The following is a 144,179-nucleotide window of genomic DNA, read 5'->3' on the forward strand; positions in this document are numbered from 1 at the left end:
GACCCAGCAGTGTTTCAGCGGCCCCACTTTTTGAATGATCTATGTGGTGATCCAACGATATGCTCTTTCAACCTAAACAACCTCTTCAAAAGTCACACAAACAACAAACGAGCGGCGACCCGAGAGCTTTCCGGAGAGTTCCCGGACATCCCGTCCCGGCCGTGAGATCAAGGGGGTGCCACACTTTCTGTTCGTCACCGCGGTCGGCCCCCGTGTTTGATCCTGCTCTGGAGATGCACGGATGCTCATGAAGAAGGTTATACAGGGAGCACAAACAGCCAGTAGGAGAAGAAAAAAAAAACTTAGTGGATTTCACTGAGAGAGAGAGAGAGAGAGAGAGAGAGAGAGAGAAGCACGAGCAGATGCATACTCAAACACAAACAATTAACAGAATAAATCAGTTTGTTTGTGTGTAGCTGTGTGTCTTTTCATTTATGTCAGTCATGTTCATATCACATTGATTGTCTATGCTTTGTGAATACAGTAACCACTTTTTCATGCCCGTTAAAGCACTTTCTACTGAAGTGAATTGAAAACTGCATTAGATGAGACCGTGTACAGACACACGCAGAGAGAAGTGAGCAAGTTTGTTGTAATGAGAACCGTGTGGGAGTAAGAATTCAAACAGCCTGTAGAAGAAACCTCACTCAGGATTAACTGCAAAGGCTTCTTTTGTTCATGGCATTTATCTCCAGCACAGGAGTCTGTTCTCTTCCAGTCTGTCATTCATTTTATTTTCCATCAAAAGTCCTGTCTACTCCTGCCCAACAATCTGCCTTACAGTGTAGTTTATTTCTTCATGGAAGAATGAACAAACGGATGGATGGATGGATGGATGGATGGATGCACGGTAGACTCATTCATAATGACAGGAACTAAATTAACAATTATTCAGTGATTCAGTGAACCAGAAGAAATTGATCGTCCACAGATGAATGGACGGAGGACATAATTGGATGTTTAAACTGTCTTCATGTTCTATTGTGCTCCCAGTGTCCAAATCAGGCCGTTTGTATGACGGACAAACGCTGGCTGATAACCAACTTACAGGCTGACGCACGCAGACCGACACGCATCACACCTTGGAAAACTATGGAATGTTAGTACCGCCCCCGCCGTTTTATTATTGGTCTAAAGTTTGCAGCCCCTCCCTTGTCCCCGCCCTGCTCCCTTGCCCGTTTCCTCCTCAAGTCAAATCGATCAAATTGCTTCAGGGGCACCAAATCACTGTCAAATATCTACGACCGTGATTGAACGGTCTAACAGTGCCTTGTCGCTCATTCTGAATGATTAGGAAAGAACTTTGGAATTCTTATCATTTTTTTCTGTTCTTCGTTATCCTTCTTTGCTGAAATTACTTTGAGACGAAAGAAGTTGTTCCTTACTCAGCTAAAAAGTAGAGTGGAATTTCAGTTTGGTGGCAAACGTCTAAAGGAAATACTTCAATGTGCGGAAACGTCTGACTGTTCTTGGAATATTACCAACTTGCACCCGAATTGTGAACTTAATTAATATTTTCCGATGTTACACAACTCCAGTGAATCCTTATTTTTTGCCAGCTCAGTATGCAACCTCGGCTTGTTCGTCAAATAAAATTCGTGGATCAAGTAGGGTATTTTTCTTAAACAAACAAACAAAAAAAACAAGAATTGGATTTAAGGTCTGGCGGAACTCGCTTTTACAATTGAGACTTCCTCAGAATTGTTTCCCCTAAACTGTTTCCAAGTTCTCTGAACTACTCGCTGCTCTCTCGAACCCCTTACACTTCGCTGACACCGGTCCTGAAGTGCGCATCGGGCGGCCGCCGTCATGAGTTGGCGTTGGTATCCAGAAAGTCATACTATTTGGAGAGTAATTTTTCTGTGTTTACAAGTCGTCTCTACTTCATGGGCAAAGAGACACGTTGTCTATTGGAATTCTACAAACGCCAGGTAAGTCACTTCACATATGTAACGCAACTCAGATTTGTTCTGCATGGAGCACACTGTATGATCTTAGCGGGTGGAGCAGTCTAAGATATGGGGGTAAGCAGTTTTCTGAGGTCTTGAAGTCACTCTGCATGTACTTGCTCAAGGCCGCGGACCCGGCACGGTTGAGTTGGATGTGGTGACTTATGGTATCGTTGGCAGGGACCATAAGTTCTTGCGCAATCTTGTAGTGGATTGCTTACGGCGCTCACACGCCTGTGTGCCCGGTTGACGTCGGTGCGTTCTCAGTTCAGGGCGTATAAATCAAAATGTTAGCAACCTTTGAGTAGATCCATTTCTCTTGTTTGTTTTTACCACTCTTTCAGCCACACACACACACACTCACGCACAGACAGCGAAACAGGGACACCTGCAGCTTATAATAATGACTTTGAAGCACACACGCACGTACACACAAACGAGAGAGAGAGAACCAGAACTAGCTAACTTCGAATTTATTGCTATAATTGTCGCTGTTTAACTTCTGCCTGTGTGTGTGTGTGTGTGTGTGTGTCATTGTTTAGAGACCATGCACTTTGGTGAAATATGAAAAACCTGGACTTGATGTTGCAATGAGTTTGACTCATTTTAAATTACTGCTCTAAAACCACTGTTTCCCAGTTATTTGGACCAGTGACTTATTGCTTAATTCACTTTATATCAAAGATGCAAATCAGTTTTATGCAAATGTATTTGAGGAGGTATGCGTGTGGGTGGGTGTGTTTTCTCTGTCCTTGTAAAAGTCTAATTGTTTAAGTGGTGATGGTGTTGGTGGTGGTGGAGGGCAGTCATTTAACAAGGCTATGGTCGTGTCATCTACTGCACCAGGTGTGAGCTGGATGCTGATTGGTTGTTGGAGTTTTAAAAACCCTCCAGGTCTATCTGAACTCCACCTCTCTCAGCAAGACACACCTGCACATAAGCACACCTAATAATCCTCTAAATTATCCCCCCCCCCCCCCTTTCATTTTGTTTCCATGTTTTCTCTCTACCTCTCTGTCTGATTTTCCCTCTGGTGATACCTACTGCCCTGGTCATCTGGTTAACAATCTTAGCTTAATGCTTGGCTGAGAGAATTTGGATTGGCGTAGGTAGTGGTTTAACATTTTCTTTCTACGGTTTAAGTTTGGTTTGTTTGTACTGATGTTCTAAACTCTACCCTGGGAAGCCATTGGAGAGAAACAAGGTTACATTGAAAATGCGTAATGTAGGGAGGTCTCAGGAGTGTTTTTTTTGAATGACACAGATGTAGACCTGTGGTTTTCCACCTCAAAGTCGAGGGCACCTTATCATGTACAACTTTGGTTTAACCCTTTGTTATCACAGCTGACCGAGCTTAGTAAGGGTTTTTTTTTATATGATAAGCTGATGAATGGAATCAGGCGTAATTGGTCTTAAGATGAAGCAAAAACGTGCAAGTCAGATGGGGAGTCCATCACTGGAATTGAGACCCATTGGCTTTAGACTGGTAAAATCCTCTGTGTAGCTGAGGTTTAATCAGCTTAACATGATTAGACTGGTTTTGCGTTTTAGACCGTCTGTTGTTCTAAGATCATTTCTGGTTGCATCCTCCAGTTTTATCTCTGAAGGTAGTCTGATTGGGTCTTATGTAGTTTTTTTTTTTTTTTTTGCAAGCCACCCCCCACCCCTCCCTCTGTCCCACCCAAAGTGCTTTAGTTGACTGAAGTTAAGCTGTGTTTCGAAAATGGCTCAGAGCGTTTGATTTTGATTAGATTGTGGTTATGTTGGTGGTGGTTGTTGTTGTGTAATCTGGCTGTTTTAAAATGGGCTTATTTAGATGGGGGTTTAAACAGGCTGTTGATTTAAAAACAATTTGCCTCATAGCAATGTAGGTGTATGAGCAACACTGAATACCACAGATGAGAGAGGGAGAGAGAGAGAAGAGAGAGTGACCTTGGCTCACCCAAAGAACCATGGCCAATTAGATTCCCTTTGATCTGAACCACACTGGGCTAATGTGGCACTGCTGGCATTCAAACTAAGAATCTACGTTTTGGACGTGGCTTGATTTTAATCTTCAGCGTTTTTTGGTATTTAAGGTGGTTCAGTTGATTTCAGTATTAGATTTTGTGGTTTTTAAGCTGGACTAATTTTTAGACTTTTTTTTTTTTCTTGTAAAATAATTTGATTCAGATTTTGAAAAAAAAAATTCTTTTGAGGTGGTTTGATTTCATATGAACTCATTTTAAGATGATTTCGGGTTTGGTAATGTATTTTAAGGTGGTTCGATTCTTGGCTGCGCCATAACTGCACTGTTGACTCGAGTCTCTGCTGCTACACGCCACGTCACGCTTTTACCAACACAGGCCAGACGCCATTATCTCTCACACACACACACACACACACATGAATACACACTTACCTCTCATGTAATGTTCTCACTACCCAAGTAAATGCTTACATGACTGTGAATAAAGACGCTTTGGTAAATTAGACTCCCCCTTGTGTGTGCATTGTAGTGTGCGCATAAATTAAGGCGGAGTGTGATAGAGTAGCCGTGATTTGTACTCTGTATGATTTATGGTATTAACCTAGACACACAGCTACATGGACACACACACACACACACACGTCTGCTGTGTCCACCATTAAATACTCTGTGCAATATATATATATATATATATATATATATATATATATTTTTCATCTTTTCTTTATTTCATGGTGGGCCTTAATCTGCCCATCTCTTGTCAGTAGTCATGGAGTCAGTGTGTATCACATTTGGGATTTTTATCAGCTGAAATGTTAGCTGCTCTGTTGGACCGATAAACTTAGTACATATACCGCTCCCTTATCTGTATTACTGCCTGGGTTTTATTCCTTCTCTCTCTCTCTCTCTCTCTCTCTCTCTTTCATTGTAACAGTTACAAGGGTTGGTGGTCTAAGCATTACGCCTTTTAGTCATTCACAGGCACACAAGAAGTTAAGGTCAAAAGTAGTTTGAAAAAGACGTCTTTAATTAATGAATAACGTTATAAAGAACATTGGCGATGTTAAAAGAACCACAAATTCCTCAGTGCACGCCCACCTGAACACTGTGTGTGTGTGTGTTAGAGAGTGAGTGTGAGCATGCTTGACTCACTCAACAAGTTTGGACACATTTCTAATACTGAAGACATACCAGGAGTCCAACCCATTCTCTCTCTCTCTCTCTCTCTTTTCTCCCTTGTGATATTTCTCATTTACTTCACATTCCTACATTAGTGTGGTTTTGGTTCACAAAGAGACTTGTTTGAGCTCATTTGGAAATAAATCATAAATTAATACTCGGAATGAAGGAACAGAGAATATCAAATCCCAATGAATAACACTGGAAAGAAAAAAAAAAAACCTCCCCCGTTTATGCATAATTGACTCAATTGTGCCTTCGCAGGAGGTGATGCATGCGTAAAATCTTCTCTTCCTCCCATCTTTCTCATCTACAATAAAACAATGCTTTTTTTCTTCTCCCCCCCCCCCCCCCTCCCGCTTATTTTGTGGAGGAGAACCACTTCGTGTTTGACTGAGAGAAAGACGAGAAGATTCACCCAGGCACATACACATTAAGAATTAAAGTCTAAAAACAAAAAAACCCCCCAAAAAACAATTGTAATTTTGCTCAATCAAAGAAGTTGTGATTGCACCTCTAAACGCGTCTTGCCGCTCAGTACAGACTTTGAGAAATCTCTGTTAATCTTCCCCTCCTTTGGCAAATCATTAACCGCAAGAACCCGTGAACTGCAATCAACAAACCCACTCTCATATAATGACTTTTTATCCATGTTGCTAACAAAAGTAAAAATGAAAACAACCTTTTCTGTGTTTACTCTCTCTCCCTCTCTCTTGCTTGTTCTTTCTCTTTCTTTTAGCTGTTCTCTTATGGTGAGCCAACACCCCCCCCCCCCCCCAACCCCATATTCTCCCCTATGATGCTTTGTACAAGAACATATGATGCAAAAAAAAATGTGTTGAAATCTGTTTTGATTGTGTAAGATCAAACTCCTGTTTCTTGTGTTTGCAAAAAAAAAAAAAAAATCGACTGACTTCCTGTATTCTCTGGAAATACTGCATTATATTTACTTGGTGGTTTTAGTAGCAGGAGGTACAAGAGATTTTATTCCACAGGAATTTGTCTAGGAATCAAAAAAAAAGAAAACTGAAGAAATGCAGTACATGAAGCTTGTTTTGCTTCTGTAATCTGAAGCTGACTGTCTCAACTTTTGTCTCACGCGTGATGAATTTGAATTTAACACCTGTGTTAAAATGCCTGTTTCTGCATGTTTAATTACCATACTGTGACAACACAGGGGTGTGTGCGTGTGTGAGAGAGAGAGAGAGAGAGAGGAAGAGGGAGATAGGAGAGGAGAGATTGGATAAGAGGAGTTTTTCTCCTATGTTTTTCTTGCATACCCTCCCTCCTCTAAAAGTCACTTGGTTATGTGTGTGTGCGTGTGTGTGGAATACTTCATTCCATCAAAAGTTTCACTAACCTTCCTGTGATTGGTCAGCAGTATAGACTGGTCCCAACAAATGTCCACCATGCCTGTATTAAAGCCTCCCAGTCCATACTGTTTACCAGCATCTGTGAAAACTAACCCAGTGTCCTTGATGAGGTCTCTTTGTGCCAGTGACAGCATTACAAAAAAAAAAAAAAACTCCAACAGGAATCAAATCTCTAATCACCTAGCTCTGAACAAGAAACATCTGTTATCATCCACTACCATCCTACCATCGTGAAATACGTTTACACGTGTCCAGATAAATATTTATATATAATATGAGAAGGGTGTGTGTGTGTGTGTGTGTGTGTGTGTGAAGGTCTTTCCTATGTTCTGCTACATAGAGTGAATAAAGATATCTCTTATTTAAAGGGGAGGGGGGGGGTTGTCCTGTGTGGATATTTGGCTAATATTGATGACCTTTCCACATGCAGATTTTATCACCAAGCCCCTACATTTATCTCAGACCCACAGGCTGACCAGTGGAGCTTTTCACAGCACGGGTGCATCAATACTTCAAATTATACTCTGTGGTCTGTGTGTGTGTGTTTGTGTGTGCGTGTGTGTGTTTGTGCGCGGGGTTGCATCATTAGACCAGTATGTTGCCAGTCTTTTCAGCTGCCAGTGGCCTGGATGTGTCTTGAGGGAGCAGAGATGAAATGTGTGTGCATACAGACCATGGATGCTGTTTTTGGTCTTCACAGAAAAAGCATGTTTAGTCTGTACCGAGAGAGCAGAAATACCATCACAGAAATAGCTTTTCATTGCGTCAGGTTTTTTTTTTTTCTTTTCTTTTCTTTTTTAACCCCTATCTGAGAATCATACATAAAATACGTGCCATACATGTCTGTCGGTCATTGCTTTCTTTTCATTCTTTCGTTTTCTTTCTTTGTACATAGTCTCGTCTATGATATGGACTGACCTCCTCCTCTGTCAGACACTAAATTCATGATGGAGAGAGAGAGAGAGAGAGAGAGAGAGAGCGGGAGAGAGAGAGGTGTTTATTGTGTTTGAATGTGAAACGGGTTGTTTGCGTAATGGTTCTCATGCTATATGTAGTCTGAATGCACTACTCTGTTTTGTAGTGATAGCCTGTGACTCTTCTTTGAAGGCATTAGAGTGTGTGCAGTTGAGAATTTAGTTTGGAACCTAGTGATTTCTGCTTTTATGAAATTGATTCCCAAAGAGCAACCCTTTAAGAAAAAAAAAAAGAAAGAAAGAAAGAAAAAGAGAAAGAAGGAAACAGCTGCCTTTCAGAATCTGTTCTTTTTTTGGGGGGGGGGGGCACAAACACTGAGAAAATCCAATTTCAAAAGGATACGAGAAGAATTACTCTCGCTGAAATTCTATTAGCGTTGCTATGAACCTTGGCTGGTGATGTTGCATTTTTGCCTATTGCTTCATGTTGAGATGAAAATTCAGATATGCTCTCTCATTGTTTTCTCTTTCTGTAGCACACACATTAAGAGACATATTCAGAAAACAGTCACCATGGCAAACACACTGAGAGGGGATAGGGTTCGAGTTATCTTGTTGGAAGCTTTTTAGATGAGAATGTTCTGGGATGGTTTTGATCTTGTTCACTGTCATCCTCTCATTGCCTCTAATGGATGTCCATTATACACACACACACACACACACACACACACACTTACTTTTAATGTGTGTAGACCAAACTTTATATACCAGAGTGTGTACTGTTGGTCTGAGTAGTGGCCCTTTGAGTTGGCTCTCAGTTCTTACTTTCTCTTTTTCTCTTTCTTTTCTTCTTCTTCTTGAACAAGCACACCCAGGTATACACATTCTTTCTTTTGAAATGTGTTTGCATTGTGCTTTGTGAGCTGGGAAAAAAGGCACACATTCACATATTTGCTGTGTTTGTTCTAAAGTGTGTGTGGGGCTTTCTCTTACCTCTGATGCTCTGGTTTTAGGTGTGTATGAGAGAGAGCGAGAGAGAGAGAGAGAGAGAGAGAGAGAGAGATGCTCTATAACTAATTTATTACTTCTAAGAACAAGGCTTAGTCTACTGCCCGCAGTGGCTGTTTGAGCGTGGCACTCATTACTATAATAAATGTAAATTTCAGTGCAATGCTTCTATCTGTCTACTTGGCAACAAAAAAAAAAAAAACTTCCCTTAAATTATACACCCATTTCATGTAACAGGCCAGACTACATGTCACTGGCAGATGATAGATTAGGAATATTACTTTTGATCGGTCTCCATGGTGACTGTAAAACTGTTTGAGAGAATGAACCAAAGAGCAGAGCAGCACAATGAAACTTTTAAGGCCGTTTTGTGTTAGCATAGTGTTAGCACAATGGCCATTATTATAACAATAGCTTTAAATTATGAGTATGTAGCTCCCAAAGAAATGCGTTTTCTTTGAAAAAAAAATATGCTAATTTATTTCACACTTGAGCAGACAACAAAACAGTTGGCTGACGCCCAAGAACATGGTGCGCCGTTTCCAAGAAGTAACTAAACATTTATAGCCTCTGTAGTGCTAACAGCTGATTAGCGGTTAGTTAAACATACACTGGGTTCTGATCTATGACACTTTAGCCTACTTAGCAAGTCACTCATTACCTCAGATACTATCATCCTCTTTACACTTTCATAACTCATTGAGACTGTACCTTTTTAAGAGTTGTGTGATCTATCGTGTTATGATTGGGCGGAGACATTTTTTGATCTGTCTAGTTGGAAACTGAAGTTATGTTACATGTTAACCAATACACTTTCGCTTACATCATGCACATAACAACTGAACTTTCATTTCTATTCTAGAACATTCTGTTCAGGAAGGTGTGCACATGTGTGTGTCTCTTTATCAGTGCGTGAATAAGATGTGCAGAGGTACATTTATACATCTAGTTTGATGGCTTTACGCGGACTGATTTGTGGTTCTGTCTTTCTATAGCAGATATCACGCCTCTCTTCAGCAACCTTGGAGTTAAGTACCTTTGCTCAGAGGCGCTTAGGCGAGTAAACTGCTGCGACTGGAGTTCGAATCCATAGCCTTTCCATTACCACTCTGCCTTTACTGCTCCATTACCATCGCTAGATAGCCAGACTGGCTGTACTGAGGTTCTGTCCTTAACATAATATCTCACAGCATTTACAACTCATTACTTAAAAAAAAAAAAAAGGGGGGGGGGGGTGTCAATTCTGCTTCAGAATTTCTACATCAGCTGGTTTTTCGCACGATGCTGCTGGCATTAATTTCATGGCTGTGCAGCTACGAAGCCCTTCTATCTTTCACAGTGTTGATCATGGCTTCTCTCTCTCTCTCTCTCTCTCTCTCTCCTCTATTAACCGTGTTAGTGTGGCAGTGGGGTCTGGAATGAGATCCACTTATCTCTCTCCCCTCTTTCTCTCTCTCTCTCTCTCTTTCTCTCTCTCTCTCTTTGGATGGAAAAGCCATTATGTCCATGCTGAATGGAGAGAAGGAGGGAAAACTCATTATAGTAGGGTGGCAGAGAAAGAAAGTCAACAGATTCCAGCCCCCTTTACTACAGCAGAGGGAAATCCCCTTGGGAAGAAGGGATAAGGTGAGAGAAGGAGAGGGAAAGAGGGAAGAAAAGATGTCAGGAGGTATTACTGTCACTGTCAGGGCGCGGTGGTGAGCAAAAAACACCCTCATCATCGGTTCCCGTACCTCAGGGACGGCATATAAGGGAGTTGCACCCAACGCGATCTGCATGTTTGCATGTGTGCGTGCGTGTGTGTTAGTGCGCATATGAATGTATGTAGGCATCTCGATTTAAGTAGGTGCAATACCCTTTTTTAAAAGGGGATCTTTTTGAGTGAAATGTTTTGTGCGCTGTCTTAACATGGCTACGCGTGACTGTTATTGTAACAGAGTCACATGTATGTGTGAACACGCTGCGTATACGTGTAGGCCTTTGTGTGTGTGCAGGGTTGGGTGTGTTATTTTGACAGCTGTTTCAGTTGCTGTAACTGGCAGCTCGTGATTTTCAGGTTGTGATAGTCTTCTCCTGTTTTCAAACCTACAACCAATGTACTGTTTAGTTTGCATTAAAAAAAAAAAAAAATCATGTTCCAGCTATGTGACTGAGCTCTTGAAGTGGTCCGCTGTACCAATAATATACACACCCCACTGAGATGTGTGAATAATGTCTTCTACAGAGAGGGCATTTACAATCGTTATGTAGGAAATTGGAAGAAAGGCGAAAATGTTTCATTTTTCAATTCTGAAATTAAATGTGCTGCAGAAAATCAGCAACACGAATGAAAATTTGCATTGAATTCGTGACTCCCAGTGAGTGCTCATAAATCTAGTTCATTTACCTCCTCCTTCCTCTCTCGCACTCTCTCAGTATCTCTCTCTCTCTCTCTCTCTTTTTTCGATCTGTCTGGAATTGCAGGGTTACCCCATGTTCGGCACCTGTTTGAATTATTCAAGTAAACTTGGTTACCTTTGTAATATTTCAAAAGAATAATGTTTATTTATAGCTATATGCCTCGTCCGGAGAGGAAACGATATCTGTGCTTGAGGATAGAATCGAGGTCGAATCGAAAACTAGAGAAGCATAATGCATACCTGCCATTGTTTGCTATCTGTACATATGAACACGGACGTACGAAATGAAGGAACACGTATTTGATATTCAATAACAGTGCGTTCTGCTATGATACGTAACAAGTATACCATCATTTATGTCGACGAAAATGTCCTATTGTATCCTTATTGGTTTAACACATCTAGAGGTGAAACAGTTTAGCGAAATGTATAATGGGAAAATGGAAGTCTTTAGTTTTGGGGGTGATAGCGAAACGCAGTGTCATATAGGATCTTATTGATTTAGCGGTGGATAATTCAATTTTCTTTTGTAAAACGATAAAATACAGAACTGAGTGGATAGTTCATTTTTGCTCGCAGTAGTGGGTCGTTTGTAATCCCGAATTAAGCAGATAACTGATCCCCCGTCGTGGGCCATCAGAGAGTCTCATCACTGGCTCAACATGTGTTACCCTTGAACCCTACTCTCTACCCCCTCCCCTTTTCCCCCCCGCCGCTCTCCCCTCGTTTCGCCTTATCTGGACCGTTTTTTTTTTTTAAAGAGTTTTGTTCTTGAAGTATGTCCTCATGTTTACAAATGACTAGACCAAGCCAAGAGTAAGCATTTCATTTCTCAGGCAACCGTTTGGATGCAATTCGTTTATTCATTCTTCATTTCAAATATAAAGAAAAAATGAGATTAGTCGCAAGATGTCGAGGCTAAGGGATTTTTTTTTTCCTGAATGTGTAATTTTGTTTGTAAAATGTTAAAATAGGGCTATTTGTTTTTTTCCCTCTTCAAGCGCTTTCAATTTGAGTCCCTTGTTTGGAAAAAAATCGAATGTCGGTTGTCTCGGGCCTGGCGAAATTGGTTAGATAAGGGTTGCAGCCTGAATTTGAATAACGTAACTTTATTGTCCATTTAGAAAGCGTCTTAATGTATTTTCTTTCTTTTCTTTTTTTTTTGGTGCCGTTAATGATTATTGTTCCATCTCGTTCTCAATACTGCTACTGAGTTTCATGTGCAGTGTGTGTTTACACTCTCCCTCTCTCCCATCCTTTTGTTGCACGATAATACAGAGCTCGAGTAATAGGTTTTGTATTGAGCGTTTGTTTGTATTTTTTCCCCCCTTTCAAAGGTTTTTTTTTCCTGGTAATGTGGATGCCTGATGCTTGGTCTTGTAGTGGATATTTTTTCTCTCCTTTGTAATACGGATGTCTAATGCATGCTCTAGATGCTAGGGTATGAATGGAATAAGTTTTTTTTTTTCTTTTTTTTTTCCAGGGGTCTTTTGTAAGATGGAGCCCTTTTGTGGCCCCGTGAGTGTAGGGAGGTGCTGGGTGAGGCTGAGTCCTCTCTGTGCCTGTTCTGGATGCAACTCTACAAAGAGCCCAACTGCACCTTTCAAGCAGAGCTAAACCAATCTCGATTTGAATTTGAAACGTTTTGACAGAGAAAGATGGAGAGAGAGAGAGAGGGAGACTGAAGGAGAGACTGGGGAGAGCTGGAGATGATGGGATGGGATGGAGTTGGGGGGGGTGGGGGTGGGGAAGGGTGGGGGGATAAGAGAAAGGGCAGTTTTGTCCCATGAGAGTACAATGCAGTGACCGTGAAAGTACTTAAATAAACACTGTGTGTGAGAGAGGAAGAACAAGAGAGGGAGAGACAGGCACTGGGAAAGAGAGAAAAGTGAGAAAGGGATAGAGAGCGTGTGTGTGTGTGTGAGAGAGAGAGGGATGGTGTGTAGTGAGGGGAATGAAAGAAAAGGAGAAAAAGAGAGTGACGGAGAAATGTTGACAAGGAGAGGAAGTGAACGTAGTCATGGATGGTGGAGGGGAAAAGAAAGGCCAGAAAAGAAAGAATGGACTTTATTAAAACGCTCTGAATGAAAGAGAGAAAGTGGCATGAGAGTATAGACTCTCCCGCTTGTCCTTGTTTGTAGAAGCGTGGATGGTATGTCATAGGTTTTTTTTCTCTGGGCTGTTAGACTTGGCGTTGTGTTAAAAGGGACTCACTGACCCTGATGGTATGAACTGTGGTCAGTACAGCACTAATGACCAACGAGACACAACACACACCTGGGACAGGTGCTCACCCCCTGAACCACTTACGCTGACACCCAGACCCCACTGTCCACACCCACACACACAAACTCATTCATACACACTCTCTCTTTCTCTCTCTCTCTCTCTCTCTCACACAGACACACACACACAGACACACACAGGGAGAAAGAGATTGAGAGAGAAAGGAAGGGAGAAAAGGACAAGAAAGGGACCTGTTAGAGTGACAGATTAAAAAAGGGATGGAGGAAAACAGAGAGCAAGTAAAAGAACGGTATAATGAGTAAGTCAAAAGAAAGAAAGGGATATAGAGTGAGGAGGGAGAGGAGAAACATAGAGTGAGAGAGAGAGAGAGAGAGAGAAAGAGCGAGAGTATCTAGCCTATCAAAACTCTGACCCACTTTTGCTATGATGGATTTCCAAAGCCAGTTCAGATTTATCGTTATTGCTTATTTGCTTAGCGAGCGCCCTTTTCAGCATGGCGTCAGGCCCAACGCCGCTGCGTGTACATCTTAGCCCACACCCCCCCCCCCCCCCTTCCTTCCCTCCCTCCTTTCCTCCCTCCTTTCCTCCCTCCCTCCGTCTCTCTCTCTCTCTCTCTCTCTCTCTCTCTCTCGCGCGCGCTGTCCTCGCTTGTCTGCCCTAACCCACTTACAGCTTACAGCTGGGCTTTTTGGACCGCAAACAGGGCACCTCGCAGTCTCGCGAAACCAGCCATCAACGCTGGCGTGCTCCAGTCGGGACTCCAGTGACCTCCAGGCTGGTGAACCTGTCTCAGCTCTGCCCTGAAATCCAACTCTCCTGCCTCCCCCACGCCCCCCCCCCCCCCCCCCCCACCGCCGCGCCTCCCGCACGCGGCAAACAAGCGTCTGCACCCGCCGAGAGCTAAAACAAGGCACTTGTATTTAAAGCTCAGTGAAAAAAAAAAAAAGAAAAGTTTTTCGAACATGAAAAGCCCTCATTACTTTGAGGTTTTGGAGGTTGTGAGGGGAAAAGAGGGAAGGAAAAGGGAGGGTGAGAGAGAGAGAGAGAGAGAGAGAGAGAGAGTGTGCGCAAGGCAAGAGAACGAGGGATGGGTGTGGTGGATAGTTGGCTTACATCCCGGCACTGCATTGGCAGGTTCCCAGGCCAAGGCACCTCTGGCCTCATTTACCCTCAGGGCACCAACACACACACTCACATACACATAGTGACACTACTGTTGCACACACGCACACACACACACACACACACAGTGATACTACTATCCCACTTCCTCACACACTTACACACACACTTACACACACACACGCACGCACGCATACAAACACATACTAATCCTTCTAGTGCACGCACACCCGTTATGTCATACCAACATGGTCACCACACACACACACACACACACACACACACAAACACAGGCACGCACACGCACACGTTACTATTACTACAGCCCACAGAGATGGTTCTAGTTCTATGATAATTACCAGTGCACGCACGCGCACACACACACACACACACAAACACTTTCGTTCATCAGTCATTAAAAAATAAAACTTCTGAGGAAACGCATCCACCCACCCACACACACACACACAAATCACACTACAATGCCCACAGATGCTCTTCTCCAATAAGTGCTCTCTGCATAAGAAACAAACAGTCTTTTAGGAACACTTCACTGGTTTTGAGGAAAGGAGGAGAACAAAAAAAGAAAGAGAATACACTTCCACTTCCAGCTCTTTCTCTATGTCTAAAGATCTCGTGCTGAATTCTTCTCTCTTTCACGGTAGTGAGGAGTATAGAGGCGCATAAAGCCCAGAGAATGCCAAGAATGGACACTGGAAAGCTATTATTCAAAGAGAAACATCCCTTAGCGGCATGAAAAACCTGCCAGTGTCCACTTCGCTGGAAATAAATCTGCTCATCTGCTTGATTCTCTCACCAAACACACATACACACACACACACGCACATGCACACACACACAAACGTCAACCCTACACCACACACACAGACACATCAACACCGCACACACTCGTACGTCAACACCACATCACACACACACACACATCCCCCCACCACACCAGTGCAGAAGTCAAACACTCCTGTTTTTTGTTGTTGTGTAGGTCCTGCTGACTCTTGCTGAAAGAACCGTGGTGCTAACAGCCAGAAAATAGACCCCTACGCTCAGTTTGAGATCTGGCCTCCAGAGGCACTGGCCGAACCGTTGCCTGGCGATAAACGCATTTAAGGATGGGGGGCACACCAATTCTTCCGATGCTAAATGGCAAAGCGGCCACCCCCCCCCCCCCCCCTCCCCCCTCCCCCCCAACCGCCCCTCCTAACCCTTGATAATTTCTTTTTATAGAAGACCTCAGAACTGCTCTCCTGCAGTTCTACTGAAGTGTGGCCAGTCCCCGCACCTCGGCTGAGACACACGCGGAGTTTCCCGCTCTAATGCTACACGGCTAACGCGGCTCTCCGCGCGGCGTGGAGGCACTGTGGGGCCAATGCTAGGTTAGCCATCGCTTTTAAACCGGTTTGTTGAGCGAGCTCCCATAATCTGTTCATCTCACACCCGCATAACCAGCCTCGTGATAAACAACACGCAAACAATTGAATGCAATAAAGCGAAACAAACAGATAAACAGACAAGGAAACAAAAAAGAACACCTGAAGCCAGAAACATGACATTATTTGAATGTCCAACAGTGTTTTCATATGTAGCCTGGATAAAAATAGCAAACTGCGTTTGTTGATGGAGATGTAAATACAAAAGTTGCCTTGTTGTTGTTTTTTTTCTTTTAATGATTTCGTGTGTCACTGCTCCCTGGCAGGCTAATAATTAGCTCTAGCGTAGCAAGTTAATCTAGTTTTATGTCCAACAAGAACCTAGCTGGTTTCACTGTAGTGTGTGCATATGAGTATGTTGTATTGCATGGCTATATTTGAGCTGTCAAACTTTAAACTCTAGACACTGATGGAGGGAGTTATACTGGTCAGAGGCCGTGAAAACGTTGGAGAGTGAATGCCGCATCTGGCTAGTGACAGGATACTGTGTGTTCGGACCAACCAGAACTAAACCACATAGAGCCCCATTCCCATCAGAGAGAGAAAGAGAGAGAGAGAGACGGAAATAGCAAGGCCAAGTATCTAACAATAATACCCTGATAAAGACCTGGACTATACCCAACAGTGAAAATGAAAAGAATCAATTTGGTGAGAGGGAGAGGGAGAGAGTGAGCATGTTCAAACAGGAGGAAAAATGAGAATGCAAAAACGCAAAAAAAACTCTCTTTAGGAGAAAAAAAAAGGACTACCAGATCTGCCAGTCTTGCTTATCACACCCTGTACATTCTCTGACACACACACACACACACACACACACACACACACACACACACACCCCTTAAAAATACAATGTATGTGATATTCACCTTCACTATGATAGTATGTAAGACACCTTGATATGCTTGTTACTCAGATAAAATTGATTTTTATGTGAAAATCTTGCAACCTTAAGAGAAAAATGTGCAGATGAGAAGGGCAAGACATTCTCTCCTTCCTTCTCTCTCTCACTCACTCACAGACTCACTCACTCACTCTCACACACACACACACACACACACACACACACACACACACACACACACACAAAAGGAAAAACCTGACATTAAAAACACACTGGTAGATTAGGGAACCAAGGCGATACTTCTCTACATGTGCGTAATTCTCTAGCGAGGAAGATAATCAGAGAGAATGAGAGGGGTCAGTAAGTGAACCCGTAAGTGAATGAAGACAGAGGAGGAGAAATAAGGGATGATTCAAGTGAAGGAAATGAACTTTTTTTTTTAAGACAGAGAGAGAGGGAGAGAGGAAGAGGAGAGAGAGAGAGAGAGAGGGAGAAAGAAAGAGAGGGGAGGGAGCAAGATGGAGGAGGAGGAGGAGGAGGAGGAAGCAGATGGCCAGAGGAGAAGAGTAAGTAGGTGTCTATCTTAAAGAGCCTTAAAAGTCAGGTTAGACACAACATAGCTGTCTGTGTGTGTCGGCGTGTACATGTGTGTTTCTAGGCTATCTCTCCCTCATGGACACACACACACACACACACACACACACGGACGTAGGGAGACAGAAAATCGGGGCCATTTGAACAGATTAGCGCCCGTTGGGTTAGCGGCTGTGCTGATGGCTGGGTGTTTTTTGGAGTGGGGGAGTTGGGGGGGGGGGACAGGGACAGGGACAGGAGGCTAGAGGAAGGGGGGGGGGGCGACAGGCAAGCTACAGATTAAGGGGGTGTTTATCTCCAAAGGGGGGCATTTATGTGACACAGAAGGGCAGCTCAGGAGGGTGTCTGGAGGGCAGTTAGCCTGTGCGTGTTTTTGACAAATGGACTACAGAGGGAGGGCAGATTTGACTGAGGGGGAAAAAATAGTCAACATGTTTGTGACTGTTAAGGTGTTGCCGTTTTAGTTGATCATATTTATTCTTTAAAACATTACTGTTTGCTTTAATTGCCGCTGTGACGATTACTATAACCCCTGTTACTGTTATTTCCATCATTCAAATCTTTTATTCGTGGTATAATTAATTTTTTTGGCTAATATAAGAACATTACTTCTGTCACTATTATTGTTCGGATGAGTTTTTTCCCACATTCTGTAAGTAAATGAAACACCCCCCCCCCCCCCCCCCCGATTACTGGTTTTGAACCTTTATCATTAATTTTAATGCATTTGCTGTCACACCTCTTTCTATCATTATCTTTAGAGTTATTTAGGTTTTTTTCAAACGTACACGTTATTCTTTCATGGGGTGTATCGTTTTTCTTTGTGAGAATAAGGTGGCGCGTCGGGCTGGTGTTCTTCCTCTCTGAGACTCGGCTAATGTGCTCCGTTTCTCCGTCGAGCAGATCTGTGTCAGTCATTTTGTGTCAAGATGACAGCGTTACTTTTTACACGCCGATTGGCACCGCTCGTCACGCGATCACGTTTCCTCGTTTCAGAACCAGCTCGCGATCTCGAAAAGGCTGCATCTGGAGCTGGGCTGACGGTCTCCTGAGACTAACGTGACCTGAGAGAGAGAGAGAGAGAAAGAGGGAGTGAGAGAGAGAGAGAGAGAGAGAGAGAGAGAGAGATGGGGGTTAATGGTAAATATGAAGATGACTTTGATGCAGGTCATACACGTGTCACATGAAATAAAATGGAGTGAGGGAAGTGAAGGAGAGGGTTGAAGAGAGGCAAGAAGACAGGATGGATAAAAGACACACCACTGATCAGCAGTAGTGCTCTCTCTCTCTCTCTCTCTCTGTCTTTTTTTCCTCATCCCTTTCTCTCTTTCACTCTTACTTTGTTGACTGGTTGTCTTTTTCCCTTTTTCGTTTGGTGATGGAGGGATCGCCTGTTGAGCGAAAGGGTACTGGAGCGGTGGAACCCCCTTTGGGGGAAAAGAATGTTCATTCTTTTCTCTTTTGTTCTCTCCCACTCTCTTGTTCTCTCATTTTTTTTTTTTTCTCTCTCCCCCTCTTTTGCCCCCCTCGTATGACTTCCCTGTTGCTAAGGTTTCCAGCATACATTCTTTCCCCCCTCCCCTCTTCTCTGCATCCGTTCTTCACATGCTGATGCTCTCCATGGAAGTCAAGATGAGCTTCACTGACCCTGCTCACCCATCCTCAGACTGTTATAGACCAAACCCATCTTCTCTCTCCCTCTCTCTCTCTCTCTCTCTCTCTCTCTCTCTCTCTGTATGTCTGTCACCCTTCTCCTTCCTCAAACTCTCCTGAAATGTACCAACCTGCCCCCCCCCCCCCCCAAAACCTCTGGATCTCCTTCTCAGCTTCTCTCTGAATTGCTCTATCTCTCTTTCTCTGTCTCTTTTAAAATAAAGTTTCCTGCTGATACACCTCATTTAAGACCTGGTAGACGTCCAAAGGTCTTTTCTCGTTTATTTCTTCCAGGCCTCTCTTTTTTTTCCCCCTCTCTTTGTCTTTTATTGTCTCCCATCAGCCTCTGAGCCATGAAGTAGTCCCTTCCACCGTCGAATGTCTCTTTAAGAAGGCCAGCACTGCTCCCTTGAGCCTTCTCAACCATGCTGTGTGGTGGTTGTTTGACAAGGGGTTTGAACACCGGGGTTACTTTTATGCTAGTCTTCGACCTCTCTCCATTTCTCCATTCATCTCTCTCTCTCTCCTCTCTCTCTCTCTCTCTCTCTCTCTCCCCCTCTCGTTTCTAAAACAATTACACTGCCGCCAACCCCCTTTTTCGTTTCCTGCGTGTTTTCCTGTTTTCATTTGGACAGCGGAATATTGTTGACCAATTATAAGCCCTATTTACCAATTACGAAGGGGCTTTTTGCTTACAGTAAGCTGCGGTTTTATGGAGGAAGGCTCATTCTGTATGCACGGTATTAAGCTCTCGCTGTATTCCTTTGGTAGTAGGGCTTGAATTGTTCATGGTTTAATTATTCCCTTTTATAAAGGATCAAAGGTGCTTTGGGTATGCTTGGCCCCTATTTTCATTCATACTCATACGCACACACACTCTCACTCTCTCTCTCTCTCTCTCTCTCTCTCTCTCACACACACACACATACTCGCACGCATTTTAGATTTACTACGAATGCGTTTCATTATTAAAAAACAAAAAGCTTATGTTGTATCGGCGTAATCAGTTCTTTTTTTTTTTTTTTTTTAAACGCTCTGCTGTATCTAGTTCAGCTCTGGCTGGAAATATCTGTTGTGTCCTTCAGAACAATGCTATAGTTCAGCATACAGGATGTTTTACAGACTGAGATCTCCCACATGTTCGATATTTCAGCTTTTCAGTCCTTTTTTTTTATTTGTTCTCCAGGTGTATATCTGACGAATGGGCTGTTGTGTGTTTGCTAATAGCCCCTCGACACGACTTAATTCCGACAATATTCATTTTTGATGCTGTGCCGCGGAGGTTATCATTTTTTTATGAACATGGTTTACTGCCAAATTAAAGGAGTTTCTCTGCGATTCTCATTATCCCAGATTCATTTATGGCCTCTCTCTCTCTCTCCCTCTCCCTCCCTCTTCTCTCTCTCTCTCTCTCTCTCTCTCTCTGCTTCTTTTAACTCAGTCCTGTCATAATTTACCTATTGAAATGGCCACGGGATCATAACGCAGTAGTATCCCTTTTCTCTTTAAATTCCTTCCCGTTTGTTTTTTTTCTTAGTCTTGACAAACAAACAACACTGTTGCTTTGTCAAAGCGAGTGAAGGTATGGAACTGTACAGCCGTTTTCGTATGTAGTCAGGTTAATACAATCCTGACACACTGCCAGTCAGTTGTCTGTGAATTTAAATGACATAGATGTTCTCGCTTGCACTCTCTGTCTCTCTGTCTCTCTCTCTCTCTCTCTCTCACACACACACACACACACACACAGACACACTCCTGCCTTTCGTTGTCATGTCGGACCGAATAGTGAGTATGACTGGGTTAATTTAAGAATGATTTCTGAAGGGATGTACTTGTCCTTCAGCTATTGTTGTAGTTTATATATATATATATATATATATATATATATATATATATATATATATATATATATATATATATATATATATATATATTATTGTATTATTTATTTATTTTTTTGCAGTGGTCTGCTCATTCCTCTGTCAAGATGTGTTGGGTTAGCCCCCTAACCCTGAGAGCTGTGAGCACATCTGCAGGGGTTTAGCACTGATGGGGATGAATGACAGGGGCGGTGGAGGGTAGAGAAAAGAAGGATCTGGAATATCTCTTTTTCTTACAAATACAGTAGAATATACCGCCCCTGATCTCATCTCACAGAGACTCCTATAGGAAGAGGGTTTTTGTGTGTGTGTGCGTCTGAGTGTGTGTGCATGTGTGTGCGCGTCTGAGTGTGGGTGGGTGGGGGGGGGGGGGGGTATGGGCTGTGGGGCGGGTGTGTGTGTGGGGGGGTGTGGGGTGTGTGTGGGGCATGGGGGGGGTATGGGCTGTGTGTGTGTGTGTGTGTGCGTGTGTGGGGCGGGTGTGTGTGTGGGGGGGGTATGGGCTGTATGTGTATGTGTGACAGGGGCGGGAGGAGTGGGGTGTGTGTCGGGCGTGGAGGGGGCATGGGCTGTGTGTGTGTGTATGTGTGGGGGGGGGCGGGGAGGGTAGAGATAGGGGGATGAAAAGATAAAGGGAAAAAGAGTTTGGATGGCATGGTGAGAGTGAAGGAAGGATATATTCTGATTGATAAGATAGTGACAAGTAAAGTCAGAGAGAAAGATCGTGTGTGTTAGAGAGAGAGCGAGAGAGAGAGAGAGCGAGAGAGAGAGAGAGAGAGAGAGAGAGAGAGAGAGAGGCTGTGGAGAGATGGTGGAGAGCGGAAGGAAAAAAAAGATTGAAGAAGGAGAGTCTGACAGAAATGCCAGAGGAGCTGTAGACAAGAGCAAGACCTGATAACTGACAGAACCCACAGGTGTCTTCTGCACACACACACACACACACACACACTACCACAGATCAAGCCTATATCAAGCACAAACAAACAAAGTTTTAACATTTAATCTGACACTACTCTTGTCAGAACAGGAAACGCACACACGCACACACACACACACACACACACACACAGTAAAGCACATATTGTAGTGCAGTTTAAATTCGTGTCACTTGGCATTTTTTGGAGTTTTACCCTGATAGAAAAAAAAAAAAGTTCCTTCAAGAACAACACATTCTCCAAGTGAAGTGGTAGTGAATTGTAGTTATGGGACAGAAGTATTAATCTTTTTTTTTATGTCTCTGGAGTATGGTCTGCTCAAAGCAGTTGTTCATCTGTGCTGTCCCCTCAACACCCAACTCAACAATAAGACAAATTATCCCAGAGAGCTTTCCCCCATTCACACAGCCTGGAGAAGGTCGTCTTCAGTGAGCACCAATCTATGACTATTGTACCACTGAGGAGTCCTTTGTGTCTGTGTGTGTGTGTGTGTGTTTGTGTCAGGTGTATGTGTGTGTGTGTGTGCGTGCCCGTGCGTGTGTATGTGTGGGTTTGTGTACGTGTGTGTGTGTGTGTGTGTGTATATGTGTTTATTGTTACTGATATGATTGGTGTGCAGGTCTTCATCATTAGTAACAGGGACAAGTGTGTGTGTGTGTGGATGTGCGTGCTAATGGTCGCTGGCTGTGTGTGTGTGTGTGTGTGTTTATGTTTTGTTCAGTTAGTTTGCATCTTGTGTTTGAATCTTGCATCCATGTCTGTGTTGGTCTTGTTGATTGCGTGTGTATGCATGTGTCACTGTTTGTATGTTCCTTGTTCCTTGTGTGTGTGTGTGTGTGTGTGTGTGTGTGTGTGTGTGTGTATGCGTGTGTGTGCGCGTGCGTCTGCATGTGTGTTTATGCGTGTGTGTGTGTGTGTGTGCGTGGGTTTGTGTGTGTACGTGTTTATTGTTATTGATGTGATTGGTGTGCAGGTGTTCATCATTAGTGACGGGAGACAAGTGTGTGCATGTGCATGCTAATGGTTGCTCGCTGTGTGTGTGTGTGTGTGTGTGTGTGTGTGTGTGTGTGTGTGCGTGCGTGCGCTTTGTTTAGTTAGTTTGCATCTTGTGAATCTTATGTCCATGTCTGTGTTGGTCTTGCACATGTTTATGTATGTGGCTTGTTGCTTGCGCATGTATGCATGTGTCACTGTGTGTATGTTCCTTGTTCCTTGTGCATCTGTGTGTGTGTGTATGTGTGTGTGTGTGCGTGTCTCGTTGATTTGCGCTCGTGTGGGCATGTTTGTGTAATTGCCATAGAGGTGTGACCGCCCACTCTGTTAAACAGTGCACTGTAGAGCAGTTGTGAGTAAATTGAGATGTGCTGTGTTGCTCGGGGGCGTAGAACACACACACACACAGACACCGTATTGATCAGTCCGGCCTTGTCCGAGCGCGTTTGACTGATTCCCCGATCGATAAGGTCCCCGTCACACAGATTGATCAGCGATATTCTGTCACCGACATTGATCAACCCTCCGGTTAGCGCGACAACTTCCCCTAGTTGCTACGTGGAATAAAGAGAGGGAATTTCTCATTTTCTTTACTTCTTTGACGCCTTCCGTCGCTCCTCCATTTATTATTCTTTCATTTCGAATCTAGAATGTTCTCCTGGCTCTTTGGTCTGTCACCTTCTTTGTTGAAGCGGTTTATTTTTGTACCCATCCACTTGTGACCGACTGCAGTCCGTGTCTATGTACTGTACCCATGAACTGTATTCACTGTGTCCTGGTCTGACGTATCACATAGTCTAATATACACTAGGAGCCTACAGAACAGCTCATCTTCTGATTGTTTGCAATATTTAAGCTATAGTACAGCATATTCAACACCAGGAGGCATAGGTGAGTGTGTTACAGTGCAGAAACACCTCTGTGGTCTTAGTTATTTCTATATAATTTTTTTTTTTTTAATTAAAGTGAGTATCACTGTGTATGGTATCAGTAATGGTTTGCATGTAGTCATATAGTATATGTACCGTCCTGTAATGTAAAGGGTTCGTGTGGGTGTAGTTGTACAGTTAAAAATGAACAGTGTGAGTGCCTTGTTATAAATTGAGTAAACATATTAGGGAACTTTGCCTTAACGGTAAACAAGATCATTTTAATATAAAACGGGACTGGGGCTTGAGTCTCTTAAACCGATCGTTTGCGGTTTGTGTGGAAGTCGTTCATTATTCGGGCCATATTTGGCACACTTAAGAATTTTCCCAGAAAGCTTTTCAGACACTCAATCTGTTAGAATGACAGTAATGAATGTGGGTGTTCGGGGATAAATTGTATATAACTCAAATAAATAACACTGATTATTATTTTGTCATCTAATTAGAAACTGGAGCGTGCGCCCCATAAATATACGCTTCAAATGAACAATGCACGAAATGGGTGATGAAAAGAAATCAAAAATATGTTAAAATATCATTATTTTATTTAATATATAAATATATATTTTGTTTTGTGGGTAGTATGAAGTAAGAGCTTGGGTGCAATCATACATCAGGGTAGACACACCATCGATTTCTGAGTTTTCCGAAAGCTTGCGCGTACTTTTTAAGCGGGGCGTACAGCCGTTCGCGAGAGATGAACCGTCTCGCTCTCTTTGAGAGAATTTTCTGGAACAGATTTCGGAAAGGAGCGTTGTTGGAGAGAACTGGGATGTGTTTCACCTTTGTGAGCAGACTGTCTGGTGGATATACCTACTTTTCTGTTCTTTCTGTAACTTTTCTCTCTCGTTCGTTCTCTTTCCCTCTCCTCCCTGGTATCTACTTCCATCTGTCTCTTTTTTTTTTTTTCTTCCCTCCGTTCCCTCTCTGTGGTCCTCTGCTCTTTCATTAAGTTTTCTCTCTGTCCACCCACTTAACTCAGAATGACCCCCCCCCCCTCCATTCTTCACCCCTACTTCCCTCCTTTTTTTCTCTCTCTCTCTCTTTTTTCCTCTTCGCTGACTCTTCCCCTCTCCCTTACTCTCCCTCTCTCTCTCTCCCTCGCTCTGTCGCTTTTTCACAAAGACTTTTGGTGACAGACCTGAACTGGCTGCCCTGCTCTCACATCCTGTCTTTTCTTCTCCTCCGTGGCCCCCTTCTCATCCCTCTTTCTCTCTTACACACACATACATACACATACACACAAGTGTAAGCACACACGCACACACACACACACCCATGGAGGAGAAAGACCAATTAAAATCCATCTTGTCTTCTTGCTGTCTTGCACCAAACTCTCTCTAGGGCCACTAATTAAAGGCGAACCCCCTCCTTTGCTCTCCCTCTCTTTTCCTCTGTCTCCCTTCTCCTACCTAACCCCTTTTTCTCACTGTCTTACCCTCCATCTTTCCCTCCCTCCCTCCCTCCCTCCCTCTTCACGTTTCTCGCCCTCTCTCTATTCTTATTCTCTCCATCTCTTTCTGCAAGGTTTCTCATTTGTTTAAACCTTTTATCCTCTCCATATGTATCAGTTACACTTAATGTGGCGGTGTTAATATGCTGTCTGTCTGTCCTGTGTGAGAGTGTGTGTGTGTGTGTGTGTGTGTGTGTGTGTGTGTGCTTGTTTATTTGCATGTCAGCAGTGTGTGAAGAAAATGACAGTATGAGTGTGTGTTTACCAGCCCAACAAGGGCCATTTTATGCAAATACAGAGCTTATTAAAGAAGCTTGACGTGTGTGTGTGTGTCTGTGTGTGTGTGTGTGTGTGTGTATGTGTGTGTGTATGTTTATGTGTGCGTGTAACTGGGGGGGGGGCGCTAATTAGCATATAGCTGGTGTGGTAACCCTTAGCCCGCATGTCAGTGTGTCTCATGGTAAAATCCTCCGCTATGAGAAAAACCGTTACCATTAGACAGATTTCATCTGTACAAAAACTCCTCTAATTTACCGCTGCACGCCGCCCTGAAATGTCCAGTCTTTCCACATGACCAGAGTTTCCTCCTCTTCCCAACACACAGCCTTAGTCAGGGCATGACCGTAAAGAAGAGGCATTTTTTTTCCTTCTCCTACAGGAATGATTTGTAGGAGTTGAGTGAGTTGTATAAGAGAGAACTGATAAGCGAGATTCCTGTTTCTGTAAAATATGACGGACGTGTCTGGGAACTTTGGGCCGAGCGTTTCAGAGAAAACGACAGGCCGTGGATTTTCCGAAAGACCCGCGAAAACATCCTCCTCCCTTATCTCTCTCTCTCTCTCTCTCTCTCTCTCTTTATGTTCTGTTTTTTTTTCATGAGTTGTAAGTGTCACCAAGTTTTGTTTTTTTTTTTTGTTTGTTTTCTTTTGTGATGAAACATTACATGTTTTACACACACACTATTACAACTAAACTCTCTCTCTCTCTCTCTCTGTCTCTCTCTCTCTGTCTCTTTCTCAGGTTAACTGAAGGTAATTACTCCATCCAGGTGGATCTTAACGATTATCTGGACATCCTCTGTCCTCATTACCCTGACGGGGTCTCCATGTCTTCACCTCCGGAGATGTTGGCCCTGTACCTGGTGGCCGAGGGGCAGTTTCGGGGGTGCGAAGAGACCAAAGGCGCCATAAAGAGATGGGAGTGTAACAGCCCCTACGCTCCCTTTGGACCCGTGCGCTTTTCCGAAAAAATCCAACGTTTCACTCCTTTTTCACTGGGCTTTGAGTTCCTGCCTGGACATCACTACTACTACAGCTGTGAGTCAGAGAGAAAGTGTGAAAGAAAGAGAGAGAGAGAGAGAGAGAGAGAGAGGTTGTGTGTGGGTGTTCTGTGTTGTGTGTCATTGCTGTTACTAAGGCAAAGTGCACGTGAGGAGGGCGTCTTGTTGGTGAGTGCGATACGCTGGGTTTTCCAGCTTAGAGAGGAAGGAGTGTATTCCTGTTGTGGAAAGAACCCCCCCCCCCCCCCTCCCCTTTTTTTTCTCTTCTTCTCCTCCCCCTTTTCTCCACTCATCTGTTTTCAAACCTCAGAAGGAAGGAAAGATGGTCTGCGGTCGTAAAATTAGATGACGGTTTTTTCCTGTTTTTTTTTTTTTTTTTTTTTATAGCTGTGGTTCCAGGCCAAAACTCTTTTCTGCCCCTTTTCTGCCTGAATGCCATCTATCTTTGTGTCTGTCTGCATGTCTGTCTGCATGTCTGTCTTATTGTCTGCATGTCTATCCTTTTGTCTGTCTGTGTCTGTCTGTTTCTGTCTGTCTGTCTGTCTGTCTGTCTGTCTGTTTCTGTCTGTATCTGTCTGTCTGTCAGTGCATTAGAGAAAGCTCTGCCTAAATAAGCAGAAAAAAATATGGAGGAGAAATACATTTCCCCTCTCTGGAACACAAGGTAAAAGGAGATGAAAAAAAAAAAACCCCAAAAAAACAGGGCCACTCACTGAATGACAAAACGATGGGAAAAAAAAGAGAGAGAGAGAGATTGTAGACATGGGTATTACAGAACGAGTGATGTTTTGATGAAAAAAAAAAAAAAAAAAAAGAGAGCACAGGAGAAAAGAGCCTCCCGACGAAAGAAAGAGAGAGGGACAACAAAGGCCAAAGAGAGAGTGAGAAAAAGAGAGGAAGAGCTAGAAGAGAGAAAAGAAAAGGAATCTTTACATAAATTACTGTTCTGCTCTCACGGACAATAGAGTATTGTTCAACCATGGGACAGTTTATACATGACACAAGAACCTATTGTGTATTCTTTGCCTCGGCAAACCTCACAGTAACCATCCACTGAAACGTGTGTGTGTGTGTGTGTGTGTTTTGTTCGGTTCAAAGACTACGCAACAGTGTTTCTGTTTAATGACTAAGCTCACATTGTTTGCAAGGTTAGTGATTCAGTGTGTCAGAAATGATATTGTTTAGAAATGTGAATGGTATGTGTTTTGTCTGTCTCTCTCTCTGTGTACGCTGAGATGTGGGGGGGAAAAAAACAGGAAACAGGATTGCACCTTAGCATTGACCTCTGACCCAGTGTGACTGTGCGTGTTGTTTTCTGGCGACCATCCAGACACCACGCCCTCATACGCGCGGACGCACGCGCACACACGCACACGCACACACACACACACACTCTCTCTCTCTCTCTCTCTCTCTCTCTCTCTCTCTCTCTCTCTCTCTCACGCACACTCTCTCTCTCTCACACACACACACACTCACACACACACACTCTCTCTCTCTCTCTCTCTCTCTCTCTCCCTCTCACACACACACACACACACACACTCTCTCTCTCTCTCTCTCTCTCCCTCTCACACACACACACACACACACACACTCTCTCTCTCTCTCACACACACACACACACACACACACACACTCACACACACTCTCTCTCTCTCTCTCTTACTGATTTCTCACATAAATTTCGTACGCAACATATAAAAATAAAGATCAGCTTCATACAGATATATGTCCTGCTCACACACTTACTTTACATCTTTAGACATGTCGGATAAACACATACTTATTTCTGTTCTCTCTCTCTCTCTCTCTCTCACACACACACTCTCATACACAAACACAACAGTCTTGCTGGAGTCAGCTCATCTCATTAGCGTCAACGTGAAATAACGGCTGGCTCTAAACGGATGTCTCTGCGGTTGTTTGAGACGCTTAAAAGCTTTTCGGTGAAAGGAGGGGGAAAAATGGCCGGCGTGGTGGTTACTGTTACTGAAATGGCTGTTATAGATTTATAGTTCTGTGAAGAAGAGGGTGAGACACCTTTTTCACGGAGCAGCGTCAGCTATATAGAGCTGACGCTGCTCCGTGAAAAAGGTGTCTCCGCTAGGCCTGGTCGCCGGTGGTTTTAAACATGCCCCGCCGATCCGATTCGCCTCCGATAACGATGGTGTTCTGTATGTGTGTTTCTGCGTGTTTTCGGGAGAAGGCATGGAAGCATGTCCTTTCAGTGGGAGCTGATCCGCTGCTCTGTAATTAAAGCGATGCGTGTACATGTGTGTGCTTGAACTGTGTGTGTGTGTGTGTGTATTTGTGGTAAGAGGATGTGTGTGTGTGTGTGTGTGTGTGTGTGTGTGTGTGTAAAAGGCAGAGAGACAGAAATCTTGTAGATATGTCTGTAGTAACAGGGAGAAAAAGAGAAGATGTGTGGGTGTGTAGTGTGTGTGTGTGTGAGAGAGAAAGAGAGAGAGGGAGTGAGTGAGTTAGAGAAAGAGAGAGAGGGAGTGAGTGAGTGAGAGAAAGAGAGAAAGGGAGTGAGTGAGTGAGTGAGAGAGAGAGAGAGAGATTTTGAGTGTGTGTGTTGTAAGACAGAGACAGTGAGGGGAAAATAATAAAAAAATCATGCATAATAAAACCCAGCGGAGTCCTGGGTCATCTTTGGCAGCGGCGATTACACATGACCTAACTATGCTTTTGGAAAGTGCTTCTCTCTCTCAAGAGTTAGCGGTCGTTAGACTTCCAGTGTTCTCATTTATAAGTCACATTAAAATCATATTTAGTCACGTTACCCACATCATTTACACTCTGAAATATACTCCTCTACTTCATTAGCTCAAAGGCATTTTAATTTCCCCCTCACTTCCTCTCATTTACATTTTGCTAAAGCCGTAGCCTCAGTTTAACTGAGTCTAGCCCGTGCCCTAACGCAGCTAATACCGCTAGAATTTGATCTCCCGAAGCTAAAGGAAAGCTCTCACCTAAAGTGGTCAACTTTGACGTGTTCATTTCAATACCAAATCTCGCCACAGACATGAACTCAAAATTTGAGCGGTGGTTATTAGTGACATGCTGTGCATCTCCGATTTGGTTTGGTACAGAGCTATAAATCTTTTAGTCTTGGTACCCCCCTAGCCATTTAGGGCATATGAAGCCAATGGATTTTTTTTTTTTTTTTTAATTTAATATTTATTTAATTCATGTTTATGTGTAGCGTAAGTACAGAAGGCTACTACATGTATTTGGCATGTTAGCATTAGCGTGTAGCATCTGTTTCAGTAGTTGTGGCGTTATTTATCTATTTTCCATGGCTCTTGGGTATGGGTCAGTGCCTTGGTAATTCCAAGGGTTTACACTGCAGCTAATGGATTGGATCCAGACTTGGATTAGCCATTTTAGGTTGGCTCTCCCCTGGTTTCTAGCTTTGGTGTGTATGTTTGTGTGCGTGTATGTGTGTGCGTGTGTGTGTGTGTGGGGGTGGGGGATTTGAAAAGTGATTGATAATGAGCAAGTGGTATATCTTTTTAAATTTGACTCTTTTTATACCCACTTTTATAGACGTTCATCTCTCTCTCTCTCTCTCTCTCTCTCTTTTGCTCTCTCTCTCTCTCTCTCTCTTTTGCTCTCTCTCTCTCTCTCTCTCTCTTTTGCTCTCTCTCTCTCTCTGTCTTTAGCTCTTTCTGCAGATGATGGACCACCCCTCCCCTGTATGAAGCTGCGAGTCACTGTGTGCTGTGAGTCTAGTGAGTACACTCCTTTTTTCATCCCTTACTTTTTTTTTTTTTTCATCACACACTTTTTTTTTTTCCTTGGGAGAAAAAAAAAAAAAAAAAAAGAACGCGTTCTTTCCCCTCCTCGCTGTCACGCACTCACACAACCTCCATCTCCGCACGCAATCCCTCCGCCCAATCCCAAACCTTTTCTTTCCTTCTTCGGTTCTCTCTCTCTCTCCGTCTCTCTCTTTCTCCTCCTGTAATTCCGAACCTTTACGCCGTCTAATTTTTTTGTCTCTCCCATTTTTTCCCCCTCTTCTCTGCAATATTTAACCTCTTTTGCTTTTTTTTTTTTTTTTTTTTTTTTTTTTCCTTTTGGCTCATTTCGCCATTTTCACGTTCAATTTTCTCCCGATGACCTTCGCTGTTCTTCATCGTCAAACCCATTTAACAATGCCCTCACGTACACCTTGGCTTTTTTCATTCAATTACTCGATGTCTTATTAGGAATAATTTGAAAAGTTGAACCTTTTTAGATTACGCAATAAATATTTTGGATTATTGCTTTCAAAAATATTTTCATGCCATCATTGTTGGGTTTTTTCGGCAGGGGATGGTGGGCCTAATTCCTCCTATAAACCCTCTGAGTAATTAATGTCACTGACTAGAACCTGGGCAAAATACCAAACTCCCGTTTTTTGGGGGTTTTTTTTGTTTCTCCGCCCCCCCCTCCCTCTTAGGGCCGAGAGTTGACCTTATTCGTTAAGTTGTTTCGTGTGTTAAATAAATGAAACACGGTTGCATTTATTAATATTCAGGGATAATATTACAAATATACAAATATATGTACAAATATATGTAGTGTAGCGACACTTTATTTTTTGTAGCCATTTTGGCGGGAAAAATTTCCAATAACTTCTTAATCTAAATTGACTTTTTCATTTAAAATATTGGGCAAAATGTCCCAGTGCAGCCTGTGTGTGCGTGTGTGTGTGTGTGTGTGTGTGTGTGTGTGAGAAGGAAAATGGTGGCGTCTCCTGTGCCCCTATACAGACCGCCTGCAGTAATGTTGACCTTCCGCTCGGCTGGGCTGATTCGGGAACGGTGGGGAATGTCGTCCCGTTAGATTGGGAATGTCAGCTCACTCCGCCCGCTGTCCGACCCAATTCCACAGCCCTTGTCCTTAGGCAATTATTCAGCCTCACTAATTATTTAGTTACATTTCTATACTCATTTTTAAGCCAAGAGGCATTTTGATTATTAAGCTCAATGATAGACAGCGGTTGATAGGTACGCTGCTTTATAAGTATCTCTGAATGGAAACCTTGAACGATTAAACTGACCTTTTCACACTTCCTCTGGAGGCTTTTTGCAAAAAGTAAAGAAGTAATATCCCACTCAGTGACTGACAAAAAATATGTCTAATATTAAAATACTACTGTAGTATTGAATGAATATATATTTATGTTTTTGTGTGAAAGACCGACAGAACCTAGGTGTTTGCTGTACACAGGTTGTTGTAAAGTTGTTTAATGAGATGCAAGTGGGTGGATTTGGATTACCAATAGAAACATAATCAGGCTAAAAGTGTTGACTTCATCATAATGAGAAGCACCAGAGTGTCTTATACGGATTAGTAAATACTAGATAAAGCTGAGGTAAAATTCTTTATTTTTCTAATTAATTAGCGTGGTTCCAGACTCTCTCTCTCTCTCTCTCTCTCTCGTTTTCCCTCTGTTTTTGGTTGAGATGGTTTAGATGGTCCATCTTTTTAACTCTTTTCGCTTTCTCTTTCGCTCTCTTGCTCCCTCTCTTTCGGTCCTCTGACCGAAACTAATCCAAACTAAACTGTAGCATCCCATTCTCCTGTTCTCTTTCTTTCCCTCTGTCAGCCTGCCTCTCTCTCTTCCATCCTTTCTTTCTCTCTCTTTGCTAGTGTTCTGTCACTTCTGAAGTGGCACTAATCTTCCCCTTCTCTGTGTCGTCTCTTCTTTTCTCCTCTCCCCTCATTTTTATGATCTGTCGTTACCAGAGCAAAACTAATCTTGAGTTCCATCCACTAGACTTTCACTGTCTCCATCTCTTCTTCTCTCTCTCTCTCTCTCTCTCTCTCTCTCTCTCCTTTCTTTCTTTTCTTCTGTCTCCTTCACTCCTACAAAAACGCTCCCTAACTGTTTTCTGTCTCTCCCTGTTTTCTGTGGCCGTTCATTTCTCTCTGCTCTACAACTTCTCTTTTGTTCTCCCCAATTTTCTCTCTTTATTTATTCTCCTTTTTCTCTCTCCCTTTTTTTTTTTTTTGTTCCTGTATGTCTTGCGTCCTTTCTTCATCTGCATTCCGTCCATTTTTATTTTAATAATTCTTTCATTTTCAATCAGTCGTAATCTCTTCTCTCTGTCTCTCTGAGGAATGTTGGCGGTAATCAGATTTGGAGAGATATTGATGAGAGGAGAGACTGCATGAGCTACGTTTTTTTTTTTTCTTTTCTTTTTCCCCCCTCCTTTTTTTTTTTTTTTTACTCCTCCTCGGTTGTGTACACCGGAGGATATTTCGCGCAGCTGTTGTTTGCTCCCTCCGGTAACGCCGTTCGCCCACTTTGGTTCCTCCCTGTCCAGGGGTTCCCTTTTATCTGACAGAAAACATCCAGGCAACAAACAGCTCTCTGTGAACCTACCCGAAGCGTGGTGTGTGCGAAATCGCATCCATGGAAACGATACAGTCAAATTAAAGGACTCGAGTTTACCGAATGCCATTTGGGCAATGAGCAGTAATTAAAGGGAGTTTGAGGGAACGATTTCTCTCTATAGGTCATTTAAGCTCTAATCACCAAGGCACAGGGAGAGGAAAAAAAAAAAAAAAAATCAAGGACAGAGCAGAGATCAGCTTCACCTGGGAGGACCAGAACAGGGAAAAATCTCAATGTCACTCCAGCAAGGTTGGCCTGTTCTCTATGGTACAGTCCCTGGGTCCTGTGAGTGAGTCTATCACTTTTGTTTTGGACATAAATAAACGGGCGGATTTCAAAGTGAAAATAAGAATGGGAGGAGGAAAGAGGAGAGAGAGAGAGAGAGAGAGAGAGAGAGAGAGAGAGAGAGAGAGAGAAAAAAGAAAAACTCATTTAGGTTGAGCGTTGTTAACGGGGGTTGCTTGTACAGCGTTACGGCGAAAAGGCTCCCCCCAAAGTTGGCTTTAAACAAACCATGTACACATGATGAAAAGCTCGCTTGCTAAACATTAGCTGTGTTGCATTTAAAACGGTCCTCCTTCTGCACCCTTAAAAAATTTTTTGGCTGCACCCCTAAATATTCCCTTAGAGAGTGGTGTCACGCTGAAAAAGCTCCCCAAGTCCTGTTTTAACAGAAAATGGTTTGAACAGAAAGTGTTGGAAGATTAAATAGAAAAAAAAATCCTTAGAATGGTGTTTTTTTTTTTTTGTTTTTTTTTAGGGCAGTGGAACTATTCGCAATGTCAGAGTGGTGTTATGCTAGAGAGAGAGAGAGAAAAAAAAAAAAGCCTAGAGAAGTGTTGCGCTGAAAAAGCTCCCTGAAATTCTGCTTCAGCAGAGTGGTGTCACGCTGAAAAAGCTCCCCGGGCTGCCTTGTCTTTCATCCCTATTCACAGTGCCCAGCTCTTCCCTCTTCCCTCCATTTTCTGAGGGCAACTTGTCAAAACATTAATTCTGCTGTTGTTTTTCCTTCCCCCTCTCTCTCTCTCTCTCTCGTTCACTCTCTGTCTGCCTCTCTCTCTCTCCCCTGCTGTGAGAAACCATTACAGTCAGTTCTGCTTTCTCTCTAATTGATCCCTCTCTTTTTCTCCTCTTTTTTTGCTCTCTCTCTCTTTCCCGCTGTGAGCACGCCATTTCCTGTTCCAATTCCTCCTCTCGCACGCTCAGCTTTTTTTCTTTTTTTTTTCCTTCATTTTAAAATCTCTCCATCTTTTCTTCGCTCTCCTTTAGATAACTTAGTCTTTCCTCATTCACTCTCCATTTTTGCAGCCTAATACCTTTTTTTTTTCTTTGCCTGCCCCCTTTCCTTTTTCAAAACTGCCGGGGAAACGGAAAAAAAAAATCTGTTCTTCCAACCCTGTTTGAAAGCTCCCCCCCCCCCACCTCGTCTGCTTGGAATCAGTTAAAGCGGAGTTTGTTAGCAGGATCATTTTGGAAAACTTAAAGAAACTGATCAGTTTAGCGAAACAACACTTAGTTTGTGCAGCTGTCTGCGTAGATAAAGTCAGAAAATAGACGCAATGGCGCAGAAATATAACGTGCCTCTTTCTCGTTGGCTTCTCTCTCTCTCTCTCTCTCTCTCTCTCTCTCTCTCTCTCTCTCTCTCTCTCTCTCTCTCTCTCTCCCCCTCTCTTTTTCTTGGGATGTTTTTCTCCTGTATGTAGGCGGCCATGTTTTTGGTGCTAGTGGAAACACAGCCATTTTACATCCGTAAACAGTAACAACAGCCATTTTACCTCACAAATGAAGTGTAGCCATCCGACTTGACATTTTTATACCGCCGTAAACGAATGAAACCGATTTCGCCTCTGTAAGTGTATACAGCCATTGCAATGTCATACACGAATACGCTCTTTTTATGTGAGTGGATTAAAACAGGGCTATTTCACCGTACTGTAAGAAGTTAACCCAAAAAACATAGCGATTTTACGGCAGAAACAAAATTCAGCTATTCACTCTAGATAACAACCAAGATTGTACCACACCAAACAAAATGGAGCCATTATTGAAGAAAAATTAGGATATTCATTTTATCGTAGAAAATTAACCTAGGCAAGTTTGCGTCAAAATGGACTGTTTATTATTATTATTATTATTATTATTATTATTATTATTATTATTATTATTATCATCATCATGTGTTTCACCCCAAAGAGTGTATATATATATATATATATATATATATATATATATATATTCATTCAAAAATCTTCAGCTTGTCTACCTCAGATAGTAAAGATTTAGTTTCACCTCATTAATAATAACATATTATTAGTATTATTATTTTATTATTATTATTATTATTAGTAGTAGTAGTAGTATTAGTATTATCATTGCTACTACTACTACTACTACTACTAATAAAATTAATAAATGTTTTAAATGTTTATATATATATATATATATATATATATATATATATATATATATATATATATATATATATATATATATCAGAGTGAGAGAGGGACATTAAATTTGGGCATTAAAATGGTGATTACAGTTTAATTGAGGTCATAATACCACTGCAACTACTTAACAATTTCATTCGATACATTTTTGTTCAATTTAAGTGAAAAGAAAATACACATTTCAAGTTCTTTTATAAAGATCGGGTCCATTTTCAAAACGAATCACTGATCATGAAATAATATTTGCCTTGTAATGTTACTTTACGTGTTTTCAATTTTAGAAGATTTTTTTTTCTTCTCTCTTTCATGTTAATAACCCTTCCATCTTCTCCGTGTTGGTCGGCAACTCAGGAACACTGATGAAAGGAAACGCTTTTTTATTTTTATTTTTATTTTGCTGGTTCTCTTCAAAAGTTATTTAATTTAAACATGAAAGAGCCTACAGATCAAATGGGAAGCGGCCGTTAATGACTTCAGCATTTCTCAAATTCCAAAACCCCAGTGTGTAAGACTTGAAAACTTACATGATCTGACGGGGAAATTAAACTTAGAAAATCATGCGAAAGCTGGGTATGACATGTTGTATTACCTTAAGCAAAGAATGAGAACTACCTGGAATGAACAGAAAGAAAGATATGAAAAATCGATGATAATTCAATATTGGCTCACCAAATCTCCCTTACGTGATTTCACTAAGCCTGTCAGAACTGTTATTGTTAATGAATACTTTCTCAGTGCTTATAACAGCAATGAAGATTTGTTGAAATATCCTTATTCTCTTGCTGTGTTTACTGAGGACACTAAAGTTTCTTTATTGTTTTTACACAACTGTACTATTCAACAAATAGCATTCTTAGTTGGTAGCACTGTCCATTTTGAGACATTTCACCTTCAAAACTTTCTCCCCCCTTGTATTTAATACTCAATGATGCGCTTCAAAACTTTTTTTTTATTTATTTAACTTTTCTTGATTAATTGCATTTTCACATAGGTAGTCTTGAAGCCAAGCGATTCGAAACAAAGCCGTTAAAATCGCTCACCTGTGAATACGAACAACACAAACTAATACAGTTAACAGTCTGTAAAGATTTTTGTTCGGTTGACCCCCCCCCCCACCCCCCCCCCCTCGCCACCCCCCCCTCCACCCCACACACACACACACACACTCACACACACTCACACACACACACACACACACACACACACACACACAGACCATCCAAGCCCTTGCATCTGCACCCAGCATAAGCAAATCTGTGCAATTTCCTTGTAGCCTTAAGTAATTGGATGTGTCCTACAGAGCCAATGTGTGTTCTCTTTAGAGAAGCGTTCAGTCTCTGTGTGCTGCTGCTGTCTTTCTCTCACCCCCGTGCGTAAAATCAGTGAATCTTCCCCCCGGTTCCTGTAGGCCAGATCAATACCAGACACGCACAGATAAAATGCTGCCTATCGACTGGCGATATTTCATCGAGTCTGTCGTTTCTAAGAGCGCGGTCTGCTCTGTGTAAGCTCGGGAAACATTTCTGTGGAGGTTAAGAGAGTAACTTTTTTTCTCTCTCTCCTCTCTCTCTCTGTCTCTCACACACACACACACACGCACATACACGCACACTCTGCATCACCATCACTATAACTGCCACTTTTTTTTTTCCCCTCTCTCCTTTATCCTTCCATGCATCCACCTCTTGCCCTTTTTTACCCCTCTGTTTGTTAATCCCTCGACCTGCCATGCTAACTCTCATGCTTCACTACTTTCTTTTTCTTGTCCTCTGTCGCTCTCTTTCTCTTTCTCTCTCTCTCTCTCTCTCTCTCTCTCTCTCTCTCTCTCCCTCTCTCTCTCTCTCTCTCTCATTTTTCCTTCCTTCTCCATCCTAATAACCTTCGTCCAAACTTTACCCCTGCCTCTTTAACTCTCTCTCTCTCTCTTTCTCTCTCTCTCCCTCTTTCTCTTTTTCCATTCTATCCTTCTGCCTGACCCCCTGCCGGGAGACTGACACCCAGACACAAACACCCTCCCCCTTCTGTCTCCTTCCTCTCTGTGTCTGACCTTCTTTTAATCCATGCTTCTCTCTCTCTCAGCCTTTCTCCCTCTGCCTTTCTCACATACATCGCCTCCTTTTTCCTTTTAACTCCTCTGTCCTTTCCCCTGTTTCGCCCCGTCACTCCATCTCGGGGCCGTCTTTGTCGCCTCTCGCTCCCCCCCCCCCCACCCCGCTTTTAATGCTCTTTTCGCAACTTTTCTACCCGTATTTCCCCCGAAAACCTTCGTTCTGCTCTCCTTCCCTCTCTTTCTCCCAGCGTCTCTCTCTCTCTCTCTCTCTCTCTCTCTCTCTCTGTCTTTCAACTTTTTTTTCTTTTTTTTTTTTTGGGCCCAACATTGTTTAATCATCATCATCTTTTTCTTCTTCTTCTTCCTCTTCTTCTTCTTCTTCTTCTTTTTTTCTGCATGCGACCTTTAAAGGAATTTGCATTGGGGATGTATTTTAAGGTAGCGCAGCCGTTAGTAATTTTTCATGACATTTCTGCTTGAATAATGGCAAATCTTTGGCGCTGTGCATTTGTCAATGTGTGTTATTTATTTATTTATTTTTTTGTTTGTTTTCCTTTTCTTTTTATGTGAGTGATCTTATGAGTGTGTTGTAAACTGTGTTCAGAAACTACTAAAAAAAAAAAAAAGAAAAAATCTCACAGGAACTTACAGGTTTTTCCCTCTCCTTCTCTCTTACAGCGACAGTCAAACCTAAGAAGGTGCACTGTAAGTATGTCCGTGGTGTGACGTGTGAGTTGTTTTGTTAGATCTGTGCTAAAGCTTTAACCTGTCTATTTTAATGAACTTTCATGGTTATTTTGAATGGAACTGTAAAACATCTAATGATATATACTCTCTCTCTCATTCTTTCTGTCTCTCTCTCGCTCTCTCTCTCTCCCTCTCTCTCGCCCTCTTTCTCTCTCTCTCTCTCTTACACACACACAATTTGTACAATCAGCAGCTCCTCGAACCAAGGACAGCTCTGTAAAAAGCACTCTGCTTCCAGTTCTCCTCTTTATCCCTTTCCTGCTCATTCTGTTTGCATGATGTTGTTCTTTTCCAATCAGGTTTCTTCCTCTCTACCCTGTTGTGTAGATATGATATCACGATGCTCTCACCAAACACAGACCTCTGCAATTAATATCAGTCATTTCCGACACACACACACACACACACACACTCCGTTTTATTCTCATGCTTCCCTTACGCATGAACTCTGTGACACTGCCTACACACACACACACACACACACACACACACACACACACAGACAGACCCATACACCTGCTCACTATGTCTCGCTTTCATTCCTAGAGAGACTAATCCCATAGTCATGAATTCCTCGAAACTTTCCAATTTGGCTACTTTGTTTTTTCCCCTCCTTTATTCTTGTCAAGGCAATAAAGTTTTCCTTCGCCGTCACACCCACACTAATCTACCTTCAAAGAGATATTTTCCACTCTTCTTCTCCTTGTTCCTAATCCTCATAATCTCAACTATTAGCCCCCCCCCCCCCGCCTCCTCTCTTTTTTATCTCTATACATCCTTTCATCTACTATTAGCGTTACAGAAACACTGAACTGAGCCAAAGGTGTTGGAAGAGGACCAATGAAAACTGACCCCCCCTGACCTCCTTAAAATGACTACTGAGTTTGACAACAGGGAGCCAATCATGTATCGAAAAATCATCTTTTTACGTTTACACAACTGGAATTTCTCCATTGTCCTCACAGGATGACCAGAATGGACTAAAGAAAATTTTGCTTGAATATACTAGTTTTTTTTTTTTTTTTTTTGACTTGCCTGTATCAATTCTTTTTTTTTTTTTTTTTTTGTGATGGAATCCGTAACTGGAACCAAAGGCAGAACATGACACAATCAGAAGGGAAAAAAAAAACTAAATGAAACTTAAAAGTTGAATGAGAAAAGTCTTTGTTATTTTTTTGTATCAAGAGGACTCGACCTCAGGGTTGTCTGCATTGTCATCCTTTAACCTGTGTGGAACTGTGGAAACTGTGTGAAATACCTTTGAAGTGTCTCCCAATAATGGGGAGTTTTTGAAGTCATTTAAAATGGTCTTTACTTGTGGGACAAAAAAAAAAAAAAAATAAAATAAAATAAAAAAATAAAAAGGTAGCATTGACCTTTGACGGACTCAAGATGGACTCCAGAGGAAAGGGATGTTTTGCTTCCTCCTCAGAATTACAGCCCAAGCGTTGATAACAGGGGACCCGTCTCGCTGACCAGCCTCTTACCGTTGCCTTATCTGATTGGCCAACGCTCTTCCTCGTCGTCAGTAAGGTGGGAAAGCGATTGGACAATCCGCTGAGCACTTAATCAGGATTGTACAATACGATGAACTTCCTGCTTTGTCCTGTTCCTTCCTTTTTTTTTTTTTTGTTTATTTTGGGAAGACTTGGGAAGATGTGTTTTTCTCTCTTCAATCCTTGCGTTTATAGATTCTCCTTACAGTCTCTTGGTATCATTTTTGCCAAAACGATGCCTTCTTTTCAGTAAGAATTGGGGGGGAAAATTATAACATATGTTTCAGCGATGATTTTTTATTTTTTTTTTTTTAAGTAAAAAAAATTAAACTTTAGTGTAAACTGTAAACCGTCTCTATGCTGCGGTCAGGAATATTAGTCACAGGGTTTAGACAGAAATATTTTTTTATTAAAGTTTCCCTAATTTTATTTTTAAAAGAAGATGAATGAATTTACATCATTTATATTTTCTCCCCTTAAACAAATACATTTAGATTTTTAAACTGCTTCACTCAAATCATTTAAAAATGGAATGATTGAAAGATTTTGATTTAAATTTGATGATTTTTTTTTTGAACATGTAGTGAGGTTACAGTTGTTCTGTTGGTGCATTTGTCTTGAAGTGTTTATTTTTTAAACACAATTATTTTATTACTTTTTACACAAAGACATTTAAGTACTTTAAACCAGACATAAAATTACTGCAGGTAATTTTGGAATCGTTTTGCAATGAATTTCTATATGTAAAATGAGTTTTTATTTGAATCAAAGTTATCGTTTTAAACTCATTTAGTCTTCATTTACGGTGACATTCAGTCTTTGTTTTATTGGCATTTGAACTGTTGTGTGTGTAAATATAATATGCCCTCGAATCAAATTGGCTGTATATTTACTGTATCTACAAAAGGAAGAGTAAATGTCCATTCTAATGTCCTTAAAAAAAATAGATATTTATTTTAAGAGCAATGCATAAGTACAGGAGCACTGTCGGAGCTCTTTGATGTTTAGTACTTAAAATCAGATAGCTCCCAATTGGAGTTTTGGGGAGAGTGACCATTGTTTTAAGGAATGGGGGGGGGGGGTATATTGTGCTTAAAAATTTTTGTTTGATTGTTTTGTTTTTATTTTTTTTTTTCACATTTTAGTGAAGAGTTTAGCATCTTCTGTGAAGAGTGGCGGCCTGAGCCCATTTTGTAAGGCGAAATCAACAAAATAAATAAGCAAAACTGCCTGAGTCAATCATTTGAAATGTTTTATTTATTTATTTTTTTACTTGTTTGTTTGTTTATTTATTTATTTGCTTTCACGTGCTGCAAACCCCCCCCCCCCCCCCCCCCCCCCCATGTTTGGAAAGCGTATTTGCAATTAAATGACAGATTCCAATTTTCTGCTCATGAAAGACCAATCGACCATGTTATGTCTTCTCAAGTCACAAATACCCCAAAACCGGTTTGGTGTTTCAAAAACAGTCGGCGTGCTCGTTATTTCTAAAGGGACCCTCTCGCTGGTTTGGGAGTTGTTTTTCACTCTTTTTTTTTTTTTTTTTTTTTTACTCGTCCTCGGCAAAGCACTGCCTCAGTTTCTATATTCGTTTGAAAGTTTTCATTAAATTCAAGCAGACAGACAATCTGTTTTTATCTCTGATAACGTTCTCCAACTTTTCTTTTCTTTTTTTTTTTCTAAAGGAGGGGGATGTATCTCAGTTCGGACAGCGTTATTTTGAGACCTTGTTTTCTCTTTCAGTGAACATTGAAATACTTGCTTTTTGAGAGAGAGCCCAAAAAACACTTTGGATATTATTGCACTGAATCCGGGAAGGTCCTTACGCAACAGAGATTTTTGTCATTTCCTGTAAGAGCAGCAGTATACCGCCAGTACAAAATTAGTTTTACACTACCTTGAAAAAGCTCTTTTTTTTTTTTTTCTTTTTTTTTTTTTTAAAGTTCATTTCTAGTCATGTGCGATTTGTTTTTTGATCTTTTTGTATAAATACCTTTTCTTTTTTTTTTTAAGTAAAGACCAGAGACACCAAAGATTCAAACTGTTTAAGAGAACTTTATCTCTTAATGTATATTCTGAAGAAATATTTACTTTAGTGATTTGGAAATATTCAGGAAATATCCCGAACTCTTTCAAAACTCAGAGCTGCTTTAGAATAGACATCAACTTTTCAGAGTTCCTAACTAAAATAAAAAAAAAATATATAAAATATTTTCAGAAACGAAATTGATTTTTAAATGACTTTTAGAGTAAGAGCATAAAATAATTAAGAGTGAAAAATGGTAAAAAAAAAACAAAACTGACCTTGGATGATTTGGTCCAAGTTAATAACTCCTTAAATGTCAATCATTTTAAACAGAAATATTTATGCATGTGTAATAAATACATTGTGTATTTTATATATATATATATATATATATATATATATATATATATATATATATATATATATATATATATATATATATATATTTTTTTTTTTTTTAATTTTTTCTTTTTTTTGGTCCTAACATGGTAATGATAATATTTTTACCCATGTCCTGTGTTCATACCTGACTGTCTTTGTTGTAATGTTTATGCAGTGCTGAGTCTGTACTTCAAAGTGTCTTTGTGTTTCACCCTGAGTAGGCATTCTGTTCCTGTATCCTCTAGATGGCATATGTGTCTCATTACAGAGAAAACACAGAGTTAAGTTTCCATTCTAGTTAAGGGTGTGTCTCAAAGCCACAGAGAACAGAAGTTTAACTCAACATGTTCTATTCATCGTTTTTTTTTTTTTAATCTTGTCAAACATTACCAGGTCTTCGTTAATGCCATACTTGAAGAAGGTCTGAGTTCAGACAGTAGTTGTGATATGAAATAAATTTCTCTGTGTGAGAAACAAGAGTTTAAAAAAACCTAAAAAAAACCCCAATAAAAACAAAAAACAAAAACAACGGAGCAACTACAAAAAAAACAAACAAACAAAACAAAACAACCTTGCAGTATTTGTATTTAGATGAATTAAATTATGCGCTGACATTGTGATGAATGTGCAGTGTGTTGGCTGTAGGGGAGAATATTTCAATATTCTGACATTTTGCTAAGGGGCGCACAGTGGCACAGTGGGTAGTGCTGTCATGTCACAGCAAGAAGGTCCTGTGTTCAGTTCCTGGCTGGGGGGCCAGGGTCCTTTCTGTGTGGAGTTTGCATGTTCTCACCATTTCCTCCTACAGTCCAAAGACTCGCAGGCAAATTGGAGACACTACATTGCCCCTAGGTGTGAATGTGTTTGGAATGTGAATTGGGAGATACTAAATTGCCCCAAGGTGTGAATGTGTTTGTCTCTGTGTCTGCCCTGCGAAGGACTGGTGACCCCTCCAGGATGTTTCCCTGCCTTTCGCCAAAGGAATGCTGGGATAGGCTCCACTACCTCCTGTGACCCTAATTAGGTTAAGCGGCTTTGAAACTGAGTGAGTGACATTTCAAAGCAATGCTTCACAGATAGTCCTTTGCTTCCCGCTACATCGATAGAATACAATACAATAGAATAGTCCAAACACATGACGTCGTTAAAAGACGGAAAGAGACTTGTGTCTGTGTGGGTGAATCTTCAGGTCAAATCCAGAAACTTCTGTAAAGCTGTGGCACAGTTCTTCTAGAAGCGGCCAAGTCTGACACGCAATGTTTACAGCAATGCACTTCCCTTGAGAAACATCACCTACATAATCATTCTGTTTACATTTAAACTTTTCCTTTAACTGTCTTGCCAGGTATTTTAAAGACAGAGTTAAAATAGTGGGGGGTCATAGGACCATCCTTTCTCATACGTTTAATGTCCTGTGAGTGGGGTAACCCTGGGAGCAGTTTTTGTAAAATGCTGATAAAGTCCACCAGGGGAGCGGGTTCCACAGATTGAAGTGCTTCCTCCAGGAATGGCAACTTGATACTCTCTGGGCCATGTCTGTGTTCACACACAACAATGGTATAAAAAGGATGTTTTTGTTTCTGGGTCGTCCCAAACAGATGCCTGTGCCGATAACCCGGTCCTCTGGTCAGTATTGCCGCAAATATCGTGTAATCGACACTGGGGATTTTTCTCATGTTCAGACAGCTGTTTGAAACATTCAGGTATGAATGGTTCCTGAAGCATTTGATTACACTTTAATTTGAATGCTCTGGTTGTTATCAGGTGTTTTTTCTTGTAACGATTTAAATCTTTTTTTTTTTTTTTTTTTTTTGCAAAGTGGAGGATCTCTAAGATCTGAAACAGACGTTAGGGCTGACAAAATCTCTATCCCATTAAACTGAATGACGCTCACTTGCTTCGATTTGGTTTGTTTGGCTCTCGTTGCAGAACGCAACAGTTCTGTTCGGAAAAGGGATCACGGTCAGACCAATTAAACGGCGCTATGGATCTCACGGGCCTGAACACGACACACAGAGACCAGGGGCATAAAGAACACGTCCAGCCTGGAGAAGCTGCCATTCTGAGAGCAGGTGTGTTTAATGTTTTATTGGTTTAAATGTCCCCAGACATCCACAAGATGCAGCGAGGACATGAAATTTGCCAAGTCAGACACAGAGGGATCAGAGTGGTGCTTTCTGTCGATCGACAAAAGGGTTTAGGGTGATGTTTAAAATCCCCACCAACCACTAAAGCACATTTGACAAACTCCTGAAGACATGGTTATGGAATAAGTGTTTTTGTTTAAATATGTAATTCACACCCACACAAAAATCAATCAAACCCGCTGTTAAAATGTGCGCATCCAATTTAATTACAAGCTGATTTATGATAAAAGTTGTTTTAAGAGAGGACAAAATATTCAACATACCTTTGTTTAATTACGTCAGACATAACACACACCGGCAACGACCGTAAAGCACTCACCTCAGATTAATGCCCTCACTCTTTTGTGCCCAGTTTTATATACTGTATTACAATAATGGAAATTACCTTCAGTGTGTCGTGCCCAATCTGAGGGAATGACAAGGACATTCAGACCTAGTAATACCCTATGCAGATGCTAACGAAACAAGGATGTAGGATCTCCTATATTCCCAGTTCCTTACATTAGACTCATTGTTGATTACACACCTGGAGAGGAGTATATTAAGATAAGCACAGCTGGGTGTCTGTACGACTCTACGACTTTACGAACTGAAACTTTAATTTTAGTGCAATTTCTCATGACATAGTGGATTCATTTAGTACTTATATGTAAGCTAAAATAAGTGACTTTGCAGTTTTTCATCATTACCTTTGAGTTGGTTGCATCCAAAGTCAGGCAGAATCTGACAGCTAGGGTGAAATTTGTGGATTAAACTCTTTCATAATATCAAACTGAGGAAGAAACAGGGAGGAGTCAAAGTATAAATCAGCTACGATGTGAAAGTCCATTGAAAAATACTCATGTGCACACACACACACGCACACACACACACGCACACACACACACATGCCTGCACAGACACACACAGTACATAAGAGGCACCAAAAAGTTATCAGTCTATCAGTGTTTGTTTTCTTTTTGTCTGGTTTAAAGTGACAAGCATATTTATCATATTCTGTCTAAACTGAGTTTATTTTCAACTAGCGTAGACTCTGGAGCTGGCAAGCATCCATTTTACAACAGTCAGGTTTAAACTAACGTTCCGAATTTTTCTTCACTGTATGTGGTTTCAGATGAGCAATGCTAAAAGTATTAATGAATTTTTTAACACACACACATGTCTTCTTTCATTTGAGAACCACCTGATGTTCAAAAACGGGCTAGTTAGCTCATTTCTTTTTCATCCATCAGGATCAAAAATAAAATTTGGCACATTCGTGACTGATTTGTAACTTGGATACTTTTCATACGAATGTAATGTTAATGTATTGCCAGGGATGCCCACACTGCTGGCTGATGTGCAAGGCATAGGGTCACGCACGCTGTCGAACATGGTGCATCCCTCTGCTTTCTAGTGTATCCCGTGTGTTGCCAGATGCTTCATTAAATTTAACGTGTTTCCCCCCTTTACACACAATTGTTTTTAAACCTTTTTTGCACGTCCCAGTGTTGGAATCGTTTCGAGTGAAATACAGCCACACTTTAGACCGTTTAGCTTTAGGCACTTTAACTGTGTATAAGGTAGCTACCAGCTAACGGGAGGTGCCATCAGAGCATGTGTAATGTTAATTAGAGATGGCATGTGACATGCAGTGATGCCTCAGTTGGCTGCAACGTCTGTTTTCGGGGCACCAGAGGGCAAATATTTCAGTCGGCACCAAAATCTGTGCTGGGCTTGAGTACCCAACCATATATGTATATGTGTGCGTGTGTGTGTGTGTGTGTATATATATATATATATATATACACATACATACATACACACACACACACACATATATGTATATATATGTATATACAGGCACACATACATACTTATATAAAATGTGATGTTGTTTCATAATAGATAGACACCGACGCAGTTACAAATTCTTGCCAAAGGACATGGTTAGTATTATTCCACTGTTGGGTAGTGTTGGTTTGTTATTCATGATATGTTCAAGAAATGTTTGATGAAGTACATATCTTGAAGGTAGTACATACTGCCAGGTAAACCAGATGAACCAATGACCATTTATGATATTTACAGATAAAGCCTGTCGGCATCTGAAACATATGCAAAAAATTGTGTAGAATTCTGTAAAAAAAAAAAAAAAATTATATATATATATTAGGGCTCTTTTAAAATTAACTACTTCTGAGATTATTGTATAAAATAAATGTAAAGGGAAACAGCAAGAAAATTAGTTATGTATGGTCTTATTGAGCCCTCAAAACATCTAAAATATTACACACAGATGTATGTATTAACAGCATGATATTCATGTACCCCCCTTCTCCACATCCGCCCCCACAAATATACACACACACACACACACGCGCGCGCGCACACACACACACCTTTGACTTTCCTGATTAACTGTCTCTGTGTACGAATGTGTTGAGTCTTTGGTTTATTGTGTTTCTTATTCTGTCCCCATATGCTCTAGATGACATGTGTCTCTCATTATACTGTAGAAGTATAGTCTCTGATCTATGTGTGGGCGTGGCTTAACGCAGCATCTTATCCCAGCACATGGATTACACAGAAATTTGTCAAATCTGTCAAATTCATAGATTTTAACCTTTTTAAAACATTTTTTTAATTACTCATTTCGAATTTTACATTCTTTTCATGTAGCTTTCCTCAACATAGAGGTTAATCAGCTCAACATTTAATTAGCTAGCTGCATGCATTAATCTGTCAGATTGACAATAATAACATTTGGATTGAAGGACATTCTTAGGAATTCTGATTCTTAGGAATTCAACCACTATGGCTGTGCTACTTCATTGGACAGGAGTTGGTACCCTGTTCTTCATCCCTTTGACATGTAATTCCAGTCCTTCTGGAATACTTTACATTTAAAAATTACGTATAAATTCTTCTATAAAGTCAATTAACTTTTTTAGCCACCTTGCTAAATGTTTTTGCAAGATTCTTCTCCAGTAAAGTTTTGATGCTATGAACTCTGTTCAGCTGCTTTAGTTGTTGGGTTTGCTGGCATTATGCTATGCACAAAGGTGGGAGAGCCAGTCTAAAAGGGTGGTGCCCGAACTTGTTGTTTACTTGTTGTTAAATCGGAAATTAGCATGGTTTTATGCAGGGGTTTCTGTGAATAACTAACCTCACTTTTACTTTTTAAAAATGTATTTATTTATTTATTTTTAAAAGAATGAGTAGACAGACAACGGATGGAAAATCTTTGTGTAAAGGACTAGCAAGCCAAGTGGTTACAATGGCAGTGATTCACAGGAGGTTATAATTAACTAACATAAGCCAGTTCCCAACCCAGATGCTCAGTCAGCAAAAGAAATAGCAACATACTGGAAATGTTTTGTACTAAAAGAGAATATTGAATGTTTTACTGGTGTAAATAATACTGAGACACATTCATATTCAGATACCTGTGCACATGGAAGATGCCATCTTAACTGATTAAGGTATCTTGTGGCAAATGTCAAAATAAAAGTCTCAAGCCACAGGCCAATGAACCTAAGCAAAAAATAAGTCTCTGAAGGGAAATAAGTTTAAACTCAAATCTGGCTCCCACAGAGACTAAGACACAGCTGTTGCACAAGTTGTGTTAACCATCCTCTAGCCCTTCATCAGTGGTCAGTCTCACCATTGATGAATGAGGTAGAGGGTGGCTGACGAATTTTGCATGGCATCAAATTGGCTATCATCTCTAATTCTACACCAACAAGTATACCTCAAAGTTGCCAGTGAATGTAGGTACAAAGCGCATGTTTTTAACAAAGTGGCTGTAGATCACACATGTAAAATATTTATGAAGACATTACATTCACTCCAACGCATCAGGACAACTGAGTTGTCGAACGCTCTGGTGGACAACAAAGTTCAAGTTCAGTTCAATATCTTTTTCCTGTGAAGAAGGAAGAGTTAGCTACATTTTTCCACAATTTTGAATTCTTTAGTATTAAATAATTAGCAAAATTGATGTCAAACCCTATTATGTAACCCTATTATTTGTGCTTGTACAAATCAAGGATGTCTATATTGAGCCCTAAAACAATTCTCCGAAGTATGTGTTACCAGTAGATGAATACAACAACAACAATAACAACAACAACAATATGCACAAATAATGCATGATCCTTTTCCTTCCTTTGACAATGAGAGATCCCTGTTGAAACCCCATGGTATGAGGCTGTAGCAACATTCTGTGACTAAACCAGAACTGTTTTCACATGGTTTGATCAAAGGTTCTATAGCACTGTGTACAGTTTCTCATTTTTCATGTTCACTAATGAACAGGTGCTAATTCAGTAATCTGTGCTGAGTAAATTCTTAACTGGATGCTTTACAGGCCAGAGTGAGGATTGACCAGTTGGGAGAACTATTGTTCAAGATCACCAATCAAAAACCACTCTTTGTTAGCTTGATATGAGAAGTAGTAGGACTTTGGCTTGACTTAAAAGCCGTGAGTGTCCAGTTGACAGTTTCACTGATGACACTGGAAACTCTAAACTAAAGCACAGAACAGACAGTGTCAGGTTGTTTACTTTATTCTTCCCAATTCCCAAGAACTAGATGAGCCCATGTGACGTCACTGCTGAGACAGAGGGGGTTATGTGTGGAGGTGATAAGGCAGCTGGGAAGGGCATTGCTTCTTTACTTTACAACAATGGAAAGTGTCTATGGCAAGAGGCTTTTTTTCTGGGGTACAACAAAACACGTCAGTTTCACAGGTGGCGCGAACAGGAGAACAGCAGTAGTTCGGCTCTGTCAGAAGACATGTTATGGAAGCAAAATACTCCCAAAATCTCAGAATTGACCAGAGCATGGCAAAATGAAGTTTTTCAAGTCTCTAATCGGTTAACAACCTCTGAAGAGGAACAAAATACCATGAAAGTGAATACAACCAAAAATATGTAAGCCGTTCAACAAAACTATTCACCCACTTGTAATGAGTAGACATGGACGGAATCAGTCATTACATATTTCAGAGAAATTCTGATGTGTAATGTGAGATGTGAATACACACACACACACACACACACACACACACACACCTAAAACCAAAATCAGTATACTTCACCTTAGAAAAATCATATTTCAGCAGTAAAGAAATTTACCTCTTTAATGCTTTTCTTTCTAAGCTTAATGTTGATTGATTTTGGAGCTAAACATTTGGAACTGCTGCTGTTTGTTCTTTCGCACCACTGTCATCTTTGTCTGGACATTTGCATCCCTCTCTTTAATGGAGTAATCAGAACATACTCTCCAAATTTTACAGAGGTATAACTTGTTCTCTGAGCTTACCAGAAAATTAGGTTCCTGTACCCTCCCCCTATTTACTGCCATCAGCGTCGTCAACATCACCACTGCCATCATCAATATGGACGTCACGTCTTTCGTTATCATGAATATGATCACCACCATCAGCACCGTTTCCATCACCATAGTCATGGCTGTTGACTTCAATCTACTGTAACAGAGGAGTTACAACAAACAAACAAACAAACAAACAAACAAAAAAAGACAGTCAGGTTAGAGCACCTCAGAGACATATCAAATGGAAAAAAAACCCTGCATGAAATTTGCTGAATATTTCAAGGGAGCCACCCTTAACAGTATTACAGAAACACGGTTTTGGATACTGTAACAAAAAGGAGAAGAACAATGATAGGCAATGCATATTGTTGAATTCCAGGCCTATGCATGAGTTCTGAAGTGTGACTGCTACAAAACCAAGGTGTGGGGGCAAGAGGGGGCAGACAGATCATAGAAAGAATAATAAATTGCAGAGGGTCAGTTATTTTTATTCTTCTTCTTTCTTTCTGTTTGTGCATTTTATTCGTTTAATTATTTATACTGAAAATGAAAATCGTTTTGCATTTAAAGGTAAAAAAAAAATTGCACTGGGGAAAATAATGAGTGCACTGCTTCTGTTTCACGGTTTAAATTGTCGCTGTCGGGCGGAAACCTTGTATGCCCAAAACCATTACTTTTAAGGTAACGAAATTTTTTTAAAAAACCCTGTGTTTTTTGAATAATTGAGCACTGCGTCGTCAAAGTTGGTGTTGTGTCTTTATATACGGTCAGATACTTGCATGTGTCATTATATTATTAATATTTTACCAAAATCAAGCTCAAACGGAGTTACGAGGTTTTTGACCAATGACTGTCGAGATACATGTTTTGTCCGTCATTGATGAGAACGGCCGCATCTGAGGCAGTAAGCGCATCACATTACATTATCATCAATCTACAGGTTACAAAGTTTATTGGTGCTATGTGTGTGCTCAGTTTTTCCTGTCGTTGAATACATTTGGCCAAATTCTCTTGTTGTAAAAGATTAAGTGCTATGAACAGGCTATTGAAGACAGTATTGGCTATGACTAGACGGCAAATGCTAGACTAATGCTAGACTGCACTCCAACTGACCATGGTTTGCTGGCAATTTTCTCCCACGTCTCAGGCCTCAGATACATAAAACATTGGCCTTAATAGACTAAGTGTTTCCTGAATAAAGAAAACGCTGTACTTATTCAAACAACCAGCTCTTTAATTATTCTTTACTCATTTTGAAAACATTTTATTGAGCTACTTACCTCAGACGGAGTCAGGCCAAATCTCCTCATCACTGTTTACTTTTGGCTCTGCTGGGTGCGGTGTCGTATGAGATCTGGAATGGCATGAAATCTGGGAGGGGTGCATCCGATCACCCATTCTCACAGGAAATGTCTCAGATTGTGCCAACAGTTGCTAATGTAACAGAGATGTTTAGGGGCCATGGCAACAAGAAACACAAAAGAATGAGTATATAGGTAGGCAAATTTTGACATCAATGAACAAACCGTAAAACATCCTTCATTCACTGGAGCTCACAAACTATCCTCAAACCTGAGCATTTGAGCAGCAGGTACATACTGACAGAAGATGAATGCAAAAGATTCAGTAAAGAGCCATCTGTCTACTGCATGCACTCAGACACATTTACACATTTAGCAGTTGTATAGGACGTGTCAGCAGAAGCCCCCCAAAAGTGGGGGATGAAACAGCACTAATAATCAAAGATGCTACAAACACTTGTCCACAGACTGTTACAGTATGAAGAATGATTACAAAGCAGGAATGCCTCAAATGATAATCCATGTATCTGTTTATCAAAGGTACAATGTACAAATTGAAAAAAAGTATTTCACAGGAAACTGAAAAGTAATCCACTAGGCGCTGTTTGTTCGCCAACCGCAGTGGGCGGGATGGAGCGTAGACCCTAATGAGGGACATGATTCCGGTATGTGTGGTTCCATTTGGCTTCTCTGTAAGCAAGACCCATAGACTTGAACTTGTTGCTGGCAGGTACAAGGAGCCAATGGTAGGTAATGAGCAGAGATGTAATATGTGTAGGTATTAATTACTTTGTCATATAGTTAGTGTGTTCTTATGCTGTTGCTATGTTTTTGTCACATTATAACCTAAGTACTCTCTGCCTCACCAATGATTTTGCATCAGGCTATTAGCCTACTACTTATAAGCCTTGATAATCTGGTTATCAGTTAAAGGGATGTTAGCAAAAACTATTTATCACACCTCACTAAAAAACAGTCTAGCTAGCCTACCTCTTTCATCTTCCTGGAAGGAATCTTTGTGTCAGACTCTCATCTGAAGCAGCTAGCAATCCACCTACTGTCCACATTCATTAGCGTTTTAATGACAATCAATAGACATTCTTATTAAAGTCAAAACATGCTTTACTTGATCTGATTGGGGAATGTTTTGTCAGTTTGCATGAGCCATACAGTTTATTATCAGTACTCATGTGTGCTTAGCTGGAGTGAGTGTGATTTCCATAATCAACAAGTGGATCAGAGTTAAATAGTAACATTATTGTTAGATAGTTGCAAATACTGAAATTACTTGAGTCTTTGTCATGTATCATAGATTTGTGATAAATTTGATCATGACATCCTCTCCTTTTCTATTTAAATGGCCTATTTAAAAGAACAAAATATTGTTAAACTTCCCACCCAAACTTAAGAATTCAGCTAAGTTGGCAAGTGCTCTTAACATTACAGTACTGCTGGCAGTCCAACCCACTATGGCTGGCCAGTGGAGACTGCTTTCTACAACATTAGCCAGGTCCTCATCTGCTGATGTGGTTGCTATTTTTCAGAAATTAAAGCTGGAGTCAGAGATGTTCACACTGGTTACTTTATTACCCCTGCATACAGTACATCGGCCGTTGGGAAGACAGTGAACAATGACAGTTCAATGAGCTTCGAAGACCCCTTTTTTGAGTGAGCTTTTATATCTTTCTTGTAACATGCTGCTTGACCCTGAGGGCAGTTATACCCAGCTTACTTGGTTATACCCAGCTTACTTTAGGTCTTTGTGACTGCTTACATCTGCGCTTGCTTCAATGTTTTCGTGACTTCCTGCATGGTACTTCCTTTGGCTTTATTGTTCTCGCGACTTCCTGCATCTACATTTCCTTTCACACCAAGTTCCTCTTCCCATCGGGTGAAAAGGTCATACAAACAGAAGGTAGAAGATCACTAGAAGCTACATTCAGACGTAGGCCTTTGATTACATCTTCAAAAATTTGATCATATTACTTAACACATTTTGCAAGCTGGAATCATCTTATTTCAAATAGAATAGTAATAAAAAAAAAACACTGATCAAATGAACTGCTGGCCAGTCTTTCAAGCTATGACACAGCTTGTTTGACTGACTCTACCATTTTGCAGCTGTGCATAAAACATTTCAGTGCATGAAGTTTGAAAACAATTTTTACCAGGAAATATCTGTCTGAACATTAATCACCGAAGGGTGAAACAGCTATCCCATTGGGGAATGAAAGCTACGTGTTTAGGAACCACAGCAGAAAAAAAGCACAAAAGAATGAGGAAGTGAATCAATCAATAAACCTCAAACCCTCTTGAAGAACGTTTTATAATTAACAGTAACATTCATTTCAATTATTTCATCATTTTTATTGTGTCATTGTGAAAATTAAAGGCTTGTGACGTGTGTGTCTTTTCATCTGTCTGCTAATCAAACCTGCGATTTCAAGCCATATATAGACTTTTCATGAGCAAGTGACCCGTTGGTCCTTTTGCTAATCAAACCTTCGGTGATGTTATAAGGAGCAGCCTCCACTGCTGGGAGGCTGTTCTACAAAATGTAGATGGCTAGGTCATATCTGACATTGGCTAGGCAACTCTGGCTGATTACACATGTGCTGTCATATATTAGTGCTACTGCTTAGTTTGCATCTTGTGGCAGAGATGTGCAGTAAGTTTTCATAGGTGATAGTATCTTGAAAATCCATGAACAACAACATGTTTGTTGTTCATAATAGCAAGAGTTTTCCAGGTCATTCTGTTTTCAGAGAGCGATACTAAGAAGTCTTGATCCTAACTTATTGTTATAATGGCTCTTTTGACAAGTTTCCTTAGTTTGTCAGAATCATGTCTAGTGAGACTACTCCACCATCATAGAGTTTCAAATGAGTGCACCTTTAACAGTGCTCTGAGAAAATGTGTACTTGTGAGGACTTAAATCAGTTCCTCTGTTGGCCACCAGAGGGAGTCACAGATCACCAGAGGGGTTCAGAGATACACTTGGAACTCTCTTGAATGCTCACCTGGTTTCTGGAGCATTCCAGGCAGATCGGGATTTAGCATCCTCACCTTTCCATTGTCATCAGCTGCACCTGTGTCTTGATAATGTGTGCGTAAGCCTTGCATTTATCATTCTATGTTTCTCAGTACTGGCTTGTACTGCAGCAAGTTTTGATTGCTCTTTTTTGTATCTGGTTTGTGTTTTGAGCCTTTTCCCTGAATATTGTACTTTTTCTACGAGAACAACTGAAAAAAAGATTTATTAAAAAAATGCTAATCATCTGTAAGCAAAGAAAACAGCACAGAAAAAATGTATATAGGATGCACTATCCTGGATAAATCCAAATGATTACAGAAAATATCTTGAATTCTTATCATTAAATATTTATACCTGTTCATTAACAAAATGGTTTTTGGTTACTTTGATTCTTGCTTTTTTTCACGTCACCCTAAAAAGTTCAAAATAGTAATATCAAACCACCTATTATCATCATCAAAATGTTTGTATGTCTGAATATCTTCATATAGTATGACAAGTATGCTGATAATTCACTTTAAGGACTCCTTCAGTCTTTTAGCGTGTGATTAATTTGTTGTTAGGCAGGAAAAGTAACATTTTGTTACAATACAAGTTTGTCCTGGCTTTAATATGTTCAAATTCTGATGAAAATGCATCATATTTTTAATATAATAAAATGATACTCTGCTGTTCTAAATGTTTAAAGATGATTTGACCGACGCGTTTTAAAGCACTTTTATTTCCCTTTCATACACTGCAGGATATAATATCACAGTACAGGACATGAGCCTAGTAGAATGGAGGTAAATTTATTATGTGTTGTATACATGTAATTCAGTTTGGAATCATAATCTTTGTCATAAATAAAAAGTGATATAAAGACATTAATTATCAGTGTAAAAAACACTGGGTATAGTGAACAATGAATAGAATGAAGACGAGCAATATTATTAATTTAAAAAAAAAATCATGTTAACCTCCCAATCCCCTGCTGTCCATTTGTATCTTCTGTTAATTTTCTACACTACTTCTCCATTTCTTTCATCATCTACTCCATTTCTTTATTCTTTTCTCTTCCTCCTCCTCCTCTTCTCCACTCTTTTCTCCTCGGGCGCTGTTCATGGGCAACAGTAGATATTCACACTTATTTTAAATCATTTTAGTTTTACACATATTTACATTTGTTTAAAGCCACTTTAGCTTCTGGTTATGACAAGTTTTAGAGAAACGATGAAGAAACAGTGAAACAAGAAACAATGGTTCTAAAGTTTTTTAAATAAAACACAAAATCAGGCCAGGCTTTGTTGTCATGTTTCGTCTCAAAGTGTATATTGATAATGTGTTCTCTGTTGACCGTAGTGGATCCATTACTAATTATATGCACAAATTTAGCACTTGAAGATGGAAAGAATATAACAAAGAAATTAACTAGTACTTGTTAGCCTTAGGATTGAAACGTGTTTCTATTGTAAATTTTCCTTCCAGTGTTGACAGTGTTGAGCTTGACAACAACTTGTAGTTTGCTGACAGGCAGGTGTTGACTTCATGTGGCTAATAAGATGTTTACAGTGTTGTACAGCCTAGTAACAGAGGTGGGGAGAGTATGCAAAAACTGTACTCAAGTAAAAGTATTGTTACTTGATAATAATAATGACTCAAGTAGAAGTAAAAATACTCATCAAAATAACAACTTGAGTATGAGCAAAGAAGAATCTCATAAAATGACTACTCAAGTAGTGAGTAACTTTATATCATGATTTATTACATCTATAATGTATTACATTCAAATGTATCAGAATATCAGTTGTGTATCAATACTCTGCTCATTCAAGTACTAAATCATATTCCTAATAAAATAATAATAATAATAATAAATTATTTATTTACCAAATAACTTAATTCAGAAATAGAATCATCATAAAGACAAGCCTCAACATAAAGGCAAACCTCAAATAGTAGAGCCATTCTATCCTATATACTTAGTAAAACTGTGTGCTTGGATGCACTACTGAAATATCAGCAGTGCAATAGACATTCATTACAAACTCATCGAAAGTCAGCAACACCTTGTCTTTCAGTGATTTTCTCTGCAACTTTACATTTATTTTAAAAGGGTATGTATGTGTGCAGGGTTGTTGCTAAGAATTCTGAGCCCCCATGCTCCATTACCACAGGGTGGATTATGGCTAGCAACCTTTTCAGAGTTTATTTCATATAAAGCAAGCAGTGGGAATTTCTTTCAGCTGTCACTTATTAGAATATGAAACAGAGAATGTTACTACTACTCCGTCACAAGAGAAGGAGACCAGAGGATGCAGGTAGAGAGCTTACGGAAAGTTCGTTGCAACATCTGAAATCTCTTCTCTGTCATTGAAACGAGCGCTGTAGTAACATTCCTCTCCGTTTCATGAAGCTCAGTTAGCTGACGCTAGCTCTCTCCACGTTCTCTCTCCAACTGTGTTATATAAATGTGTATCAAAGCAGTCAACGTTGTAGAAGCTGTGCACATGTGAATAAAAATAATTTAGTAAATTAAATAAAAGTAGCAGGAAGTGTTTAGTCCAATGCAATGGGGTATAAGTACATTTAAATTGTAAATGTACACTGGTACAATTGAAAGTATTATGCATTAAAACTACTCCTATAAGTATGATTTATTGGACAAAGTTACTTAAGTACATGTAACGGAGTAAATGTAACGCATTACTACCTGCCTCTGCCTAGTAATATACATGGTAAAGTGTCCCAGTATATATACTTTATATATCAGCACTCATGGAATGCCTATTGTCCTGTAAAATGTTTCAACCAGAACTGTTGTATAGCTTCAGTTTGACTGCAATCATCTATGGGCCACTGGAGGTCACTCTTGATCTGACCTCTTGATCAACTTAAGTCCTGAATCGGTTTCAAAATTCAAGAGCAAACTCTCTAAAATTTCCCACTCTTCCACACTAATGATAATACAAGGTCTGGAATGTTCAGTATCTGCTATACAATCGTTTATCTCCGCTTTTAGCTTCCTCGCCAAATGTTTTAGTAAGACAAGAAGGATAGCACGAGTGACCGGACAGTCCTCCCTCAGACGTTTACTATCTTTTGATGAATCAGGGAGCAGTTCACGTAGAGTATAGATGAAGTCTTCTGATGGAGAAGGCCTCATAGACCGTAACACTCGCTCCAAGAATGACCATTTGACAGTCTTTGGGACATCTCTATGTTCATATGAAACAATAAATTTAAACTGATATAAAAGTCTGTGGCACCTTCTGAAGAGAGAGGCATAGAGGCGTTCCAGACGTCTGGCTATTACTGTGGTGAATATATTGTACTTCACAATGGAAGATTCTTCAGTGCCGAAAGATTCAGGTATGAATTTTTCTTTGAGTATTTTATTAAATTCTGATTTCAACTTTTCAAGACAGTCTCTTTGGAAGTCTCTAGAATCCTGAAGGGACAAGATTGCTGAAAGAATCTCCACTCCGTTGATATGATCAAATCTCCTCCTCTCCACAGGCATAAACTGCTGAACAGGCCTATCTTCAATGTGAAAACACAGCAGTTCAAGTATTACAGGATCATGGTCAGAGAGTTTACTTTCAATATTGTTATGGATATTGCAGGTTGGAACACGCCACAAAGTATTCTGGGGCATGAAGAACATGTCCAGCCTGGAAGAGCTGTCATTCTGGGAGAATGTGAATTTGATCTCTTGAGGATGTAAATGCCCCCAGACATCCACAAGGTGCAGAGAGGACATAAAAATTTCCAACTGGCGTCTACAAGGATCTGCACGATGCTTCCGTCTGTCAAGGAAAGGGTGTAGAGCAATGTTGAAATCTCCACCAACCACTAAAATACCTTTGGCTGACTTTTGAAGATATTGTGCCAGTGTATTCAGTAGACCTTGATCATTTTTGTGATTGTAAACATTGACCAGTGTGTACATCTCACTGTATATACGACAGAAGAGCACAATATAGCAGCCTGCGTAATCCTCCTCATGACCTATGTACTCAAATGGCACACCGTCCTTTATAAGGATAGCTACACCTTTGCTATCAGAAGTGTGAATAGTGAAAAAAGAAATCCACTCTGGTACAAAGTCCAGTGTGCCTTCATTTAAAGGACCAATGTGTGTCTCTTGAAGAAAAACGACACTTGCTCCAAGGGTGCTTAGTATATAGAGAGCTTCTGGGAGCTTGTCTGGATATTTTTTGGTGTCTTTTAATCCACGAGTGTTCCATGAGACAAAAAGCAGAGTCTGTTCCTCTTCCATATCCAAGTATAGGCTTCTATAACGAACCATAAAATGAAGAACAGGTGTCGCTAACCCTTCACTTGGAGCGATGCAGTCCTGTGGATTTTCCACGAACAAACCTGATGCGGCTATTGAAGGTGGAGAGCTATAGACAGGGGCCAAAGGAAATACAATATTACTGGACTCAAGAGGGATGATGAGACATACATGTTAAGCTTATTATATTTCTGAGTGTTATTACGTTATCAGTTATTACACACCATACACACTCATTTTTAATTGTACATTTGTTTGTGTAATTTTACTCCTCTGTCCAGCCCGCTAGTCTGAGTGCATATTTACAAGTGTAAGTGTCTTAGAAATAGTGATTCCACTTGTATTTAGTATTTGACTGCTTAGTAGTTTACAGTAATAAGATGATTTAATTTCTGAATATGTTATTTCTCACATTATGGTAAGTCAAAGTGAAGTTACAGACATTTACCGAGAAGTGTCCAGTAAGTGGAATGGGAAAACTGCAGTTCCAATCTTTGTTTAGACCTACTTCACCTAACTCAACTATTTATACATCTTGGGTCAGCCTCTATACTTACTGTTTGAAATTTGAATTAAAGATTCCGAGAGTACTATTTGTTTTCTCAGGAAAATTGAACGAATTTTCCAGATTTTCCATTCTCTCTAGAGGAACGTGTACCCTGACAGATAAACTGTGGATATGAAGGTACATAACATGAGACTCTCTGATTCCCTTGACTGTTATCAGGTCCTCTTTACACATGGGACACTTCCTGTCTTCAGTCACAGTACACACAGTTTGTCTATTAGGTTCTGAATCCATACTTTACAACAGACAATTATTTCTGAGAATCACCTGTTTTTGTTAATAAAAGTGTAATATAATAGATGTTTAAAAGTAGAACCCTGCAACCCAGGCTGCACCATCATATGGACACTGGTGAAGATAAAACTCCACAACCTATAGTTGAAGCTTCTTACATGAAATAAATTGACAGGATTCTGTTTCTCCACATATTTTATATAAACTTAACAATTATTTAATAGTGGCGAATGCTCACTCAGATGTAGAATGATGAAGAACTGGAGTGAAGAAGATGTAGAGATGAAAGTTCAGTTGCATCATTTGTTCAGCTTTTGATGAGAGTTGTAATGATAATAGTACACTGTTTGAGTATGCTTTGTCAAAGGATGGCACAGAACACCACACCTGAGTGACTGCTCTTTGTTGACTCAAAGAACACAGCTAAATAAAGTGTTGAGTCAAAGGACATAACTAAATGGGTGTCAGCTCTGATCTCATTAGTCTATCTGATGTGAAACTTATATTTGTATATTGTATACGTTAATGGTTATCTTTAAATCATCCATTAGCTGTAAGAAAATACATGTGTTCAATGTCAGATTTTTACAGTACCAGTAGTTTATAGTAATGAAATTATTTAATTTTTGAAAATCTCACAACTCACATTTTGTCAAGTCCAAGTCACAAGTGTTGATCAAAAAGTCACAGGTAAGTAGAGTGTGAAGACTTTAGTTACCATCCCTGTCTAATCCGACTTTACATAACTCAACTGTTTATGAATCTTAGATTAGCCTCTAGGTTTGAGAATAGGCTTCTGGGAGTACTTTTATGGATGTCTCTATTACATTAAAGGAAAGACTTCTGAAGTTTCCATCCTTACCAAAGGCGTATGTGTACCAATGTTGTGAGACTTTAAGGTTCTCTCTACTGTCATTAGGTTCCCTCTATTGTCATTACACTGAATTATAAAAGAGTTAAGTGTGTTAATAGCATGAGCATAAGTACAATGAGTAGGACACTCCCTTTCCTCATACACATTACACACAGCTGGTTTATCAGGTCCTAAACTCATACCTCACTATGTACCATGAAACTCGGAATATGGGAAACGATCTTCATAGGATATATTTAGAGCCAGTCTTGATGTTTAATTTAGTGAGAAAACAGTTGTTACAAAAAGAGTGTGTAAAAAAGAAACAAAAGGGCTGTTTCGGAACAGCGCAACACATAGTTTTGCTTGCTCTATTTGTTTTTTCAGTGGAGATTATCATTTTAAGTTGGGTGTAAGCTCTTATGTATTTTCCATTTGTTTGGCATTATTCTAGTACAACTGTAACATGTTGTTTGACAGTTGAACATCAAGTGCTCTTTGGAAAATAGCCTATACACTTTATCTTCTGTATTGGTTCAGTATAAATTTAGTGTAGATTTATACTGGTAGCCAGCTCTGGATGATTTGCAAGGATCAGGTACCTAATTTTTATGTTTTCTACAGCATCAGTAACATTGATGGCTTGACTTAATCTGCCTCACAAAGACAAAAGAAACAAATTTAATTTTATGGGCAACTACTGATTTGGGGTGTTCTATTGGTATAAAATTTTAGACTTTTAAGACTTACTGTTATATACCACACATAACTCATACACGTAGAATATGTAGAATCTGTCTTGGTCCAGCACATACACAATAAAATAACAGTACTCACCTTAGCAGTTGGGATGGCTCTTAGTTCTCCCAAGAGGAGCTTTACAGATATATCCTCTGATTTAAATGTAATTTACTTTAGTGCCTTTGTCTAGTACAGAATCTTGCCCAGAATGATTTGTACTGAAATGTGATATAACTTCACTTTATAAGCAATTGCAATATGGTAATTTTGTGGGTTTGACTGTGTGGGTGACTCAGTGGTACTGGGTATGAACTTGTTTCCTTCATTGACTGTTGATGTTACCAGTGGAACAGGTTTCTTCCTGAAATTATCCAAATGTGTTAGAGCTGTGATTATAGAGGGCAGACAATCTTTCAACAGGTTAGACGTCACAGCTGAAAGTATGATTTATATTCAGAGTATGAATTCAAATCATACTTTTCAGGTGTCTCAAATGCTCTGATGACTGTGGTCTTCTGAGTCATGTCAGTGCAGGCCTGTCATGTGACCACCCTCATACTCTCATAGAATTAAGATATAACATATGACATATTTTAACATATATGCAATATCTTCATATAATTAAGATATGTGAGGGATCAGTAAACAGGACTGGGATTATGCTTTTTGTTCCTCCTAATTCGAAATCACCTATTTCCCCATTCAACTGTTAGACCTCATCATATGACTGGCATATGTATCCTCCAAAACATGCAAATCCTCAAAAATATGACAAACTCTGAAGTTCTGTTTCATGATGAGCGAGGTACTCAACAATCTACTTTGACAGATATCTGTGCAAGGGCAGCTGAAAAAGAAGGAAAAAGAAACTTCACTAAGAATAAATCTTCCAGTCTTCCAAGGGTTAAAAAAAAAGCAACATGAAAAATAAAACAGATGCAGTATTCCAAAGAACTGAATCATGTTCAATAGTACATTCTGGGACTGTCTTTCTCATACCAAAACCATCTCTGTATTCTCTGCTCTACAGTACATTAATGATCAGTTTCAAACAAAATGCAAATATGTATGCCCAACAGACACAAGTTCTTACTAAAACAATACTAGCAAGAAAAGCACTAAAACTAATGGCTCTGAAACCAGAATGGCTGTCATTACATACTATAGAGTTTGTCCGAAAATGCAATGCAGGACATTTAGTGTTTAGGACAGAAAAAGGTTGCCTGTCTTAGTGATGAAAACATTAAACACTGTTTCCACCACATCTCTGTCAGTTAACCAAGTCCTAACCAGCTGAAGCAATTTTCTGGTTTTCTACACACAGGCCTGCTAGAGTTTCCCATGAACACACACAATAATAAGAAATTTGAAAAAGAAAGAAAGAAAAAACAACAACAAAGTACTCAGTCTATGTACTTTTCAGGGTTTGGTTCCCTTAATTATGTATGTGTTCACTACATAGATGATTCAGCACTGACTCATCCACATTTGATCTGGTCAAAATACATGCAACCAGTGTAACAGGTCTGATTTTGAGAAACTCCTGAATATCATTAAATTCAAATAAATAACAGCAAATGGAAAAGAAAATGATCAGATTGGTTATAAAATATGAAATTAAATATAAAGTTTTAAAATCACATTGTGACAGAGAAAGCCTAGTAAATATTTAGATCTGGTTAATGGGCTGTTAGATAGATCTGGTGTGTTTCAAAAATGGTGTCTTCTGGTTTCATAAATGGTCAGTTGATGGGTTTTGAGGGAAACATGGCAAAAATATTTTCATTTTTCAACTTGCACAGGTCATATTAAAGGGCCACAAAGTTTGACAATTTGAGAATCACATAGAGGGGGAACGAGCATAAAGAGAATCAGAGATCAGGCTGTGACTTCCTTAATATACAGAGTATGAGTGTTGGTAATGATCATTTCAAAAAGTACATGAGGAAGCAATATGAGAAATACAACAAATTCTTCTCCTTCTTCTTCTTCTTCTTCTTCTTCTTCTTCTTCTTCCTCTTCTTTTCCAAATTGGAGCATTAGAGAAACCATCAGTACTAGGAAGCTTATATTATATTAGGCTCATTGGCTTTGCAGCTAATATAAATAAAACATAGGTGTATATGCAGTATGAAAAAATCCCACTGACATGATCCCATTTGGATTATGTATGCTACTAACTGAAAACATTTCCAAGCAAACTGGTGGAGGTTAATAGTGTTTTCTATATGTTTAGCAGTTTTAATAAAAAGCAGCTAGCTAAGCCAGTTATGTGGGATAGACTACCACATAGAAATGCAATTCTAGGACAATGTGAAATATAAGAAATATAAGAAAATAAATGGAAATACCCTAGCATGCAACCGTAAGTCTACATGTTTTCGAAAGTAATTATATCTGTATTTACTGTGCAGATGACATGTAGATGACTCAGCAACAGTCAAAACAAACATGTTTACAAGTGGTAGGGCAGGTTTGATCCTGGAAGATTTTCAGATGCTCTGAACAACAGATGATGGAAACAAATTATTAACACTGGAAATAACATTGAAAGGTTTGAAAGCATGATTTGCTTTGAAAGGTTCAATGAAACTCTGGGTGTAGTTTATTAAACATAAACTAAATCTCAAGTGCATATTGCAGCTTGATCCATACAGAGGTTTGGGTCGCAGAAGTAATCCATTTAAATGATCTTAGAATTCCCGTATATATATATATATGTGTGTGTGTGTGTGTGTTGTGTGTGTATATATATATATATATATAACATTACCAGTGTGACTGCCTACAGTTAAGACCTTATTGTCACATGTCAGTGGAGGCTTGTCATATGATCACACACATACTTTCATTACGTGATTATGACACACGAAGTATCAGTAAACAGGACTGGGATCAAATGATTTCTGTGCAATGTAAACGATTTATTCAATGAGTCACAAGCTGAGTGTGATCAACAAGAAGGTGAGGAAGAGACAACCAGGAATTCGGCTGAAGTGTTTGCAAACAATATTTGTAACTTACACGTTTTAAACTAGTCTAGCAGATGTATCCTCCAAAACATAAAAAGCAAGCCACTACTTTTTTTGCTGAGTGTACAACTGAGAAATGTTTCATGGAATACCTGACCAGTCAGCCGCTAAATTACCAGCTTTGAAAGGTGTCTGCACAAGTGTAGCAGCGATTGACACTGACAATATGTTGGAAAAAGAATGAAAGTTACATTTATTTTTAAAATTGCACAAATGTGGGTCAAGTTTTGCTATGAAAGATTAATTATCAATCATGACTGAGAACACTGGGTTTTGGAGACCAAGCTTTGTTTGGGTTTCACTGTTATTGTGTTTGATTTTAGAATTTCAGTTAGAGTATGTAATACAGTCTTTGAAGATTATTTAAGGGAAAATATAGGACTAATATACTGAAAAAGTTATGGGTAATAATCAAGCCTGGTTGACATAATATAGTATTCTAGAAAATGCCATATGGCACACTTTTTATAACAGAAAAAGTTGCCAGTCAAACTGATGGAAAAGTTAAACACATTTAATTTTCCTAAAAACTTTCCTAAAATCCCACCAGTTTATGCAACTTTATGAAGTTCAGTAATCAATAGTTCTATAGTCTTGCTGTAGATTCCTATAGAGGAATACAATAATAATAAAAAAAAAAGGAAAAGAAACGAATAAAACAGAATTACAACCTACACAGTTTCAAGACATTGACCCCTTCATTATATCTGTGATTAGCATGTAGATGCTACTATTTAGAATCTCCTTCTTCTTCTTCTAAGCAGTTAGTATTAGTGTTAGTATCACTATTAGTATTCGTATTAGTTTTCTTTGTTGTAATCAAGACCTTGAGGACACTGCCATCACTAGTTGTGCAATTTATTCCTCATGGCTAAAGGCAGAAAAACAGGTTATACTGAGTTGCTTTATTTCATGTTACTTAGCAACAAACATAAACAAAAACATGGCCAAGCTGTCAACACATAAATATCAGTGTTGTCAGTGCACTGTAAACCCAAAAGTTCAAATAACTTAATTCTGTTAAGTTGTTCAAACTTAAAATGTCCTTATAAATTCTATTGACTGAAAAAATTTGAGCTGTTATAACACGTAATTCAATTTTGAGTTATGTAAACTAAAAACTTTAGATTATTTTCAAATCACTTTTGGATTAAGTAATATGAACTTCAGATTATTAAATCACTATAATTTAAAATTTTGGAGTTCAAGCATGTAAGTAGACCAACAAGTTGAGTCAGCAGGTCAGTTATATCTGCCGTCAGTCAATCAGTTTACTGAATTTGTCTCTCAGTCAGTTCAGCAAATTTGTCATCATCACAGTTAATCTACGATCAGTCAGTTTTGTGATTCTAATATTAAAATAAAATGATCAGTATCAGTTCCAGCATAGAACTGCAAACATCCACAGGTTTATACCACTTTATACCACCATGTAAGTATTATACTAATTTTTTTATCAAGTGTAAAGTGTCAAGAAAAGGAGAAAGAGAGTAACAGGATAAATACATTGTTAAAAAATTATTGTAAAAGCATGTGGTTTTAACTTTGTGTAAACCACTAAAATGTCACCACTACAGCCCAAAGTACACTGTAACTCATACATCTGAGATCAATATTGCTATCATATCCATACAAAGAATAAATGTGCAAACTCGTCTTTGAGGTTGGCATGTAATTTGAAGCTTCTCAAGAACACTAGAAATATATTTGGTGACTGCTGCAGAGAATTTACTATAGTGTCTTTGCCCAGAGGAGCAGAATGAAAAATTTAAAATACAAAAAGGAAGTGTATTGCAAGATGACTCTTCAACTAGTTGTTAACACACAAACATGTCTATGCATATATCCTCTAATATAAAAAAACAAAACTACAGTGGCTGAAAGTTTTGTAGTTGGAAGGAATTTAGGTATCTATCTCACTGTATCTTGCATGCACACTTACAAAACATTAAGCTAGGTCCACACGAATGTTTTGACTCTGTTTGTATTTCCATGTGTTGCTAGTATATCAGCAGTTTCACATGGTTATTATACTATGACTCAGTTTGTGCACCTAACCAGTGTAACAGGTTTTGTCCTGGAATAATCAATACAGCATAAATACACTTCAAGTTACTTCTGAAGGTTTCAATGCAATGAGGTTTTCAATCTATGAGATTCCTTATTATGTTGGAATGTTCACGTCATGTTCACGACTTGTTATGAGATAATACCAAAAAAAACCCAAAAAACCATTAAAGAGATCCTCTGACAGTGTTTGTTATTCCCTGATTCACGTCAGCACATGCAAGTTATGTGAACATGTTTTCTCTCTCATCACAAAACTATCTTTAGGTAATTAGAATAGACCAAGGCTCCATAAGCTGTATGTCATTAAGAAGAGGGTGAGGTAAAGAGAGACAGGTATGAAAGAAGAGCATGACATTGCTTGTAAACAATATTCTCTATATTCAGTGTCATTGCTTGTTAACAATATTTTCAACTTGAGGTCAGTTTAGTTCCATACATTGCTGTATATCATTGGCCCAGATATATAGTATTATCAACATGTAATCAGCCATCTGCCATTTGGGTGAGGGGAGAACATTCTTCCAATGTTAGGAGTGTTCTTCCAAATCAGGCCTAACAAAGGTCCTGACATTGTCTCAGACCAGAATGTAACCATTTTCTATATGGGGAAAAGTACAAATTGTGGTAACTAGTTTCTGAGAAACATGTTATAATTCTTTTCGGACTATTGCATGTTTTAATACCTTTTGCTTTTTTCTGATCACTTTATGTAGTTTAAGCATCACTTAAAATGTCATAACCTCTGTTCTGATTAATTATACTCTTCATGAGATTTCCCCTGATGATTTCAAACTTGTGATCCCATAATTAAAGACAAGTTGGATTAACTTGAGTGTTGGTTTAACTTGTATATTCAGAAACAGAGCTTATGAATTAGCTATATCCAGAGGTGGACAAAGTGCACAACAGCATTACTTGAGTCAAAGTATAGATATTCCTGGTCGAATATTACTTCAAAACAAGTAAAGTTGTTCAGTTACATTTTTACTTGAGTTAAACTACTGGAGTACTTGCTTTTAAAAATACTTAAGCATTCAAAAGTAAATTTTCTTTTTAGTGTCAACACATTGTTGTATTGTTGCCACAATGCATTTACAGAGCCTAATGACTCTGAAACAACCTACTGAATGCACTGACTTGCTTGTGGAACCTGTAGAATAAAAAGCTTGTGGAATATGCTACAAAGCCTATAGAAACAGAATTGAACCAAATGCTTCCTCTTTAAAAGATAGTATATAGGTTCAGTTAAATTGGCCCTAGGTTAACTCAGATTGGCCTTAAAAGGATAAACAAGTCATAATGTTGTAGGCTAGGTTAATTTTGCTTCTACTGCATAGCATTGCATGAAATGTGAAACAGCTGGATGACCATCGTCACCGCTTGAGTCCATATACCAAGTTTGGTGTCAATAAATCAAAGCGTTGCTGAGATATGAACTTACCTCCTGTTAGGTGGCTTTGCCACTGATTTTTATTTGCTGTAATGGGTAAATGCTTTTGCAAATTGAAAAGGCAACAAATTGGGCTTGGTCTGAAGATCATCTGTGCCAATTTTGGAGAAGATTGGACAAAATTTGTGGCTTATGAAAAATTTTTAAACTTTTTGATAAAATCGAATATGGCGGCCACATCAACTATATGACATGAAAAGTTTCCGTGTCTCAGCCTTGGGACCTCTCACACAGTTGTATCGTTAGGTCCAATCATTCGGGCTGTAGCCCCGAATATTTTCAGCCTAGCCCCGAATATTTTCAGCCTAGCCCTGAATATTTTAGCCCTGAATATTATGGTGCACACAAAATTGGAAGACGCAGGCACCCAGATGAGAAGCTCTGGTTTTCTGAGCCCTGGATCTTTTCAATAGCTAGAAAAGGCCCTGCTGTCATGGAGACATCCAGACATGAGAATTTTTTTGAAGCAAACACATCACCAGTTATTAGCCAAAACACATTTTGCTTATTGCAGCACCCCCAGTGGTCAAGTGACAGGAAATATTTTGTGCTTCCTTAAAACGGGGTCCTGAATCCATATACCAAACTCACCATATAGTCGGCAGAACAGCATGATGTAGCTTCCTCCATAGTCTTCATTATGACAAATGTAATCAAATGGTACACTGTTCTTTATTAATATTGCTACTCCTTTACTGCATGGGCTGTGCACTGTAAAGTAAGATGTCCAACCTTTGACCCCCTCAACGCACTGATATTTTTAAGGCCAACATGTATCTTCTGTAGAAAGGCAACTTGAGTTTTCAGTTGTTCGAGCAGTTTAAATATATTCTGATTTTTATTATACATTTTTTTTGTGTTTTTAATGCCTCAAGTGTTCAAGGAGGTGAAACAAAGAAAGATTCTTTTTGATTTTTCCATCACTGATGACATTCTTCAGGTTATCTGTGAAAAAAAAACACACAAGATAGCAACACACAAAACAACAGGTCATGTCCAGTGACTGGTGTAATTGTTTTTAATATTGGTTTAGTGCAATAACAAAAAAACTACTTATTAATGTTGTTTGTTGGTTAGGCACTCACCTCACAATGTGACGATCAGGAGTTCAAGCCTGTCTGAGGCACAGTTGGATGTCAAGCAAGGGCATGCGGTCAAGTAAAGTGCTACACTGCCACATCCAAAGTCTCTGCACTGGGCACCGCCTTAGCTCCTAGTGTAAAACAGGAACAACAATACAGTTTCAATTCCATTTTGTCACTCTGTGACCATTTGTCACCATTTCACTCTTTAGCAGAGAAACATTTCAGTTCCTACCCTACCATTGTCACAGTGGATGCTTCTTGAAATCAGACAGGCTATTGTAACTGCCTTTATATTCATAATTGTCATGACTGTGGGTGTAATTCCTTTTTTGGCCATAGGGGTCCTCAGTCTTTTGTTTTGTCCTTTTCACATGTTCAGTTTCCCTGTTCATTATTGATGTATGTGTATCACCTGTGTCTTGTCTTGTCTGTCTATTTAAACCATGGTCTTTTGTTCAAACATTGCTTAGTCTTTGAGCCATTTCCCTGCATTCTAGAGTCCTGTTCCACTTAAGACATCTGAGTTCTTGTTGGACTATGTAATGTTTTTTCTGTCGGAAGAAATGTTTTTGTTTGCCTTTTTGGACTGAACCTGTTTTTCACTTTTTGGACTAGTTTTGCTTGTTTTTTGAAAAAGCATTTTGCCTAAGTCCCCCCCCCCCCCCAGTTGATCTCTTATTCTTTTTCCCTTTTTGGATTGAGCTGTCTCTTTTGGACTTGAGATTTTGTGCTTCATTAAATCGTTTTGAGATCTAACCTAGACTCAAGTGTCTGACTCTGCAACTAGGTTCACCCTAGTCCTGGGTAGGGCGTTCACTGGTTGTTTGTCTTCTGCCCTGGCAACCCGGGTTCAAAGCCCACCTGGTCTAGCCTTGTGACAATAATACTGGTATCAGGAATATATTGTGTATCAACTGCTTGTAATTTAAATGATTTATCTTTGAGCAAAGGGAGCTGTTCTCGGAGATGATGAAATAAATTTGTGGTGATGCTACTTTTGATACACATTATTGTAAACTTAACCTTAATTTAAAAACAGACTTCAGTTCAATGTCTCAAATCATGAAAATATCAAATCAAGTGCATTTAAAGTTTTTAAAGAAGGTTACCAAAATAAGGCTTACCAAATTGCTTCAACTGCAATATAAATAGATTTTTGTGTGTTTGTATGTGACATTTCAAATGAGGAATACTACATGAACAGAGTGATTTTTAGAAAGCTGTTACATTACATATTGAGGTTATCACATTATTTGTGAAAATAGCTGAGTAATTTAACTGTCACATCCCCCTCCCACACCCACCCATTTATTTGGAGCTAGGCTGTCTTGGTTGAAAGACCAAGTTTCATGGTGAAAGACCATGTTTCCGTGGTTCAGTTTGTTATTCAATCACCCTGTGTTAACACTAGAAGCGCCACGCCGGTTTGACCTACTTGTACCTAGAAGCGCCGAGTGCCGGTCATTTGACCGCTGTGACTACCTACTAGGAGCGCCGTGCTGGTTTTACATACTTAAAGCGCGGCCAGGCAGTCAAAAGACCGCCGAGTCATTAGACAAGGACACTGTTATTGACACACAGATCGCTAGATGGCGCTTCTTGCACGAAGCAAATAGTTTGCTTACAAGATCAACTCGCGTTCGGCCAATATATCATTCATTTCAGTGTTAATAGCCGGTTATTATTTCATTAGAACGTTTGTTGTCCAGCCCCTCCATCATTCAACATTATGTTTTGATTATTTATTTGTGGCAACCGTGTTTTCAAAGGCATAAATTTCGGAAGAAGTCTTGATCAAATTCGACTGAGAAAACCATCTGAACAAGACTAGTTCAGGCAACTTTTTCATAGTATTTGTTTTTTAACATTTAATCTTCTACCTTGGAGAATTAGTTTATTATATGGGATGTCACACACGTTGCGAGTTAGACTGCGGTTGGTCTGTAAATGTGTAGCCCGACTTTATCAACATTCAGTTGTCGACTGACAATGATCCCGTCGTTCACATAACTTAACCGTTTATAAATCTTAGATTAGCTTCTAGGTTTGAGAATAGGTTTCTAGGAGTACTTTTATGGATGTCCCTGGTAAAAAGGAAAGATTTCTGAAGTTTCCATCCTCACCAGAAGAACATGAGTAGCAATGTTCTGAGACATTAAGTTCCCTCTATTGTCATTACACTGAATTTGTTAGGGCCGGTGAAGCCTGGTTGACTGAGGACCCAAAAGCAGACTCAGAGGACAGAATATATTTTAGCAGATGTTTAATGAAGTCTTATCTTCCAAGAAATACAAAAGACTGTATCACGGTGACGGTACCAGTGGGCAGAGACAAAGGCAGCGGTTAAAAACAGGCAGAAGTTCCAAAAACACTATCCAAAAAAAAGGCAGAGGTGAAAAAGGTAACATGAACGATGCAAACAAACACAGGAAACATGAAAATGGCTAGAAAATCTGGCAAACTAGTGGGGAAACAGAGAGGGCTTAAATGCAGTGGCTGATGAGGTAAATGGCAGCAGGTGAGCAGAAACCAGGCAGGAAACAGTGTAAAACATGGACCGGAGCAACCTGGAACAGACAGGCAAGACATACATGACAGGACACAAGGAAAACATGGACTAGGATTTGGAAGAGCAGGGCTGGACTGTGACAGAATTATAAAGAGTTAAGCGTGTTAATAGCATGAGCGTATGTACAATGAGTGGGGCACTCCCTGTCCTCATTGACAGTATACACAGCAGGTCTATCAGGTTCTAAACTCATACTTCACTATGCACTATGAAACTCAGAATATGGGAGGCTGAAATTCCATGAAGTGAGTCAGCGTGTGTGTGCGTGTGTGTGTGTGTGAGAGAGAGAGAGAAAGAGGGTATATTTCGATGCACCCACTCAGTGCCAGGTTTGACATGTTCTTATGGCTATAATTGCTTAATCTTTTTAATGTTTACATTGTTGTCTTCTTCTGGAAACAGTGGACTGACATGGGACTGAGGAACCATCTAGTGGTGAGAGCACAGGGCAGTCGTGCCACTGGTGATTGAAAGAAGAGGTGACACAGATGGTATATAAACGTGTGTGTGTGTGTGTATACAAACACACACACACACACACACACCCACACACACATACATATATATATATATATATAAAAATTATATAAGGATATTAAAGTGTTAATATAGGTGTTCTTTAATAACCTGTTATAATAATTATGAACACTAAAATGTAATATTGGTTTCTGGTTTTCATAAACCCAGCAATAAACAAGTGTAACCATAAACATCATTGAAGAGAAAATCATTTTAAAACTAATATTTAGTTCCTAACCCACACTTAAGCCAATAAACTAAACTCTAAACTAATAAATGCCTATGTGAACATTGTGAACCCTGCCACCACCCACCCTAACTGGAGGACGCAACCCTGCGACACACAGGCTGACTGAGCAGTGAGCACAGCATGTAGGTGAACTAGCTGGTAACTACACTGCCAGAGCTAACGTAGGCTAATCTCGTACTTGGAGCATCTTGTGATAGATTTCACAAATAGCGAAACACTTAATGTTTTGGCACATCAGCACCACATTATCAGAATTATCAGGACTTTGAAAAAACTGTGCAAGAAATCTGTTGCTATTAATCTATGCATCTCTTCCCAAAGAAAGAACCACACAGATTTGAAGGAAATTGCCACGAGAATAAAGTTGTAATTTTACAAGATTAATTTGTAATTTTAGGTTATGTGACATTTTAGAGGGGAAATTTCAGAAGGGCAGCCTGCAGCCTGCATTAAAACATGGAACGGTATACTTTAGTATAGGTTACACGAATAAGGAAACACTTAATTTTTTGCCACATCGGCACCATGTTGCAGCAGGTTGCTCCTCTGATCTTGTGCTCTAATGAAATTACGTCGTTATTCTCAAAATCTCTGAATTTTTTCTGTCAATTCCCGAAAACAAATAATTTTAAAAACATTTGTACGAAATAAATATACATAAAACCCACTATTTGTGCTTTGCTGAATACTGTATTCGGATTCGTCTCCACCCCTAATATATATATATATAATGTGTGTGTGTGTGTGTATATATATATATAATGTGTGTGTGTGTGTGTGTGTGTGTATGTGTTTGTATGTATATGATTGTACTGACAAGGGCGTGCTTAAGTCTCTGGCCTATATTCTTCCATTGTTTCATTGTTTGGAGCAAATAAATACTAGCATCTCGAAAGTGCTGTGCTGGACACTGCTCCACAGAACACATTAATGACACAAGGAAAAGTTGATCATCCTTTTTTTAATGTTTGAAAAGTGCAATTAAATTATGATGTCAAAATCATGGTAAATTTGGTAGAAAGCATATTTTACTGATGAATTAGTTCCCGCTTCATAAATGTATGTGCCTGAGTGTCACGCTGGTGGTGTGGTGCAGGACCCAAGTGCAAGACACGATGGTTGACGGTGACAAACGGAAGACTTTACTTAAAACAAAGACCAAAGTACAGGTGTAGAAAAAGAACAAAAACCAATAACAAAAGGTGCAGCATGACAGTGTGCACTAAAACACAAACAACGATAGACAAAGGACAAGGAAAACACTAGGACTTAAATAGAGGGAGAACTAAACAGGGCAACACAGGATTGGTAGAAATTAACAAGGTAATAATTAGACAAACAGGTACAGGTGAGGGGCGGAGACAGACAGAGAACAGGAGCACAAAGACATGTCAAACCAAAAGTCCAAAATGGCGGTGCAGGTTGTGACACTGAGCTGTGACCATATCTTCTGGTTTCAAACACAATTTGACAACAAAAAGATATACAGCAGGTACAAAATGTGCAAAAATAGAAAAAAAAAATCAAAAATCATATTAAAAAAATGATATTAAAAATTAACAATGAACTATTTGCTATAAGATCCTTCCATATTTCCACTTAATCATTTGGACACTTTAAAACATTTTTACACAGATCAATTATACTTATTAACGTGTATGCAATAGGAAAACATTCTCTGACTAGGAGAGTCAACCCTCCAAGGTAAAAAGCCCATTTAATCACTTCATACTCAAAAGAAGACAATGTCTCTGTGTACACGTCTTAACATAATTTTCATAGTATTTCCCCTCCAAATGATGTCCATGGATGATAATTTCTGTTGTAACATTTGTACAGTGCTTGTGTCTGTAACCTCAGGTGTATTTGTATTTTATGTTTTGTCGATATTCTCTGAAGACATTCATATCCTCTAGGTGCCCATCTCATTATTCAGTAGGAGCCAGGTGAAACATATTACTCTTTGTGATCTGTTTTCATTTTAATCTTAGATGCTTTTTCAAAATTTGTGACCAGGTCTCTCACTTTTTCAGCTTCTGTGTTAACCAGTATACAGAGTCTCTGATCACAGACACTGGTTTTGTAGCCTTCTTTGTGTATGCATTTAGCCAAGTATGTCAGAGCAAGAGTAAGGATGGGTCTGGTGAGGGGACAACCTTCTCTTAGCTCTTTATACACATCACCACTACTACTATCATTCCTGGCATCAGCGGTCTCACCACCATTATTACTGTCATCAGTGACCTTACCACCACCATCACTGTCATCACTGACCTCACCACCACCATCACTGTCATCACTGACCTCATCACCATGACTGTCATAACTGACCACACCACCATCACTGTCATCACTGACCTCACCACCATCATCACTGTCATCACTGACCTCACTACCATGACTGCCATTACTGACCTCACCACCATCACTGTCATCGCTGACCTCACCACCATCACTGTCATCACTGACCTCACGACCATTACAATTATCATCACTGATCATACCACTATCATCATTGTGATCAATGATCATACCACAGTCATAATTATGATCGTTGACCTCATTACCACCGTGATCACTGTCGTCATTGACCACACTTCCATTAGCATTGCCATTGCTGTTCATAGTACCATTATCACTGTCATTGGTGACCTCACAACCATCACCATCCTTGTCATCACTGACCTCACCACCGTGATCACTGTCATCACTGACCTCAGCACAGTGGTCAACGTTGCTTCTGACCTCACTGTCATTACCATATTTGTCATCAGTGACCTCATTTCCATTATCATTGCCATTGCTGTTCATAGCACCATTATCACTGTCATCATTGACCTCACCACCATCATTGCCACCACTGGCATCAGGAAGCAGAGTCTTTAGAAAACAGGAAGGGGAAGGGTCACAACTTTTGCACAAGGCAGAGAGCACCTTATTTAAGAAAGACCACTTAATCTGCTTTGGTGTGACTTGAAAAGTCACCAAAACAGACAATGCTTCTTTTTTTCTCTCTCTCTTACTGGAGCCTTTGAAGTTGTTATTTAGACATGTTTTCAAATTTGTGGAAATGATAGTTGCAAATATCAAATAGTACTTATTGAAACTCTGCTTTTCATCCTGATATGTAAAATTTTCAGGTACAGTGTTTTGTTTTGTCCATTTATGGAATTTCTTTAAACAATTGTTTGTTAATAGGAGGAAGTCCACCTTAGACATTTTTCTTTCTAATTGGTTAGATGTGCTCAGGGTATTCACAGCTGCCACAACTTGAGCTCCATTGATTTGCCCAGATCTGTGACTTTTTGGTGGATTGTGTAGACCTCTCAATATCTTTGGTGTTTCATTCCCTGACTGAACCTGAACTGAGAGGCTAAGAAGTAAAGGATCATGATCTGATATGTCATGATCCTTGTGGACCTTACAGCTCTGAACACGCTGAATGGTGTTCTGTTGCACAAGAAACATGTCTAACCTGGAGGAACTCTGGTGATCTGATCGTGTGAAGCCCGCTTCAATTTCTGTTGGATTTGAGTGTGCCCAAGCGTCTCTGAGATCCAGAGTGGCAATAAAGCATTTCAGATGGGACCTTGCTGGTGCATGTGTTTTGACTGCTGAAGTTTTTCGGTCAAAGTCACGATTTAGAACTTCATTAAAGTCCCCTCCAACTACTAGTGTACCAACAGCAATTTTTGCTAAATACTCTGACAAAGTCGGCAGTACATACTCTTTCTCATCATTGTGATTGTACACATTCACAAGAGTGTGTAACTCGTTGTGCAAAAGGCAGACAAGTACATTACAGCACCCTCTGTAATTTTCATCATAGAATTGGGGCTTAAATGGTACACTTCCATTTACCATTATGGCTACTCCTCTTCTTTTAGAATTGTACATTGTCCAGTAAGATTTCCAGTCTTTAACTTTCTTTATTTGTTTTGTGTCCCTGGGACCAATATGTGTCTCCTGTAGAAAGACAACATCAGCCTTCAGGGAACTGAGTTTCTCAAATATCTCTGTCATTTTACTTTTCAACCCATTAGTATTCCAAGAGATGAAACGAAGAATTTGTGTTTCTGATTGTGCCATAACTGGAAAAGAGAAAAGAGACAATCAGTCAGGTAATTTATTTGTTTGATGCAGTTTTGATTTCCTAACCAAAGCTTGCAGATACCACGTGACTGCTCTTACAATGTGAAGATATGAAAAAATAAGTTCTGCTAAAAACTGAGGTGGAAGGACACTGGCTCTGCTGCATGGGCGGATCTAGAGAAATTTTCTTAGGGTGGCATGCAGATCAGATGAGGTCGCAAAATCACACATGTGGTAGTAACTGTGCACTCATATGCAATATATAAGGTTAAAATACCTGACAATAAACATTGTGACACTCGCATAGAACGTCACTGAAAGCACATTTTAATAAAAACATGCTCACATACAAAACTAGGGTGGCATAAGGGATGACAAGTCATTGTCGTTAGGGTGGCAGATGCCACCCTGTGCTACCCCAGTAGCTCTACCCCTGCTCTGCTGCCTACCTCCCTAAGGATCTGTCTAATTTGGCCTCCTTGCTTTACAGATAAGTTTGACAATGATTATATTCTTGCAATGCTAATTTGTTTCGAACAGTTATGGTCATGAACTAAAATCAGGGAAAGGACTGCTACAGTCTTACACAAAGTTGAAACTGGAGACTGGAATACTCACATGTCAAGCTAATACAGAATTAAATACAGGCTGTTAATAATCAACACAACTGAGGAGTGCTTTAGATGCTAGACTACGCTCAAAACATAAGTACATATATGACATTGAACTGATGAACTGCATTTAAAACTACACTTTTTAGACATATTCCTACTTCACTATGAATATAGGAGGCTGAAATGGTCATCATTGATCATCATTGGATATACTGAGAGGTATGACTACACCTATAGTTCCTTCTCCTTAAAACTAGAAAGAATACTTACAGACATTGTTCTGTTTGTGACTGGTCTTAAATACAGTCTTAACCCTACTCTGTCTCTCACTGTCCTTGTGTATGTATATATGTGTGCTTTGCAGATATAGTTATTTACAAAAACTGCTTGGTTCTCAAAGATTCATTTCTGGAAAACTGCAAGTGAAAGAAGCTGTGTCAACAAAGAACAGGTGTAGTTAACCCTTCACTTGGATTGATGCAGTCCTAGAGGATTTTCCACAAACAAATCTGATGCACCTACTGAAGGTGGGGTCAAGTGTTACAGACAGGGCTGAAGGAAAAACATGTATTACTGCACTCCAGAGGGATGACAAGATATACATGTTACGTTTATAATATTTCTAAGTGTTATTATATTATCAGTTATGAATCACCACACTAATTTTAAATTGAGCGTTGGTTTGCATAATTTTACTCCCGGGTCAGCTCCTAAGTTTAAAATATATGTTTATTTACTTTTTAAAATTGAAATTAAAGATATCAAGAGTACTGTTTGGTTGTCTGAAGAAAACTGAAAGAAAATTTTTCAAATTTCAGAATGAAGAAGATGTAGTAATGAAAGTTTATTTGCATCTTTTGTTCAGCCCTATTTGAGTATGCTTTGCCAACCTAGCACAGAGCACCAAACCTGAATGGCTGTTCTGCGTTGACTTAAAGGACATAACTAAATGGAGTGATTGCTCTGATCTCTCTGGTTTATTTGACATCAGTCTTATGTTTGTGTATTGTTTACGTTAATGGTTAACTTTGAATCATCCATTTGCTGTGAGAAAATATATGATCATATAAACTTAGCTTGGTGGATTAAGTGTCCTTCTGAGAGCAGTGCATATCAAAGCTCATATAAAAACAATTTTGTCATTACAAATGGAAAAAATCCTAATCATTCCTCTGAGATGAAAACAAATAAGTTTTACAGGAACTAATCAGTAATTACATATAAAAACATTAGATTTTGTCTTGTATAAGAACACGGAGACAAGCAAGCAATTTGTATTGTTCCTAACAGCTTTCTCACTTGTCAGTTCTAACTATTTATGAATCTATAAACATATACACAGAAAACAGTCTGGTAAATGATTAACCCAAACCGTGCCATCACTCCTCACTTGCTGATCTGTAATCTCATCTTTTCTTATAAAACATTATGCATTACTTACATGATGCCCATAAACACAAGAATACATTTATGTAACATGCAGCAGAACTGTGATGTTTCACACAACTGCTTTCCTTTGCTACATCATTGTTTTACTAGAGAATGAAAAACAATTCTAATTTACTCTCTCCCCCTCTCTCTCCCTCCCTCTTGTTCACATATAGACATGTGCACACACATGTGGAAACACACACACACACACACACACACACACACACACACACACACACACACACACACACACACATTCACTCTGTATCTGTCCTCATGTTTGGGTATGGTATGTCATCTCATTCAGTCACATGCATTCATGTTCCTTCCCTTTCTCCCTCTCTTTCAATTTTGTCTCCCAAGTGAAATACTTCCCTCTTAGCATCTCTAACAAATTGCCAGGTATATCTGTTTAACTATTCTTTATATTTATTTGTCACATCTAACCTCGATTACTGCAATGTACCAAAAGTCTTCAGCTGGTTTAGAATGCTGCTGCCAGAGTTCTGACCAGAACAAGGAAGTTTGATCACATTACACCTGTCCTGGCTTCCCTTCATTGGCTCCCAATTCATGCAAGTGCAGATTTTAAGGTCCTCTTATTAACATATAAAATTTTACATGGGCTTGCGCCTTCCTACCTGTCTGACTTGATTACACCCTATAAACCCCCTCGCACCCTGCGCTCTTAAGATTCTGGACTATTATTCGTTCCAAGAGTTAAAAAGAAGTCTGCTGGCAACTGAGCCTTTTCCTCCCGCTCTCCCTTCCTCTGGAATGGTTTACCAACTGAAGTTAGGGAGGCACACTCTCTCCATACCTTTAAAATCAGACTAAAGACTTGTCTATGTTCTTGAACTTTTGGATAATGTAATTTTGATTTGACTTTGTTATAGACATGTAAAGCTCGTCGAGACTATAAATAGTGACATTGGGCTCTAAATAAACTTAAATTATTATTACTATATTATTTATTTCATATTACAGAAATCAGGAACAATAAACAATAATATTTCCTATAGCAATCAAGCTGCTTAATGATCAGCTTAATAGTGGACATGTGCCAGTCTCCATTAGGACAACCTGAATGTCTTATGGACAAGAATGCTTCTAAGAGTTATCTTCAGAGGGAATGCAACCAGAGGAATTATCATGTGGAGCAAAGAGCAAATTTAGCTGTTAGTAACAATAGGTATTAAAAGTGGTAACACTCAGAAGTGATGGCAGTTGAATAAAAAGTGAGTAGAGAGCAATAGCGGTGAAAAAGAAACTAAAGGACTGTTTCAGAATAGCGCATATCTCTTGATGAAAAACAACACATAGGTTTGCTTGCTCTGTTAATTTTGTGACGGTAGTGGGACTATTTTTACTTTACAGTTCGGGCGCCAGGTGAAATCCACCACCACTCAGACAGAGTAGTTAGAAATAAAAATATTATAATAATAAATGTTATTAATGCCGGCCTAAGTTACAGTGAACCAAACACAAGCACAGTTATTCAATTCTTTATTTATTTGACTAAAGAAAATAAGTCCTGACCACAAACTTCCAAAAGAAACAATTTCAAACAATCACGTTCAAAATAATACACATAATATTACGGCAATCCGACTTTTAAAATTGCCGTAACAAAATAACTTTCAACACAATTTTCAATACATCAACAATAAAAGGGCAACCCGGGCGCCTTAGGAAAATAACAAGAAAATAAAACAAAACTGAAATAAACGGAGAACAGAAGAGCTATCCCTAGGTAAAAAAAAAAAAACCCTTTCGGAAGGAAAAGAAAAACCCCAAGCCGTAGCCCAAGGTTACGGCTTCTAAAGAGCGGTCATTATGGAACCGGACTTTAAAAAGGAAGATTTGTCTCACCACCGCCGTGTCACCTGCTACATACGATTACAAAAAAAAAAATCACAATAAAATCGTAAGCAGGAATTGACAACGACTTACCGGTGGAACTTGTTCTGGTTCAAAAAACCTCCGAATGGAGGAAAAGAAAACCTCGCTCTCGCTCTCTCTCAAAAAAAACCAAGCGCGTCCTAACAGCGCAGATACCTTGAGGTGTTCTAAACGCACAAGCGCGACACACCAGGCAGAGGAAGTGGTGGAGAGAGCGCAATGTTACCTGGGCCAGGTATTTATAAACACGGATCATGACCCGTATGCAGACGCCATGTTTTTAAAAAAGAATATTTTATTATAAGGGACATGGCTCTTATTGCCACACTCTCCTCCCCCTTGGAAAAAGAGCAAATGGACCACCCATAATAAAAGACTGATAATGTGAATAGGTGTATAACACCTAATGGCAAAAAGGACAATAAGAACAACTTTTCTTTGAGGACATCCAGATCTAAAATCCAAGGAATTCCTCAGCATCATCTGGTTCGCAAAATATTTTCATAAGTTGTTCTCTCTCTCTGCGATCAACATCCGCAGCAGTGGGAAAGCATTGCTTAAGGCGGCTAACATGGACTGTACGCAAGTCCTCTCCAGAGTCCTCCTTTACAATTTGATAATTAACAGGACCTAGCTTCGCCACAATGCGGTAGGGACCTACCCACTTAGGAGCTAGCTTGGCAGTGAAACTACGTGAAGCTTGAGACAGGGGATATGCTCTCATCCACACTCTCTCATTTTTTTCATATGTGACCTCGCGACGAGTTTTGTCATAGTTTCTTTTCTGCCTTTCCTTTGCCTTCTCTAAGTTTTTGGCTACCAGCCCCCGAAGATCTTCAAGATCTCGCAAACTTCTGTGATGCGACAGAGGCTGTAGTACTCTATCAAAGGGTCCCATTACTTTACCTCTCAGGAGTAACTCGGCAGGGGAATAGCCCGTGGACTCCTGAACAGCAGTGTTTATTGCAAACCGCAGTTCAGGGAGGTGCTTGTCCCATAGTTTATGCCGGTCACCCACATAAGAACTCAACATTGACTTAAGAGTACGGTTCACCCTCTCAGTGAGGTTGGTTTGGGGGTGATAAGCAGTTGTTAATTTCTGTACCACACCCCAGCGATCATAAAAATTTTTCATGATTTCAGACACAAATTGTGGCCCACGGTCTGACAAAATATGCTTTGGGACACCCCAGCGAGTGAAAATGTCCTTCTGCAGACACCTACTAATTGCCTCAGCAGTGGCTTTACGCAGTGGGAACAATTCAACCCACTTGGAGTAATAATCCACCACTACAAGTAACTGGGTGTTTCCTAGAGAACTCTGTGGTAAGGGACCCATGAGATCAAGACCGAGCATCTCCCATGGCTCTGAGACTTCAGTCTGCTGCAAGTAACCAGCAGGCTTCACAGATTCTGGCTTATAGGTCTGGCAAATGTGACAGGACTGGACATAGTCTCCTACATCCTTCCACATCTTTGGCCAGTATGCCACATCCATTATTCTTTTCAATGTTTTGTAACGTCCCAAATGACCACTTAGTGGACTGTCATGGTAGGCTCTGAGCACAGTGTCACGCAAAGCCCTAGGGACAAAAATCTGATAATGTGTACCTTGCTGAGGGTGCTCAGTCTTCCGATACACTTTATCCTCCAGAATTGCATATCCTAATGCACACTGACCCGGGGTGTTCTCTGCCTCGGTCACCATTCTGTATAGCCCCTGACTTTCAGGGTCTTCCTGTTGAGCTTTCCAAACAGCATCATCTGACAAGGGAAATGGAACAACCTTGTCCTGATTTGCACTACACAAAGCCAAAGAACTCTCTTCACCAGTGCAGGCTGCACGGGAGAGTGCATCAGGGGCAGAGTTAAGCTTGCCTTTCCTGTACTCTATGGTGAAGCAGAACTCCTGGAGACGCAAAGCCCACCTGACCAAACGAGAGTTTGCTTTAGTGGTGTTGAATACCCAGAGAAGAGAAGAGTGGTCTGTCACTACTACAAAAGGTTTCCCCTCTAAGTAGTGCCTCCATCTCTCCAGCGCCCATACTACCGCTAAACACTCATGTTCAGTGGTAGAGTAGTTCTTTTCTGCACCAGAGAGAGACCGGCTTGCGTATGCCAACACTTCCTCATCAGACAACGCTGATGACCTCTGAGCAAGAACAGCACCTAGACCCATGGCACTTGCATCTGTGTAAACAATAAATGTATATTCATGATTAGGATGGCCAAGAATGGGAGGAGCAGTCAGGTGTTGTTTAAGGGCGTCAAACGACCTTTGACACTCTGCAGTCCATTGAAATTTTACCCCCTTTCTTTTTAAAGCATTCAAAGGCTCAGCAATCACAGAAAAATTAGGAACATACCTATGGTACCACCCAGCTAAGCCAAGGAAGCACTGGACCTCCTTCAGATTGGTGGGTACAGGATATGTTTTCACTGCATTCGTTTTCTCAGAGTCTGCTCTCACTCCTTCTTTGCTCACAACATGCCCTAGAAACTTAATTTCTGGCATGCAGAAGTGACACTTTTTTAACTTAAGAGTAAGTCCTGCATCTTTGAGACAGTTGAACACAGTCTGAATGTCTATAAAGTGTTGGTCAAGGTTAGCGGAGTATATGATTATGTCATCTAGATATACCAGACAACATTTTCCGAGGCAGCTTTGAAGAACCCTGTTCATGAGCCGCTGGAAAGTAGCAGGTGCATTTTTCAACCCAAATGGCATTTTTCTGAAAGAATATAAGCCAAATGGGGTGACAAATGCAGTAATGGGTCGACTGTCAGGATCCATCTCTACCTGCCAGTAGCCGCTATTTAGGTCAAGAGAGGTGAACACTGCCGACCCTGCCAGAGACTCCAAGATCTCATTTACAGTGGGCAACGGAAATGAATCCCGCTCAGTATAAGCATTTACCCGTCGATAGTCAACACAAAATCTGGTGCTGCCATCCTTTTTGGGTACCATAACAACAGGTGAGGCCCAGGGAGAATGGGAAGGCTCTATGATGCCTTGCCTTAACATATCCTCAATTTGAGCCTTTACCTCCTGACGCTTGTGGACAGGCAAACGGTATGGCTTTTGTGTCACCACAACATCACCCTTTAAAGTTATTTTGTGCTTCAGCAGGGAGGTGTGACCGAGACTGGTGGTACATACCTCTGGGTTTTCCCGCAGTAGACGGTGTAACCTCCCTGCATTCTCACCATTTAAACTACTTTGGCTCACAGCTGCTTGTAGTAGGGACTGCAGCTCCTCAGCAGGTGTAGACCTACTGGGTTCGGGCAGAGTGGAAAGAGGAGGCACAGAGGTTATTATAGTAGTAGGAATAGTTGCGGCTGGAGAGAGTGGCGGCTGAATACCCCAACTATCATAAAATTCATCAGCCGAGGCAAATCTGATGGACTCAGATGAACAAACAAGGGGAGGTGGCAAAGACGTCATAAGTGAAGCAGCAGTGGTAGTAGGAGAAGAATAAATACCCCAGCTATCACCAGGTCTTGCCAAAACTTGGAAAGGGAAGACTCTACCCTGTTTGTCACCTAAAATCGAATAGGCTTGATCTCTCACATTAAGCTGCATCCCACTGACTGAGATGAAATCCAGTCCAAGGACCAGAGGATAGGCGAGGACATTAGCAGCAAGCACTGCTGTCAGAACACTCCAACTATGGCCATGCATACCATACTCTAATGCCTTACAACCGACAGGATGAGTATTTGTGCCATTTGCAAGGTACAGAGGCCCTTCACTCCATGACTCTAATTTCTCATGTGGAGCTTTAATTTTGTTCCACAAATCAAAACTCATTAAGCTGTAGGTGGCGCCAGTGTCCACCAGTGCCTTGCCCTGGCAACGTCTAACAGCCACTGGCACAGCCAGTTGCTTTAAAACTACCACTGGACCAGAATGAGGAGGGAGTATGGAGGTTGTCTTAGGTTTAAAAACAGGCTGAGTCTTAGAGAAAGATTGACTATGACTTGTGACTGTAGAAACAGTACCCTTAGCAGGATTAGCTTGACGAGGGCCAGAACTTTTCCCAGACTGATATAGACCCTGGGACCGGAATTGTGGACAGCTCCCAGGAGGATGGGCACCCTGGCATCGCCAACACAGGAGAGGCATAGATTGTTTAAAGTCAGCTTTTTGACTTCTCTTAGATGTTTCCGAGATCTGGACAGATGGTTCAGCCTTAGGAACTTTAGCCATAAGGACCGTTTGCTCATACATCTTTTGATGTAGTAGATCTTTCTCTAACTGTTGCCCAAGTCTAACAATTTCTTCCACAGTGTGCGCGCGTCCACGCAGTTGGCTAACTAACTGTGGATTCATTGTTTTATAAAGCATTTTAACAATCTCATCCTCCATTGCTTCAGGCTTCCATCTCTTGTACAAGGCCTGAAAGGAAAAGGTGAAGTCCCTCACACTTTCATTGGGTAACTGAACTCGATTTCGGATCCTCTCCTCCAGCTCATCTGCATAATCTTCAGATAAAAAAGCAGCCAAAAATTGCTTCTCAAAATCAGGCCAAGTGCACACTCTTTCCCTGGCTATCTCCCACCAGTGACGTGCTGTACCATGCAAGACATTTCTCATGGTGGCCAAGATCTCAGAATCAGACATTGGGCGCAGAGCGAGGAAGTCCTTACACTTAGAAATATACAAGAGGGGGTCAGTGTCATCATTTGTACCACCAAAAGAAGGGAAAATTAATTTGATTGGCAACCGCCGATCAACTGTATGTGAAACCTCACTGGTATGACAAGGGACAGGAGCTACAGGCTCAGAAGCAGCAGACTGCTGATAACCAACATCAACAAGAGGGGTGGAAACACTCTGTGGTAGCTGGCTATACCCATGAAGAGTCTGCTTAGCCTCTAATTCATGGATTTTTTTAACCAAGGTTTCCACTGAATCTCTGATGGCATGAACCTGTGTACGCAGGTCCTGCATTTCAGACTTAAATAATCTATCCAGCTGCTCTGGAATTGAAGAAGAGAGAGAATTGAATAAAACAGCGTTTGAATCCTTTAACATGGCCTGAAATTCAGTCACCATCTGTTTAGAATTCCATTGGATACCTTCTAAGCATTTTGCTATCAAATCTCTGTTGCGCTCAGTAACAGTATTGAGGAGGTCATCATTAGCCTTCTCAACTAAGCGAGCAACATCACCTTTAGCTTCAACGGCCTCCTTAGATACATGCTTCAAGCCCTCTGAAAGCCATTTTTTTTGACATTCAATTGTGTTTTCAAACACTTGCTTCATTGACTCAATGGCATGAGAAAAAACTTGGAGGTCACTGTCAGGAGCTAGGGATGGCATCAAACCAATATGCTCATCTGGGACAGGTACATCTAATAGGGAGTCTGGCTGTGCATTTGGTGTAAAAACAGTAGAAACTGAAGGGGCAGTGAGGGACATATCTATAGAATCAGAAATTGTCTCACCAAAGACCAGCAGATCTTCTGGGTTTTCTGCCATGACCTCCAGCTTTCTTCTCTAAAGTTATACAGTAGAAAACAGGGTAACCAAATTCAAAGAGAATACAAATACAAATGTTACAATCAACACTGTTGCAAAACTTCAATAGGTTCAATTTTAAATTACATCACAGTGGCCTTTTACCCTCAATTCATGTATAAATTTCAGTGATGAAATTCGGAGGACACTGCAACTAAAAATCATTTCCAGAATTCAAGTCCAATTCAAGTCCGTCCCTGTTCGGGCGCCAATATCTGTGACGGTAGTGGGACTATTTTTACTTTACAGTTCGGGCGCCAGGTGAAATCCACCACCACTCAGACAGAGTAGTTAGAAATAAAAATATTATAATAATAAATGTTATTAATGCCGGCCTAAGTTACAGTGAACCAAACACAAGCACAGTTATTCAATTCTTTATTTATTTGACTAAAGAAAATAAGTCCTGACCACAAACTTCCAAAAGAAACAATTTCAAACAATCACGTTCAAAATAATACACATAATATTACGGCAATCCGACTTTTAAAATTGCCGTAACAAAATAACTTTCAACACAATTTTCAATACATCAACAATAAAAGGGCAACCCGGGCGCCTTAGGAAAATAACAAGAAAATAAAACAAAACTGAAATAAACGGAGAACAGAAGAGCTATCCCTAGGTAAAAAAAAAAAAAACCCTTTCGGAAGGAAAAGAAAAACCCCAAGCCGTAGCCCAAGGTTACGGCTTCTAAAGAGCGGTCATTATGGAACCGGACTTTAAAAAGGAAGATTTGTCTCACCACCGCCGTGTCACCTGCTACATACGATTACAAAAAAAAAAAATCACAATAAAATCGTAAGCAGGAATTGACAACGACTTACCGGTGGAACTTGTTCTGGTTCAAAAAACCTCCGAATGGAGGAAAAGAAAACCTCGCTCTCGCTCTCTCTCAAAAAAAACCAAGCGCGTCCTAACAGCGCAGATACCTTGAGGTGTTCTAAACGCACAAGCGCGACACACCAGGCAGAGGAAGTGGTGGAGAGAGCGCAATGTTACCTGGGCCAGGTATTTATAAACACGGATCATGACCCGTATGCAGACGCCATGTTTTTAAAAAAGAATATTTTATTATAAGGGACATGGCTCTTATTGCCACACTCTCCTCCCCCTTGGAAAAAGAGCAAATGGACCACCCATAATAAAAGACTGATAATGTGAATAGGTGTATAACACCTAATGGCAAAAAGGACAATAAGAACAACTTTTCTTTGAGGACATCCAGATCTAAAATCCAAGGAATTCCTCAGCATCATCTGGTTCGCAAAATATTTTCATAAGTTGTTCTCTCTCTCTGCGATCAACATCCGCAGCAGTGGGAAAGCATTGCTTAAGGCGGCTAACATGGACTGTACGCAAGTCCTCTCCAGAGTCCTCCTTTACAATTTGATAATTAACAGGACCTAGCTTCGCCACAATGCGGTAGGGACCTACCCACTTAGGAGCTAGCTTGGCAGTGAAACTACGTGAAGCTTGAGACAGGGGATATGCTCTCATCCACACTCTCTCATTTTTTTCATATGTGACCTCGCGACGAGTTTTGTCATAGTTTCTTTTCTGCCTTTCCTTTGCCTTCTCTAAGTTTTTGGCTACCAGCCCCCGAAGATCTTCAAGATCTCGCAAACTTCTGTGATGCGACAGAGGCTGTAGTACTCTATCAAAGGGTCCCATTACTTTACCTCTCAGGAGTAACTCGGCAGGGGAATAGCCCGTGGACTCCTGAACAGCAGTGTTTATTGCAAACCGCAGTTCAGGGAGGTGCTTGTCCCATAGTTTATGCCGGTCACCCACATAAGAACTCAACATTGACTTAAGAGTACGGTTCACCCTCTCAGTGAGGTTGGTTTGGGGGTGATAAGCAGTTGTTAATTTCTGTACCACACCCCAGCGATCATAAAAATTTTTCATGATTTCAGACACAAATTGTGGCCCACGGTCTGACAAAATATGCTTTGGGACACCCCAGCGAGTGAAAATGTCCTTCTGCAGACACCTACTAATTGCCTCAGCAGTGGCTTTACGCAGTGGGAACAATTCAACCCACTTGGAGTAATAATCCACCACTACAAGTAACTGGGTGTTTCCTAGAGAACTCTGTGGTAAGGGACCCATGAGATCAAGACCGAGCATCTCCCATGGCTCTGAGACTTCAGTCTGCTGCAAGTAACCAGCAGGCTTCACAGATTCTGGCTTATAGGTCTGGCAAATGTGACAGGACTGGACATAGTCTCCTACATCCTTCCACATCTTTGGCCAGTATGCCACATCCATTATTCTTTTCAATGTTTTGTAACGTCCCAAATGACCACTTAGTGGACTGTCATGGTAGGCTCTGAGCACAGTGTCACGCAAAGCCCTAGGGACAAAAATCTGATAATGTGTACCTTGCTGAGGGTGCTCAGTCTTCCGATACACTTTATCCTCCAGAATTGCATATCCTAATGCACACTGACCCGGGGTGTTCTCTGCCTCGGTCACCATTCTGTATAGCCCCTGACTTTCAGGGTCTTCCTGTTGAGCTTTCCAAACAGCATCATCTGACAAGGGAAATGGAACAACCTTGTCCTGATTTGCACTACACAAAGCCAAAGAACTCTCTTCACCAGTGCAGGCTGCACGGGAGAGTGCATCAGGGGCAGAGTTAAGCTTGCCTTTCCTGTACTCTATGGTGAAGCAGAACTCCTGGAGACGCAAAGCCCACCTGACCAAACGAGAGTTTGCTTTAGTGGTGTTGAATACCCAGAGAAGAGAAGAGTGGTCTGTCACTACTACAAAAGGTTTCCCCTCTAAGTAGTGCCTCCATCTCTCCAGCGCCCATACTACCGCTAAACACTCATGTTCAGTGGTAGAGTAGTTCTTTTCTGCACCAGAGAGAGACCGGCTTGCGTATGCCAACACTTCCTCATCAGACAACGCTGATGACCTCTGAGCAAGAACAGCACCTAGACCCATGGCACTTGCATCTGTGTAAACAATAAATGTATATTCATGATTAGGATGGCCAAGAATGGGAGGAGCAGTCAGGTGTTGTTTAAGGGCGTCAAACGACCTTTGACACTCTGCAGTCCATTGAAATTTTACCCCCTTTCTTTTTAAAGCATTCAAAGGCTCAGCAATCACAGAAAAATTAGGAACATACCTATGGTACCACCCAGCTAAGCCAAGGAAGCACTGGACCTCCTTCAGATTGGTGGGTACAGGATATGTTTTCACTGCATTCGTTTTCTCAGAGTCTGCTCTCACTCCTTCTTTGCTCACAACATGCCCTAGAAACTTAATTTCTGGCATGCAGAAGTGACACTTTTTTAACTTAAGAGTAAGTCCTGCATCTTTGAGACAGTTGAACACAGTCTGAATGTCTATAAAGTGTTGGTCAAGGTTAGCGGAGTATATGATTATGTCATCTAGATATACCAGACAACATTTTCCGAGGCAGCTTTGAAGAACCCTGTTCATGAGCCGCTGGAAAGTAGCAGGTGCATTTTTCAACCCAAATGGCATTTTTCTGAAAGAATATAAGCCAAATGGGGTGACAAATGCAGTAATGGGTCGACTGTCAGGATCCATCTCTACCTGCCAGTAGCCGCTATTTAGGTCAAGAGAGGTGAACACTGCCGACCCTGCCAGAGACTCCAAGATCTCATTTACAGTGGGCAACGGAAATGAATCCCGCTCAGTATAAGCATTTACCCGTCGATAGTCAACACAAAATCTGGTGCTGCCATCCTTTTTGGGTACCATAACAACAGGTGAGGCCCAGGGAGAATGGGAAGGCTCTATGATGCCTTGCCTTAACATATCCTCAATTTGAGCCTTTACCTCCTGACGCTTGTGGACAGGCAAACGGTATGGCTTTTGTGTCACCACAACATCACCCTTTAAAGTTATTTTGTGCTTCAGCAGGGAGGTGTGACCGAGACTGGTGGTACATACCTCTGGGTTTTCCCGCAGTAGACGGTGTAACCTCCCTGCATTCTCACCATTTAAACTACTTTGGCTCACAGCTGCTTGTAGTAGGGACTGCAGCTCCTCAGCAGGTGTAGACCTACTGGGTTCGGGCAGAGTGGAAAGAGGAGGCACAGAGGTTATTATAGTAGTAGGAATAGTTGCGGCTGGAGAGAGTGGCGGCTGAATACCCCAACTATCATAAAATTCATCAGCCGAGGCAAATCTGATGGACTCAGATGAACAAACAAGGGGAGGTGGCAAAGACGTCATAAGTGAAGCAGCAGTGGTAGTAGGAGAAGAATAAATACCCCAGCTATCACCAGGTCTTGCCAAAACTTGGAAAGGGAAGACTCTACCCTGTTTGTCACCTAAAATCGAATAGGCTTGATCTCTCACATTAAGCTGCATCCCACTGACTGAGATGAAATCCAGTCCAAGGACCAGAGGATAGGCGAGGACATTAGCAGCAAGCACTGCTGTCAGAACACTCCAACTATGGCCATGCATACCATACTCTAATGCCTTACAACCGACAGGATGAGTATTTGTGCCATTTGCAAGGTACAGAGGCCCTTCACTCCATGACTCTAATTTCTCATGTGGAGCTTTAATTTTGTTCCACAAATCAAAACTCATTAAGCTGTAGGTGGCGCCAGTGTCCACCAGTGCCTTGCCCTGGCAACGTCTAACAGCCACTGGCACAGCCAGTTGCTTTAAAACTACCACTGGACCAGAATGAGGAGGGAGTATGGAGGTTGTCTTAGGTTTAAAAACAGGCTGAGTCTTAGAGAAAGATTGACTATGACTTGTGACTGTAGAAACAGTACCCTTAGCAGGATTAGCTTGACGAGGGCCAGAACTTTTCCCAGACTGATATAGACCCTGGGACCGGAATTGTGGACAGCTCCCAGGAGGATGGGCACCCTGGCATCGCCAACACAGGAGAGGCATAGATTGTTTAAAGTCAGCTTTTTGACTTCTCTTAGATGTTTCCGAGATCTGGACAGATGGTTCAGCCTTAGGAACTTTAGCCATAAGGACCTTTTGCTCATACATCTTTTGATGTAGTAGATCTTTCTCTAACTGTTGCCCAAGTCTAACAATTTCTTCCACAGTGTGCGCGCGTCCACGCAGTTGGCTAACTAACTGTGGATTCATTGTTTTATAAAGCATTTTAACAATCTCATCCTCCATTGCTTCAGGCTTCCATCTCTTGTACAAGGCCTGAAAGGAAAAGGTGAAGTCCCTCACACTTTCATTGGGTAACTGAACTCGATTTCGGATCCTCTCCTCCAGCTCATCTGCATAATCTTCAGATAAAAAAGCAGCCAAAAATTGCTTCTCAAAATCAGGCCAAGTGCACACTCTTTCCCTGGCTATCTCCCACCAGTGACGTGCTGTACCATGCAAGACATTTCTCATGGTGGCCAAGATCTCAGAATCAGACATTGGGCGCAGAGCGAGGAAGTCCTTACACTTAGAAATATACAAGAGGGGGTCAGTGTCATCATTTGTACCACCAAAAGAAGGGAAAATTAATTTGATTGGCAACCGCCGATCAACTGTATGTGAAACCTCACTGGTATGACAAGGGACAGGAGCTACAGGCTCAGAAGCAGCAGACTGCTGATAACCAACATCAACAAGAGGGGTGGAAACACTCTGTGGTAGCTGGCTATACCCATGAAGAGTCTGCTTAGCCTCTAATTCATGGATTTTTTTAACCAAGGTTTCCACTGAATCTCTGATGGCATGAACCTGTGTACGCAGGTCCTGCATTTCAGACTTAAATAATCTATCCAGCTGCTCTGGAATTGAAGAAGAGAGAGAATTGAATAAAACAGCGTTTGAATCCTTTAACATGGCCTGAAATTCAGTCACCATCTGTTTAGAATTCCATTGGATACCTTCTAAGCATTTTGCTATCAAATCTCTGTTGCGCTCAGTAACAGTATTGAGGAGGTCATCATTAGCCTTCTCAACTAAGCGAGCAACATCACCTTTAGCTTCAACGGCCTCCTTAGATACATGCTTCAAGCCCTCTGAAAGCCATTTTTTTTGACATTCAATTGTGTTTTCAAACACTTGCTTCATTGACTCAATGGCATGAGAAAAAACTTGGAGGTCACTGTCAGGAGCTAGGGATGGCATCAAACCAATATGCTCATCTGGGACAGGTACATCTAATAGGGAGTCTGGCTGTGCATTTGGTGTAAAAACAGTAGAAACTGAAGGGGCAGTGAGGGACATATCTATAGAATCAGAAATTGTCTCACCAAAGACCAGCAGATCTTCTGGGTTTTCTGCCATGACCTCCAGCTTTCTTCTCTAAAGTTATACAGTAGAAAACAGGGTAACCAAATTCAAAGAGAATACAAATACAAATGTTACAATCAACACTGTTGCAAAACTTCAATAGGTTCAATTTTAAATTACATCACAGTGGCCTTTTACCCTCAATTCATGTATAAATTTCAGTGATGAAATTCGGAGGACACTGCAACTAAAAATCATTTCCAGAATTCAAGTCCAATTCAAGTCCGTCCCTGTTCGGGCGCCAATATCTGTGACGGTAGTGGGACTATTTTTACTTTACAGTTCGGGCGCCAGGTGAAATCCACCACCACTCAGACAGAGTAGTTAGAAATAAAAATATTATAATAATAAATGTTATTAATGCCGGCCTAAGTTACAGTGAACCAAACACAAGCACAGTTATTCAATTCTTTATTTATTTGACTAAAGAAAATAAGTCCTGACCACAAACTTCCAAAAGAAACAATTTCAAACAATCACGTTCAAAATAATACACATAATATTACGGCAATCCGACTTTTAAAATTGCCGTAACAAAATAACTTTCAACACAATTTTCAATACATCAACAATAAAAGGGCAACCCGGGCGCCTTAGGAAAATAACAAGAAAATAAAACAAAACTGAAATAAACGGAGAACAGAAGAGCTATCCCTAGGTAAAAAAAAAAAAAACCCTTTCGGAAGGAAAAGAAAAACCCCAAGCCGTAGCCCAAGGTTACGGCTTCTAAAGAGCGGTCATTATGGAACCGGACTTTAAAAAGGAAGATTTGTCTCACCACCGCCGTGTCACCTGCTACATACGATTACAAAAAAAAAAATCACAATAAAATCGTAAGCAGGAATTGACAACGACTTACCGGTGGAACTTGTTCTGGTTCAAAAAACCTCCGAATGGAGGAAAAGAAAACCTCGCTCTCGCTCTCTCTCAAAAAAAAACCAAGCGCGTCCTAACAGCGCAGATACCTTGAGGTGTTCTAAACGCACAAGCGCGACACACCAGGCAGAGGAAGTGGTGGAGAGAGCGCAATGTTACCTGGGCCAGGTATTTATAAACACGGATCATGACCCGTATGCAGACGCCATGTTTTTAAAAAAGAATATTTTATTATAAGGGACATGGCTCTTATTGCCACACTCTCCTCCCCCTTGGAAAAAGAGCAAATGGACCACCCATAATAAAAGACTGATAATGTGAATAGGTGTATAACACCTAATGGCAAAAAAGGACAATAAGAACAACTTTTCTTTGAGGACATCCAGATCTAAAATCCAAGGAATTCCTCAGCATCATCTGGTTCGCAAAATATTTTCATAAGTTGTTCTCTCTCTCTGCGATCAACATCCGCAGCAGTGGGAAAGCATTGCTTAAGGCGGCTAACATGGACTGTACGCAAGTCCTCTCCAGAGTCCTCCTTTACAATTTGATAATTAACAGGACCTAGCTTCGCCACAATGCGGTAGGGACCTACCCACTTAGGAGCTAGCTTGGCAGTGAAACTACGTGAAGCTTGAGACAGGGGATATGCTCTCATCCACACTCTCTCATTTTTTTCATATGTGACCTCGCGACGAGTTTTGTCATAGTTTCTTTTCTGCCTTTCCTTTGCCTTCTCTAAGTTTTTGGCTACCAGCCCCCGAAGATCTTCAAGATCTCGCAAACTTCTGTGATGCGACAGAGGCTGTAGTACTCTATCAAAGGGTCCCATTACTTTACCTCTCAGGAGTAACTCGGCAGGGGAATAGCCCGTGGACTCCTGAACAGCAGTGTTTATTGCAAACCGCAGTTCAGGGAGGTGCTTGTCCCATAGTTTATGCCGGTCACCCACATAAGAACTCAACATTGACTTAAGAGTACGGTTCACCCTCTCAGTGAGGTTGGTTTGGGGGTGATAAGCAGTTGTTAATTTCTGTACCACACCCCAGCGATCATAAAAATTTTTCATGATTTCAGACACAAATTGTGGCCCACGGTCTGACAAAATATGCTTTGGGACACCCCAGCGAGTGAAAATGTCCTTCTGCAGACACCTACTAATTGCCTCAGCAGTGGCTTTACGCAGTGGGAACAATTCAACCCACTTGGAGTAATAATCCACCACTACAAGTAACTGGGTGTTTCCTAGAGAACTCTGTGGTAAGGGACCCATGAGATCAAGACCGAGCATCTCCCATGGCTCTGAGACTTCAGTCTGCTGCAAGTAACCAGCAGGCTTCACAGATTCTGGCTTATAGGTCTGGCAAATGTGACAGGACTGGACATAGTCCTCCTACATCCTTCCACATCTTTGGCCAGTATGCCACATCCATTATTCTTTTCAATGTTTTGTAACGTCCCAAATGACCACTTAGTGGACTGTCATGGTAGGCTCTGAGCACAGTGTCACGCAAAGCCCTAGGGACAAAAATCTGATAATGTGTACCTTGCTGAGGGTGCTCAGTCTTCCGATACACTTTATCCTCCAGAATTGCATATCCTAATGCACACTGACCCGGGGTGTTCTCTGCCTCGGTCACCATTCTGTATAGCCCCTGACTTTCAGGGTCTTCCTGTTGAGCTTTCCAAACAGCATCATCTGACAAGGGAAATGGAACAACCTTGTCCTGATTTGCACTACACAAAGCCAAAGAACTCTCTTCACCAGTGCAGGCTGCACGGGAGAGTGCATCAGGGGCAGAGTTAAGCTTGCCTTTCCTGTACTCTATGGTGAAGCAGAACTCCTGGAGACGCAAAGCCCACCTGACCAAACGAGAGTTTGCTTTAGTGGTGTTGAATACCCAGAGAAGAGAAGAGTGGTCTGTCACTACTACAAAAGGTTTCCCCTCTAAGTAGTGCCTCCATCTCTCCAGCGCCCATACTACCGCTAAACACTCATGTTCAGTGGTAGAGTAGTTCTTTTCTGCACCAGAGAGAGACCGGCTTGCGTATGCCAACACTTCCTCATCAGACAACGCTGATGACCTCTGAGCAAGAACAGCACCTAGACCCATGGCACTTGCATCTGTGTAAACAATAAATGTATATTCATGATTAGGATGGCCAAGAATGGGAGGAGCAGTCAGGTGTTGTTTAAGGGCGTCAAACGACCTTTGACACTCTGCAGTCCATTGAAATTTTACCCCCTTTCTTTTTAAAGCATTCAAAGGCTCAGCAATCACAGAAAAATTAGGAACATACCTATGGTACCACCCAGCTAAGCCAAGGAAGCACTGGACCTCCTTCAGATTGGTGGGTACAGGATATGTTTTCACTGCATTCGTTTTCTCAGAGTCTGCTCTCACTCCTTCTTTGCTCACAACATGCCCTAGAAACTTAATTTCTGGCATGCAGAAGTGACACTTTTTTAACTTAAGAGTAAGTCCTGCATCTTTGAGACAGTTGAACACAGTCTGAATGTCTATAAAGTGTTGGTCAAGGTTAGCGGAGTATATGATTATGTCATCTAGATATACCAGACAACATTTTCCGAGGCAGCTTTGAAGAACCCTGTTCATGAGCCGCTGGAAAGTAGCAGGTGCATTTTTCAACCCAAATGGCATTTTTCTGAAAGAATATAAGCCAAATGGGGTGACAAATGCAGTAATGGGTCGACTGTCAGGATCCATCTCTACCTGCCAGTAGCCGCTATTTAGGTCAAGAGAGGTGAACACTGCCGACCCTGCCAGAGACTCCAAGATCTCATTTACAGTGGGCAACGGAAATGAATCCCGCTCAGTATAAGCATTTACCCGTCGATAGTCAACACAAAATCTGGTGCTGCCATCCTTTTTGGGTACCATAACAACAGGTGAGGCCCAGGGAGAATGGGAAGGCTCTATGATGCCTTGCCTTAACATATCCTCAATTTGAGCCTTTACCTCCTGACGCTTGTGGACAGGCAAACGGTATGGCTTTTGTGTCACCACAACATCACCCTTTAAAGTTATTTTGTGCTTCAGCAGGGAGGTGTGACCGAGACTGGTGGTACATACCTCTGGGTTTTCCCGCAGTAGACGGTGTAACCTCCCTGCATTCTCACCATTTAAACTACTTTGGCTCACAGCTGCTTGTAGTAGGGACTGCAGCTCCTCAGCAGGTGTAGACCTACTGGGTTCGGGCAGAGTGGAAAGAGGAGGCACAGAGGTTATTATAGTAGTAGGAATAGTTGCGGCTGGAGAGAGTGGCGGCTGAATACCCCAACTATCATAAAATTCATCAGCCGAGGCAAATCTGATGGACTCAGATGAACAAACAAGGGGAGGTGGCAAAGACGTCATAAGTGAAGCAGCAGTGGTAGTAGGAGAAGAATAAATACCCCAGCTATCACCAGGTCTTGCCAAAACTTGGAAAGGGAAGACTCTACCCTGTTTGTCACCTAAAATCGAATAGGCTTGATCTCTCACATTAAGCTGCATCCCACTGACTGAGATGAAATCCAGTCCAAGGACCAGAGGATAGGCGAGGACATTAGCAGCAAGCACTGCTGTCAGAACACTCCAACTATGGCCATGCATACCATACTCTAATGCCTTACAACCGACAGGATGAGTATTTGTGCCATTTGCAAGGTACAGAGGCCCTTCACTCCATGACTCTAATTTCTCATGTGGAGCTTTAATTTTGTTCCACAAATCAAAACTCATTAAGCTGTAGGTGGCGCCAGTGTCCACCAGTGCCTTGCCCTGGCAACGTCTAACAGCCACTGGCACAGCCAGTTGCTTTAAAACTACCACTGGACCAGAATGAGGAGGGAGTATGGAGGTTGTCTTAGGTTTAAAAACAGGCTGAGTCTTAGAGAAAGATTGACTATGACTTGTGACTGTAGAAACAGTACCCTTAGCAGGATTAGCTTGACGAGGGCCAGAACTTTTCCCAGACTGATATAGACCCTGGGACCGGAATTGTGGACAGCTCCCAGGAGGATGGGCACCCTGGCATCGCCAACACAGGAGAGGCATAGATTGTTTAAAGTCAGCTTTTTGACTTCTCTTAGATGTTTCCGAGATCTGGACAGATGGTTCAGCCTTAGGAACTTTAGCCATAAGGACCTTTTGCTCATACATCTTTTGATGTAGTAGATCTTTCTCTAACTGTTGCCCAAGTCTAACAATTTCTTCCACAGTGTGCGCGCGTCCACGCAGTTGGCTAACTAACTGTGGATTCATTGTTTTATAAAGCATTTTAAACAATCTCATCCTCCATTGCTTCAGGCTTCCATCTCTTGTACAAGGCCTGAAAGGAAAAGGTGAAGTCCCTCACACTTTCATTGGGTAACTGAACTCGATTTCGGATCCTCTCCTCCAGCTCATCTGCATAATCTTCAGATAAAAAAGCAGCCAAAAATTGCTTCTCAAAATCAGGCCAAGTGCACACTCTTTCCCTGGCTATCTCCCACCAGTGACGTGCTGTACCATGCAAGACATTTCTCATGGTGGCCAAGATCTCAGAATCAGACATTGGGCGCAGAGCGAGGAAGTCCTTACACTTAGAAATATACAAGAGGGGGTCAGTGTCATCATTTGTACCACCAAAAGAAGGGAAAATTAATTTGATTGGCAACCGCCGATCAACTGTATGTGAAACCTCACTGGTATGACAAGGGACAGGAGCTACAGGCTCAGAAGCAGCAGACTGCTGATAACCAACATCAACAAGAGGGGTGGAAACACTCTGTGGTAGCTGGCTATACCCATGAAGAGTCTGCTTAGCCTCTAATTCATGGATTTTTTTAACCAAGGTTTCCACTGAATCTCTGATGGCATGAACCTGTGTACGCAGGTCCTGCATTTCAGACTTAAATAATCTATCCAGCTGCTCTGGAATTGAAGAAGAGAGAGAATTGAATAAAACAGCGTTTGAATCCTTTAACATGGCCTGAAATTCAGTCACCATCTGTTTAGAATTCCATTGGATACCTTCTAAGCATTTTGCTATCAAATCTCTGTTGCGCTCAGTAACAGTATTGAGGAGGTCATCATTAGCCTTCTCAACTAAGCGAGCAACATCACCTTTAGCTTCAACGGCCTCCTTAGATACATGCTTCAAGCCCTCTGAAAGCCATTTTTTTTGACATTCAATTGTGTTTTCAAACACTTGCTTCATTGACTCAATGGCATGAGAAAAAACTTGGAGGTCACTGTCAGGAGCTAGGGATGGCATCAAACCAATATGCTCATCTGGGACAGGTACATCTAATAGGGAGTCTGGCTGTGCATTTGGTGTAAAAACAGTAGAAACTGAAGGGGCAGTGAGGGACATATCTATAGAATCAGAAATTGTCTCACCAAAGACCAGCAGATCTTCTGGGTTTTCTGCCATGACCTCCAGCTTTCTTCTCTAAAGTTATACAGTAGAAAACAGGGTAACCAAATTCAAAGAGAATACAAATACAAATGTTACAATCAACACTGTTGCAAAACTTCAATAGGTTCAATTTTAAATTACATCACAGTGGCCTTTTACCCTCAATTCATGTATAAATTTCAGTGATGAAATTCGGAGGACACTGCAACTAAAAATCATTTCCAGAATTCAAGTCCAATTCAAGTCCGTCCCTGTTCGGGCGCCAATATCTGTGACGGTAGTGGGACTATTTTTACTTTACAGTTCGGGCGCCAGGTGAAATCCACCACCACTCAGACAGAGTAGTTAGAAATAAAAATATTATAATAATAAATGTTATTAATGCCGGCCTAAGTTACAGTGAACCAAACACAAGCACAGTTATTCAATTCTTTATTTATTTGACTAAAGAAAATAAGTCCTGACCACAAACTTCCAAAAGAAACAATTTCAAACAATCACGTTCAAAATAATACACATAATATTACGGCAATCCGACTTTTAAAATTGCCGTAACAAAATAACTTTCAACACAATTTTCAATACATCAACAATAAAAGGGCAACCCGGGCGCCTTAGGAAAATAACAAGAAAATAAAACAAAACTGAAATAAACGGAGAACAGAAGAGCTATCCCTAGGTAAAAAAAAAAAAAAACCCTTTCGGAAGGAAAAGAAAAACCCCAAGCCGTAGCCCAAGGTTACGGCTTCTAAAGAGCGGTCATTATGGAACCGGACTTTAAAAAGGAAGATTTGTCTCACCACCGCCGTGTCACCTGCTACATACGATTACAAAAAAAAAAATCACAATAAAATCGTAAGCAGGAATTGACAACGACTTACCGGTGGAACTTGTTCTGGTTCAAAAAACCTCCGAATGGAGGAAAAGAAAACCTCGCTCTCGCTCTCTCTCAAAAAAAACCAAGCGCGTCCTAACAGCGCAGATACCTTGAGGTGTTCTAAACGCACAAGCGCGACACACCAGGCAGAGGAAGTGGTGGAGAGAGCGCAATGTTACCTGGGCCAGGTATTTATAAACACGGATCATGACCCGTATGCAGACGCCATGTTTTTAAAAAAGAATATTTTATTATAAGGGACATGGCTCTTATTGCCACAATTTTTTAAATGGAGTTTATCATTTCAAGCTGGGTGTAAGCTCTTATGCATTTTCCATATGTTTGGCATTAGTCTAATGTAACTGTAACATGTTGTTTGACAGTTGAACAGCAAGTGTTCTTTGGAAAATAGCCTATGTACTTAAACAAATGTGGGTCAAGTTTAGTTTTGCTATGAAAGATTAATTATCAATCATGACTGAGAACACTGGGCTGTGGAGACCAAGCTTTGTTTGGGTTTCACTGTTTTTTGAAAATATTGTGTTTGATTTTAGAATTTCAGCTAGAGTAAGTAATACAGTCTTTGAAGATTATTTAAGGGAAAATATAGGACTAATATACTGAAATAGTTATGGGTATAATTAAGCCTGGTTGACATAATATAGTATTCTACAAAATGCCATTTGGAACACACTTTTAATAACAGAAAAAGTTACCAGTTGCACTGATGGAAAAGTTAAAAAATGACCTCCACGTCTCTAACTTTCCTAAAATCCCACCAGTTTATGCAATTTTATGAAGTTCTATAATCAGTAGTTCTATAGTCTTGCTGTAGATTCCTATAGAGGAATGCAATAATAAGAAACTAAAAAAAAAAACTATTACAACCTACACAGTTTAAAGATATTGACCCCTTCATTATAAATGTAATTACTATGTAGATAATATTATTTAGAAAATCCTTCTTCTTCTAAGTAGTTAGTATTAGTATTAGTTTTCTTTGTTGTAATCAAGACCTTGAGGACACTGCCATCACTAGTTGTAGAATTTATTCCTCATGGCTAAAGGCAGAAAACAGGTTATACTGAGTTGCTTTATTTCTGTTACTTAGCAACAAACATAAACAAAAACATGGCCAAGTTGTCAACACATAAATATCAGTGTTGGCAGTGCACTGTAAACCCAAAAGTTCAAATAACTTAATTCTGTTAAGCTGTATAAACTTAAAATGTCCTTATAAATTCTATTGACTTAAAAAATTTGAGATGTTATAACACGTAATTCTGTTTTGAGTTATGTAAACTAAAAACTTTAGATTATTTTCGAATCACTTTTGGATTAAGTAATATGAACTCCAGATTATTAAGGCACCATAATTTAAAATTTTGGAGTTCAAATGTCCAACGTCAGCGCCGCAGTGCATTATGGGGTGCTTCCTCTTACATTCGACCTAGCAAACTTTCTACAGTGATTGAAAAGAGTTTTTAAAGAACAGAATGGTCACTACAGTCGTCATTAGAACTACTTTGCATGTGGTCTAGCGCTTGTCTGACAAGCCAATGGTGTGAAGCTACCATCTGTGAGATAATGACAGAATGTCTCTAAGTCAGAATTTTGTTCAGATGGTATAATATTGTGCTGTCAAGATCAGTGACTTATTTTGCTTGCTGGCATATTCTTTGTGGAGGATCACGATGTTGCAAAGTAGTTGTGCCTGTGAGCGCAGGAGGGAAGAAGAAGCGTTACTTGCTCCAAGCAAGGTGACCTGACTGTGGGTCGGGGTCTCAGTAATTTAATTTAGCTGCAGTAACACAAGTCAAGAGAAATTTAAATTTATCAAAATGAAACAAGAAAAAAATTAGTTAACTGAAAATATATTTTCAAATTAAAGTTTAATTAAAAAAATATTACAGGTACTTAAATAGTAATAGTACTTAAAGTAATCAGTTACGACAAAAGTTTTGAGTACTCACAAACTTATTTGGTTTTACAGTGTGTCAGTGGTTAGGCTAAAGTTGCTTTAAGTATTTGCCCACTTTTGCATTACATTTGCCAGTAAAACATATTTAATCAAGCACAAAAAATCACATCCTCTCTGTCACAGGTAGTGTATTCTAAAATTTAGTAACTTTCTCACAGAGAGGAGAATAGATCGTGGGTATGACAGCTATCTCACCTCAAACACGTATAAGTAGACCATCAAGTTGAGTCAACAGGTCAGTTATATCTGCCATCAGTCAGTTTACTGAATTTGCCTTTCAGTCAGTTCAGCAAATTTGTCAGCATGACAGTTAATCTATGATCAGCCATGCCCCTTTTCTACTGCTGCGGGGCCGCTGCCGGTGCTTAATCGAGCACCAGGGCTGCGCTTTTCCACTGACAAAATACTGGTGCCGCTGCCAAAAAGCTGGCACCGGTACGGCACTGCAGAATTGCTAGTCCTAAAAGTTGGAACTGCTGACGTCAGAGGCTATGCAAATAAAAACCACGTGAGAACCAATCAGTTCAACGTTTGATGTGTTTGGTACCATTCTCTAGAGAGGCGGGAGTAACAAAAAAAGTCTGACCAAGATAGCGGTAGGCTAAAGGCTACATGTAGCATGAAACTATGTATATGATTAAAGGATGTATGGGCAACAATTTGTGCCTACATCAACACGGGCTGTTGTTTACATGTTACAATAACGTAGTCGGACCCAGAGTGGTAGAAAAAACTCTCTCTCTCTTGGTTCTGGCTGGTGCAAATAGACCACTCCAGACCATTTGAACACTCAATTAAACTTTTGAGCTAGGTGACAGGATTACTATTTTCATGAATTTCGCCCCCACAGCGAAAAGTTTTAGGGCAAAATCGGTTCGCTGTGTTTCGCTGTGTGGAAGCCTAGCGTAAAAGTAAATTTATAAAAAGCAACCAGATGCGTTCTGTCTCACTTCATTTTTTCCCCACGGAAATTACCCAAACTTTTGCTTTATAACGTTCGGTTCCCAAACTTGTGGAAATGCGAGCCGGTTCTCAAAAGGCAGCACTGGCTCCGCACCGGCACCGGCACCGGCACCGGCACAAGCACCGTCCTAGTGGAAAAGAGCTATCAGTTTTTTATTTTGATATCTAATATCAAAATAAATTATCAGTAGTAGTTCCAGCACATAACTGCAAACATGCACAGGTTTATACCACTTTATACAACCATGTAAGTATTATACAGTGAGTGTTAAAAGTTTAACAGCTAAGATGTATTGTGCCTCTTTCATACGTGCCTCTAGTACTATTTTTTTTATCAAATGTAAAGCATAAAATGTCAAGAAAAGGAGAAAAGAGTAACATTTTTTGAATATTTTTTCAAGTCAAGTCCCATACTAAATAAATGTGTGAACTCGTCTTTGGGGTTGACATGTTATTTGAAGCTTTTCACAAGAACACTAGAAATATACTGGTGACTGCTGCAGACAGTTTATTGGAGAGTCTTTGCCCAGTGGAGCAGAATGAGAAATTTAAAATACAAAAAGGAAGTGTATTGCAAGATGACTCTTCAGTTATTTGTCAACACACAAACATGTCTATGCATAGATTCTGTAATATAAAACAAAACCAGAGTGGATGAAAGTTTTGCAGTTGGAAGGTGAAGGAGACTGCAGACTCTGTCCCTTCAGAGTTTGCCATATATGACACGTTTTCCTCTGCTCTTATGAAAATTGCAGTCTAATTATTCTCCCTGAAGATTCCTTTTCACTGCATTTTTCACTGCATTATTGCACATGTATCTCATGAGCATTTGGTTACAGTTGTAATAAACTACTACTTACAGCAGAAGAGTTTACATAAAAGCATATAAATAATAGAGAAGAACAATATAGTAGTCTGCATAATCCTCCTATGCATAAAGCACAGAAAACGTTTGCTTTGTTTATCCCATGATAAAAAAAAAAAAACAAAACAGAATCTCCACCACATTTTGCTTCACATTCACTCATATTTAGTTTTCTTTTATGTGTTGGACTGGTTTAGCAGTGGATGTCATTTTGTGTTTATGATTTTGGTGTCAATTTAGTTACAGAGGTGTTGGGTTTCTGTGAGACAGTATTTTGGCTCTTTTTTTTTCTTTCTAAGAATTAGAACATTATGGACTAGTATAAATAATAGTGATAGTTCTGGCTAGAATGTTTTGTCTGTTTCCTTTCTTTACTTTGGTGCTGCTATTCATTTACAATCTATTCAATTTAATTTAACAGAGAAGTTTGTAAATTACCTAAACTGTGCATAACTGCCTTTTTTATACATGATGTCAATAGTCATTATGCTTTCACTGCACATTGTTTCTGTATGTTCTCTCTGTTTGCTGGTTCTTTGAGTTTCTTCCCTTCACTGCTAGATGTCACCTTTGGGGATGTAACTATATACAAATAAAGTAAAAACTCTAGGTGTACATTTGGTTTATATTATTTTCTCATAATCCCTTCAATACACTAAATCTGCAATCATTGATAATGAATAATTTCTGACTTAATACTGAAATCCATTATATAACAGTTAAACTTATAATAAACTTATAATACTTAGAATGTATTGTGTAGAAAAGCATAAAATTATCAGTGTGTTCACTACCAATATCTAGAACAAAGAACTGTACACCCATAAACTTGCAAGTACATTTAATTTATATGTTGTTTAGTAGTGGAGTACTTACTGAGATGAAGATGTAGAAATCAAAAATGATTTGTATTCTTGTTCAGCTTTTGATTAAAGTTCTGATGGTGATGGTAGGCTCTGTTTGAATATGTAGGATGTAGACTCCCCTCATTTGTTTTTCTTTTAATATGTAGGATACACTAGGGTTAGTTGTCATGAAGTGATTTCATTTTCAAAGCCGCCAAACTAGTAGGATGGTTTAATGATTTGTATGATGAATGTGTGAACTTTCATGTTGATCAGTTCAAGGAAGCAACACAAAAACTTGAGCTAAATGGAGCAGTTATGCTTCTCAAAGGCCGTGTGTGTGTGTGTGTGTGTGTGTGTGTGTGTGTGTGTGTGTGTTTCATGCACATATAGTTGAGTACAAGAATATTTGACTGTCAAATCTTCAATTCTGGAAAATTGAAAGTGAAAGAGTGTATGTTAATAAATCTAATAACTAACCTTCTTCCTGGGGTGATGCAGTCCTTTGAGATTTTCCAAAAACAGACTGGATGTAATCGGTCAAGGTAGAATCAAATGTGACAGACAGGGACTGGAATAAAAAAAATACATAATTTTAGGGCTAAGGATTTATCATTACTTACAGTTGTTAAACTAATAATAGCTCGGATTCACATTTAGTATCAGATTTTTACAGTACCAGTTGTTTATGGAAATAAAAATTTAATTTCTGAAAATGTCACAACTCACAAATAGAGACTGGCTTCTGTACTTTTTTTTTTATCTCACTGCTAATCAAACTGGCAACACCAAGCCATGCAGTCTTTAAATGAGCAAGTGACCAATTGTTCCTTTTGATCAACAAATATTTAATAATGTCACAGAAAATAGCTTCCTGTTATTGTCTGGAGGCTGTTCTACATGATGTACATGGCTAGGTAATGGCTAGAATGGCCAAGTAACTCTTATACACTGATTGATTACTTTCAGCTAAGCAGGGAAGTGTACCAAAAATATATGTTTCATGCAAACTGAGAAAACAGATGAAAAAGGAGAAATAGTGTATGGTTTGCAATGACTGCTATAACAGAAGTTCTATTGATTGTCATTCATTTTTCCATGAACTGATTTCACATAAATGTATACAATATACACAATGGCATACCTGTAAGGTCTCACATATCGGGCACAAGTCTTCTACACTAGGACCCAATCTCACAGGCTTATGTTTAAGACAAAATATTCCATATAATGGAACCACCCCCCCCCCCCCAAAAAAAAAAAATATATATATTGTGTTGATTATTAATCTGCTTTCGGCCCGGTCAAGACGGAATGTAAATATATATACTATATATATAAACATACACACTACTGCTTAACTTGCATGTTGTGGAAGAGACGTGAAGTAAGCTTTGACAGGCAATAGTGTCTTGAACTTTTAGTGCTTGCTCATTATTTCTTGTCAAAATAGCAAGAGTTTTCCAGGTTACTGTGTTCAAAGAGAGATTCTAGGGAGTCTCAATCCTAGCTAAATGTTATAATGGCTTTTTGGAAATATTTCATGTGTTTGTCAGAATTTTCTCTAGTGAGATTACTTTGCCATTATAAAACTTCAAAATTGAGTGTACTTTCAATATTGCTCTGAAAGAACAGACATAATTCAAACAGCTACTAAATTAAATATGTATCTGCCTGCCATGAACTGAGAGACGAGCAATAAGGCTTTTATGCTCTCTGCTGGCCAAAATGTCTTTTGAACAAACACACACATACACACACAGACAAACAAAGACATAAAAAAGGGTTATTTATATCTTATCAAAATCTTCTTGTATATATTGAAGGCTGAAGGAGAAGCAGAGACTTTGGCACTGAAGAATTGTCATCACTTGGAGGAATTTATCTGTTTTGACTGCCATTGTTGTCGGCAGGTAAAGTGAAACAGAAAATGTAAAATTTGTCTATGAAAATTATGTGTTTTTGTAAGTAAAAAAAATTATTGTGTGAGTGAGAGCACTTGAATCTAAGGTGGTAGGAGACCCACCTAACACAAAACATTTTCAGAACTTTCCATATAGTTACTAATAACTTGTAATATAAAGTTTCTGTTTCACAGACTTACTGAAAAAGTTTAACTTTTGCGAGCTTAGATTGTTTTAAAAAGTTTCATTCTCAGAGAACATCGTACAACATTGAAATACTGTAACCAATACACATTGTTTTAAAAACATCTGAAATGTCTGTCATCCTCGTCATCCTTGCAAATGACAATAAGATAATCACAGATTAATTGATCAAAATAGTAGTTTATAGTAGTTTTTCTAGTAGTACATAGATTAGGCTTGCCCTGTGCTATTGTGTTCTGAATGCATTTGTTCCTTCAGAACTTATACACAAATTTGTTTTCTCAGCTCTCATCAGATTTGCCTGTTCATGACTGTGAGTTGCACTCAGTCTAATTAGGCCCCATTTGAAGGGCTGAAGTGTTTCTCTTGAAGAAAAGCAGCTCCAGTTTTGAGTTGACATAGCATGCATAAATTACTGAAAACTTTTTAGAAAGTTTTCAGTCTCCACCACATTTGACTTTACATTCACTCATGTTTCGTTTTCTGTTCCATGACTCACTGGTTTAGAAGTGGGTGCCATTTTGGGTTTATGATTTTGATGTCAGTTTAGTTACAGAGTTGTTGGGAATAATGTTTGACTCTTTATTCATAAGGAAGATTAGAAAATTGGGGATTAGTATTAATGAGTAACTGTTCAAATTAGTGATAGTTCTGGCTAGAATTTTTTCCATCTGTTTCCTTTCTTTACTTTGGCACAGCTATTCACTGTCACAACCTGCACCGCCATTTTGGACTTTTGGTTTGACATGTCTTTGTGCTCCCGTTCTGTGTCTGTCTCCGCCCCTCACCTGTACCTGTTTGTCTCATTATTAACCTTGTTTAGTTTCAACCAATCCTGTGTTGCCCTGTTCAGTTCTCCTTCTATTTAAGTCCTAGTGTTTGCCTTGTACTTTGTCTATCGTTGTTTGTGTTTTGTGCACACTGTCATGCTGCACCTTTTTGTTATTGGGTTTTTTGTTCCTGTTCTGCATTTGTATTTTGGTCTTCAGTTCAAGTAAAGTCTTCAGTTTTTGTCACTATCATCGTGTCTCTGCACTTGGGTCCTGAACCACACCACCAGCGTGACAGAACGATAGACCCAACAAGGACCCAGCAGACACTTCTGTCTCCCAGGCAGAGACGGCTCCAGCTCCTGACCTGGGTGCGGCGGGGCTCCCTCTCTCGGTAGGTTCTCCAGCCCCTAACCCGGGGGGGGAATTTTTTGGGGGGGGGCTCCCAGCCCTAGACCCAGGCACCACATGGACTGTGGTGCTGGGCCCAACCATCTCTAGGGCTGTGTCCGCTCCTGGGTCTCCTGTCTCTGCCACCCTGAATCCCCTGAATCCCCCTCTTCGAGCAGTGACTCCGAAGGCTCCATGGAGGGTGCGCTGCCCAGCGCGAGGAATGCGCTGCCCGGCGCACCATGGAGGGTGCGCTGCCCAGTGCGAGGAATGCGCTGCCCGGCGTACCATGGAGGGTGCGCTGCCCAGCGCGAGGAATGCGCTGCCCGGCGTACCATGGAGGGTGCGCTGCCCAGCGCGAAGAATGCGCTGCCCGGCGCACCATGGAGGGTGCGCTGCCCAGCGCGAGGAATGCGCTGCCCGGCGCACCATGGAGGGTGCGCTGCCCAGCGCGAGGAATGCGCTGCCCGGCGCACCATGGAGGGTGCGCTGCCCAGTGCGAGGAATGCGCTGCCCGGCGCACCATGGAGGGTGCGCTGCCCAGTGCGAGGAATGCGCTGCCCGGCGCACCATGGACGGTGCGCTGCCCAGCGCGAGGAATGCGCTGCCCAGCGCGAGGAATGCGCTGCCCGGCGCACCATGGAGGATGCGCTGCCCGGCGCACCATGGAGGATGCGCTGCCCGGCGCACCATGGAGGATGCGCTGTCCTGCCCTGTTCCCGAGGCCGCTTTCCCGGCCCAGGTCAGCTCCCATGCTGACGCCCTGTCCTGGTCAGCTCCCATGCTGACGCCCTGTCCTGTTCCCGAGGCCCTTTCCCCGAACCAGCTCAGCCCTCTAGCCGACGTCGAGGCTGTTTGAAGAGTCTGCTCCGTTCCTGTTCCTCTGCCGGTTTGGAAAGTCTGTTCCAGCCAACCCCTCACCTGCTCGGCCGCAGAGGGGGCCCGTCGGCTGCAGCACCTTCGGTCTTCCCTCTGTGCGCCCCCCCACCCACCCGGTCTGTTCTGGACTTTGTTTTTCTTTTGGGCCGTCTGGGAGCCGCCCCTTAAGGGGGGGGCTCTGTCACAACCTGCACCGCCATTTTGGACTTTTGGTTTGACATGTCTTTGTGCTCCCGTTCTGTGTCTGTCTCCGCCCCTCACCTGTACCTGTTTGTCTCATTATTAACCTTGTTTAGTTTCAACCAATCCTGTGTTGCCCTGTTCAGTTCTCCTTCTATTTAAGTCCTAGTGTTTGCCTTGTACTTTGTCTATCGTTGTTTGTGTTTTGTGCACACTGTCATGCTGCACCTTTTTGTTATTGGGTTTTTTGTGCCTGTTCTGCATTTGTATTTTGGTCTTCAGTTCAAGTAAAGTCTTCAGTTTTTGTCACTATCATCGTGTCTCTGCACTTGGGTCCTGAATCACACCACCAGCGTGACATTCACTTACAACCTGTTCAATTTTTTTTTATCTCAAAAGTTTGTAAATAATCTCAGCTGTACATAATTGCTTCTTTTATACATCACGTAAATAGTCATTGTGCTTTCACATTGTTCCTGTGTTTTTTGGTTCATTAAATTCCTTCCCTTTACTGCTAGATGTCACCTTTTGAGGATGCAAATACATACAAACTATAAGCTCTATGTGTGCATTTGGTTTATATTATATTCTCATATCTTATTAAACCTGATCCCTTCAATGCTCTAAATCAGGGTTTATTAACAGTAAATAATTTTTGACTTACTGTTGAAATCCATAAGCTAACAAAAGTGGACATAGTGCATTTAAAGGTATACTACTTTGAGATGTATTGTATGGAAAAGCCTAGAATTATTTATTTACAAATAAATAAAACCTGTGATCTAAGAGTCTAATCTGACTGCAAGTCACACTAACATTTGTCAGATTTATTATCTGTTAAGAAAGCAAAATAATATATACATATATTTTCAAACAGCCTAAATACAGTACATTGCATGTGCATTTAATTTATGTTTAGTAGTTATGATGGTGAATACTCACTGAGATGATGATTACAAATCAGTAGAAATCAAAGATTATTTGTATCCTTGTCCAGCTTTTGATTAAAGTTCTGATGGTGACGGTAGGCTCTGTTTGAATATGTTTGCCTGAGGATGCGCTTATATAGAGCACTAAACCTGAATGACTGCTCTGTATTGATTTAAAAGACACACATAAAGAGGATGTAGGCTCTTCTCTCATTTTGTTCTATCAGTGTGTAGGAAACACTAGGGTTAATTGTCATGAAGGGATCATTTTCAAAGCCGCCAAACTAGTAGGATGGTTTAATCATTTGCATGAATAATGTGCGAACTTTCATGTTGATCAGTGCAAGGAAGCAACATAAAAACTTGAGCCAAATGGAGCAGTTATGCTTTTCAAAGACCAGACTAACTTTTCATGTTAATGCTGTTCTGTTCGTTTGTCTTTATTTCAAAAGTGCTTGTATGTTCAGTGTCTTTATAAACATATTCATTTAGAAGATACATAAATTGCTTTATATGTTAGAACTTTAACATTTGTTGTTACATCTACAATATTCAGTGCTTTGCCAGTGTAATTTGTTTGGTACAAAAATAAATTCAATAAATTGTATGATCCCATCACGCTCTGGTTCTCTATCTCCCAAAAATCTTTATATGAGATTTTTGTATTCGCTTCTTGGTTTCCTTTGGCTCACCTAGCTCCCCTGGCTCATTAGTCACATCTATTTAGGTAACTGAGTCCTGTTCTTAGACTGTATAAAAACTCATGGTTTTCCTACCTCTCTTTGTGTTCTTTTGTGTGTGGGACTAATCAGTAATTACATGTTTTAACATTACATTTTGTCCTGCATAAGAAGACAATAACAAACAAGCAATTTGTATTTGGTTCCAGTCACTTCTTCTCATTTTTGATGCCAGGAAGTACATTTGCCAGTACTTACCAGTTCTTGCCTAGTAAAATTAAAAAAACAAAACAACAACAACAACAAAAAATAATAAATTAAAAACTTGCCGGTCAAAATGTCCGGTAATAATGTTCATACAATTAAGTTGTCTGGAGGAGGAGTGAGTGATGCGGCTTATGCACATTGCAAGCTGCAAAGACACATTGGACATGTTTGATTTCAAGTCGGCAGCAGAGGACTTTGCCGCAATGAAAAAAGGAGAAAATGAAACGTTATATGGTAGCCTATAGGCTACAGTTGATGCCATGTAGGCCTAGCCTTGTTTTAAAAGTTACTGGTTACAGATGTTTCATAATAGCCTACATTTTAGCTGCTATTGTTGAGGTTACTGTCGTTACTGTTCGTTTTGCTTAATCAGTACTGTTCATTAAATAGTCAAACTGATTTGAGGTCATTGTCATTCTTTCGTCAACCTAGATGTACATTATATTTGGATTTGTAACATAGACAGTTATTGAAACGTGACTGGTAAGTTTCAAATTTGTCTGGTAAAATCAAGTTCACGTTCAAGTTTATTTAGAGCCCAATATCACTGTTTACAGTCTCAAAGTTTTTTACAGGCCACAACAGTCAAATCAAAGAATGACGGCACCCCCTGACTTAATCCAAAATCAATTCCTTCTGGACTGGCAAGAAAAAATCCTAGTGGAGACCTTGATATACATATACAGGGGTTGGACAAAATAATGGAAACACTTTGTTTAATAACAGTTTTATTATTTAATATCGAGTTGGTCCTCCTTTGGCAGCAATAACTGCTTCAATACGTCGAGGAATAGATTCATACAATCTTTGGACAGTGGTTAAGGGAATTTTAATCCATTTCTGAAGCAAAACATGTTCCAGCTCTTTCAGAGACGATGGTGGAGGGAAGTGGCGCCTTACTTGCTACTCCAAAATATACCAGAGATTTTCAATAATGTTAAGATCTGGCGATTGTGGTGGCCAATCCAAGTGTTCAACCTCACTGCTGTGCTCTTCATGCCAGTTTTTAACGATTTTGGTGGTGTGAATTTTTCAAATTATCATCTTGAAAGATTGAGCTCTCGATGAACTGTTTTGGTTGATACTGGGTTAGCAAGATGTTGGTTTAGCTCTGCAATCAGTTTAGTAGTTGTGGTTCTGTGATTTTTGACACAATGTGTTTTAGTGCTCTGCAGTCACGTTCACAGAGTTTTGGCTTCCGTCCAGAGTTATGCTTCCCAGAACTAGTTTTCCCCAGTTTTTGGTATGCCACCATGACTTTAGAAACAGTTCCTCTTGATACATTAAACAACTCAGCAGTCTTTGTTACTGAAGTACCAGCCATTCACACTCCAACAATTTGCCCTCTTTGGAAGTCTGAAAGGTCACACATTTTGAATTATACTAATAAGCAGACCTCTACAGAAAGAAAAAACATGGGTAATACATAAAGCACAGGGTGTCTGCAGTACATATACATAAGATTTACATGTCACTGGGAATCATATTAACGTCTGAATGTCAGCAAATTTATAGGTCTAGAAATGCAATGTATATATGTTTACAGAGTGTGATTTGTGAAAAAATCAGCAGGGGTGGGGGGCACACACACACACACACACACACACACATATATATATATCTGCTCTTAACTATGTTATCAATCAATCAATCTCTTTCCCTCTTTGTGTGTCTGTGTGTGTGTGTTATACAAATATAGTTGAGTAAAAAAATATTTGACTGTCAAATCTTCAGGTCTGGAAAAGTGAAAGTGAAAGGGTGTGTGTTAATCAATCTGATAAATAACCTTTTTCCTGGGGTGATGCAGTCCTGTAAGATGCAAGAACACACTGGATGTAACTGGTCAAGGTGGAACCCAGTGTGACAGACGGGGACTGGAATAAAAACATGCAGAATTTTAGGACTAAAGGTGTAACACTTCCTACGCTTGTTTAAATATTCGGTATTATTACACAAACAGTTGTTAGAAATTGTTGGATGTGCTTTTGCATGTGTAGATTTACTCCTTTTCCAGTACAAAGATATGAGCATGCATTTATGTATGTAAATAGCTTGGATTCATGTTCAGTATCAGATTTTTACAGTTCCAGTAGTTTATGGAAATAAAAAGATTTAATTTTTGAAAATCTGACAACTCACATTCACAGGCCAATTCCAAGTCTCCAAATTTTGATCAAAAAGTGACAGGTATTTGGAGTGTAAATACCTGAGTTGCCATCCCTGTCTAATCCCACTTCGCATGGCTCAGCTGGTTATAAATTTTTGATTAGCTTCTTCACGTATTTGAGAATGTGTATACTAACCCTCTGAAATTATACTTGACGGTTCTACGAGTACTTTTATAGATTTCTCTGCAAAATTAAAGGAAAGATTTCTGAAGTTTCCATCCTCACCTGAGGAGCATAAGTAGCAATGTCGTGAGATTTTAAGGCTCCCTCTACTGTTATTAGGTTCCCTCTATTGTCATTGCAGTGAATTATAAAAGAGTTAAGCAGTGTTAATAGCATGTGCGTATGTACAATGAGTGGATCACTCTTTGTCCTCATTTACATTACACACAGCTGGTCTATCAGGTTCTAAACTCATACTTCTCTATGAATATGGGAGGCTGAAATGCTCATCATTGGATATACTGAGAGCTATGACATTTAATTTCATAAACTGAATAAAAAGGACGTCACATATAACTCTGGATTATATTTCTGTGTGTGTGTTATACTACACCTACAGTTTCTTCTTAAAACTAGAAAGAATCCTTAGACATTGTATTTAAGACCAGTCACAAACAGAACAATCTTAACCTAATCTGTCTCTCACTGTCTCTGTGTTATGCAGGTATGGTTAATTACAAAAACTGCTTGCTTCTCAAAGCTTCATTTCTGGAAAACTGAAAGTGAAAGAAGTTATGTCAACAAAGAACAGGTGTAGTTAACCCTTCACTTGGAGTGATGCAGTTCTACAGGATTTTCGACCAACAAATGCACCTAGTCAAGGTGAAGTCAGGTGTTATAGGCAGGGACTGAAGGAAAAACATATGTTACTCCAGTGGGATGATAAGGTATACATGTTAAGCTTATAATATTTCAAAGTGTTATTATCATTTATGACACACCATAAACACTCATTTTAAACTGCACATTTGTTTGCATAATTTGACTCCTCTGTCCAGCCCACAGATCTGAGTGCATATTTACATGTGTGAGTGTCTCAAATTGTGATTGTACTTGTGTTTAGTATTTCACAGTGATAAGATTATTTAATTTTTGAAAATCTTACAACTCATTTTATTTGGTCAAAGTTACAAACATTGACCAAAAAGTGTCAGATAAGTGGAGCGGTGTCAGGTGTGCAGTGGAGCTGGACTCAAACGCAAGACACAGTGATCGTGGTAACAAAGAAGGAGGACTTTATTTACAAAATGTAGAAAAATAAACAGGTGCAAACAGGACCCAAACTGGATATAAACGGTGCAGCCAAACAGTGTCTTCAAATGAACACAAACAACTATAGACAAAGGACAGGTCAAACACAAGGGCTTAAATACAAGAGGAGAACCAAACAGGGGAAACATAATTGGCTGAAATTAACAAGGGTAATACGAGGTTAATAAATGGAACAAACAGAATCAGGTGAGCGGTGGAGACACACATGGAACAGGAGCACAAGACATTTCAAAACAAAAGTCCAAAGCAAGGTGCAGGCTGTGACAAGCGGGAAGACTGGAGTTGCTTAATCCTACATCACATAACTAAACTATTTATAAATTTATAAAGCTTTTAAGTGTAGAATATATGTATATTTACTTTTTAAAATTGAACTTAAAGATTCCAAGAGTACTTTTTGGTTGTCTCAAGAGAATTGAAAGAAAATTTTTCAAATTTTCCATTCTCACCAGAGGAATATGTGCACCCACAAGTTGTTAATATGAAGGTACATAACATGAGACTCTCAGACTCCCTTAACCCTTATCAGGTCCTCTTTACACATGGGACACTTCCCATCTTCAGTCACAATACACACAATTTATCTATCAGGTTCTCAATCCGAATCAACTGTTTTTGTTAATAAGAAAGTAATATAATAGATGTTTAAAAGGAGAACACCACACCCTCCACAATGCTATCATATGAAAATAGGCTTCTAGGAGTACTTTATGGATGTCTCTATGAAACTGAAGGAAAGGTTTCTGATGTTTTCATCCTCACAAGAGGAACATATGTAGCAATGTCGTGCGATTTTAAGGTTCCCTCTACCTTCATTAAGTTCCCTCTATTGTCATTGTGCTGAATTAGAAAAGAGTTAAGCATGTTAACAGCATAAGCGTATTGTCACAACCTGCGCTGCCATTTTGGACTTTTAGTTTGCCATGTCTTTGTGCTCTTGTTCTGTGCCTGTCTCCGCCCCTCACCTGTTCCCGTTTGTCTGATTATTACCTTGTTAATTTCGCCCAATCCTGTTTTGCCCTGATTAGTTTTCCTTCTATTTAAGTCCTAGTGTTTGCCTTGTCTTTGTCTATCGTTGTTTGTGTTAGTTTGCGCAACAGTCACGCTGCACCTTTTTGTTATTAGTTTGCACTTGTATTTTGGTCTTCATTTTAAGTAAAGTCTTCTGTTATCACCGTCAAACATCGTGTCTTGCACTTGGGTCCTGCACCACACCACCAGCGTGACACGTATGTACAATGAGTGAGACTCCCTGTCCTTATTGACAGTACACACCGCTGGTCTGTCAGGTTCCAAACTCATACTTCACTATGTATTATGAAATTCCTAATATGGGAGACTAAAATGATCATCATTGGATCTACTGAGAGCTATTTTTGACATTTAATTTCATGGGAAAACGGTGATTGCAAAAAGAGTGTAATGCACTAACTTCTTATTTTGTCTTGAATAAAAATGACTTCACATGTAACTCCGGATTCATGTGATATAAAACCTCCCTTACAGTCATGGGTTGTCAGAAGACAGCAGCTTCGTAGAAGAAATGCTAGCATTAGCCCAACATGACAACAGGTATCAGGTATCCTATCTTTTAGAAAGGACTGCACAACAAACAAATTGTCAACCAATGTGAATCCATCATCAAGTAATCTCAAATTAATTACCTACTTCTTTCCCACTCTTCCATTCATTTACACTGCACAAACACAAACGCACACAAACACATGCACACCCCCCCCCCCCCAACTATTCTCAGCTTTGTCTCTCGAATAAAGTACCTCTTTCTCAGCATCCCTGACATCTAGCTGTACATAATTATCCACTTTTTCAGGGAAGTGAACAAATGCCTAAGCAGACTAATGAAGAATCAAATATTAAAGAAATCAGTAACAACCAACAAATCAAAAAATTTCTCACATTGATCAAACTGCTCAAATCTTGATTTAATGATGAAACTGCCAGTCAAAATACATCAGTACTATAATTTACACATTAATATACAGTTAACATTTCATACATAATAAATAATCAAAAATAGATACAATAATGATTTTTACATGCCTACTTAATTATTCAATTTAAACAATTCAAAACTCATACTCAACATCCTTGGTTCATCCCCATGCATCAGAAGGTGCCAGGAAAATTATAGTTACCCCAAAAACACTACATCTGGGTTTTTTACATCACATGAGGATGGATGGCTGTACCAACACCATAACCATTTTATGTCTGGTATTATATTATTGTTTGTTGATGGTATGTGGTAAAATCATAAAAAAACTAATATAACTACATTTTCTGTATATGCCCCCTTTGTAAGTCAATATTTGTTTTGGCATCAGTTTGTCTGCATGTCCGTATTCAGTACAATTACAGTACAGTACAAAGTTGTTTTGTTGTTTTTTAATAGTGAGTCCATTATTCAGTAAGACTGGGAGCAGACAGTAGCTACATTACAGTGACTAAAGTTAAAACATGTTGGACATGCAGAAAGGGTAAAGCGACAAAAAAATAAAACGTCTAAAGCACTCTAAACATCGCTCTTAGAAAAACTCAGCTTCAGCTTTGAGACTTCTGTAAAATTTTGGCACAGTGCTTCCACAACTGGACAAACGCTACAGCCATGGAGTACAATACTTATTCTGTTGCAATCAACGTGAACCATATAATCCGGCAGCTTTTCCTTTAACTGCTTTGCCAGGTATTTGAGCAACACAATGAGGATGGAAGAGGTAATAGGACAGTCTTTTTTAAGATGCTTAATGTTTGCTGAGGTATAAAAGAGGTCCGGGACCAGGGGATCTAGGAAATGTAGCTCTTTGGAGTTTGGCAGCAGTTTTTCTAAAATACCAATAAAGTCGGCCGAGAGAGGCAGATCCATGGACTGCAGTGCTTGCTGCAAGAATGGCCATTTGACTGTCTTTGGGATATTTCTATGTTCATAGGTAATAAATATTTTTGAAGAATGGTTGCCATTTGGGGGGGGTCGTGACACAGACTGATAAGCCTGGTCGAGTCTTTTGGCCAGTACTGTAGCTAATATCATGTATTCAAAACTGAGGATTTGCTTAGATGTGAATGGTTCATTCAAAAATTCAGGTACTTCTTGAGGCATTGCATTCAATTTCAATTTAAAGTCAATAATTTTTTGAAGATTTTTCTCCCTGTCTTCAAGGGGAAACATAATGGCTTTCATTGCTAAAAGAATCTCCACCCCATTAATGAGACCCACTCTTAGAGGCCCTAGTTGTGTTTCCATACCACCATCCTCTATGTCTGTTTCAGTATATCGCAGATCCAGAGTAATAGGATAATGGTCAGAAATTTCAACTCCGTCATGGATCTCACAGTCCTTAACATCATGCATAGCCATCAGAGGCATGAAGAACATGTCCAACCTGGAGAAGCTGTCATTCTGGTGGTAGGTGTATTTTATCTCTTGGGGGCATAAACATCCCCAGACATCCTGAAGTTGCAGAGAGTCCATGAATTTCAACAGATGTGGTCTAAGAGGATCTGAGCCACACCTCTTTCGATCAGAAATAGGGTCAATGGCAGTGTTGAAATCCCCTCCAACCACTAAAATCCCTCTGACAGTTGCTTGAAGGTAGTCTGTAAGTCCATTCAACATTGTGGTGCTATGTTTGTGATTATACACATTGACAAGAGTGTACCTTTTACCATATAGGTAACAGAAGAGGACAATATACTGGCCTGTGAAGTCAGCTTCAAAGCACTCACATGAAAATGTTATATCATCCTTTATGAGTATAGCTACACCTTTGCTGTGAGGGTCATATACGGTGAAGTAAGGCTTCCAGCCTTGAACATTGTCAAATATGTCCACGTCTTTAGGACCAATGTGTGTCTCTTGAAGAAAAACAACACTAGCGTTGAGTTCATTTAGTGTAGAAAAGATTTGTAATTTTTTCCCTTCATCTTTCATCCCATTAATGTTCCATGAAAGCACACGTAGAGTCGGTTCATCTGCCATGTCCAAACCTGAAATGATTCCACAAATGAGGCAGTTCCAAATGAACTGAAATCCCACAAGTAACAACACAATAAGTACAAGTTAACAAGAGATTTTCAACAAAAATGCAAAGACCATGGCAGATCCACTTATTTGTTAGAAATAATGGTGCTGCAGGGACTAGCTGTGGGTCTAGGTGTGGGTGCGGATGGGTGCGTGTGATGAGTACAAAATATTTGACTGTCAGATCTGCATTTCTGAAAACTGAAAGTGAAAGAGTATTTGTTAATAAATATGTTAATGTTCATAACCTTTTTCTTTAGGGACTGGGATAAAAACAGACAGAATTTTAGGACTAAAGGTGTATCATTACCTACACTTGTTGAAATTATTTAAATAATTAGCATTATTACATGAACAGTTGTCAGATATGAGCACATACCTATGTATACAAATAGCTGAGAAGTCATTTTTGGACTTCTGTTCAGTGTCAGGTTTTATAGTATCCTTAGGTTATGGTAATAAAATGGTTTAATTTTGAAAATCTCACAACTCACATGTTGTCAAGTCCAAGTCACAAATGTTGATCAAAAAGTGACAAGTAAGTGGAGTATGAAGACTTTAGTTACCATCCCTGTCTAATCCCACTTCACATAACTCAACTGTTTATAAATCTTAGACTCTAGGTTTGAGAGTAGGCTTCTAGGAGTACTTTTATGGGTGTCTCTGTTAAATTAAAGTAAAGGTTTCTGAATTTTTAATCCTCACAAGAGGACCATGTATAGCAATGTCGTGAGTCTTTAAGGTTCCCTGGACTGTCATTAGGTTCCCTCTATTGTCATTACACTGAATTATAAAAGAGTTAAAAGTGTTCATAGCATGAGCGTATGTACAATGAGTGGGACACTCCCTGTCGTCAAACACAGTACACACAGCTGGGAGTTTGAATATGAATATATTTAAATGAACAGAAAGTGCAGTCGTTGTCTCAGGCAGCGGTGCTGGCGGATGAGTTCAGTCTGACGCACAAGACTGTGTTTGTGTCCGATCGTGTCCCGACCCAGAATGAGAAATCACACCCAGCCACCAAAGCTCCGAACGAGAAGCAGTTAAGCCCTACTTCGTCCCGTTCGAGAGCTGACTGGAAATGTTTTTATTGTCATAGAGTAGGTCATGTAATTGCCGACTGTCCGAGTTTAAAGAGTAAACAAGAGCGACAGCAGTCGGACCAGTCAAAGAGCGTGGGGCTCGTTAAAACAGTCTTGGAGCCTTCTAAACACCCAGTTAGTGTTAAACCCCCTCCTGACCCTAGTTACACTCTTTTGTTGGAAGGGTTGGTGTCAAAGTCCGGTGAAGCGGAGGAGCAGATACCCGTGGTCATGCTGCGTGATACCGGTGCTGCGCAGTCGTTCATCTGCTCTGACACGCTAGATTTTACCGATGACATATTTGTTGGGTCGTATGTCTTGGTACAGGGGATTGAGATGGGCTGTGTGAGGGTTCCCTTACATAGGATTCACTTGCAGTCGGAGCTTGTGAATGGCTTCGTTAAAATTGGAGTAAGACCCTCGCTACCGGTAAAAGGGGTCGCATTGATCTTGGGGAATGATCTGGCGGGTGGTAAGGTGTTGCCTCTGCCCGAGGTGACTGCTATGCCCATGGAGCAGCTTCAGGCTGACGGGCTTGCTCGTGATTTTCCTTCTGTGTTCTCTGCCTGCGAAACGACTCGTACTCGGTCCCGTAAATACAGAGATGCTGCCTGTCTGAGTGGTTCATTTCTGGGCTCTGACTGTGTAATACAAGGTCCTAAAGACAATACTGTGTCTGAGGAGAGGGAGGACGTAGAGTTTAAACTGCCGGCCACCCGTGAGCAGTTTATAGCAACCCAACGTGCCGATCCTTCTCTCGCTTCGTGTTTGTCTACTGCTAGAGAGTTGGTGACATCTCGTAAATCGAGTGGTTACTGTGTTGAGAGGAGTGTTCTTATGCTTTGTTTTACTTGTGTTTTGTTCTACCTTACTGTAGCTATCCCACTGACCACTCTTTCGAGCCCTTCGCGTGCCTCTGCCTGGACACCTGTGCTACTCTGTGGTACTCTTTGGGGTTACGTTCCGCTATAACCGATTTCTAGTTCGGCTTTGCAAGCTCGTTTTTCTGGCCCTTGCGTGGTGTACCGTAAGCTCCGTGAAACTATGTGTTTCGGATACCTTATCCTGTGTTTTTGTGCTTTTGGTTTGTCTTTGTGTATGAATTGTTACAAACTTGCCATTCTGTGTTCGACCTTGTATTCTCATGTACTGACTTTGTTTGTGGATTGCGCTCTGGCTTTGATGTTTTGGTTATGGCGGGGAGATGGACAGGGAAGAAAGGGGATCCCCGCGTTAGTGTTCACTCTGTCTAGGGATAGGTTACAGGCGGGTGCCACTTTTGTATTTCGGTTTCTAGTTAGTGTAGTCAGGTTTCCTTTGGCTCTGCCACCTTTTTGTTTTGTAGCTCAGTGTGTGTTTTCCGGTGTAGTTCAGGGTGGTTTTTGTTTTGCTAGTTTCATTTCTTTGGCACCGTCTACGTCCTCTCCCACCTTCGTGTGTGTTTGTGTTTGTAAATATTTTTGTATATACTACTTTGTAAATATCACGAAATATATCGTGCACTTCCTTTTACAATTCCCCGTGTCCGTGTTTTCCTCCATCACCACACCGTCCCAAAACCAGCACAGGTGGTGGGTCTTTTATGCTACGTTCCCCTACATACCCCTAGACACCACACTCCACCGGGGACGTAACATATGGATTGAATAAATGATCTTCATAGGGTATATTTAGAGCTATTTTTGATGTTTCATTTAGTGAGAAAACAGTTACAAAAAGAGTGAAATGTACGAACAGCTTATTTTTTCTTGAGTAAAAAAGGACTTCACATACACAGTAACTTTATATTCATGTGATATAAAACCCTTCCATACACCCCACCATTGTTGGAAGACAGCATCTCAGAAGAAGAAATTCTAGCATTAGCTCAACACCATGATTTCAGGAATCCTATCTTTTGTAATGGATTTAGTTCACAGCAAACAATGTGTGAACCAATATGAGTCAATCACCAAGTAATCTCAAATTAATTACCTACCAATAGAACAAAAAAAAACATAAGTAGCTGCCTGAAAAATGAAATGAGTTTCCTTTGTCTTTGTGAGACAGGTTAAGTCAAGGTGTCAATGTTACTGATGCTGTAGAAAACATAAAAATTAGGTACCTGCTTGGCATTTACTTGAACAGCATACTAAATATATTCAAAGGCACTGTATGGTCTTATTTCAAGGAGAAAATAATGAGTTGCGTGATATTTGAGACATAATGTTTATGATCCGGATAACTGGGAAGAACAGTTGATTCTCAGTCTTCTGACAAGTAACACTGCAAAATAAAATGCTGTAGATTTATACAGATAGTCAGCTCTGGATGGTTTTCAAAGATCAGGTACCTAATTTTTATGTTTTCTACAGCATCAGTAGCATTGACAGCTTGACTTGTCTCACTAAGACAAAAGAAACTCATTTTTCAGGCAGCTATTGATGTTTTTATGTTCTATTGGTATAAAATTTTAGACTTTTAACAGTTACTGTTATATACCACACATAACTCAGACATGTAGAAACTGTATTAATAAATAACAGTAAAATAACAAAAAAAATAAAAAAAATAACAGTGCTTACCTTTGGAGTTGGGATGATTTTTAATGCTTCCAAGAGGAACCTATGATTTGTGCCGTGCTGAAATTCGATATAACTTCACCTTATAAGCAATTTCAATATGGTAATTTTTTGGGCGTTAACTGTGTGGGTGACTCAGTGATACTGGGTATGAATTTGTTTCCTTTATTGATTGTCAGTGTTACCAGTGGAACAGGTTTCAATGTTTTAAACTGTGATCAGAGAACAGGTTAGACGTCACAGCCGAAAGTATGATTTATATTCAAAGTATGAATTCAAATCATACTTTCACGTCTCAAATGCTTTGATGACCGTGGTCTTGTGAGTAACATCAGTGCAGGTCTGTCATGTGACCACACTCATACTTTCATATATGTTAAGATATAACATATGCCATATCTTAACATATACAACATGTCTTCATATAATTAAGATATGTGAGAGTTCAGTAAACAGGATTAGGATCAGGTTTTTGTTCCTCCCAAGTTGATATCACCTATTTCCCTATTCAGCAGTAAGATCCCATCATAAATCAACCCTTGCATTAAACTGGGCTGACATGTGCATCCTCCAAAACATGCAAATCCAGTCACTAGTTATTCTTTATGTAGACTACAGTCTTCATATTTCATTCAAAAATGTAACAGACTCTAAAGTTCTGTTTCATGATGAGTGAGGCACTCAGCAATCAACTTTGACAGATATCTGTGCAAGGGCAGCTGTACTGAGCACTGAAAACATGTGGACAAATAGATAGAAAGATAGATAGATAGATAGATAGATAGATAGATAGATAGATAGGTGACTTTATTTATCCCTGTAGGGAAATTAAATTGTCATAACAGCCAGGTATCTTAAAATACAAATGACAAACTGGTACATGAACACAGCAGTTAATTTGAATGAACAGCAAGACTAGTGAATGGATGATTTGGAAAAACTGACTGATGGTCCAGTTATAAATAAGGTACAGATGAAGGCATACAGTGCAGAAGAATAATAACATCCAGATATAGTCAATGTCCAGATATAGTCAAATGTTGATGAAGATGAAATCTGATATGAAAATGCAATCATTTGACTGAGAACCCTTGGCTGTCAAGAGCAAGCCCTGTACTGTCAAGCCTTAGTCCATGTTTTCCTTATGTTCTGTCTGTCTGTTCCAGGTTGCTCCAGTCAATGTTTTACCCTGGTCTCTGCCTGTTCCCTACTCACCTAATGCCACACATCTCATCAGCCACAGCACTGAAGCCCTGCCAGAATCTTCACTGTTTTGCAAGATTGTCTCACCAAGTTTCATTATCATTGTGTTGTTTGCCTTGCTTGTATTTTTGTTCTGTGACCTAAGCCTGTTTTTGGATTGTGACTGTTTGCCTAGTGTTTTTTGCCTAGATCATTTGCCTTCCTGTTACCGACCCAAGCCTGTATTCACCTTGTGAGTTTTAGTCTAGTCCCTGATTACCTCTGCCTGTTTTTCCACCCCTCTCTGCCTCATACCCTTTGCCTGTTTTTTGACTACCGTTTTTGCCCTAGCCCTATTTGTACCTTTGCTGGATTTTTGCCCTTTGCTTTGGACTTATCTCCTCATTAAACATCTACTGAGCCACCTCTCTTGCCCTCTGAATCTGCTTTTGGGTCCTTAGCTCTAACTAGGCCTCACTGACCCTAACACTGGCTTTAGTGAGCAAGCTTTAGGTTTTACAGGGTTTTTTTGTTTGTTTGTTTGTTTTGTTAAATATTTCAGTATTTAACAAAACAGAGTTGTTTTTCAAACCTCACCAAGAGTAAATTCCCAGTCTTTCAAGAGTATAAAAAACAACATGAATAAAAACAGATGTAACATTCCAAAGAACTGAATGATGTTCAATAGCATATTGTGGGATTGCTTGCCTCATACCAAAACTTCCTCTGTATGCTCTGCTCTACAGTGCATTAATGATCAGTTTTAAACAAATTCTAAATGTATGTGCCCAAAGCCTTGCAGAAGTTCTTATTAAAACAATACTTGCAAGAGGAACACAGAAACTAATGGTTCTGAAACAAGCATGGCGGACGTTGCATACCATACAGTTTGTAAGAAGATGCAATACATGACACTGTGTGTCTAATACAGGGAAATGTTGCCTGTCTTAGTGCGGGAAGAATTAAACAATGATCTCTGTCAGTTAACCTAGTTCCCTAAACTCCAATACCAGATACCAGGTAGGCCTGCTGGAGTTTCCCATGGGCACGCAAAATAAGAAACTCAAAAAAGAAAGAAAAAAATAGCAAAAAAGCACTTACAACCTATGCACTTTCAGGGCTTCATCCCTTTGATTATATATTTACTGACGACACAGATGATTCAGTACTGCCTCCTCCACAATTTCTCTGGTCAAAAAATACACATAACCATCACAGCAGGATTGATCCTTAGAAACTCTTGGATATCATGAAAGACAAATAATGGCAAATGGAAAATAAAATGATCAGACAGGTTATTAAATGTGAAGGTAAATATGAGGTTTTCAAAGCGTATTACGACAGAAAAACCCTGGTGGACGTCAAGGTCTGGTTTACAGGATGTTAGATCTGACATGTATCTTCTGTTTTTTAAACTGTCAGATTCACAATGATTCAATTCTTGTACAGTGAAAATATTTTCATAAACATATTACCTTGTACAAGTCTTGTTAAGGGGTCACAAACTTTTACAATTTGACACACAGAGAAGGGGGAAGAGGCATAAAGAGAATCAGAGATTGAATCATGCTGTGATTTCCTTAATATACAGAGTATCAGTATTGGTGATGATAATTTAAAAAAAAATAAATGTGGAAACAATACCAGAAATACAACTAATTCTTCTTCTTCTCAAAGTCAGTACCTAATGGGAAACCATCACTACTAGTCAGTGGTGGAGGAAGTACTCAAACACTGTACTTAAGTAAAAGTACAAATAAACAGACAAATGTACTCTAGTAAAAGTACCACATTAACCTTTTTACTTGAGTAAAAGTAAGAAAGTACCTGCTTTTAAATATACTTAAAGTATTAAAAGTAAAAGTACTTGCTGAATGTATTCCCTAACGCAATGGTCTACAATATCATTGTGTGCCTACTGTATGTATATTTTGTTTAATACATCAATAGTATGGGCTGTGCCATTTTAATTAACAATGCTGCAGATGATGCTACTGATAACACTGGCAAACAATCTCTTATCGATTATTTGAAAGGTTATTGTTTTTACCCTCTGTGACACAGTTCACACTTGGACTTACGATTCTCTGAATCAGAGTTTCAGGGGTGACCTGCAGAATTAAATGCCATTAAGCAAAATAAGAAAGAGGACTGATTATACCTTTGAAAGTTTTTTATTTAACTGTAAAAATAACCAAACACAATATAACACAATGCAAAACCATTGTGTTATAGTGACTGCAGTAAACACAGCCAAGTCAAAGTTGTCTGCCTGAAAAAAGGGGCATTAAACACACATAACAAAGGAATAGGCACTGATCCTAACACAGGATTTCAACATATTATCTGTTACAAATTTATACTTTTGCCAGACTGTTCTTACAGGAGATGGAAATTTGATTTGGCTCAATATAAGCATGCCAAGTAGGGTTGACAGTCTGATTTATAGATTCCATTTTAGTGTAATTAAGACATAGCTATCCTTAAAGTAATTACCACGATGTTAATCCCGTCATTCTATAATACCAACTAATTTTAAACCTTAACTCTGAAAGAGCACAGGGCTAAAGAGCCCCTAGCCACACAAGCAACATAACCACCGCTGTTCACGGGATCTAGCATCCAAGAAAACACCCAGGACAAAGACTACATTGCGTTAGCAACATGCATGTGTTACTTGCCAGTTAACACTAGATTATAATAATTTAATCGTGTTTACTTGTTGCTAGTGGTGCATTTGAACAAGAGGCTAGCTAAGATTACATAAGACTTCTAACCTAAATTAATTTAACATGCAAAAGTCAGGTAGCGTTAAGCAACCTAAGTTACCTCAATATGTTTCTTCAAATTTGACGGCGAATTTTTGAAAGCTAGTATCTCGTGTTTTCGAGGGAAACAAAGATGGCACCGGAATGTCCATGAATCATTTTTAGAACCGGTTATCTCAAACAACTCTTTTCAATAAGGCCATGGGTGGCACATGTTTAATGGCTGAATCTCCGTGGTGGCCTCTCTCGAATCCATTTTGGGTGTTTTATCACCGGTTAGTGCTGCTGCTGATGCTGCGGGCAGAGGTCAAAAAACAGGCGGAAAAGGTCAAAAGGCAACAGGCAAAAACTCTTTTCCAAAAAACGGGCAATGGTCAAAAAGGGGAACAAGAATGAAGCGAAACAAACCAATACAGGAAGCAAGAAAGATGGCTAGACAATCCGGCAAACTGGAGTGGAAACAGACAGGGCTTAAATACAGTGGCTGATTAAGGAAATTGGCAGCAGGTGAGCAGAAACCAGGCAGGGAACAGTGTAAGACATGGACCGGAGCAAACAGAAATAGACAGACATACATGACAGGACACGAGGAAAAGAGCAGGGCTGTATCGTGACTATTATATTATATTATATTATATTATATCATATTATATTATATTATATTATATTATACTAATTGACAAAGCCCAAAAATATTTAATTATGTATCATTTTATTGAAAATTTGATATAATACTTAATAGTACAAATAGTCTCCTGCCCAAGAGAACACCAGGGTACCAGTGATGGATGTTGCTTGTTTTGATGTTCTTTGAACAAAAAAAGTTCCTTAGAATTTATAACTGATTACATGATATGTTGTAATACAAAAAGCGCATTAATTCAAGACTGTAGAAGTATAATTACTTGTATAAGTAACTACTTAAAAGAAAATAAACAACAAAGAAAGGTAGTAAGATGAAAACAGTAAAGATGAAAACTGCTGAAAACAGTTTATGCTCAGTGTAACAGTGTATGCTCTCCTTTTCACGACAAACACCTCAATTCACAGATGACTATGGGTGTGAATATGTGCTTCAGCTGTGACCATGTCATCTGGTTTCTAAAACAAAATTTGATGACAAATATCTGTAGTAGATATAAAATATGCTAAAAGATATTAAAGAACAACAATTAATTATTTGTATAAGCTATTAGATCATTTAATAACTCAAAATCTCTAACTTAATTATTGTAAAATGCAACATTTTTGCACAGATCAGTCTACAGTCAGCAATATGTGAAAACACACATAAATAAAATCAATAAAACACATCAATAAAGCTTCTTTAAAGACTATCCTCTGACTAGGAGAGCCAAACCACCAAGGTGAAAAGCCCATCTGATCACTAAATGTACAAAAGAAAGAACATGTCTTTATGTAAACATTGTGGCATAATTTTCACAACATACCCCTTCCAACTGCAGTTCATTCATGACAGTTTGTTGTTGTAATCTTTGTGCAGTGCTGGTCTCTGTAGCCCTGGTGTCTCTGTGTGTCATCCACTGTAAATATTCTCAGTAGGCATTCGTATAGTGTAGGTGGAATCATGTTCTGTATGTTTCATTATTCAGTATGAGCTGTTTGAATTTCTCTTTTCTTTCTTATATGTTTTCATTTTAATCCCAGATTCCACTTCAAAATTTGTGATCAGGTTTCTCACCTTTCCAGCTTCTGTGTTGACCAGTACGCAGAGTGTGTGCTCACATACACTGGTTTTATAGCTGGTCTTGTGTATGTCTTGAACCAGGTATGTCAGAGCCAGAGTGAAGATGGATCATTCAAAGGATCACTAGCATCACAAACGTTACCTTCAATGCTGTCATCAATGGCCTCATCACAGTTATTATTGTCATCAATGACCATGCTAACATTATTATTGTATTTATTGACATTATCACCATCATAACTGTAATGACTGGCATCACCACCATCATTACTGTCACCACTGGCATCACCACCATCATTACTGTCACCAGTAGCATCACTACCACCATTACTGTCACCAGTAGCATCACTACTACCATTACTGTAATGACTAGCACTACCACCATCGTTATTGTGAAAACTGGCATCACTACCACCATCACTGTCACCACTGGCATCACTAGCAAGAGGATGTAAAGCCTTCAGAATACTTAAGTGGGGTGGGGGAAGGTCACAACTTCTGCACACGGTAGAGAGCACTTTATTTAAGAAAGATCACTTCATCTCCTTTGGTATGACGTAAAAAGTCACAAAACAGTGCCTTATTTGTTTTTTCTCTCTTGTTGAAGTCTTGGAAGTTATTATTTGGACATGTGTTTAAATTTGTGGAAATGATTGTTACAAATATCAAATAGTATTTACTGAAATTATGCCTTTCATCCCAATATGTAACATTTTCAAGTAATTATTACCTTCTGTCCATTCGTGGTATTTCTTTAAACAGTTGTTTGTTAATAGGAGGACATCCACCTTAGACATGTTGCTTTCTAATTGGTTAGAGATAATCAAGGTATTCACAGCGGCCACTACTTGCGCTCCACAGATATTCCTAGATCTGTGACAATTTGGTTGATTGTGTTTACCTCTCAATATTTTTGATGTTTCACTCTTTGATTGTATCTGAACAGAGAGGCCCAGGAGTAAAGGATAATGATCTGATATTTGGCTCTTACAGACCTTACAGCTCTGAACATGCTGAGGTGTGCTCTGTTGCACAAGAAACATGTCTAACCTGGAGGAACTATGGAGATTCCTCTCTGATCGTGTGAAGCCCGCTTCAATTTCTGTTGAATTTAAGTGTGCCCAAGCATCTTAGAATGTGTGAATGTGTATAATCACAGGGATGAGAAAGAGCATGTATAGCAGACTTTGTCAGAGTATCTAACAAAAATTGCAGTTGGTACACTATTGGTTGGGGGGGACTTTAATGAAGTTCTGAATCATGATTTTGACCAAGAAATTTTAGCAGTCAGCTGTTGAAGTTATTCAAATATTCTGTGTTATTGCATGAACGCTTGTTAGAAATTGCTGAACGTGCTTTTGCATATCTGGATTTACTCCTTGTCTAGGGTGAAATAAGAGCATGTATTAACGTATGTAAAAGTCATTGTTGGACTTATATGCAGTATCAGATTTTTACAGAACCAGTGGTTTATGGTAATAAAATGGTTTAATTTTTGAAAATCTCACAACTCACATGTTGTCAATTCCAAGTCACAAATGTTGATCAAAAAGTCACTGGTAAGTGGAGTACAAAGACTTTAGACCATCCCTGTCTAATCCCACTTCACATAACTCAACTGTTTATAAAGCTTAGATTAGCTTCTAGGTTTGAGAATAGGCTTCTAAGAGTATGGATGTTAAATTAAAGGAAAGGTTTCTGAATTTTCCATCCTCACAAGAGGAACATGTGTAGCACTGTCATGAGACTTTAAGGTTCCCTGTACTGTCATTATACTGAATTGTAAAAGAGTTAAGAGTACACAGCATGAGCATATGTACAATGAGTAGGACACTCCCTGTCTTCAAACACAGTGCACATAGCTGGCCTGTCAGGTTCTAAACTCATACTTCAACATGTACTATGAAATTCTGAATATGGGAGGCTGAAATTCCATGGAGTGAGTCAGTGTGTGTGTTTGTGTGTGGGAAATATATGACTGCCGAGCCTGTTCTGGAAAACTGAACGTGACAGAGTATTAATAAATAGAGTGTTAATAAATGTGTTAATGTAATACTCTTTTCCTTGGGAGACTGGGATAAAAACATAGAGAATTTTAGGACTGAAGGTGTATCATTACCTACACCTGTTAACATTATTTAAATATTCAATGTTATAACATGAACAGTTGTTAGAAATTGCTGAATGAGCTTTTGCATGTGTAGATTTACTCCTTGTCCAATGCAAAACAAATGGGCATATATTTATGTATGTAAATAGCTTAGGAGTCCTTGTTGGATTTAAGTTCAGTATCAGATTTTTACAGTACCAATAGTTTACGGAAATAAAATGATTTAATTTCAGAAAATCTAACAACTCACAAATGTCCAGGCTGTTTCCCTGCCTTTCGCCCTATGAGTGCTGGGATAGGCTCCAGCACCACCTGTGACCCTGATTAGGATGGGCAGCTTAGATAATGAGTGAGTGAGTGAAACTCTGCAGTGATGACTGTGGGCTTGTGAGTCATGTCAGTGCAGGTTTGTCATGTGACCACAGTCATACTTTCATTACGTAATTTTGATATGTAAGGATCAATAAACTGCACTGGGATCAGGTTTAAAGCAAATTTGAAAATCACATATTCCCCTATGCTACTGTAAGAGTCCACCATAACACAAACCCTGTATTAATGGACTGGCATATGCATCCTCCAAAATAGTTCAAATCCAGTCACTAACTATTCTTTAATTAGTGAACAGTCTCAATATTTTACTATAAATTCTGACAAACTCTGAAGTTCTGTTTCATGACAAGTGAGCCACTCAACAATATACTTTCAAAGGTGTCAGCTGTAATGAACACTGAAAATGTGTGGAAAAATGAAGTTGTGATTTCTTTTCAAAATAGCAAAAATGTTGGTGAAGTTGAAGTCTGATATGAAAATGTAATCATTTGACTGAGAACACTGGGCAGTGGTGATCACGCTTCATGTGAGTTTATTTATTTACTTACTGTAATATATCGAATTGTTTTTTGAACTTCACCAAGAATAAATCTACCAGTCTTTCAAGAGTATAAAAAAAACATCATGGGGAGTAAAACGGACCTAATAATCCAAAGAACTGAATTATATTCAATAGTATCTTGTGGGATTGTCTGCCTGATGCCAAAACTGTCACTGCATAACATTTCTAAAACAAGCATTAACAATATGCTTTTAACAAGTGGCAAATTTGCGTGCCAAATAGCCTAGAAGACGTTCTTTTTGAAACAAATACTTGTAAGATGGATATAAAAACTTATGGTCATGCAATCAGCATTGCTGAAATTGTATACTACACAGTTTGTCAGAAAATGCAATACAGGGCTCTGTGTATCTAACACAGAAAACAGTTGCCTGTCTTAGTGATGAAAAAATTAAACAGTTATCTCTGTCAATCAACCAACTTTCCTAAAATCAGTTAACCAAGTGTCCTAAAATGTCTACCAGGCTTTTCCTAAAAAAGCCTTGAAGACCTTTAGATCTTGTTTTTGGAATGTAGTTGGTCTGTACCTTCTGGGTTTATAAATCGTCAAATGAAAAGGTTTATAAATGGTCAAGTGAAAGTTAACAAGCTGTGTTTAACAGTTTTCATGAAAAATAACTAACTAAAGCAGTTATGTGGATAGATTCCAACACAAAAATGCAATTCTAGGACATGAAACCTTTCCACATCCTAACAATAGATTGTTATGGAGCAGATACTGAAAGCACTAGAAAAACCAGGATGCACTTGGCATGAGAGGTCCATTAAAGCCCTAAGTGCCTCCATTCTGATGACTCTAGATACACACAAGGACACTTGCTTCTTGAAAACATCACATAATCAAAGTTCGTTTGGTCCTAACCACACTGATACAAATCCTGGATTATGATTTCAGTTTTTCTCAGTTTTCACAGAGAGAGAGAGAGAGAGAGAGAGAGATCGAATGTCATTCAAAGTGGTTAGATTTCATATTTTCTTTATTTACACTATCTTTATTCACATATATGTTGCCCGAAATATTTTATATTCTTGCCAAAGCTTAGACCTCTTTTATATGATCCAAGCAAAGAAACATCCTAAAACACCCACTACATAAACGTTTTTTTTTATTATTATTTTTTTATTTTTGACATGATGAATCTGCCATAAACAAGCTGCTTTATTACAATAAACATTTTCATATGTCATCCTCTTAACTTCTTAGTGGGTAAAACTAAAACATTCAGCTGAGAAGAAGGACTTTGACCAGAATAGGAAAGAATTGTAGGTTTGCTATTCCTACTTTAATTAATGTATAAATAACCTTTAAACTCACTTAGCAAGTTACTTTACTAAATTGCTCTACCAGTCTTAATCAAAAAAATTTTTTTTGACAAAAAAATTTGACATAAAATAAATATCACATTAAAAAAGCCACCTTTTTGAAGCTGACTGAAATGGATTAAACCCACATATAATTTGAGACATTCACAAAACTGACAATCAGTGAGGTGAAATCATCTAGACATTACAAGGTGAAGTTTTGACTAGAATATTCAAAATGAAAAGAAAATAAATTATTTAATAAATAATTAAATACTTTAAGAGATGAAACAGATTTTAACAAGCTGCACCGTCAAAGTTCCGATGCTAAATTAGAGATCGCTTTTCTTTTCTTTTTCATTCTCACACGCAAACCTGAGCATCTTTCAAACCACCTGACCAGCTTTTCAACTATGGGTAATCTCTCTTCTTTCAAGCTGATCAGCAGACACTGTCTGTGGTGACAAATGCTGGCTGTATGGTCAGTGGTGAGAATGTTTTGAGCCAGATGTTTCAAAGCCAAGGTTAAGATGGGTTGTGTAAGAGGGCAGCCCTTTCGAAGCTTTTTACTGTCACCCAAAGGATCATTGGCAGCCAGCAGATTCTCCAGGGTGCTGAAGTCACGTGGTGGAACAGGATGGATATGCTTCAGGGCTGTGTTTAGGAATGACCACCTAATCTTCTTTGGGGGTTTTCTAAAGGTTATCATGATGCAGAAATCACATCTGTTTCTTTTCCTTCTCTGGAATGAGGGTCTCAGATAAACACTAAGGCGTTTGGCAATGACTGTTGCAAATATTAAATAGTCAACATTGAAACTGCGTATTTTTCCCTGGCCCATGGCTGAGTATTCTGAAAAGCATGTAGGTATAAAGTCATTCTTTAACATGAGATTATAGTTTATCTTTAAGATTTCGGTCATTGGAAGGCAAAATTTCCTGTAATGTTGTACTTCTAAGCCATCTGGTGTTGGCTGTTCTGAGTCACTCAGGGACTTGATGGCCGACAGTATCTCTGCTCCACTGATTTTCTCTGCTCTCCAAACTGGCTTTCCATGGTATCCAAATTCCCCCAACATTGAGGCTACGTCTGGTGTATGATTTTTTGTTTGCCGCTGAACTGAGATCTTCAGGGTTATAGGCTTATGATCTGATATGTTTCCCTTTGCTAGTTTATTTACTTTGCACTTGTGAACACGTTGAAGTCTGTCTTCTGGCATGAAGAACATGTCCAGTCTGGAAAAACTCTGGTTCTGAGATCTCGTAAAAGCATTTTCTGTTGGATGCAAATGTCCCCAAATGTCTCTGAGTTTCAGAGTGGCAGTGAAATTTTCGAGGTAGCGTCTCAGTGGTGTGTGCTCTATATGACCTGCTGCCGTTATTCGATCAAGGTCGGGATTCAGAACTGTGTTGAAATCTCCGCCAACTACTAACATGCCAGCCTTGGTTTCCTTCAGATACTCTGCCAATCTGTGCAGGACCTCTCTGTCTGCCTTATGATTGTACACATTCACCAGAGTGAACAACTCACCATACAGTCGGCAGAACAGCACAGTGTAGCTTCCTCCATAGTCTTCATCGTGGCAAATGTACTCAAACGGCACACTTTTCTTTACTAATATTGCTACTCCTTTACTGCGTGGGCTGTGCACTGTAAAATAAGATGTCCAACCGTTGACTCTCTTCAACACACTGATACTTTTAAGGCCAACATGTGTCTCCTGTAGAAAGGCTACTTGAGTTTTCAGTTGTTTGAGCAGTTTAAATATAGTCTGATTTTTATTACATACTTGTTTTGTGTTTCTAATGCCTCGAGTGTTCCAGGAGGTGAAACGAAGAAAGATCCTTCTGGGTTTTGTCATCACTGATGATGTCCTTTGATGTTCTGTGGAGAAATATAGATACAAGACATTAGGTCATGCCCAGTGGCTTATTTAATTGTTTTAGAATCAGTTTATAACAGTAACAATTTCACTTCAAGGTAAGTTTAAGTCACAACTGATCATAAATCAGCTATACAGTTATTTTCTTTCCTTATTTATTTACTAATTTATTTATTCATGACTTGAATCTGCAGATCTAGTTAATCTGATAAGAACTAACAAATCCACATCTTTGGGACCAATTTGTGTCTTGAAGAAGAAAAGCAATACTAGCTTTTAATTGACAGTGAGTGAGGAGAATATTTGAAATGATTTCCTTATCTTTATCAGAAATACAGCTACAAAATAATACAACCTAAGTGGAAATTCAATGTGTTAACACCGTACAACATTTTGTTTCAGAAACGCGCAATTATCAATACATGAATATTTCAGTAAACTGCATTACAAACTGCATTCCATAATGCATTAAACACATTCCATAATTGATTAATTGTACTTGTTTCTATAAATGTATATCACAATGCTGTTGTCAATCACTCAACAGTGAATTCAATATCACCAGTCCAAACTGAAGAAATTAAATTGTGGTAAAAGCCCTACTTGTTAACTTTGTATTAACAAGTTAAAAAGCAGGGACACACTTCCCGTGGTGATCTTTTATTAATATAATCTGATTTTGCTTACTCTTTAGTTTTTCAGTGGAGATTTTCATTTGAATTGATTTAAAGCCAATATTTCAAGTTGGGTATAAGGTCTTACATATTTCCCATTTTTTGACATCAGTCTAAGCCTACTGTAACATGCTGTTTGACATGATTGTTGGGAAACAGCCAAAACATTTAAATATCTGCATTAGTTTAGTATAAATTTAATGTAGCTTCACATTGTTTGTAAGCTCTAGGTGATTTTTAAAGATCAGGTAAAGATCATGACAATAATGTGTTGGTGGTCTAATCTAAAAAATCAAGATATTAGAAATTGTTGTTTTTATTCAATTCACTAATATCCACAGCTTATCTTAACCTGTCTTACAATATCAAGCTACCCTCAGTTCATTTTTCAGTCAGTTACCTGATTTTTGTTTTAGCAACGCCACAACATTTTAAACTCTTTGGAAGTATTATTATATGCCACACATAGTTCATACATATAGAATTTGTCTGGGTGCCACACATACATAAAGAATATCAGTACTCACCTGATGTTATTTAATGCACCCAAGAGGATCTTTTTCAGATATATCCTTTAAATTCAAAGAGAATTTACTGCAGTGCCTTTGTCAAGTATAGAAACTTCAACAGAATAATTTTTGTGAGCTGATTTAACATCACTTTATAAGCAATCACTTCTGGTAATTTTGTGGGTGCGAACTGTGTGGGTGACTCACTGACACTGGGTATGAATTTGTTTCCTTTACTCATGTTCACCCAGTCCGTGTTTCGTTGTGGGGGAAAAAAACAAAACAAAACAAAAAAATGGTATGACACAGCTGTAATTAAAGGAGACAGAATATCATTTAACAGGTTGGACGCAGGATCTGAATTCTAACTGTGAATGTATTCAAGCAATGTAACATACTGTTCAGAACATTACTAATGTGAAACTCTGCAGTGATGACTGTGGTCTTGTGAGTCATGTCGGTGCAGATTTGTCATGTGATCACACACATACTTTCAATACAAATTATGACACATGAAGGATCAGTAAACAGGATTGGGATCAAATATTTAATGAGTCACAAGATGAGCGCGATCAACAAGAGGATGAGGAAAAGACAACCAGGGGTTTGGTTAAAGTGTTTGCAAACAATTTTTTTGACTAGCATCACTCCACACTAGTAGACGCATCCTCCAATCCTTTTTTTTTCTTTTTGCTTGGTGTACAGTCTTCTTATTTCACTCAGGTAGTCTGGAAAACTTAGAAATTCTGATCCATGGAAAGCCTTACTATTGAGTGTAACTCCAGTTTCCAGCCAGCACTTGACTAAGTCCCGTTCCAACCTGGTCCTGTTCAGCCTCATCTAATTATTAGTTGTACCTGTTGTAATTTCTGTTTTTGTTTGAATGGGACTCTAAGGCAGAAAAACAGGTTTATGATGAGTTGCTTTATTTCGTGTTACTAAGCAACAAGTATAAACAAAAGCATGACCAAGTTCTCAACACAGAAATAACTTGTCAGTGTCAGTGGCTGGGCTAAAGTTGTTTTAACTATTTGCCCAAAAAACACTCTTGCATTACATTTTACATTTTTGTTTGGGGGGGGGGGGTTAACTAGTAGACCTGCTCTTTCGAAATCCAACGAAACCCTGTGCCATCTATGAGATTCCTTATTACGTTTAAATGTTCACATTATGTTCACACCTTGTTATGAAACAATATAAAAAAAAAAAACCTTCAAGAGATCCTCTGACAGTGTCTGTTATTATTTGATTCATTTCAGAACATGCAAGTCATGTGAGCACATTTTCTCCCTCGTCACGAAACTATCTTTAGGTATCAAATTAGTGTATCCCAAGGCTCCATAATCTGTGCATCATTCAGAAGAATTGTGGTGAGGTAGAGAGAAACAGGTATGAAGATAGAGCTAGACATTGCTTGTAAACAATATTTTCAATATTCAGAGTGTCATTGCTTGTGAACAATATTTTCAACTTGAGTTCGTGTTGGCTACCAGTACTAATGTTGGGAGTTGTGTTCGTGCTGTACATTGCTGTATAGCATTGGCCTGGATATGTAGTATCATCAAAATAAAATCAGCTGTCTCCCATTTGGGGGAGGGGAGAACATTTTTCCAATGTTAGTAGTGTTCTTCTAAATCAGTCATAGGAAAGATCATGACATTGTCTCAAACCAGAATATAACCATTTTCTATAAGGGGAAAATGACAAATTGTGGTAACTAGTTTCTGAGAAACATGTTATAATTTGTTGTACATTTAGGATTTAGGTTTAGGCCTAAATGTGTGTAAATTGTATGTTTTGATGCCTTTTGCTTTTTTTCTGTTTGCTTTATGTAGTTTAAGCATCACTTAAAATGTCAAAATGTCAACTTCAGATCTGCTTAACTATACTTAACTATACTTAACTTCATGAAATTTTCTGGGACGATTTCAAACGTGTAACCACATAATCAAAGGCATATTGGATGAACCTGGGTGTTGGATCAACTTGTCTTTTCAGAAACAGAATATATGCTAGGATACTCAGAATAAATAAATACCCTAGAAAAACACCTTCATCCTACGCACTTTTGGAGTTAATTATAGCTGTATTTACTATACAGGTGACTCAGTGCTGACTCAGCAACATCTGATGTCAGTCAAAGCAAACTTAAGTGATAGAACATGTCTGGAATATTATGAAATATGGGCGACTGAAAATAGAGAGAAAAATCATTTGAAATTCTGGAAATGACATCTAAAGGTTTAATAAATTGTCAAGAAAATCCATTGAAACTCTAAGTATGGTTTATTGAACAAAGCAGCAGTAATGCTTTATGTGTTGTTTATGTGTGAAAGAGTGATTAAACTCTAAACTCAGGGCACTGATATACAGTAGTTCTGTTCTCCACATGTGTCCTGTGTGGATTCAAATGAAAGGTACTTTAAGAATTGAGGTGGTCTTGAAATAAAGCATGTATCAGAACCAAATACAAATATGGTCTTAAATACCACTGAGGGCAAATTGCACAATTTCCATTGAATTAGCATGAAAACAGTATGGAAAATGTGCTGCCCTCGCTGTTTTTTCTCAAAACTAACTGATTAAAAATATATGTGAATACTAACTATGTAATTAGTCTTCATGACATAAGGCAACAGAACCATAGTTGAGCTGATTTTTTTTAACTTCATGAGACCTAGAATGAAACACAGATATAAAGACAATCAGGCTGCCACTGGAGAAATATATTTGACTGTATCAGTTGTGACCTGCCAGGGGCTAAACTATGATATGATAAGTTTCATTAATTTGTTCCTGATATAATGAAAGTACACCATAGTGAAGAGCCCACTAGGGGGCACAACAGCTCCAATTCATGGTTATGGGCTGTTTCGTGCACTGAAGTGTGTAGTTGGTTTTTAGCATAAGGTAGTTTATTTTTCTGCCAGGTATTTCTTTAATGGAATATTTCATGGTTCTAGCTCCTCAAACGTTCAAATTTCCGAAAGGCTAAGTCATTCTTAGAAGCAGCATGCTTTTTTTCTGAATGACACATAGTATCAGTCTCTTCCTGGTTATGCCTCTCTGAATCCATGATGGGTTTTCTTGTGATTTTACAATTACAATTACAATTTAGTTATTTGGCAGACGCTTTTTACCAAAGCGACTTATTTTACAAGTAAACGAACCAGACCAAAGGCACACTTGGAGAAAAGTTTTATTTGGTGGTGATGGAATCCAGCAACATGCCTTCCTGCAAAGCTTAACCCAGAGAACTGTAACCATGATTGGCCTTTCATACCATGAAGCAAATGGCAATGGACAATAGGTTTACAATGTTGTATAATGCAAATCAGAATCTTGGTGTTAATGTTAAAGGCCCCTTTTGTTTGTGTTGGTTGCCATTTGCCTATTACCGCTTGTATTTTGGCTTAATCTAGGCTCCAACTGTAACATGGTGCCAGAGGTGTGAATCTTTCTTTGTAACTATGATAATAAGACCATCAGGTTCAACAGTTCTCTTATCCTGAACCAAGCTGCTCAGATGTTACTATAACCTTACACCAGCATAACTTTATTGCTTTATTGTATAATCCATGTATATGAAGCATGTTGATGACAATTAATTTGAAATTTACCTTTGATAATTTACAGTTTATCAGTGGGTTTTAACGCACATGCACAAACCAACTCTCATAACTATTAGTCAAACATCTCACAAAACTTTTACACACTCATTTACATGGACATACATGCAAACACAAGCACGACCAATAAAGAAGATGTCACAACTCATGACATTTGCCTGTCTTTATTTTTTAAACAAGGATACACTCGATCAAAATGCAAGGCAGGGTTGGTGGAGCTCTTTTCACTTCTTTTTTTGTTTATTTTCCTTGTGCTCCAAAACTATATATTCAGTTTAAATTCATTTGTATATTGCTTTGAAGCAAACACATGCTTATGGTCAGTGACCAATAACACAAGGCTTTTTTTATTGTTATTTTGACAGCAGCTGTGTATTTTACATTTAGTAACTCTGCAGAGATGAACTGTGCTGACTGGCTAGCCAGTGGGCTCACTCTGCAGTTTGTTTCAGTTGGTTCATCCTAAAGACTTGGGGAACCAGGGAACAGTCAAGTCAAATATGACTCTCAGAATATTTTTGAAAACGGCTTTAGCCTCTCTAAGGATAGGCAGGATGAGGGGATAGTGCTAATGAAGCTCTTCAGAACCATCTCAAAGATCATGGGCATCAGACTCTCATGAATACCAGGGTCAAAAAGGGGAACTAGTGGGGTGTAGAAATTAGGAGCACCATTGATAGTTGCACTTCTTCTCTGACAGCTCTGTATACAGAAGATATGACTTTTGCAGCAGTTGTTTTGCCGGAAGGTGTGATGATTTCAAAAGAATGGTTTAGATAAAGAAAAAGACAGATTACATGTTGTAATATCTTTTGAACTCTTCCCTGGTTACTCAATTTGTTTTTGGTTTGTTTCGTCTTCTTTTCTACATCTTATTTATCCTCAAAATTAACTACAGAAAACACAATCACCATTTAAACTCACCACAGTAGTGTATATTTATGTGTATGTTACAGGCCAGCATTACTGTTATAGGTGAACACAGCCTTAAGTGGAGGCGTGTGAAAATTTTGATGTTCCTCATTTGTGAGGGTTGTCCCTCCTCAAGCCTTTAAAACACCTGTAAACATTCACTTAATCCTAGTCAAACAAAAAGAACAACTTCATAGAAAAATCTACACTTGTTAAAAAGACAGCATTGATACCAGGAGGTCCAAGGTGGCTGTGTGTTCAGCTCCCAGATGTCAGGCCACTGCACAATTCTTATATTCAATAACAGACATAAAGTGTTAGATGAACAAATAGCAGAGTAATGTAATTGCAAGAATCTTAGTAAAATATTATTGATAGCATTAACTGTGAACTGATTATATTCAGATGATACATCAACAATCCATACTGAGGTTATACATCGAAATCAAAAACTGAAAAATCAATGTTAAGGTTACATGTCAAAAATAAAAATCCAAATTATCACTATTATTTGCAACATATCGAAAATCAAACATCCAAATATTAATATTGAGGTTTCACATCAAAAATGAGAAATCTAAATATTGATACTGAGGTTATACATCAGAAATCAAATGAGATATTGTCAAACCTGTTATCACATGTAGAGTACACAGAGCTAAAAAGGGAACTTCATCACTGAGGGAAAATGTGGGGGAAAAAATAACTATGAGCAGAATGCAGGAAGAGATTGCAAGAAAGGGGTGTTGAGAGTGCTTCACAATGAACTTCTTTTATTTTATGATTCTGTATTCAACTCCAGTAGTCAGCAACTTCAACTCTCCATACCGGAAGTTAGATAATTTTAATATTTTCAATCTAATATTGGAATCTGTTTCGAACTCCTTGACCTTGTCCTGCACAATGGGTATTTTCTGCTCCTCCACATTAAGGTATAGAATCTGTCTGTGATTGCAGATGCTTGCTGAGTATTCTTTACCCAGTTTGAATTTAGCCAGGTGATTCAGTACCAGAGTGAGGATGGGCTGGGTGAGAGGACAGCCTGGTTGAAGAATTCGACAGTAACCTGAAGGACCCTTATCCTCAGGAAGCAGAGTATGTAAAATACTGAAGTCCCTAGGAGGAGCATGAGGGATGGATTTCAGGGAAGAGAGTGCTTTATTCAGAAATGACGATCTAATCCTCCTTGGGGCTTCTTGAAATGTTATTCTGATGTGGGAATTATGTGCATTTCTATGCTTCCCACGGAATGAGGGCCTGAGATATACACTGAGGCGTTTGGCAACGATCGTGACGAATGTCAGGTACCGACAACTTTTAAATCTTTTTTTAAAGGTCTTGGGGATCCCTTTGGTTTTCATCATGCGATTATAAGTTGGTTTTAGTTTCTCAGTGAAGGAACAGCAGTTCTTTCTATATTTGTCAATCTCATCATCTACTTCTTGCTGTCCAGTGTAACTCAGAGACTTGATGGCTGAAAGTATTTCGGCCCCACTGATTTTCCCTGGTCTCAAATCTGGACAGTATTCAAACTTCTCCAATGCTGAGGCAACCTCTGGAGTTTTTTTGTCAGATTGCCCAACTTTGATCTTCAGGACAACAGGGTTATGATCTGATAATTTTTCTTCTTTGATTTTACAACTTTGCATATGTTTAAGTGTGTCCTCTGGCATGAAGAACATGTCTAGTCGGGAGTAACTGACATCACTTATCGTCTGATATCGCGTATATTCCAGATCTGTTGGATGTAAATGTGCCCAGGTGTCTTTGAGGTTCAGAGAGGTGGTGAAGTCTTCAAGATAGTGTCTCAGTGATGAATGCTCTTTGTGAAGTGCTGAGGATAAACGGTCTAAATCAGGATTCAGAACTGTGTTGAAATCTCCTCCAACCACCAACATACCAGCCTTGGTTTCCTTCAGATACTCCGCCAATCTGTGCAGGACCTCTCTGTCTGCCTTATGATTGTATACATTCACCAGAGTGAACAACTCACCATACAGTCGGCAGAACAGCACAATGTAGCTTCCCCCATAGTCTTCATCATGGCAAATGTACTCAAATGGCACAGTTTTGTTTATCAATATTGCTACACCTTTGCTACGTGATGAGCGACTGACCGTAAAAAAGGAATCCCAGCCTTCTAACATCTCCAATATTTTGATATCCTGAAATCCAATGTGCGTCTCCTGGAGAAAGGCAATCTCAGTGCTTAGCTTCTCAAGCTTTAGAAATATGTCTCTACATTTATTTGGGAAATCAGGTGTGTCTTTAACTCCACAGGTGTTCCAGGATGTGAGATGAAGAATTTTTGATTGAGCCATTACTGACAATTTACAGATAACCTGCAGAGAGAAAGAGAGAAAGAGTTTTCCTTCTGAAAAAGACTGACAATATACAGGCTTTGTGAACACAGCCCAGCCATAGAGAGCAGTGAGCTAAGAAAGACCTGGCTGTCCAGACAGGACAAGCTGTGTGTCTGTGAGTTAAATTTCCACATAGAGTTCAATGAGTAAGAACAAATTAGAAATGAAGCTTTTAACGTTAGAGGGATCCTTCCTGAGTTTCTTGCTGACAATGAAAGTCTTTCTTATATTAGCAGAGAGGAATGAATATGTCCAGATGGCTGCAAAATATGTATCTGTCTGCCAAGAAGTGAGAGACCAGCAGTAATGCCTTTATGCTCGTTGCTGTCCAAAATCTCTTTTGGACACACTCCTCACACACACACACAAAAGACAAAAGAAAAGTGCTATCAATATCTGATCAAAATTTTCTTGTATATATTATAGCCAGAAGGAGAAGCAGAGACAGCAGAATATATGCATTTAAGAATTCTCATAACTTGGAAGAATTTATCTGGTGTGACTATCATTGTTGTGGGCATGTCAAGTGAAATAGAATATGTAAAATTTGTATTGTCTAAGTGTGAAAACCCAAGTCAAAGGTGCTGGAAAACCCAACTAACACATTTTCAGAATTGACCATATTGTTGCTAATAAATTGTAATAAAAAGGTTCTATTTCACAACCTTACTAAAAGACTAGAGGACGTAAATTGTTTTGAAAAGTTTCATTTTGGGGGGAACATTGTACAACATTGAAATACAGTAACCAATACACATTGTATTATAAACATCTTTAAACTGTCTGTATTACTGTTATCCATGCAAATGACAATGAAATAATCACAGCTGAATTGATCAAAAACAGTAGTGTAACAGACTTCACTTTGAATAAGTTCACAGAGTAGGTTTACCCTGTGCTATTGAGTACTGAATGTGTATGTTCCTTCAGGGCTTGCCACACATGAAATATGTTCCTCTGCTCTTACGTGGTTTGATTGTTTTTAATTGTAAATTGCAGTAAGTAAAGTCTAATTTTTCTCTTGTGTGTCTATCTTGTGTAATTGTGTAAATTTTCTTAATTCTGGCAGCTAAATGCACCATTTTCCCGCAGTTCCGGACAAAAATGGAAAGCCTAAAGGCAGTGGTGTTACCAGGATTTCATTGCATATGCTATATTGTAACTTCTAATTTGATGCAATCCAAACTGTCAAAACACAAACAGATGCTGGAGCTGGAGACCTGGAGCCTTTAAAGCACCAGCAGAACAGGAATGTATTTTCAGCATCTAGGGTAGCCTACTTTCGATGGAATTACAAAAAAATGTGCTTTACAGTCAAGTAATCTCTGTTGGTTATTCAAATTTCCCAAATCAGTAAAACACATTGCACAGCCAGGGTACATTTCGCACCTCCTCTTCAACATTATCAACTTATGTACCTTGCGATCTAGACATAAAATGGACTGGTGGTATGGAGTTTATATGGATTAGCTAAAGAAAGGTCTGAAATATAGATTTATTAGTATTAAGTATCTGTCTTTGTTGACAACACAAGAATTGGCTGAGTGTAGACATACCTTCACTTAATTTCAAAGGAAATGTTATGTACTGAACTGTAAAACAACACAGCAATCAATGTCCTCTTATGTTGTGTCAGCTGTTTCAAGGAAGACTGTATCTCAGGTAAAGCAACGTTGATGATACTGAGATTTAGAATACAAACTGGATACCCTTTAATAAAGCTGCATCATTCCATAACCAATTTATAGTTTCATAATAAAATATGAAACATTTTGCATTACTTACATGATGCCCATAAAAACAAGAACACATTTATGTAACCTGCAGCTTAACTGTGATGTTTCACACAACTGCTTTCCTTGTCTACATCATTGTTTTCTTGCAAAGACAAAAGCAAATACATCTTAGAGACTGAGAAGCAACACTAACTTACTCTCTTCCCTTCGTTCACATATAGACATGTGCACACACATGTGGAAACCCACACACATACACACACACACACACTCACTCATCTCTCTGTATCTGTCCTCATGTCTGGGTATGGTATGTCATCTCATTCAGTCACATGCATTCATGTTACTTCCCTTTCTGCCTCTCTTTCAGTTTTGTCTCCCCAGTAAAATACTTCCGTCTTAGAGCCTCTAACAAATTCCCAGGTATACATGCTTAACTATTCTTTATATATATTTCGTATTAAAGAAATCAGGAACAATAAACAAATCATATATCCTACAGCAATCAAGCTGCTTCATGATGAACTTAAGAGTGGAAGTATGCCAGACAAAAGTCTCTTATTAGGACAACCTGAATGTCTTACAGACAACAACACTTGTAAGAGTTCATTTCAGAGGGAATGCAGCCAGAAGAATTATCATGTGGAGCAAAGAGCTGTAGAGGTTGTCAGGCCCGTAGACCATATAACTCATAATTCCCGCGTGACCGCATGGGTAATCTGAACCCATCTTCTCAGATTTCACTGTAACGGTATTGGATACAGCAATGGAGCCAGATACCAGACACAGTGATGACGCAATTTTCGCCATAAAACCGCGGAAAATTCCAAACTCTTTCTCTTTCCAGTTCTTCAATTCTCCAACTCCCTAGCAGCGGTTCGCTAGCAGCGGGTGTCTCTAGTGGGTGTTCTTGCCCGCATACAGAGACTCCGTTACTCCCTGGTATTTGATCTCTCGGGCGAGTGATCCTACCTGGATAAAGAGACACTGTTTCTCTGCTGAAGGAAAGAACAAAGTAACAGCGAACGAAATATTTGTACGGCCAAAGTTTTAATGTGCTTTCTCTCGCGCAGTTGCAACTTTAACTTCAACTGGCTAACTACACTGTAACGCACACAGTATTCGACGGAAGAAAAGGTGACCGGATCCCTTTTTATTTCTTTAAATGTCGATTAACTAAATCAAGAACCCTTCAAGATCATCGACTGAGCCCCGAAGATCTTCAAGTGACAAAGAAAGGAACTTCTCCCTGGACCTGCGAATCGCACTTCTCATCAGGCCACCAAAGAAGCACCTTCGGTCGCCACGCAATGAGATATTCAAAGTAAGGCTGGCATCTGGGCACACTCTAGAATTAAGATTACACGCAGTTAACGTGAAGGAAGTGTTGTTATTTGAATTCTTTTATGATTTAAATGTTTACACTGTATTTCATGTACAATGCAGTTTTTAGCCGTTTGTTATTTTCTTTTGGTTACAACTTATGAAGGATAGATCTGGCATGCATTCTCTCTTTCTCTAACTCCCTTTTTCTGATTGCACACCTCCAACATTGGGATTCCAGTGTGACTTAAGGGTTGGGTAGAGTTGTTGAGTTTAGGGCCTACTTGCTTGAGACTAGCTCTCAAGTTAGACATTCTTTGTTCTCTCACACACATGCGCTTCTTGTTGCCCACCCCCACTCTAGTTGGTGCCTAGCACGCACGCTTGCGCACTACATCCTCATACCACGCATAACTCTTGCCTGTGCACATGTGCACAGCCTCTCTCCCTCGCTCCTCCTCTTTTCTGTGCGCCTGCGCATAGCCTCTCTCCCTCGCTCCTCCCCCTCTCTTCAGTGCGCAGCTGGGCACACGCCCACATACACACACGCGCACTCTCTCTCTCTCTCTCTCTCTCTCTCTCTCTCTCTCTCACACACCCACACACACACACACACATCTCTACTCTAACACTCATTCAGTCCTACACTGAATACTTGTACATAGACTCATCACCAATTTGCTGCTGATTATTGATTGTACCATATCAGTATTAGTTTGCCAAGTAGTATTGATTATGTTAATAAATAGTATCTTTGAAATAAACTGTTGTCCTGTCTGTTTCTGCCACAGTATTCACTGAATGCCAACCTCTGCCATCAAAGTACTCCCAATTACCTTCATCAACCTGGTTGTTCATGAGTGTTATGGATTTAGTAGTGTAATTGTAATACATTAGTACTGCAATGCTCTCTAAGACTGTAGCACAGTGTTACAGCTAGCTTATCCCATTAATCTTAGTTGTTTAATTAATAAAATATTGAACACCCAAATTAATGGTTAATAAATTATATGAGACCGATTTATTAATCCTATCACACACATCTTTTGGTG

Source organism: Chanos chanos, chromosome 9, assembly GCF_902362185.1.
Source record: "Chanos chanos chromosome 9, fChaCha1.1, whole genome shotgun sequence".
NCBI lineage: Eukaryota > Metazoa > Chordata > Actinopteri > Gonorynchiformes > Chanidae > Chanos > Chanos chanos.